This window comes from Musca autumnalis, unplaced genomic scaffold (genome assembly GCF_047663935.1).
Source record: "Musca autumnalis isolate F117 unplaced genomic scaffold, ASM4766393v1 scaffold_4, whole genome shotgun sequence".
NCBI lineage: Eukaryota > Metazoa > Arthropoda > Insecta > Diptera > Muscidae > Musca > Musca autumnalis.
Genome location: NW_027411977.1, coordinates 96,733,232 through 96,877,410, shown reverse-complemented (window position 1 = coordinate 96,877,410; position 144,179 = coordinate 96,733,232). Strand labels below are relative to the sequence as shown.

General features: G+C 35.8%; 1 protein-coding gene across 5 annotated transcripts; it reads right to left on the bottom strand.

Annotated features, from left to right (window-relative positions):
• Nucleotides 1–36,114: 36,114 nt before the first annotated feature.
• On the bottom strand, nucleotides 36,115–118,846 carry LOC141401145 (uncharacterized). 5 transcript variants are annotated; one of them, XM_073981060.1, is made up of 6 exons: nucleotides 118,163–118,846; nucleotides 68,331–68,462; nucleotides 59,162–59,312; nucleotides 58,419–59,104; nucleotides 47,862–48,067; nucleotides 36,115–36,712 (listed from the first exon to the last, which is right to left on the bottom strand). In XM_073981060.1, exons 1-6 carry the CDS (start codon nucleotides 118,281–118,283, stop codon nucleotides 36,491–36,493), a joined length of 1,518 nt encoding a protein of 505 aa, XP_073837161.1. In that variant the 5' UTR covers nucleotides 118,284–118,846; the 3' UTR covers nucleotides 36,115–36,490. The 5 variants fall into 5 exon arrangements, with proteins under 5 accessions (XP_073837161.1, XP_073837160.1, XP_073837163.1 ...); XM_073981059.1 differs by having other exon boundaries at nucleotides 58,434–59,104; nucleotides 118,163–118,810; XM_073981062.1 differs by lacking the exon at nucleotides 118,163–118,846 and adding an exon at nucleotides 103,022–103,790.
• Nucleotides 118,847–144,179: the final 25,333 nt, after the last annotated feature.

Sequence of the window (144,179 nt, the reverse complement as noted above, 5' to 3'; positions counted from 1 at the left end):
AAGTGAATTTTCACGAAAATTCTCTAAAGGCCATAATCTTGGTCCAATCGACGAAAAAACTTTACCAGGTCATTGTTGTTGCTAAAGAACTAATTCTACAAAAAGTTGTGAAAATCGGTTCAGGCTTTTTTGATATTGCTCCAATGTTCATATATGACCGATTTTGGGTTTTTTTTGGTCCGGTTTTCACAACCTTTTGTAGCATAATTTGTTTTTATCCACAATAACGAACTATATGATACCCTACACCACTGTGAATATGTAAAATATAAATCGGAGCTATATCCAGATCTAAACCGATTTTGATATAATTTGGCACATTTATTTCCAGACCGAATTCAGTCACACATTCCAAATATCATTGAAATCCGACTTATATAGCGTGTTTGGAGCAGCACATACGCGAAATCGGCCGAAAATATATATGGGTGCTATATCCAAATCTGAAGCGATTTCGATATAATTTGGCACATTTATTTCTAGACTGAATTCAGTCACACATTCCAAATTTCATCGAAATCGGAAATATATAGCGTGTTTGGTACAGAAAATACGTGAAATCGGCCGAAAATATATATGGGAGCTATGTCCAAATCTGAACCGATTTCTATATAATTTGGCACACTTATTTCTATACCAAATTCAGTCAAACATTCCAAATTTCATTAAAATCGGACGTATATAGCGTGATTGGTACATCGCATACGTGAAATCGGGCGAACATATATATGGGAGCTATATCCAAGACTAAACCGATTTCGATATAATTTGGCACATTTATTTTTAGACCAAATTCAGTCACACATTCCAAATTTCATCGAAATCGGACATATATAGCGTGTGTGTTACAGAAAATACGTGAAATCGGCCGAAAATATATATGGGGGCTATACCAACACTTGGACCGATATAGCCCATCTTCGAACTTGATCTTCCGACGGCTAAAAAAATGGTATTCCCCAATTTTCAGCGAAATCGGTCAACAAATGCGACCTGTATGTTGCGAACGGACGGACGGACGGACGGACGGACGGACATGCATAAATCGACTCAGAAAGTGATTCTATGTATATCCCTAGAAGGAACTATGGGTCTATCTCGCTTCCTTTTGTATGTTACATACAAATGCACTAACACATAATACCCCTTACCACATAGTGGTGTAGGGTATAAAAACCGGACATAACTCAAAACGATTTTTTATACCCTCAGCATTTATGCTAACGAGGGTATATACCATTCATACGGACAAAATGTGCTTCATCGAAATAATGGTTTTAGACCTCAAATATGTTTGGACGAAATGTGTTTCAGACAATTTGGAGTTGATTTAGCCATGTCCGTCCGTCTGTCTGGCTGGCTGGTGCGCACGATAACTCTCGGATGGATCAACAGATTCGGTCTAAAATTTGGCTTTCGTACTATTTTGCCCAAACTTAGTTTAAGTTCGAAGATGGGTTATTACCTCCCCCACAAAAGTTCGAAAATGTTCGGAAAATTTGTGCGCGCGATAACTCATGAAGGGAGTAATCAATTTGGCCCATACTTTGTACATCGTGAAATTTCTCCCAGACTTAAATGAGTTCCAATATGAACTCAATCGGTCCACTCCTTCGGGTAACTCCCACACAAAATTTCGGAAAAGTTCAGTTTAGGACCTGCTTTCGAATCGCTTTGATTTTTGTTGTAACACTTGTATTCATTGTCCGCCATATGACGGTACAAGTTTCATCAGGGGCAAGTCCGTACTTCCTAAGCAAATAGCCTGAAAGGTGCTAAAAAACCCCTATGACACTGTGTGTAATGGTTGGAGCACAAGATATGCCTCGAACGGATCTGCCAATTCGGTCCAAAATTTGGCCTTCGTAATATTTTGTCCAAACATAGTTTAAGTTCGAAGATAAACCATATGGGTCCGCTCCTTCAGGTACCTCCCTCACAAAAGTTCAAAAATGTTTGGAAAAATTGTGCGCACGATAACTCTTGAAGGGAGTGACCGATGTAATCCATACTCTGCACATCCTATTATATCTACAAGATCAGTTTCACATATGGACTATATTTGTCTACTCCTTCTGGCACGTCCCACACAAAATTTCGGATAAGTTCACTTTAAGACCTGTTCTCGAATCACTTTGATTTTTTATTTATTATTGTCTTTTTAGGACGAAGGCCATTATTTATGAAAGTTTTTTATTAATTAATTGGATTAATCGAGCTAACATGGCCTAAGGAGTTTTGTATTGAAAAATGAATTCTAGCGAAATACCACACACTCAACCATTACGCTACGATCGTTTCGCCTAGTGGGGAAAGCGATTTGCATTCGCTACCTCCATTACGACGGTAAAAGTTATTTCAGGGGCAAGTGGGAAAACATCCCGAAACGTGTAAAACCCCTATGCCACGATAACTCTCGAATTGTTCAACCGATTTGGTCCAATATTTGGTCTTCGTCATATTTTATCCAAACTTTGTTTCATGGGACAATACCGGACCACATCTTCCGGTTACTTCTCCCCCAACAATATGTCACTGAAATGCTAGGACGATATCACTTGAATTGGTCAACCAATTTAGTCCACACTTTGGTTCTCCTAATATTTTGTCAAAATTTAGTTTAACTTCTAAAATGGCCCATATTGGTCCTCCCTAAGGGTACCTCCCTCACAAAAGTTCAACAATTGTGTCTAAGTGCAGTTAATTCCTAATCCACGGCAAGTTCAAATGTTCAAAAAGGGCCACAAAATTCTGAAGAGACCCTAAATACATTCGATCTGCCAGTAGATGAAAGTTTCACTTCACATTGGCTGAGGGTATATCTCTGTCGGCAAAGCCTACTGACACTTTTTTACTTGTTTAATTTCAAAATTATTTTTTGCGTAAGCTATTAAATTATATCAGTTACTTTTTTTGCACATTTTTGCGATTTTTGAAGTATTTGCATATTTTTACAAAAAATTGTGTTTATGTATGCATGTTTGTTAGGCCGGGGCGATTTGAAAACCTTAATGGGCCATTCGCGTTTCTGATTCCTGGGATTGAACTGAGCAAAAAAGTCCCCTAGACCATATGTCTACGAGTATTTGTAATGGACAGACGGACGGACACACATCTCAAAATCGTTTTATCTCGTCGAGATATGAAGATTGGTATACCACATTGGGGTTCTCCGACGAATATTTCGCCGTGTTACATGAATTTTTCCCAAAACAAACTTATAATAAATACCCTTTCCACATAGTGGTGTAGGGTATAAAAATGGAAAAGTGGGATGTACAACAACCATCAATAGGCTACTTTCTCTGTGAGACCCCTATCAACCCCCAAAATTTCGTGGTGATCCGATCAAAATTCCGACATGTAGTGTGATTGCACAAAAAATGGAAGAAGGTATGCATTAACGACTATTGCGATATCTCTATTGTTTAACCACCTACGACAACCTACGACATCGTTGCAAAGGTGATATTTTCTACTTTCATTAGCAGGTTTTTTTTTCTGATATGAGATGAGATATTCGCTTTGTAATAAAATGTTGACTTTTTCTCCAAATAAGTTGTTGGCCGATTCCGACCTCTGAATTTTATCCGATCATCACCAAAATCAATAGGTTTCTTCCTCTTCGGGTACTTCGATCGGATTGAAATTGCGACCTGTAGCGTGATTACAGGGTTTAGATGGACAGACGGACACACATAGCCAGATCGACTCAGCTCGTCGAGACATTCATTGGTCTACGACCATTATTTCGATACGTTACACATTTTTTGGCCAAAACCATCTTATATGTAATACCCTACCCACATAGTGGTGTAGGGTATAAAAAGTAGAAAGTATAAATAGCTTAATACTTGTGGTCAAATTTTTAAGTCGATCGAAACAATATTGCCTTTGTATGAGCGTTGGATGGGAACAATTTATTTTATTTTGTATGCAGTATATAAACTGTTAAACTCTTTAAATCGGCCACAAAAATATATGACAATTGGTTCATTAATTTTTGAGCTAGAGTTGGCACCGCAAAATGTTTTAATAAAACAGGGATTCGTAGACGGCCTCACAACCTCGTAATATTTTTCTTTCAGATGAAGAAAAAATCTGCCAAAAAGTTACGTAGTTTTCTCGGAAAAAACGTGAAAAATGGCTTTTATTGAGCACTCTAAAATGTTGGCTTACGTCCAGTTTGAAACTTGGTTATGAATTGCTTATAATTTTTATTGCATTGCAGTTCTTATGATTTGTATTGCCCCTTCATTTTCACATATTTTGAAAGCTTAAAGATTTTCTCATGCGGAAGAATTCCGTCCAGAATATACTCGTGCAAAAAAGGGAAAACCGACAAAAACTTTCTAACTTTGCTATTTTTCAATGTAAGATTCGACAGATATTAATATTGGTATGTTCGAATGTATTCGAACGAATGCCCTTTCTAATGAACATGTATGGAAAGACTAACACATTAGCATATATAGGCAAAAATGTAGGAAAAAGTTAAAAATTTGTGCAAATTTTATTCATTTTTGGTGGAGTCGACCCGGAGTCGAAGCCGGAGTCGTGAAAAAAACTCGTCTGGAGTCGGAGTCGAACCAAAAATACCTCGTCAAAATACCAAAATACCATGTCAAATGTCAACCATTTCGCTAGGTTATTGTGGCTAAAAGTATCAAAATAACGAAAAATCAGGTGATACGTTTTATAGGGGGATATATCAAAAAGTGGATCTTTACAGACCATTCTCAGTGGGAATATTTTGTACTCCCAACATCAAATTAGCCAGTACGGTTAGATAATGTGGCTAAGACCTCCAAAATCCCGAAAATCGGGAGATACTTAGTATGAGGTTACATCAAAGCGTATACCGGCAATTCCTGACAGGAATGCTGTACATACCCAACAAAGACTATATACTGAATTTTAGCCATTTCTGTAGGATAATACATAGCGTAAAAGGACTATTTCAAAACCTGGACCTTAAACGTAAATTCTTTGAAGAAATACTGTATATCCCCAGCAAAGACAACATACCGAATTTTATATATTCCTGTAGGATAATGCTGATAAAACCTTAAAAATACCAAAAATCAGGAGCTACCGTACTCTGCGGGCTGTATGACAAATTTCTGGAGGAAAGTTTTTTTGGTCCCAACGAGGACAAAGTAACATTTTGCACGCTGATCAAGAATATATCACCAATATTTTTGAAAATTTAACATAGCTGAAGCCAAGGTTTACCCTTTTAGAACACGCGACTCGTGATTGTATATTATAAAAACTAAATACTTTTGGATAATATGAAATGTTTTTGGACGTGGCAAAAAATATTGACCTTAAAAGATAATTTGCAAGGAAGCTGTGGCTATATTTATGATAAAAAATTGGTGAAAATGGGTTGAAGCCACCATGTCTTTTTTTGTTATCTCTCTATTTGTGAGTAAACCACACTTCTCTCGAGTTTCCTGTCAAAGTAAAAGCAGCAGCAAACTAAATAAGGATCATCTCACTAATGTATTACTTTTCAAAATTTCGTCTGCTTCTACCATTAAATGATGCTGACATTTTGAAGCCAGATTTACAGTGTTTTTTGAAATTTTCTTCTAATTTCATTCCGCAAACAGGTTTTTATAAAAACCATATATAGGATTGTAGTACTTGCGATTCTGAGTTATTTGATAGGAATATTGTGAATGTAGTCTGCACAGCTTCATAGAAATCTGCATCCAAATTCGAAAATTTGGTGTGAACATTTTTCTAAAAATCATATTTTTCGGCCCTAATTTTAACAATTGTTATTCGATTTCTTCGTACTTGATTGCCATTTTAGTTTTTTACGTTCCTGATCCAATAAATCATTCCTCGTGAAAATCCATCTAATAAAACGCGAGTTACGAGAAATTCCAAAGTAGAAAAATCACCTAAAATTGTTTTTGAAAATATCGCGTATTTTATCGCGTTTTCTGCGGATCGTTTCCACTGTAATGAAAAAACCAGTAAGGAAAGGATCAAAGTCGGGCGGGGCCGACTATATAATACCCTACACCACTGTTAATATGTAAAATATAAATCGGAGCTATATCCAGATCTTAACCGATTTTGATATAATTTGGCACATTTATTTGCAGACCGAATTCAGTCACACATTCCAAATATCATTGAAATCGGACTTATATATCGTGTTTGGAGCTGAAAATACACGAAATCGGCCGAAAATATATATGGGTGCTATATCTAAATCTGAACCGATTTCGATATAATTTGGCACATTTATTTCTAGACTGAATTCGGTCACACATTCCAAATTTCATCGAAATCGGAAATATATAGCGTGTTTGGTACAGAAAATACGTGAAATCGGCCGAAAATATATATGGGAGCTATATCCAAATCGGGACCGATTTCGATATAATTTGGCACACTTATTTCTAGACCGAATTCAGTCACACATTCCAAATTTCATCAAAATCGGACGTATATAGCGTGTTTGGTGCAGCAAATACGTGAAATCGGGCGAACATATATATGGGAGCTATATCCAAATCTGAACCGATTTCGATATAATTTGGCTCAATTTAAGTGGCGAAATTTCGTGGCCACTGGGAACCACATATGTAAAATTTCAGCTAGTTCAAGCAAAAAATGTGGCAAAGATCCCTAAAATACCTTAAATCGGGAGGTATCGTTATATGGGGACTATACCGAACCGTGGACCTATCTTGACAAATTTTAGTGGAGCTATTTCGCGGCCATTGAGAACCTCAAATGTAAAATTTCAGCTAGTTTGGGCAAAAAATGTGGCTAAGATCCATAACATACCTTAAATCGGGAGGTATCGTTATATGGGGACTATACCGAACCGTGGACCTATCTTGACAATTTTTAGTGGAGCAATTTCGCGGCCATTGGGAACCTCAAATGTAAAATTTCAGCTGATTTGGGCAACAAATGCGGCTAAGATCCTTAAAATACCTTAAATAGGGAGGTACCGTTATATGGGGGCTATACCAAAACTTGGACCGATATAGCCCATCTTCGAACTTGATCTTCCGAAGGCTAGAAAATGGTATTCCCCAATTTTCAGCGAAATCGGTCAACAAATGCGACCTGTATGTTGCGAACGGACGGATGGACGGACGGACGGACGGACGGACATGCATAAATCGACTCAGAAAGTGATTCTATGTATATCCCTAGAAGGAACTATGGGTCTATCTCGCTTCCTTTTGTATGTTACATACAAATGCACTAACACATAATACCCCTTACCACATAGTGGTGTAGGGTATAACTAGTGCAGCATCCTCATTTTAGCGGAAACAGAGATTTGAAAACTTCACTTATAAGGGAGCTACATTCATTTTATCTCAAAAAATAGTGTGTGATGCTACATCCACGGCTATTGATTACTCACCTTGAAATAGATATATATCGATATAGATTTTCATTGTGAACACTGAAATCGGATGCGGACAAAAATTGTATGCACTTTGCGCAAATTAGAGATATTTTATAGGTTTTTTAATGCTAGGATGCAGCCGATGCTACATCTTAGCCTTCAATGTAAATTTCGAAAAATATATATAAATTAAAAGATACGGTCTTGCTGTACATGAAAATCACATGCGGACAAAATGATTTTAATAATAACGCGATTTACACGTATTTTAAAATGGGTTATTTGACCCATCTTTCCATTTCAGAAGCTTTGAGATATATCCTCCTCAACCCAATTACCTTCCCTAATGGGAAAGCTTTAATATGAATGTCAATAAAACAAAATCAGTCTATTTTATTGGGAGATTTAAGCAAAACGAAGGAAATATTTCTATAGATTTTTCCAATATTTTCTACTACATAGTGCATGTGAAAAAATATTTTCTCAAATAAAAAATTCTTTTTTGACCAAAATATGTGCTTATTTTGGCTGTAACATTAAAACTATAACACCAATCTGTACGATTGTAGTCTCATTTGATTTGCCGTGAAGTTTAGATCCACAACAAATTTTTATGTAATTTTATGACCACTAAATTGGCCTTAATTTTGAAAAAAGTTGACTTATATTCAATAATTTATCAATTTTATGTACATTCCGCGAATTCTGTGTAACATTTTGCAGGTATTATGCAATCTACTCGCTGAAGTCACTTCGAGAGAAATTTTTTGTAACAATTGTGCTTATTAAAATAATTAGCGTTTTTTACAATATTTTCTTTCTTAAAAAGCGTAATAAAAGCGCCATAACTTTTGTCCGCAACAACCGAAAATTGGCTCGCGACCAGATTCGTACTGACAATTTTTTTCTTAACCTACATATCAAAAATCGTTGATGTAGCGCAAAAAAAATATCCGTTTTTTCTGAAATGGAATATGAAATAATTGAAAATATTCCTGATATATAGTTTTTAGTATCTAAAATTATTATTTTGAGTAGTTACTAACGGAATGACAAACTTAATATACCCCCATAGTATGGTGGTGGATATAAAAACGCGGTATTCCAAAAAGCGAAGTTACAAACAGAGAGAAATTGAGATCTTTTCTTAGTTTGGCTTATGGAACAAATGTTCTGTAAAGGGCCAGCTAAGTAAGTAAGGATAATAATTGTCACCTGCATTTTGATTATAAAACAAGTAAGAGAGAGGCCGGACGGGGCCGACCATGTGATACCTTACACCACTAACCCTGGGTACTAGTTTTCCTCGGAATTTATTTTATATGAGCCAAAACCTTCAAAACACTGAATGCTGGGTGGAACCACTCCATAGGGGCTCTATGAAGACGTGGAGCAATACTGGCAAATTTCAGATGAAATGGTTGATATCACCAACGAAGTCTAAATACCAAATTTCAACCGTTTCACTGGGATATTGAAGTCATAAGCTTCAAAATACCGAAAATCTAGAGGTATCGCTCCATGGAAGCTTTATGGAAACGTGGACCTATACCGACAAATTTCTGGTGGATAGTTTAATATACCAAACGTAGAATAAATACTAAATTTCAGCCATTTCGGTGGGATGTTGTGGCCACAACCGACAAAATACCGGAAACCGGGAGGTAAGGCGTGGTCCTATACCGACAAAATTCTGGGGGAAAGATTTATACCCCCAACGAAGACTAAATACCAATTTCGGTATTACAATAAAACTAAAACGTTCAAAATACAGAAAATAAGGTAGGTAACGTTCTATGGGGGCTATATCAAAACGTAGACCGATATAGCCCATTTGCAATACCAAACATCCTAGGGCTAATATAAACTTCTATACCTATCTATCTCAAAAATTGTGAGCTGTATTTTTATTTCAACATTTTATCCTGATTTACATTTACTTTATAGGGTCTTCAATGAATATTTCCATGTGTTACAAACGTAATGACAAATTTAATTATACCACCCTCCATATTATGGTGGAGGGTATAAAAACCGTATTATTCACTTGGTAACAAATAAAAGAAAATTGCAATTCTCAGAGTGCATTCAAATTTTAAAATTGACAATATTCCATCCAAAGTACGTTTAATTCGATATATTTTTGTCATAAACTGCATTAAATATTCAATTGCGATTTGTTGCTGCAGCTACGTGTCACTTGGACGAGTGCAAAAACAAACCACCATTCAACAGTGCCACGGGGCATGATCAGAATTATGAGTTACTGTCGAACCCCTACTTAGCTGTGTGGAATGGGCTGGCCACAATATACGGCCTGAATGAAGGTATCCAAATTAATTTCTTTTTTGTATTTCTCACAAATGAATTTTGAAATGATACACATTGAACTTAAATTGCAGCGATTTTTTTCTTCATTTTGATCCGATTGCATTTAGTTTTTGACTTGGGCGATAGTTGGTTGCAATTACAACAAAACAAAAAACAATAAACTTTCGTTTAATGTAAACGGACAAAAAACGGCGCATTTTTAGGCATTCCAATTTTCGAAATATAACATCTGCATAAATAATTACGCCTTTAATTTAGACTGAAAATTTACTTTTTTGTCTCCGACCGTCCCCCGTGCTAAGACCGAGCACGTAAATGTCAGCATTTAGTGTAAAATCAAAATTAAAATCCAATTCAAAACAGTTAGCTAGCCACGGCGTCCCGAGACTCAAACAAATGCCAGAGAGTAAGAGAAAGATGTAGAAATGCCCTTTTTTGTGCAATACGTGCTGTGCATTTTCAGACTTTCTAAATTTGAACTTAAATTGTCAAATGTTTTGAGTGCAATGTGCAATCGTGTAATTATTGGGCAATTTGACTCTTTTCTGTCTACTGAAATTGTATTGGACGATCACATTAAATAACAATCTAAATGCAATGTCAACGAAATGCAACGCTACGAACGAAAAGTGAATTATACAATTGTAATATGTACGTATGTATGTATGTATATTTATGTTTGTAGGAATTCCATTCACATACAAATGGTGGAGGCGTTAGTGTCAGAAAGTGTATCAAATTAAACTTTGAGAATTCAAATAAAACATCATTTTAATGAGATAGCCTAAATCGAGTAAGGCAATAAATTTGGTAAAACAACATTTTACTTTTTCAAAAAAAAAAAAATAAAAAAACTACGGAATTTATTGTCTTCACCAATAATTCACATTGGAATTCAATGTCAATGAAAATGTAATGCAATTATTATAAAATGTTGATGGTCTTCATATAGAGAAAAAACTGAATTTTTCAAATCTTAAATATTTCCACAAAGTTTTGAAGCAAGGCATCAGTAATGTTTAAAACATATATTAAGAATTTTTACTAAGCAAACTTCTGATTCATAAAAACTCGAAATAATTTATTACGTTAAACGAAGTATGGAAGAAATTTTTGAAAAAGTTTACACCCTAGCCAATTCAGTATGTGCCAGCAGGGTTTGTAGGAGCTTTTGGGCCATTATAGAAGGAAGTATGGACTTGTCCCCGAAAAAAAGTTGTACCGTCGTAAAACATGCCACAAGGACAAACTGCTTAAAAATTACGAAATGATCCGAGAGTAGGTCTAAAACTTCACTTTTTTCGAATTTTGTGTAGGAGGTTTTCAAAGGACCCATATTCGAACGCGATCTATATCTGGAGGCAATAATACGATGTGCAAAGTTTGGACCAAATCGATTGCTTCTCTCGAGAGTTATCGTTCACATATTTTTTCAGAAAAATTTTAAACTTTTGTGCAAAATTTTGGACCAATCTAAAACTTCCTGCAAGAGTTATCTTGCGGATTTGCCATTTTGATTGCTACCCACAGTGTTTTTAGGTCATTATCTCAAGAAGTATGGAAAAAAGTTGCACCGTCGTTAACTGCCAACTGCTGGAAGATGTCAAAGTGATCCGAGAGGTGCTCTTAAACTTAATTTTTTTCGAATTTTGTGTGGGAGTTACCCGAAGGAGCGGACCGATATAGTCCATATTCTAACCCGATCTATATCTGGGAGGAATAATACGATGTGCCATGTTTGGACCAATAAGAAACTCCCTGCGAGAGTTATACAGCAGAATTGCCATTGTATTTGGTGCCGTTAGGGTTTCTTGGAGCTTTTACACCATTATCTCAGAAGATATTGACTTGCGCCGAAAAAAATTGTACCATCGTAAAGAGATCCGCAAGGAGAACTTGTTGCAAACAATTTCAATGTGATTCGAGAAGACCTGTTTAACAGCACTTTTTCCCAAATGTTGTGTGGAAGGTACACGAAGGAGTATTAGTCCATATTCAACCCTGATCTATGCCAAGAAGTAATATTACCATATGCAAAGTTATGACCAATTAGCTTCTTTAATTCGAGAGTTATCGTTCACACATTTTAAGAAAACAATTTTAAACTTTTGTGGGGGAGGTACCCGAAGGAGTGGACCAATATGGCTCATCGCCTAACATAAACTACCCAGCAATATTTGAAGAAATACGTTCCATGCGATGACATGATTTCATGGCATATTTTGCATTGGTTCAAACGAAGTTGTGAAAGATCCGATCTTTTCATTAGCATTTGAAGTTGTGAAAGATCCGATCTTTTCATCAGCATTTGAACACTTGCAAAGGAAGTCGTGGAAGATCCGATCTTTTCATCATAAAAAATATTTTTAAACCCATTCCATCGATTCAATAGAGATGAAATTTTTGTTTTTATTTATACACATTTTTCTAAATATATAAGATTAATTATTAACAAAAGGTTTGATGTTGTCGGAGACTCGAAATCACAACCAACGTTGTTAAAACTCTCGTCGTAATGATAATATCATTGCAAAGGCTTGGTGGAAATGACATGCCAAAGCACTGGTGTAAATGAATTGTACCATCGCGCAGTGTCCAATTTGCCGAAAAACCTGGCCAACAATCGTTTTTAAATGGTTTTATTTAGCTCACCCCGTTTGTTTTATTATTTATTCTTGGGTCAAATTTAGTAATTCAAATTTCACCCTCTTCCTGTCAACCGATTAATCTGAAATTTTTTATACACTTTGGATTTTGGTGACAATACAATTATGTTTATTCATTATCATTATAAATTCAAGATGGCCGCCGCTACAAAATGGCGGATAACGTAGGTTTTATCAATCCCATCAATATGGGTATCAAATGAAAGGGCTCAACAAGCAGAATACAATACACTATAAAAAATTGAAATCCAAGATGGCGGCCGCTACAAAATGGCGGATAACGTAGGTTTTATCAATCCCATCAATATGGGTATCAAATAAAAGGGCTCAACAAGCAGAATACAATATACTATAAAAAATTGAAATCCAAGATGGCGGCCGCTCCAAAATGGCGGATAACGTAGGTTTTATCAATCCCATCAATATGGGTATCAAATAAAAGGGCTCAACAAGCAGAATACAATAAACTATAAAAATTGAACGTAGGTTTTATCAATATGGGTATCAAATGAAAGGGCTTAACAAGCAGAATACAATATACTATAAAAAATTGAAATCCAAGATGGCGGCCGCTACAAAATGGCGGATAACGTAGGTTTTATCAATCCCATCAATATGGGTATCAAATGAAAGTGCTCAACCAGTAGAATACAATGTACTATATACAATTAAAATCCAAGATGGCGTTCTCTACAAAATAGCGGATGACTTAGGTTTTATCAATCCCATCAACATGGGTATCAAATGAAAGGTCTCTACAAGTAGAATACAATTTACTATGCAAAATTGAAATCGAAGATGGCCGCCGCTACAAAATGGCTGATAAAAATTTTTTATCAATCCCACCAATATGGGTATCTAATAAAAGGGCTTCACAAGAAGAATACAGTGCACTATACAACCTCAATATTTAAGATGGGCGCAGCCACTAAATGGCGTATAATTAAGATTTAAATTTAGAAACTGAATCTGTAATTTAGGTATCTGATTAATCCAGCCTGAATCCAACACCCAAGTCACGATTTTTTATCGTGTTGAGGACTATGTGGCGTTAGGGTGGCTAAATATGATACGTCGTTAGCGGTACACCACCCAAGTTAAGGTGAAAGGTTAAAACGCGCCGAGAACTGTATGGCATTAGATAAAAATGATATGTCGTTAGCGTTTTCCCCTCAAGACTCAGGCGCATCTTGTTGTACATAGCCTTGCCCCTTTATTGGACCTCTGGGGGGTAGACCGTTTAAATGTCCATTACTCGTGGGAACAAAATGGTAAAAAAATATATAAAAAATACAAACACAAATAAAACAGAAACTGCAACACAACGTAAACGAAGGCTTCAAAAAGCGAAAGAAAAGTATAAAGCAAAACGAGCTAAAGAAAGTGAAGGTGATAGAAGTAGTCGATTACAGAAACGACGGGAACAATTAGCGTCAAGAACACCTGAGCAATAGGAGGCCAGGTTAAAAAAGCAACGTCAGCGATATACACAAATGACGGCGTCAGAAACGCCTGAAGAATATGAAGCCAGGTTAACAAAACAACGGGAGCGATACACACAGATGTGTGTTGCCTTTAATACTATCATGGGCTTCTACAATACATAAAATGCAGGCCAGCACTGTGGATCACGCAGTCGTATACTTAGGTGCGAAACTGTTTGAAGAAGGTCAAGAGAAAGATCTTTGTAGGGACTACGTATGGAGGAGTTGGACTGCAATAAACTAACGGGCAAGAAACCTTGCAATAATGAAGCACTAAATGAATTAAACAGAATGCGAAATAAAAACTAAAAACTAGAAAATAAAAATAGGTAAAAAAACTTTTTAAGTTAAACGGTTTTATGTTAAACATACATCGCAATGTTTAAGATAAATGTACTAAAAACCAAAAAATAATAAAATAGATACAGTCGTGGGAATTATAAACATATGCATAGACTAGACTAAAATAAAACCGTGGGGCACGTCAATTGTCTACAATCGTTGATCAAAATGTTTGTTTTGTAATGTTACACTATAATTAGGCAGTTGTTCAACCGACAACGATGGACGTGTGATAAGTAGGGCTAGAATGTGGAAACAAGCTAGCAAGCTCGATTATAAGCGAGTTTTAGGGTTTCATAGGGGTGAGTGAGTAGTACTTTGTCGATTAAAGACAAACTACGAGCAGTGAAACGATTCCTCGCCAGCCAGCAGTGTGAATGTCCAACGATAAACTAGTTGAAACAACTGCCTAACGACGAATTAAACGATTCTTCTATCGCACATTAAGTCGATAATTTGTAGACAATTGACGTGCCCCACGGTTTTATTTTAGTCTAGTCTATGCATATGTTTATAATTCCCACGACTGTATCTATTTTATTATTTTTTGGTTTTTAGTACATTTATCTTAAACATTGCAATGTATGTTTAACATAAAACCGTTTAACTTAAAAAGTGTTTTACCTATTTTTATTAAATGGTTTTATTTAGCTCACCCCGTTTGTTTTATTTATTATTTATTCTTGGGTCAAATTTAGTAATTCAAATTTCACCCTCTTCCTGTCAACCGATTAATCTGAAATTTTGTATACACTTTGGATTTTGGTGACAATACAATTATGTTTATTCATTATCATTATAAATTCAAGATGGCCGCCGCTACAAAATGGCGGATAATTTATGTTTTATTAATCCCATAAATATGGGTATCAAATGAAAGGGCTCAACAAGCAGAATACAATATACTATAAAAAATTTAAATCCAAGATGGCGGCCGCTGCAAAATGGCGGATATCGTAGGTTTTATCAATCCCATCAATATGGGTATCAAATGAAAGGCCTCAACAAGCAGAATACAATATACTATAAAAAATTGAAATCCAAGATGGCGGCCTCTACAAAATGGCGGATAACTTAGGTTTTATCAATCGCATCAATATGGGTATCAAATGAAAGGGCTCAGCAAGCAGAATACAATATACTATAAAAAATTGAAATCCAAGATGGCGGCCTCTACAAAATGGCGGATAACTTAGGTTTTATCAATCCCATCAACATGGGTATCAAATGAAAGGTCTCAACAAGTAGAATACAATTTACTATGCAAAATTGAAATCTAAGATGGCCGCCGCTACCAAATGGCTGATAACAATTTTTTCTTAATCCCACTAATATGGGTATCAAATAAAAGGGCTTGACAAGAAGAATACAGTGCACTATACAGTACATCTTATACACCCGAAAGCCATACAGTTTCCAGCTAAGTACAATTACGGGACGGCTGAAAGAAGAATGTTGCCTTTAATACTATCATGGGCTTCTACTATACATAAAATGCAGGGCAGCACTGTGGATCACGCAGTCGTGTACTTAGGTGCGAAACTGTTTGAAGAAGGTCAAGCCTACGTGGCTCTTAGTAGAGTAAGATCTTTGCAGGGACTACGTATAGAGGAGTTGGACTGCAATAAACTAACGGGCAAGAAACCTTGCAATAATGAAGCACTAAACGAATTAAACAGAATGCGAAATAAAAACTAGAAAATAAAAATAGGTAAAAAAACTTTTTAAGTTAAACGGTTTTATGTTAAACATACAATGCAATGTTTAAGATAAATGTACTAAAAACCAAAAAATAATAAAATAGATACAGTCGTGGGAATTATAAACATATGCATAGACTAGACTAAAATAAAACCGTGGGGCACGTCAATTGTCTACAAATTATCGACTTAATGTGCGATAGAAGAATCGTTTAATTCGTCGTTAGGCAGTTGGCCCGCAGACGGTGCGGAAATTACTTACTATTTCTTGCTCATGGAAATTCCAATAGTTATACACTCCATGTAAATAAAAGAGATGTTTCAACTAGTTTATCGTTGGACATTCACACTGCTGCCTGGCGAGGAAGCGTTTCACTGCTCGTAGTTTGTCTTTAATCGACAAAGTACTACTCGCTCACCACTATGAAACCCTAAAACTCGCTTATAATCGAGCTTGCTAGCTTGTTTCCACATTCTAGCCCTACTTATCACACGTCCATCGTTGTCGGTTGAACAACTGCCTAATTATAGTGTAACATTACAAAACAAACATTTTAATCAACGATTGTAGACAATTGACGTGCCCCACGGTTTTATTTTAGTCTAGTCTATGCATATGTTTATAATTCCCACAACTGTATCTATTTTATTATTTTTTGGTTTTTAGTACATTTATCTTAAACATTGCAATGTATGTTTAACATAAAACCGTTTAACTTAAAAACTTTTTTACCTATTTTTATTTTTTTATCAATTTACACTAAACAGGGTCCAAAATTGTTTATAGGATCCCACTGCGTGAAGTTATAAAAAAATTCATATATAGGTTTCTTGTTTTAAAAGTGGGTATAAAAGCAGGTCAAAGTGACCCTATTTGGAATTTTTTGTTGTCTCAATATTTAAGTTGTTTATAAAACTACGACAATATCCAAAATAAACAACGGATTTAAAATACTTTTTTAACAATTTTAATAAAAGATATGTGAAGCGTATTTAAGATGACCAGTGTCGCCAATGAAGTGTGCGTTCTTTAATAACACTGTGCTACAGTGAAAATTTGCAGGGGTTCTGATGCATAAATTCGGTATTGTGGGAGTCCATGAAAGACGAAAATACCTTTGGATTCTTTGGGTCACTTCGTTTTTTGAATTTATAACGGTAAAGTTTGTGAAAAACGGGGTTTCTTGGATTTTCAACTTAAAACGGACATAATTTCATTTTTCCCCAACGGGCATTCACAGCTTATTTATATTTAAAAGCCTTTCGAACAAGCAATAATTTTTAAAAATCGGGTAACAAATGGTCAAATTATAGTGATTTAAGTGTGACAAAAACGGATTAAAAAAATAGGAAAATGCTTTTCCTCGTGCTCTAGGCTGCGTAGAAGACACCAAACTGCATAGTTATTTACTTTTATCAAGAAGGAAATGTAGCTAGCTTTACAAAATTGCGAAAACCAATTAAATCGGTTGAAAAATTAAAAATTAAATCGGTATAAACATATAAACATAAAGAAAAAACCAAAAAGTTAAAACACAAAAAATGCCATAACTCACGCATTTTTCAACCGATTTCCATCCCGGTGGGATATTGAAGTCACAACCTTCAGAATTTCGAAAATCGGGAGGTACCGTTCTATGGGGGCTATACCGAAACGTGTACCTATACTGACGAATTCCAATCGAAAAGGTTTTTACCTCCAACGTAGACTAAATATCAAATTTCAGCCATTTCGATGGGTTATTGTGGCCACAACCTTCAAAATACCGAAAATCGGAAGGTACCGTTCTATGGGAGCTATATCAAAAGGTGGACCGATATAGTCCATTTGCAAGCTCTATCTTCAAAATTGCAATCTGTATCTTTCTTGATTTCAACAGACGAACGGACGGACAGACGGGCATGGTTATATCGACTTAGAATTTTACCCTTATCAAGAATATATATATATACTAGCTGACCCGGTTCCGCGTTGCTGGCCCTTCGTTTTGGATTTCCATGTAAGCCTTAGTAATCTATCAACAATTTATCTATCTAATATTGATACCTCTAAATTTTCGAACCGAATTGACCATATGTCGATGTTTTGGTATAACCCTCATACAATGGTATATCCAGATGTTGAATAGAAAGTTACTTAAATTATAGCTTCCACCATACGATGTGTATGTGTATAATTAACTTTGTGATTTTTTTTTTTGCAACACATCGGAATATTCGCCGGTGAACCTATAAAGTATGTATAAATTTGTGATCAACATAAAAAATAAGTCGATATAACGATACCCGTCTATCTGTTGAAATCAAGATACAGCTCTCGGTATTTAACATAGAACTCTTCAATTTGGTACAGAAGTTTCTTTTTATTACTCGTAGCATGTTTGGTATTGAAAAGTTATTATATTAGTCCACATTTTGATATAGCCGCCATACCACTGACAGCCCGATTTGCAGTAGGTTTTAACAGCATTATCTTACCGAAATGACAATAATTTGGTATTTAGTCTCCCTTGGAGTCATAAAATATTTTTGTAATAAACTATCGTCATAGGTCCACGTTTTGATAGAGCTACTCTAAAACGGTACCTGCCGAGTATCGATATTTTGAAGGTTTTAGTCTCATAATCCCACAGAAATGGCTACAATTTGGTATTAAGTGTTCAGTGTGCGTATAAAATATAGACTATTCGGTACATGTCTAGGTTTTGTAAATAGTCACCGCTAGATTTCTAACTTCGGTATTTGTATGTGTATATACACATTATTCATACGAAATGGCTATAATTGGTACTTAGTCTCCCTTGGGGGTATAAAACATTTCTGCAGAGAATTATTGGCATATGTCTACGTTCTAATACAGCTACCACAGGACTGTACCTCCCGAGTTTCAATATTTTGAAGTTCTTGGAGTCATTATTCCACCGAAAAGGCTACAATTTGGTGTTTAGTCTCCATTATGGGTATAAAACATTACCGGTAGAAGTTGTTATGTAGCCTCCATTGAACGATACCTTCCGGTTCTCGGTATTTTCAGGGTTTTAGCGGCATTATTCAACATTATTTGGTATGTAGTCTCCTCCTATTTTAGCAGAGAATTGTCGGTAAAATCCACTTTTCCATATAGCCCCGAAATGTCTGAAACCTGATTTCAATATAATTTATGCTGGTGGGTAACGTCGTTTTTACTTGTTGTTAACAAAGTGCTGTTTCATTGAGCACGTTATTATTTTACACTTCTAAACATGAAACATCGGTGATTCACAAAAAATTACTTCAAATGCTAGTTGAGTTTATCTAGCTGTATTTCAATGCCTGAAGTTAATGTTCACGGCGTGTTTGCTGCCCCCTATTAAATTAGTAAATCTAATCAGAAAGAATAAAGTTTTCAAAAATTGGACGCAATCGCGATATTCTGATTCAAAAAACCCATTATTGACAGAGGCCACAATTACTATTGTTTTTACTAATACGTCTAATAATCTCTGAGTTTCGCGATTTGTTAAAACCTGTTATGGGAGAAGTCCCACAACCCCTCCATTTTCTTTATTTTACCACCTTATGAACCTGCACACACGGAAGTCCAATTTAGAACATCATGTCAGTCTTAAAGAATTTATATACATTTAGGTAGATCATAGCATAGTTTACCCGTCGTTTTAGTGACCAGACGTTCCAGTTTCTCAATCAATTTTTTGGAATTTCGATCACGCAGCATTTTACATTATCGAGGTTGTACTGTATTCCAAAATGAGGTGTTGATCGCGCTTTCCCACTTATTGATGCCAGTGTTTATAGCGTTTTTGTAGTCACGCTTACTAAAATTAAGGATATTATCTATAATAATACATTTTTGAAAAATTGGGCTGACCGCGATATTCCACTTCCGTCGTGACCATTCAGGATCGAGGCAGTATTTACCATAGTATTGCATGTAATTTTTAAAAAATACGTTCAAAAATATTCTTATTTTCACGTTTTCTTAAAAAATTTTGTGGGGGAGGTACCCTGGTCACTCCACTGACCAGTATAAAAAATAGCTAAAAACCTATTCTCAGACCTAAAAACTCCCCATACAAAATTTCATCGAATTCGGTCTAGCCGTTTCGGAGGAGTTTAATTTCGAACATCATGGCAGACTCGAAGAATTTTATATATATATAGATATATATATATATATATATATATATATATATATATATATATATATATATATACTTTATAGGGTCTACTATAACTATTTCGATGTGTTACAAACGGAATGACAAATGTAACTATACCCTCCATAATATGGTAATAAAGAGTGTTAAACTGCATCGATTTCTACCTCACAGTGTAAAGTATCCACACTGAATGTTTTATTAAAGAAAAAGGATTTCTTGAGGGTTTGGCACTTGGTATGATATCCTTTGTTACCCTTTACAACTTTTATCCTTTCTGGCATAAATTTTATTAAATTTTCTGTTCAAAAAACTGCTTTTTCCCATTCTTCTTTCAATGCATTTTCAGGGTTCTTATACTTTAGATGTTATGACTTCTTATATTTGTCTCCAAAGTACTCCATACATTTTCTATAGGATTCAAATCCGGGGATTGAGGAGGACTTTGAATCATTTTCAGCGCTACTCCTCAAATTATCCTTCAGAATTTTTAAATAACAAATATTATCCGATAAAGACATGATTTCCTACACCGGAAGCACTCATAAAAACCCATACCATAACAGATCCTCCTCCGTGCTTTACGGTTGAATTTTGTGTGTAGGGTCCGTATTTGCTATACGTCATACCTTAATTGATCCATCCGACACAGACTGTTATTTTTGCCAATAAAAGCTAATTTAACCTGTTTGGGTCGGATGGATCAAGTAAGGTATATGGTGTAGCACTCACTTTATACATCGCTCATTTAGCAACTTCAATTGTGTCAAATTTCCATGTTGATATCTCTAAAACTCAAGAAAGTACAGCTTATTTACTAGGAGTATGACATAGGTTAGGTTAGGTTAGGTTAGGTTGAAAAGAGGGGCGAGTACTCGCCACATGTCCTGGTGGACATACACATAAGCCATGAAGTAGGCCTGTTGTGCGCTCTAGTCTAAGTTTTTTTTTGAAGAAGGGGACTCTACTATAAATTAATTAAGGAACTCTGTTCCCTTAACAAAATCCCGTAAATGTTTTAGGTCGTCTACAATTACCTGATTAAGATCTGGTATTGTATCGTTCCCTAAAAACTGGGATCTGATGTTTGCGAAAGCGGGGCATTGGCAGAGAAAATGCTCCAATGTTTCATCATCCTCTCCGCATGCCCTGCATACGCTGTTGTCTGCACAATTAATTTTTTGCAGATGAGCTTGTAAACCCAGGTGACATGTAAGAACACCTGTAAGTCTACTCAACTCTGCTTTACCTAGCCGTAATAGGTTTTTTGTTTTTTCCTCATTTGGGTCTCCCCATAGGATTTTTGTGGTTTTCCCTAATTTCTCTCTATTCCATAGGGATAAGTGGACATTTTTTGCCCAATTTTTTAACTCTAGCCGAGACGCATTTAGTGGCTTTGCGTTCGCCAAGTTTACGGTTGCTAATTCCCTTCCCTTTTTTGCCAGAGAATTTGCAATCTCATTACCTCTATTCCCCGCATGTCCCGGTACCCATATTATACGCACCGTGCCATGCTGAGTATAGCTGTTGATCGAATTTATACAATCCAAGACTGTTTGTGATTTTACTGTCTTGGATGTTATTGCTTTGATTGCAGTTTTACTGTCCGTAAGGACGTTTACAGTAGTTGGCCTCGTGTTGGCATTAAGCCAGTTCAGACACTCTGTGATCGCTCGGATCTCCGCTTGATGGACCGTATTGTGATCCGGCAAACGAAGAGATATTTCGGTCTCTGGTTCTTCAATAAAGAGACCCAGTCCCGTTCTCCCACCTAGCACTGAGCCGTCTGAATGACAACAGTTTCCAGTCGGCATTTGTGCTAGATTTCGATCCACGAGTCTCTGTCTGGAATTAATGTCTCGCATGAGGCAGCTACAAAAGTTTCAGGTATACGGTCCGATACAATGTTATCCATTGACTCTCCCGTTGTTACCTTTAGAATGTTTTGATGGTATGTTACGTGGTCCTTACTGATCCACTCGTCCATCGCTTTAAGTCGAATAGCTGCGAACGCCGCTTCATACCTTATCTGGATTTCTATTGGGTGTATATATAGAATAGTTTCTAATGCCCTCGTTGATGTTGTCCTCATTGCGCCGCTTACACTTAGACAGCACATTCGTTGGACTTTCTGTAGTATTTTAATATTACACTTTTTATCCATAGCTGTCCACCAGACTACTGAAGCGTATGTTAGAATAGGTCTAACTACGCTTTTGTATAGCCAGTGTGTCATCTTAGGATTAAGACCCCACTTGGCGCCTATAGCCCTTCTACAGGTTGACCAACATATATGAGCTTTATTGGCTCTTTCTTGAATATGGTCTTTCCATTTAAGTTTCCTATCCAGAATTACTCCCAGATATTTGACTTTATTGGAAATATTGATCGTCTTGTTTAGGAAAACTGGTTCTTCAAAGTGTCCCAGTTTTGTTTTCCTAGTAAACAGACATATTTCCGTTTTTCCGGGTTTACATTAAGACAACTTGGTCTAGCCCAGTTGTACGCTAGTTTTAGGGCTGATTCAGCTCTTCTGCATAGCAAGTTTGGATTCTTACCCCTCAGAAGTATTATAACGTCGTCTACATAACAGACTGGGTCAAATCCCTCATCGGTTAAAGTCCTTAATAGGCTATTTATGGTATTGACCCATAGGAGTGGGGATAAAATCCCCCCCTGTGGCGTACCCTGACCAACTTTGTCCTTTATTTTTACGTCAAGTAGCCCGCAGCTTATCCATCTATTCCTTAGGATTTGGCTTATCCAGTCCCTAAGGGCCCGATTCACCTGAAACTTATCTAAGGATTGGATAAGGGTTTCGGTGCTGACGTTGTTGAAAGCACCCTCGATATCAATGCATACCGCTAGTGTATACATCTTCCTGTCGAAGGTTCTCTCGATGTGGTGTACAACCTCATGTAATGCGGTTTCCACTGATCTACCTTTAACGTATGCATGTTGTTTGTATTTAAGCATATCGTTTGGAATCTTGCTATTAATCATGGTGTCGACTATTCGTTCCATGGTTTTAAGCAGGAAGGATGTTAGGCTTATCGGACGATAAGACTTAGGAATTGCGTAACTTGCCTTCCAAGGTTTGGGGATAAATACTACCCTCGCCTCCTGCCAGGCTTTAGGGGTATACGCAAGTTTTAAGCATGCGTTAAAAATTCCAGATAGTTTGGGCGCAATGAAGTCCATCTCTTTCTGGAGTAAGGCCGGAAATATCTCATCCGGCCCCGCTGCTTTGAAGGGTTTGAAGCTCTTGATGGCATCCTTTACCATCGCTTCATCAATTGTTGGTGCTTCCTCTGTAACACATTCCCTCATTACCGGCACCCCTGCGTGCGTCGCAGTGTTCGGCGGGAAATGTGTATTCATCAAAAGCCCCAGCGTGTCCTCGATTGTTTCCATCTTATTTCCCATATCATTCACCATGATCTCGGTTTGTGTATGGGTTTTCGATAGAAACTTTTTTTATTTTGGATACATCATTTACGCTGTCTACCTGTTCACAGAAAAGTTTCCAGGAATTGCGCTTTGCTGTTCTAGTCATTTTGTTGTATTCTTTAAGTTTTGTGTGATAGTTGTCCCAGAATACAGCTAATTTCTTTCGTCGAGCTCTGTTGTAAAGCCTTCGGACCTCTTTGCCTTTGTTACGAATTTCTCCTGTCATCCAGGGTTTTTCATAGGCAGATTTCCTCTCTCGAAGGGGACAACTTTCTTCGAATGACTTTACTAAGACCTCCGTTATAATGTTGACATTTCTGTCTATATCTTCCGTGCTTAGGCATTCATATCTATCGTGCCCTAGCCTGTCTTTTATTAGTTTCCCAAATTTTATCCAATTGGTTTTGGATTTATTTCGGAAACTTATAGGTTTCGGCGGTAGCCGTGTTAGTTCAAATCTTATATAACGATGATCCGAGAAGGAGTGCTCTTCCGAGACCCTCCAATTCTGCACCTCGTTTATAAGATTTTCGGAACATATTGTTATATCTAATACCTCTTCCCTAATCTTGTTAACAAAGGTGGCTTTATTACCTATGTTAAGGGTTATTAGGTCGTTAGTATTCAAGAAATCTAAAAGGGCTTGGCCCCTTTTGTTAGTATTAGTACTACCCCACGCAATGTGGTGTGAGTTAGCATCGCTACCTACTAGTACTTCGTTACCTGTTTGTTTTGCTTTCCTCACCAACCGCTGCAGCTCCGACGTAGGTGGTAGTGTCGGCGAGTCGAACGGTAAATATACTGACGCAAGGTATATATTTCCATTCCCCAGCTTCAGCACAGTTGCGTCCGATGTTGACAACTCTGGAGAGAAAAGAAAACTTAAGTTTTTGTGACATATTTTACAGGTTCTCGGTCGAGACCCCGTATTTGCATAAAACTGTTGGTAGTTTATATGGTTTAGTCCAGAGACCTTGTTCTGAATAGTCCAAGGTTCCTGGATCAAGCCAATATGGATTTTACCTGTATTGATTTTCTCCATCAGGTCCATGGTTGCCGTCTCGCTCCGATGGAGGTTTATCTGGATGACCTCAATCATTGGTCCTCCAGTAAACGGGCTTCTTGAGAGTCGGTGATTACGACATCGACTCCCTTTTTATTGTTGCTGGGAGGTAAAACCTCTTCACTTTTTTGTTTGGCTTCCTCGCTTTCGCCGATTACCGCCTTTCCTGTTTTGAAGCGGCAGCGTTGGAGATGTAGAAAGCCCTGCCCTTAGTCTTTGTCAGACTAGCCATGGAGAGATGGTCAATTCCGACCACAAGGAGAGTTCCGTCCTCCTGCTCCTCCCTGTGGAAGACCTCCCATCTCTTCACGTCCAAGTCCTTCTTTTGACGACCAAAGACTTCGAGCATGCGTTCCGTCTCGAACTTGCTGCCCCATCCTCTGACGAATACTGAAGTTTTTGTTAGTTGAGGAATTTGGTCTTTCCTCACCAACTTTAGTTTGCCGTTTTCCCATGGAGGTATTATGCTGCTGATAATATCCTTGAGGGCGGCAACGTTTGCATGCTGGGCAAATTGGAACACCATCACCTCCCCTTTGACCCCACTGCTTATAATTTGAATTGGATCACCTCCAATCATTATGTGATCCAATATCTTATTGCTGACCATTTCCTCAATTGCTGGAAGATGGTCTTTGGGTAGCTTTCCGGAACCTCTATTGGTATCGATCACTGCATAGCAGAGTTCGTCCCTATAGCGTTTCTTGGCTACCTTGGCGTAAGATGGCGGCTCTCTACCAGTCTCCGCAGCCCTCTTCCTCTTCTGCCGGGTCCGGGATTTCTTCGCAGAATCCCCAGGCACTACAGTCGATTCCGCGGCTGGGCACACCCTCTTCACGTTCGAGCTGACTTTGTCGCCCTCTGCCAAAGGATTCTCGGAACAGTCTCCTTTGCGTGGTACTTGACGCGGTGCACTCGAATCGTTTGGGGATGTGCAGCTCTTTTTCTTCTTCGTCGGCTTTACAGTGTTCTGCTCTTCGGGGGATCTGATCCTCTTCGCCGCTTCCGAAGAAGTGGAGGGAGTGTTCATGATCCCTGTGGGAGCATCCTGCGATATAGCCTTTTTGCTTGCTCGTTGCTTCCTGCACTTGCGTCGTTGAGCACCAGACCGCTGCTTTTTGTGTGTTGTGAGCTTTGCAATGCTGTCGCTCACTTCGTCTACCATCTTGTGGACCTCCTCCTTTTCTGGGATTTCCATGACGGTTATATTATTTTTGCTTTCGCTATCGGATTTGGAGTCTGAGTCGCTACCTGTATCTGAAGGCTGGGTCGAGCATGAACTTCCCCTTAGCTTCTCAGTCTCTTCCTCCCTGTATCTGCCCTTAGGCTGTGTGCTTGTCGCATTACCTTCGACCACAGGTGCCAAAGCACCCACACCTGTGGGAGAGATTTGCTCACGATCGCATGATGACGACGGGTTGTGACTCGTGGGCAGATCAACATCACCCGCCGGTACTGGGTTTATTAGGCCCTGCACCGTAACTTTTTCGCTTTGTCCAACTTTCTTCATATTGTGTTTTTTGTTTTAGGGGAACACCCCCATAGTCAGTTTTTTGTCCGCGGAGAAAATAAATTTCCCTGAGGCAGGTGATCGTACTAATCCGTTCCGGAACAGGTTTACTCACAATTGAATTCCCTAGATCTAGAACAAATTAGTACGGTCATCCGCCTCCCCCTATCCGCCGGTGGGGACGCGCCCGGTAGGAGAACTAAAAAGCACCCTCGGGGGAGTATGACATAAGTCAACAAAAGAGCTTTTAAGTTTATTGATCTTAGAAAGAAATTTAGCACTGATATCTGGCTAGCTTTGCAAGTGATGGTCCAAGTGGTTATTTAAATTTTTATGTAATAAGGTTTTTTTAGTTGGGAAGTCAAGTTTCAATCGGCAACATAAACCGCGTTTTTCTCGAAACTGGATTTTTTGAGATGTGACACTCTTTAAGTAAATGGGCGATATGTATCTTTGATAATACAAGAGCAAGAAATGGCGAAGCTAGGGTACTATTATCAATGAATATTATTAAACATTGATTATCCATGGAGGGTACAACTATGTTACTTAAAGCACTAGCATAGATAATAAGTTTACGACTTTCAATCACTCATTCGTTCGTTCGTTCGTTCATTCATTCATAAGTTCAGCTAATGTATTCATTAATGATACATCAAATCATCCAACCATCCATCCACTGGGTGTTTTGCCCATTCACAGGAAACGCTCGTGCTATATGTACCGTAAATGCTATACGCTAATTGTTGTTTTTGTTAATTTATTAATAAATTTTATCAATCGACCAGAAGGAGTCGAAACAACATTAACAAGCAGTGACCAAAAACATACAGCAGACATGACAAGTCAACACTTATTATGGCCACATGTTAAAGCCATCAGTTTAATGGCTTAATACGATTTTTCGACAAAATGCTAAACGATGAACGACGAAAATAATTGCAAATACACGCGAACAATATGAGAACATATAACATATTCAGAATACTAAATCGAGAGTGAATGATAAAAAAGATAGATATGCGTAGAGGGCTAAAAGTACCTGTGCGATGACATACAGTGGTTAAGTTGTAAATGAAATAAACAGATATTCTGTTGCCTTCATAGAAATAACTCAATAAAAGTGAAATCAATGCTAAGGAAAATGAAAACTACGAAGAATACAACATGTTCCCTCACGTATAATATGAAAAAATCCTCTGTGTCATGTCCAACTTGTCCGCCTTGAACACTGAAAGACATGGGTTCGAATATCTGCCCAGGCAACATACACCTGATCACAGACTGTGATCGAACGAATTCAACGTTGAATAAAAACGTCCAGTCTTTTTAGACATGATATATAAAAGTATCACCGAAAAGCAATTTCAAGGCGGAAACGAGTGCGGGTGATGACGATGACACGACGACACAGACACAATCTTAGAAAGATAATCGATAGTCAAGGCCCTCAGATCCCCTTCCACCACAAAGTCTTCGATCAACGCAACCAGGACACAGTCTCATAAAAAAGCTGTAACGCTCCAAAATCTGTAGCTACCCTTCGCCCAAATGAAATCACAACTATTGACAAAGAATGAGATTTTCTAAGGGAAAGTGAAGAAGTTAGCATAATCACAACTGATCCATCCATCAGTATCGTACATTTGACGATGACATAGGATTAAGGGAAGATCAACACTGAAGAAACGAAAATCATTCCAGTTGAAATATTGTGAGTGTTCCAATAGCGAATAGCGAATTCTCACAATTGCAAAAAAAAACAAGTAAAAGAGATAGTCGGACGGGCCGACCTGTGTGAATATATGTACGTATGTATATATAAATTATTGCGATACGTTATATATTATTTTCATTATTTCGTAATGGACAGATGGACCATTTTGGCTACATATGTATATATATTTATCAGAGCTCCAAATACTCGCTCGAATTCCACTCGCGAGTGAAACTCTTCTTGAATTTGAGCAAGTTGAGGGGGGCAAATTGCCCCCTTCCCCCACCCAAACAAAAACATACCTCACCCTCATATAAACTTGCCCCATCCCCACCAAAAAAAAATTACACCCAAAAAAACTTACAACCTCCCCCCAAATTTTCACTCGCAAGTAAATCGGAGCTCTGATATTTATTCAAAAAATTAAAAGTGTGTATTAAGAAAGAATAAAAACAAGCATATTTAGCAAAAGCTTTTGGTGACTTTATCCGATTCGATCAATTAAAGAGATCAATATTTTGAGGTATCAAAGGTAGCATAAAAAGTTCAAACACCCGTACAGCATCGTATATTGCATTAAAAAAAACTTGGAATTCCTCTATCATGATTTTAATACCTTTCTATCAGGTTGCGAACTTTTGTAGCATGGAAGGTAAACTTAGTTCTTTATAAACAAACCAAATCTATAAAGGAAAACACATTTATATGTCATGGTGCGCCTGAACCAACTTTAAATATAAGGTGCCTACACCTAGGAAGTTTTTGCGGATTCTGAAACTACAATGTTCATAGATGAGAAGTATGAAAAAAAAAACAACAAAAATCGTCGGAGTGCATTTTAAATTAATCGCGATGAAATTTCACATTTAAAGGGGTTTTTGAGGTTTTTAGTATTTTGCTTGGAAAATGGGACTAAAGCAAATGTTGTAGCAGTGAAAATTCATTATAGAGAGATTATTTTGTGTGAGATGTTCCACTTGTGCTATAGAGAGGTTAAAATAGGTGAAAATGTGTGGAAAAAAGTTGTGCTTTGAATTTTTATTCGTTATAGAGAAAAATTCGTTATAGGAAAAGTCGTTAAAGAGAAGTTCGACCGTATTAAAAAAATTGCATTTGTTTTAATTTGTTTCAATCTCAAACGGATGCTGACATTTTGAAGACTGAAAAATTGGATTTTAAAAACTGAAAAAACTGATTATGAGATTGTAATACTCGCGATTACGCATTTTTTGATGTATAACTCGGGCGTGTAGCCTTCAAAGGTTCACAAGAATCTCAGCTTAAAGTCGAAATTTTTCTGCGTAAATTTTTATAAAAAAACCTTTTTTTTGATTAGAAATTTGCAACTGCTATTAAATTGTCGGTGAAACCCACGTGGACTTAGTTTTTTTACGTTCTGAATCTAATAAGCCATGTCACGTTCTAATCCGTCCACTAGATCGGCGGTTATGATACACAATTGGAATTCCTTGTGATTTAATATAATGTTCTAAAAATATTCGTCAATAGGAAAACTATAAGCGAAAAATGTGTTGCAACGGAATATCTTCATATTGCGTGAAATTCGGACGAAAATGACGAAGAACTCAAACATTTTTTCTTCAACCTTTCCTATAAAACCATAAAAAATAAAATTAGAATAACATGATTTTTATTTTTTTCGTCATATTTTCTTTGCATTTCTGCAAATAACATGAATACTATAGCTCCAAACTTCACGACTTAGGTTTCATTTTACTCCTCACAATGTCTGGATGCTGCTATATTATACCCTACACCACTATGTGGGGAGGGTATTATAAGTTGGTTTTGGCCAAAAAGTTTGTAACGCATCGAAATAATGGTCGTAGACCCATACTTATATATACCAAAATGAATGTCTCGACGAGCTGAGTCGATCTGGCTATGTGTGTCCGTCCGTCGGTCCGTCCGTCCGTCCGTCTGTCCGTCTGTCCATCTAAACCTTGTAATCACGCTACAAGTCGCAATTTTGATCGGATCGTCACGAAATTTTGGATGTTGATGGGGGTCCCGGAGGGGAAGAAGCCTATTGATTTTGGTGATGGTCGGATAATATTTAGGGGTCGGAATGGGCAAAAAACTTATGTGTATAAAAAGACAACGTTTTTTTCCAAAGCGAATATCTCAGCTTCTATACGGGGTATACCAAAAGCAAAACCTGACAATAAAAGTAGAAAATATCACCTTTCTAATGATGTAAAGTAGGTTCTCGTAGGTGATCAAACAACGAAGATATCACAATAGTCACAAATAAAACCCAACTTGTCGTTTTTGCGATTTTAATTATAATGACGATTATTACAGCTTTTGTTGGGGACTTTCCAAAAGCAAAGCCTGGCTATGAAAGTAGAAGATCCAATCTTTACAACGATGTAAACTAGGTCGGCGTAGGTGACCAAATAAAGGAGATTTCGCAATAGTCGGTATTACATCCCATTTTTCCACTTTTTTGGAAATCACGCTACAGGTCGCAATTTTAATCGGATCGTCACGAAATTTTGAGGGTTAATGGGGGTCACACAGATGAAGAAGCCTATTGATTTTGGTGATGGTCGGATAATATTTAGGGGTGGTAATGGGCAAAAAACTTATTTGGAGAAAAAGACAACGTTTTTTCCTAATATTCCTAATATCTCGGCTTCAATATGGGGTTTACCAAAAGCAGAACCTGGCCATGAAAGTAGAAAATATCGCCTTTCTAATGATGTAAAGTAGGTTCTCGTATGTGATCAAACAACGAATATATCGCAATAGTCGCGATTTTAATAATAATGACGAATATCACAGCTTCGGTTGGGGATCTTCCAAAAACAAAGTCCGACTATGAAAGTAGAAAATCCCATCTTTACAGTGATGCAAAGTAGGTTGGCGTAGGTGGCCACATAACGGAGATATCACAATAGTCGGCAATCATCCCATTTTTCATTTTTTTGTAATCACGCTACAGGTCCCAATTTTGATCGGATCGTCACAAAATTTTGGGGGTTAATGGGGATCCTACAGAGAAAGAAGCCTATTGATTTTGGTGATGGTCGGATAATATTCAGTGGTCGGAATGGGAAAAAATGTATTTGGAGAAAAAGCCAACGTTTTATTTCAAAGCGAATATCTCCGCTTCTAAAAGGGGTATATCAAAAGCAAAACCTGCTAATGAAAGTAGAAAATATCACCTTTGCAACGTAGGTTGTCGTAGGTGGTCAAACAACGAAGATATCGCAATAGCCGCTAATAGAACACAACTTTTCATTTTTGCGATTTTAATAATAATGACGAATATCACAGCTTTGGTTCGGGACTTTCCAAAAGCAAATTCTGACAATGAAAGTAAAAAAATCCCATCATTACAATGATGTAAAGCAGGTTGGCGTAGGTATCCAAATAATGGAGATATCGCAATAGTCGGTAATACATCCATTTTTCCACTTTTTTGGAAATCACGCTACAGGTCGCAATTTTAATTGGATCGTCACGAAATTTTGTGTGTTATTTGGGGTCCCACAGAAGAAAAAACCCTTTGATTTTTATAATGGGCGGATATAATTCAGGGGTCGGTATATCGAAAGCAAAACCTGGCAAGGAAAGTAGAAAATATCACCTTTACAACGATGTGAAGTAGGTTGTCATAGGTGGTCAAACAACAGAGATATCGCAATAGTCGGTAATGCATCCCTTTTTCCATTTTTGTGCAATCACACTACGAAATTTTGATCGGATCCTCACGAAGCTTTGGGGGTTGATGGGGGTCTAACAGAGAAAGAAGCCTATTGATGGTTGGCATACATCCCACTTTTCCATTTTTTATTTGGGTTGTACTGTCGATGCACTTAAATGCGTTTCAAAAAAATTAACCTGTGTTAATGAAGGTATTCAGAGCAAAGGCGCTAAGCTATCCCAATTTTAATATTTTGAATTTTATTAGTCAAAAGCTTATGAACGGGGGTAGTGGTGTAGGGTATTACATAGTCGGCCCCGACCCGACTATAGCCTTGGCTCACTTGTTTTTTTATATATTTGTTTTGTAAGTATAAGCGCTATTGGTTCAAAAATATGTTTGTAAATACGTGAAATTATTTAAGAAATTTAAGTTTTCGCGAATCCATTGAAACTTTTTGAATTTTTTTGCATCATCGCAAAGGGTGCTAATTCAGTTAAAGTTAATAGCATATAACAGCTTACTATATTAAGCCGCGATTTGTTTAGAATTTTTTCTAATTAGCATAATTAAAACGGTCATATCTTTTGTGCGCAACGATCAAAGTTGGTAACGAAAACAGATTTCGAATGACGATTTTTTCTTAATCTATGTACCAAAAATCATAGATGTAGTATAATTTTTTTTTTATTTTTTTGAAATGGGTAAGACGATTTTAGACATTTTTGCTGATATATGTAAAATTGAGTTTTTCATTTTTAAAAAACCTAATTTTGTTTGTGCTACATCAATGATCGTCATTCCAAATATGTTTTTGTAACTAAAATTGACCGTTGTGTGATATGAGACATGAGCGTTTTAATTTGAATGTTTAGAAAAAATTCTAAAAAAAATTACGGCTTTGTATAAAAAGCTTTTGTATGTTAAGTACCGTTAACTAAATTCGTTCTCTTTACGATGATGCAAAACTACACCCGAAATGTCTAAATGAATTCGCCTATGCTTCCAACAAGCAAACAAAAAATGCAACAGCATCCAGATTTTGTGAATAATAAAGTTAAGCCTATGTCGTGAAGGGCTGGGTTATAATATTCATGTTATACAAAGAAAAATTGAGGAAAAAAATACAAATTTTATTATTCTAAAAAAAAAGATCCCACCGAAATGGCTGAAATGTGATATTAAGTCTTCGTTAGCGGTATTACACCTGAAATTTGTCTTCACGGGTCCATGTCTTCATACAGCCCCTATAGGACGGTATTTTGATTTTCGGTATTTTGAAGGTTGAGGCTGTGATTATACATTTCCCTATTCTATTGACATGTCTTAAAATAATTTTAAACAGAAAAATTGTACATACAAACATTTTTGTACTTATTGTTGAAATATTTGTTGCATAAGAAAATATGTAAAATGCATACATTTTTCCTCATGCAAAATTTTGCATAATTAATCAGAAGCCAAAAATATGCCTAGTCTCAAAATTTGGCATGACGGACCAAAAATAGGGGTTGCATAAAATTCGGCTGTTTACTTATAAGATTCAGAACGCAAAAAGAAAAACTAATTTAAATTTTTTTAATTGCCATTTTTATGGGCTGAAAGAAGACACTCTCGGGCATGATTCTATGAAAACGGAACATTGTTTCAAGTTGTTCCCTAAAAGTTCTAGTACACTAAATTTGGTACCTGAGGAAAAATAAAATATATCACTTTGTGTAAACGCTACCTGTGAAAAAATAAAATATGTCACTTTGTGTAAACGCTACCTGTGAAAAAATAAAATATGTCACTTTGTGTAAACGCTACGGTTCTTTAAGACAACAATCCTACCTATCTAACAAAAAAAAAAACAGAATTTTGTAAAAACTACGTATTCTCCAAAATTGCAAAAAAATGTTCGTCTTTAGGTGCACGGCACGCTCAATATATGTTTACACTATCGAATGACATATAGAAATTAACAATCGGTGACAACAAAAAATTGGGGTTTGGCAAGGAAAATCGATTCCTGAACCACTGGGCTCCACCATAATATGGAGGGTATAATTAAATTTGTCATTCCGTTTGTAACAGCGCGATATATTCATCGGATACCCTATAAAGTATATATATTCTTGATCAGGGTTAAATTCTAAGTCGATATAACCATGTCCGTCCGTGTGTCTGTCTGTTGAAATCAAGATACAGCTCACAATTTTTAAGATAGAACTTTGTAATTTGGTATAGATATTTATATTTCTCTTTGGATGTTTGGTACTGCAAATTGATGTTAGGATGTTTGGTACTGCTATATCGGTCCACGTTTTGATATAGCCCCCATAGAAGGGTACCACCTGATTTTCAGTATTTTGGTTTTAGCCTCATGATCACACCGAAATGGCTTAAATTTGATACAGTCTTCGTTGGAGGTATAAAACTTTCCCCTAGAAATTTGGCATTTGGTCTTCATTTAGGGTATTAAACGTTCCATATGAAATTTGTCGGTATAGGTCCACGCCTTCATATAGCCCCCATAGAAAGTACCTCCCGATTTTCGGTGTTTTGAAGGTTGTGGCGTCAATATTCCTCAGAAAAAGCTGGTATTTAATCTTCGGTCCATGCCTTAGTATAGCCCCCATGGAACGGTACCTCCATATTTCCGAAATTTTGAAGGCTGTGGCCTCAATATTCCACTGAAATGGCTGAAATTTGGTATTTGGCAAAGAGGACTAAATACCAAATTTCCGATATTTCCGTAAGATAATGTGCCTAAAACCTTCAAAAAAAAATCGTGAGGTTCCGTTCTATGGGACCTACATGAAAGCGTGGACCTGTACCGACAAATTTCTGGGGGAAAGTGGTATACCACCAACAAACCCTATATACCAAATTTCAGCCATCTCGGTGAAATATTGAGGCCATAACCTTCAAAATACCGAATATTGGGAGGTACCATTCAATGGGGGCTATATGAAGGCGTGCACCTATACCAACAAATTTAGGAGGAAAAGTTGTGGCCACAACCTTCAAAGTACCGAAAATCGAGAGGTACCGTTCTATGTGGGCTATATTAAGGCGTGAACCTGTACCGAGATATCTCTGGGGGAAAGTTGTATACCCATAACAAAGACTAAATACCTGCTTTCAGCAATTTCGGCGGATTATAGTGGCTACAACCTTCAAAATAGCGAAAAGCGGGAGGTACCGTTCTGTGGGGCTACATGAAGGCGTGAACCTATTCTGACAACTTTAAAGGGGAAAATTGAACACCCCCAACAAAGACTCAAACACAAAATTTCAACCATTTCGATGGGTTATTGTGGCCACAACCTTCAAAATACCGAAAATCGGGAGGTACCGTTCTATGTGAGCTATATTAAAGCGTGGACATGTAGCTAGAAATTTGTGGAGGACAGTTGTATACACCCAACAAACACTAAATACCAAATTTCAGCCATTAGGTGGGTTATTGTGACCACAACCTCCAATATTCCGAAAATCAGGAGGTACCGTTATATGGGGGCTATATGAAGGTGTTGGCCTATACGGACAAATTTCTTGGGAAAAGTTTTAAACCCCCAACGAAGACTAAGTGCCAAATTTCAACCATTTCGGTGTGATAAGGCTAAAACCTTCAAAATACCGAAAATCGGTTGGTACCGTTCTGTGGGTGCTATATCAAAACGTGGACTGATATAGCCCATTTGCAATACCAAACATCCTAAGAGTAATAGAAATTTATATACCAAAATTCAAAGCTCTATCTTCAAAAGACGGAGGGACGGACGGATGGGCTAAGTGAAGAAAAAAATCTCTAAAAACGTAATTTGCGAATTAACGAGTGTCAGGATTATCGAGACTATACTGTCACAAATTTTAAAGAATGTTGTTAAATCAAACATTACGTTTAAACCACTGTCCATTTGAGTCACCATGTCTATTCACCACAATGAAAATAAAATTTTATTCGCCAGAGTTGTGGGTGAATATTTTTTGCTTTTGTTGAGGCTTGAATCATGAGTTTCCGCAAAAACAACATAATGAGATGCAAAACAGCGAAATATAGTAACGTATATAACGAAAGTAACAAAACGTCAAAAAATGTATGTTAGAGGTGTGGAACATGGTCTCGTCGCCAACGTCAGCAATATCCCAAGAATCTTTTTTATTATTAAATGTTCATGTGCGATTTTAAACAGCTACAACTAATTTGGTATTTTGGACAAGATTTTCGTATGAATAAATCCAATGGACAATGGATAAATGGGTCATTAGAGTAAGAAACTGGTGAACAACGAACAGCAACAGCAACAAAAAATTCGGGGTTGTTGTGGGCAACTCTGGGTGGCTGATTTCTTTGAGGTGAGATGCGTGTGCCGTTGTTGGCTTACTTAAAATTCTGAACTAGAATTTTGGGGGAAATAAAACACAACAATTGTTTTACAGCAATTATTTTTTTTTTCATTTCGTTTCGTTTCACTTAATTTTTATTTGATTTTGTTGCTAGGCTTCTGTGCCTATAGAGTCGTCCGCCGCTGGAGAGTCTGAATGCCTAAAAAGAAAGTGGTATTTGATTCAAACTGGGTCAATATTTAATTAAAACACAACAACAAAAGGAAAACAATTGTTTGAAAATGAAATTGTTTTAAATTTTATTTTGTTTTATTTTCATCGTCGTCTTTTTCAATTAGATATGCATACATACATAGAAATTAACAAATAGTTTAAATTAAATAAATAAATAATTAACTAAGATTTTTGTTTAAAATAAACAAAGTAATTTGTAAGAAAACAATTAAATTTAAAATAAATAATTGGCCTTAGGAGAAGAACACTTGGTTGTTGCTTAGCCTTTAAAGTTGGTTTTTCCGAAATTATAAATTTTATACATAAAACACAGACATTTACATATCTATTACATAAAAGGTAAATATACTAATAGTCTAAACGTAGAATTTTTATAACAAAATTTTTGGATTTTTTTTGTAATTTTTTAAAGTTTTTATTTCATTCCTCTTCAGTTCATTTTCTCTGCCATTGATTGCGATAGGCCATATATTGAGCATCATAGGCCTGCTGTGGCTCCACCGGCCGGGGTTGATAGCTATCCGTCGACGAATCATATTCATCAAGTGGTGTGTCCGTTTGCAATGATCTCTTCCAATAACCACCGCCAGATTCATTCCAATCCTCGCCATGATCCTCATAGTGATGCTGGTGATGAGCATGTTCAACATAGACAACCTGTTGTTAGAAAGATTTATTCTTTGAAATAAAAATTACCCAAGGAAATACCAAAGAGACCGGGTGTATTTGACAAATAAACAACCAAACGTATTAGTGTTTGGAGAGGGGAATGGACGTGGAAATTTGGAGAGGGCCAAATCACATATTAGTCCTTCCCAAGAAGTTGTTGTGGTGGTGAAGAAAGAATAATAGAGAGTGAAAAGGAATTGGTGATGTAAAGAGGTATGTGGATGTGAATATGTGTGGGTGTATATTTGTATGTATATTTTTAGGTGTAGTTGTGCAAGAAAATGACAAAAAATAAATACAAAAAAAACTAAAAGTTCTATGTCAAAAAGTCCTTTAAAACTATTAAAACACTAATCTAATATTTGTTGAATGTACGGAATTCCGATGCAAAGATGGATGGACATACAAAAAAAATATCTTAGAACATGTTCGCAAAGACTATAGTCGGAACATGGTCTAACATGTGATACCCTGCGCGATTACCCCCACTCATGAGTTTTTCATTTATCTTAACTTCATTCGGGAGAAAACAATAATTGAAAGAAGTAACAAGTGAAAAATCACAATGAAATATTCTGAACTAATATGGAATAATTATTTTTTATACCCTCCACCATAATATGGAGGGTATATTAAGTTTGTTTTTCGGTTTGAAACGCATTGAAACATGATTTTTTTGGAATTTTAAGGTCTAGGCGTGTATTTTTTGTGCCTATACCCAAGGCCTTAAGGAGTGGATTTTTAAGATTTTTTGTACCTATGATCAAGGCTTTAAAGCGTGGATATTTTAAGAATTTTTTGTACCTATACCCAAGGCCTTAAGGCATGGATTTTTAAGAATTTTTTGTACCTATTTCCAAGGCCTTACAGCGTGGATTTTTTTTTATACCAGCATATTCCACTCAACTAGCCCAATTGCTTAATCAAAGCACTCCTCATCCCGATAACATATCAGCGCAATGGCAAAGCATTGCCCACTCCATGCAAACAGCCGCAAAATCCATACTTGGATACCAGAGGCCTCCACCAAGGAATCCATGGTATGATCAGGAGTGTCGTGCTGCCACCGAAGAGAAAAATGCGGCATATAGGGCTACTTTACAATCCGTTGCAACGCGTAGCGCACGAGAGAAATACAGGGAGAAAAGGAGAGAGGAGAAACGTCTTTTCCGCAGGAAAAAGAGAGAGATGGAAAAGCGGGAGTGTGAAAAACTCGAGATGTACAGGAGCCAGAATGAAGTCCGAAAATTCTACCAAAGAGTCAAGCATCAAACTGATGGCTTTGGTACAGGCACTTCCTCCTGTAGAGACCAGCAAGGTAATTTGGTAACTGATACAGATAGTGTACTCAGGATATGGAAAGAACATTTTTCAAAACTGTTGGTATCCAATAGCAGCGAAGACGACGAAGATACCACAGTCCCAATCCCAGAAGATAGTATTGAATGTATACCGCCCAGCCAAGATGAGGTAAAGACAGCAATAACTCGGCTGAAGAATAATAAGGCAGCAGGAGCCGATGGCTTACCAGCCGAGCTGTTCAAAACCGGAGGTGACACGCTGATAAGGTGTATTCATCAGCTAGTTAGCACCATCTGGCAGGAAGAACGAGTACCCGACGATTGGAACCTGAGTATCCTGTGCCCGTCCACAAGAAGGGAGATAAGACTGTATGCTCTAACTATAGGGGCATAAATCTACTCCCTATTGCCTACAAGATCGTGTGAGGGATATTGTGCGAACGACTAAAGCCAATGGTCAACGAGATAATTGGACCATACCAATGCGGCTTTAGACCTGGCAAGTCCACCATTGACCAGATATTTACCCTGCGGCAAATCCTGGAGAAGACCAAAGAGATGCAGATCGACACCTACCATCATTTTGTCGATTATAAAGCAGCCTTCGACAGCCCGCTGCGTTCAAAGGTATTCCAAGCCATGTCTGAATTTGGTATCCCCGCAAAGCTCATCCGGCTTTGCAAAATGACTTTAACTGACACGAGGTCCTCAGTTAAAATAGGAAAGAACCTCTCCGAACAGTTTGGTACCAAAAGAGGTTTCAGACAAGGAGACAGCCTTTCGTGTGATCTCTTTAACATCCTGCTGGAAAAGGTCATACGAGAGGGAAACGTCAAAAGAAGTGGCACAATATACACCAATAGTCACATGTAACTTGCTTATGCTGATGATATAGACATCATAGGCCGATAAGTAAAAGAAGTAACTGATACCTTTATGAAGGTCGAAGGAGAATCTGCTAAAGTGGGTCTGGCGGTAAACGGTGAAAAGACCAAGTTGATGGTGTCGACGCGCAATGCGTCCATTGAGCTCGGACCGACTGTAGAAGTTGGTTCCTATAATATTGAGGTAGTAAAAGACTTCGTCTACCTCGGCACCTCCGTAAACACAACAAACGACATCAGTTGTGAAATAAAAAGAAGAATTGTATTGGCCAACAGATGCTACTTTGGTTTAAGTAAGCAGTTTAAAAACAAAGCCACATCTCGTCAAACAAAAATAACGCTCTACAAAACACTGATACTACCCGTGCTGATGTATGGCTCCGAAGCCTGGGTACTTGCGCAAGCAGACATGGCAGTGCTTGGTGTGTTTGAGAGAAAAATTCTTCGAAAGATCTACGGACCAATCTGCGTTGACGGTGAATATCGACGTCGCATGAACCACGAGCTGTACCTGCTGTACAACGACATCAATATTGTTAAACGTATCGAGATGCAGCGATTGCGTTGGCCTCGCTAAAAAGGTGTATAAACACGGACCGCTTGGCGGTGCACGCAGAATTGGCAGGCCAAGGAATAGATGGCGCAAACAAGTGGATGATGAGATGAAAAGGCGTGGTATTCCAGAAAGCGAAGCAACAAATAGAGAGAATTGGAGATCTTTTCTTAGTTCGGCCTATAGAACAAATGTTCTGTAATGGGCCAGCTAAGTAAGTAAGTATACCCAAGGCCTTAAGGCGTCGATTTTTTAAAATTTTTTTTGTGCCGAATGTAGTTTTTGTTTACCTTTGGACTGTCAATTTTGGTTGGTTTAGTTTGGCTTTTAGGTCAGGAATAAAAACAAGAGTTTTTGTTTTTATTTAGTTTTATTATCCAATATTTCGAACGTCCTCGACGTTCATCATCAGGGATTTTTCTTTTAAAGAATAAACAAATAATATATGTTATAACAATATATAAGCAAAGAATGATTATTTATTACAATTTTTATTAGCTATCGGTTACAACATCTGCACTTCACAACTAATGTCACACTGAACTGAAATTTTTGTGTTTTCCAATAATGTTTCTGTATATTTGGGCACAGTGTTCTGTGTCCATCTTATAATTCATACGTTTTTCTGTTGGTACATTAATTATGTAACATTTCTAACATGTACCTACGTCTACTGTTGCTTTCTTGTGCTAAAACATCCACATCCTTGAAGTTTGGAGTGTGTCCAGTTTGAGCACAGTGTGCCGCAAGAGCTGTTTTTTGTTCTAGTGGCTTGTTTTTCACTTTTTGGTCCGATTTGTGACCACTCAATCTTTTCTTTAACTTATTTTTCGTCGTGCCCACATATACTTTTTGGCATGAGTTTGACGAGTCACCATTGCATTTTATTTTGTAGATAACATTCGATTTGTCTTCGTTGTGTGTTTTAGATTTTGTCCGGCTGAAGAAGCTGTTATTGGTATTGTTGCTCTTTATTGCTAATTGGTAGCGTTCGTTGTCGTATAAATTTGAACCTGAAAATCTTTCAGAAAAGCCTGGTATATATGTGAACCTTTTAAACATCTTCTCTTCTTTGTGTTCATTGTTGTTCAGGGGCTTTAATGTTGCCTGTCTGATCAATTCATTGATCGTTTTGTATGGAAAATCGTTCATATTTAAGATATGTCGTATCTTCTTTATGTTTTTTGAATGGAAAACATGGTCGCTGATGTTTAGGACTCTTCTTATAAACTTCATTGCCGTGTTTATTTTTATTCTTCTGGGGTGTTTTGAATGGTAATTAATAAGCCTACCAGAAGATGTTGGCTTTTGATACCAATCCAGTAGCAACGTGTTGCCTTTTCTATGAATTATTGAGTCTAAGTATGGTAGTTGACTGTTGGTTTCACACTCATTGCGGACATAATTATGGAGAAACTTCTTGACGAAACGATGGAAAAATTACCCATCAAACCAAAGACGTTAACAAAATATGTTGATGACATATTTTGTATAGTTAAAAAAGACCAAATTGACGAAACTCTTGCAACTCTGAATGCGTTCCACAAACAAATACGGTTCACAATGGAGTGTGAAACCAACAGTCAACTACCATACTTAGACTCAATAATTCATAGAAAAGGCAACACGTTGTTACTGGATTGGTATCAAAAGCCAACATCTTCTGGTAGGCTTATTAATTACCATTCAAAACACCCCAGAAGAATAAAAATAAACACGGCAATGAAGTTTATAAGAAGAGTCCTAAACATCAGCGACCATGTTTTCCATTCAAAAAACATAAAGAAGATACGACATATCTTAAATATGAACGATTTTCCATACAAAACGATCAATGAATTGATCAGACAGGCAACATTAAAGCCCCTGAACAACAATGAACACAAAGAAGAGAAGATGTTTAAAAGGTTCACATATATACCAGGCTTTTCTGAAAGATTTTCAGGTTCAAATTTATACGACAACGAACGCTACCAATTAGCAATAAAGAGCAACAATACCAATAACAGCTTCTTCAGCCGGACAAAATCTAAAACACACAACGAAGACAAATCGAATGTTATCTACAAAATAAAATGCAATGGTGACTCGTCAAACTCATGCCAAAAAGTATATGTGGGCACGACGAAAAATAAGTTAAAGAAAAGATTGAGTGGTCACAAATCGGACCAAAAAGTGAAAAACAAGCCACTAGAACAAAAAACAGCTCTTGCGGCACACTGTGCTCAAACTGGACACACTCCAAACTTCAAGGATGTGGATGTTTTAGCACAAGAAAGCAACAGTAGACGTAGGTACATGTTAGAAATGTTGCATATAATTAATGTACCAACAGAACAACGTATGAATTATAAGATGGACACAGAACACTGTGCCCAAATATACAGAAACATTATTGGAAAACACAAAATTTCAGTTCAGTGTGACATTAGTTGTGAAGTGCAGATGTTGTAACCGATAGCTAATTAAGTGAAATTGTAATAAATAACACTGCTCAACAAAATTGAAAAAGTTGGATGTTTCAGACAAAGTTGCAGTTGTTTCTAGATAAAATCGGCGAGTTATTTTCAAGTCCGGACCCGGTTTTGCTCTATCAGCTCTTGTTTTTGAGATATAGCTCAAAATCGGTTTTTACGAGTTTAACCCAAACTTTCGTTATTTTCGGATACAAACAAATATTTTTGTGGGTTTTTCGACATTAATATATTAAGGAGATGTTGTACGCTCGATATAAATCGTTTTTGAAATAGTTATGGTGAGTATATACCAAAAAGACATAGAAAATATACGACGGACCTTGTAAAAATTGTATATTTACAGTACTTTAAGCTATAATTACGTCATCGGGGGAAGTCATACTATCTTCATATGGCAATGCGGATATGCTTAGGGTGTCTACTATATAGTCCAGTATTCAAATATATAATATAAAGTTCATAGCGCCCATGATTCGGCAATAACCTAAAAATCATCATGAAGACTTCCATTGAAAAGTAAATGGCTTATGTGGTAATGATATCACTGGTAAATTATTTCCTTTTAGCAGTCTTCATGGCGATATTTAGGCTATGGCCGAATCATGGGGGCTATGAACTTTATATTATACATTTGAATACTGGATTATATAGTAGACACCCTAAGCATATCCGGAGTACCATATGAAGATCCTATGACTTCCCCCGATGACGTAATTACAGCTTGAAGTACTCAAAATATGCAATTTTTACAAGGTCCGTCGTATATTTTCTATATTTTTTGATATATACTCACCGTAACTATTTCAAAAACGATTTGTATCGAGCGTACAACATCTTAATATATTAATGTCGAAAAACCCACAAAAAAATATTTGTTTGTATCCGAAAATAACGAAAGTCTGGGTTAAACCCGTAAAAACCGATTTTGAGCTATATCTCAAAAACAAGAGCTGATGCAGAAAAACCGTGACCGGATTTGAAAATAACTCGCCGATTTCATCTAGAAACAACTGCAACTTCGGTTGAAACAAAAGTACTGTTGACCAGTGTAATCATTCTTTGCTTATATATTGTTATAACATATATTATTTGTTTATTCTATAAAAGAAAAATCCCTGATGATGAACGTCGAGGACGTTCGAAATATTGGATAATAAAACTAAATAAAACAAAAACTCTTGTTTTTATTCCTGACCTAAAGGCCAATCTAAACCAAACAAAATTTTTTTGTGCCTATATCCAAGGCCTTAAGGCGTGATTTTTTTAAGAATTTTTTGTGCCTATACCTAAAGCCTTAAGGCGTGATTTTTTAAAGAATTTTTTGTGCCTATACCTAAGGCCTTAAGGCATGGATTTTTTAAGATTTTTTTTGTGCCTGTACCCAAAGCCTTAAGGCGTGGATTTAAGACTTAAAGGCATGGATTTTTAAGAATTGTTTGTGCCTACACCTAAGCCCTAAGAGGTAGATTTTTTAAGAATTTTTTGTGCCTATACCCAAGCCCTAAGGCGTGTATTTTTTTTGTGCCTATACCCAATGCCTATAATGAATTTGTATTCATGATCAGGGTAAAATTCTGAGTCGATCTATGCACGTCCGTCCGTCCTTCTGTCTGTGGTAATCACTCTAGCGTACACAGAAATGGAAATTTTGGGAAGATGCGTCTTTTGTTTGCAGGCAAGTTTGATGATGGTGGAAGTATATCGGTCCACGTTTTGGTATATTGGCCACAAAACTTCTCCGCCAAAAATGGTCAATATAGGTACATGTTTTGGTATAGCTCTCATATAACGGTACCTCACGATTTTTGGTATATGGAGGATTTTAGCTACAATTTTTACACGAACTAGCTGTAATTTGACATTTGAGGTTCCCAGTGGCCACGAAAATTCTCCACCAAAAATCGTCAACATTGGTCCATGTTAGGGTATAGCCCCCATATAACGGTACATCGCGATTTTTTGTATTTTCAGGATTTAGCTACAGTTTTTAACCAGCTGTAATTTGGCATTTGAGGTTCTCAGTGGCCACAAAATTTCTCCGCAAAAAATGGTCAATATAGGTACATGTTTTGGTATAGCCCCCATATAACGGTACCTCCCTATTTTTGGAATTTTAAGGATTTTAGCTACAATTTTTAACCCAACTAGATGTAATATGACAGTTGAGGTTCTCAGTGGCCACAAAACTTCTTCGCAAAACATCGTCAATAAAGGTACATGTTTTGGTATAGCTCCTATATAACGTCACCTACAGATTTTCGGTATTTTTAAGGATTTTAGCGACAATTTTTGACCGAACTAGCTGTAATTTGACAACTGAGATTCTCAGTGGTCACAAAGGTACTCCACCAAATATCGGTCCACGTTTTGGTATATTTCCGCCAAAAATCGTCAATATAGGTACATGTTTTGGTATAGCTCCCATATAACGGTACCTCCCGATTTTTGGTATATGGAGGATTTTAGCTACAATTTTTACACGAACTAGATGTAATTTGACGTTTGAGGTTCCTAGTAGCCACGAAAGTTCTCCACCAAAAATAGTCAACATTGATCCATGTTTGGGTATAGTCCCCATATAACGGTACCTCCCGATTTTTTGTATTTTCAGGATTTAGATACAGTTTTTAACCGAACCAGCTGTAATTTCGTATTTAAGGTTCTCAGTGGCCACAAAACTTTTCCTCCAAAAATGGTCAATGTAGGTACATGTTTTGGTATAGCCCCCATATAACGGTACCTCGCTATTTTCGGAATTTTAAGGATTTTAGCTACAAATTTTAACCAAACTAGCTGTAATATGACATGTGAGATTCTCAGTGGTCACAAAGGTACTCCACCTCGTGAACATAGGTTCATGCTTTGGTATAGCCCCCATATAACGGTACCTTCCTATTTTCGGAATTTTGAGGATTTTAGCTACAATTTTTAACCAAACTAGCTGTAATTTGACATTTGAGGTACACGGTGGCGACGATACTACTTAATTTTAGCTATTCACCCAGAAAATGTAGCTAAAAACATCAAAATGCCTAAAATCGGGCTGTACCGTATATGGGGGCTATAACAAAACGTGGACCGAACTTAACCTGCCTTCAAACAAAAGAAGCAGTTTTCCAAAGTTTCAGCGTCCACAAACGGACGGGCATGCATATACAGACGAACATATATGGATCGATTCAGAATTTTACCCTGATCAAGAATATATACAGTTTAAAGCCTCGCAAAGGATCATTTCAATCCGTTACAAAAGGAGAAACAAACTTAAGATACCCTCCACACTGTAGTTGAGGGTATAGAAATGTGTCAGCCGAAAGAGATACACCATCAGCCTGTGCGAATTGAAACTTTAATCTATAGAGAGGTAGTTTTTATAATTTAGAGACGCTTTTTGGACGTATAAGCTTGCAGAAAGAAGTATGTATTAAAACTCAAACGTGTTGCGGAGGAGGTGCCTGAAGAAATAGAGCGACACAGTCCATTTTTTAAGTCGATTTTATTAGACTCCCAAAATCTTTCCTTTAACGAGGAGGCACCTGAAGAAGAGGACAAGCGACATAGTCCATTTTGGAAGTCGATCTTATTATACTCCCAAAGTCTTTTCTTATGTCAGGAAGCTTGGTCTTGCCTATGAAAAACATAATATCGGTGTTAACAGGACTGGAAGTGCCTTTGGTAAAATTGCTAAAGAATCCTCGAAAAGACCTTGAACTGCACTTAAACGAAAATGTCGAAATTTTTGTGAGGAGAGTGGCCTATGGAGTGTACCGATAAGCACCATCTTCGAACTTAATCTAGGTTTCGCAGAAATATTACCAAAGTTGTCGCACACAAGCCACTACACATAGTGGTCGTAGGGGTTTTTACAGCTTCCGAACCATTCTCAGAGAATTTCGTTTGGATTATGTGGCCAACGAAGACTATATACCAAATTTAAGCCATTTTAGTAGACTAATACGGATAAACCCTGAAGAAATTTCCCAATAAGCCATCTTCTAACTGGAACTAAGTTTCGACCAAGATCCCCACCATTTTTAGTTTATTGCAGTAGAATTTACTAGAGCTTTCGTTCCATAATATCAGGATATATGTAGACATGCCACAAAAAACTTGTATTGTTATAATCAGGGTCACAAGATGTACGTTCTGTAAAATCAAAACGAGCAAACAGGCTTAAACTGAACACATGGGGAACTTTTTTCTCTAGGGAAGAAACCAGTGGAATTGGTCCGATACAAATGATCTGGATGGACTATATCGGTTATTCAATCAGAGAGTAACCGTTCTAACAGCAATGGGCCTTTATCTCAGGAAATGTGAATTTGTCCTCAAACAAGTAAAAAAGTTTGTCCGCTTTGCCGACAGAGATATACCCCAACCTCTGTGAATTGAAACGTTCATCTATTGACAATATCGAATTGAATACCGACTATGCAACCGAAGTCGTTTTTCCCAATAGTTCCGTATTACAGGTTTTTCAGATTTCGTTGACCTTTTTGGACATATGAACTTGCCGACAAAAATATATTTGGATTAAAGTTCAAAAGTGTTAAGGAGGAGGTTCAGGCACCGGCAAAGCCCATTTTGGAAATGGATCTTATTTTGAGAGTAATTTCTTTTCGGTAGATAGCTCGCCCTCCAATCATTTCAGTTGGTCACCATATATGTATATTAGAGTTTGAGTTTGGACTTGCCCGCGAAAAACATGACTGTGAATATGACCACAAGGAGTAACATCGGTATACATTTTCAAAGGATCTTCAAACAGACCCTAAACTGCACTTAAACCAAAATTTTGAACTTTTGTGGAGGAGGTACCCTACGAACTGAACCGATATAATCCATATTCGAACTTTATCTACGATTCGCAGACATATTACGATGTACGAAGTATCCACCAATTCAGTTACTGAGTTACCGTGTGCACCATTTTGGCGAAAACTTTTGAACTATTGTGGGGGAGGTACCGGAAGGTCTGGACCGATATTACCCATCTTTGTACTTAAGCTAAGTTTCGAAAAAATATTAAGGAGGCCTAATTTGGACGAAATCAGCTGATACAAGGTGCCGTAGGGGCTTTTTTACAGATTTCGGGTCATTTCCTCAGAAACTATGGACTCTGACAAACCGACAGACGAACAGGTGGACGGACATTATTGAATCGACTCCAAATGATCAAAAACGGGGTTCATCCAAATATACTTGGGGTCTAAAACCATCTTATAGAGGAGGCACATTTTGGCTGTATGAAAGTCTAAGGACTATACCCCCAGTCCTAAGAAGAAGAGCATCGTATCATCGTAAAACTTTGGAAGCAATCCTCGAACAATCTTTAAATAGCATTTGATTGAGACTTTTGAACTTTTGTGGGATAGGTTTCCGACGGAACAACAACCGATAATTCATTTTCGAGCTTGGTCTTTGTTCGCAAAAAGTGTTTTTGTCGATGTCGACACCTAAATTTATCCAACCATCATGCATCATATCTTCCCACAAACATCCCGGAAGATAGTCTTCTCTCATATCAATATGGGACCTCCGATCGACTTGTCTTAAGACACCACTTGTAACGATGGCTAAACTTTGCAGGAAATGTTTACATTACACTTGGGTGTAGCATCAATTTGTTTTTAGAGTTTTAAGCTCATCAATAATATACAATTGTTATATCAGAATATACTGGGAAGGGGATACAACTAATTCATTTCGTATTTTAATTGGTTCTATTTAAAAGTAAACCTTTCCGCTAAGAAAATTCTTTCGAAACTTTCTACATTTTCACAAAATTTGTTTAAATAAGATACCAAGAAGAACAACAAACAACAATACAACCAACAACTTACAAATTAAAATAACCCAAAAAAATTTAACAACAACAATAATAACAATTGAATCAATTTCATGGATAATAAACATTCATACCTTTTGCGGGATTCCGCCACGTTTGACATCGATCCAAAATCTGGCAATATTTATCAGTAGACCGATTAAAGCTATGGCAAAGAATTTAATTTGTAAATGAGCTCCTAGAATTTTTAGTAATAATTCAATTTTCGCCTTAAGGAATGAGCCCAACAGAATAAGTTTTTGGATGGCCTTCTTCTTCTTCTTCTTTTTGCCACGAGTTACTACAAGTATGGGAAAATAAGTTATTTATTAGTAATCATTTGTGTTTTTAATAAATAGTTGGGAGCTTAAAAATAATAAAAAAAAGCAAAAAACTGGGAGGTTGGTGTTTGTTAGTAATGGGTGCGGTTTTGGGTGCGTTAATATCCAAGCAAGCTAGAAGTATAAATAGTAAAAATAAGTTAATATTAAGTATCACACTCCATATGACTGTTCGATTTTATCACAATTCTTTAAGATAGTCATTTTCAGCAACTTCTAGTCAATTTTCATTTACATACATACAGTGGTGGCCAATACATTTTTAACAAAATTGCACGTTTTAGAAAATTTTTATTAAAAACATTTTTTTTTTGAAGTAAAATTAGGTATTTTTGTGCAATTATTTATAGTTCATTGCTTCAAATATAAGAAAATAATAAGTTTTGACACGATATACATTTTAAGGCGTGTTATGTATTTTCATATTTTCCCAAAGTTGTTGTTGCATACCGTGTCAAAACTTTATATTTTCTTATATTTGTAGCAATAAATAATTGCAAAAAACACTTAATTTTACATTCAAAAAATATTTTAAATAACATTTTCTAAAACGCGCAATTTTGATGCAAATATATTGGCCACCACTGTACGAGTAAATTTCGCTCATTTACTCAAAGAGTGTCATATCTCAATAAATGAAGTTTCGTGAAAAACGTGAAGAAAATATTACACGATAAATAAAATTATTACGTGGACCATCTTTTGGAAAGAGCTAGCCAGATGTCAAGATGATCATGATTTGAAATGTTTTAGAGCTTCATAAACTCGAAAAACTTATTTGTCGATTAATGCCAAACCCTTAGAAAATGAACTGTAACTCGTTGAGTTTTAGAGATATCAACTTGAAGTAGAAGTTGTAGAAAAAATAGAAATTGCTAACTCAAACGCATTTTTCCGGTTATACCACTCTTTGAGTTAATGAGCGACATAATTAGGCGAAGATAATATAATATTTTGCACTTAAACCTTATTCGATAAACCACCACCGCTTATATGCTATGACATAAACCTTTTATAATACAAAGTATGGTCTCGATAATCCGGACACTCATTAATCCGGACAACGCGGTAATCCAAACATTAAAATTGTCCGGAATATCAGATTTTTCTTATCGATCTACTTAGAAAATCGTTAGTTACCGTAAACCTTTACTGACACATTTCCGGGGGAAAGTTTTGTAGCCTCAAGGAAGGCTAATACCGAATTTCAACAATTTCAGTAATACCAAAAATTGGAAGGTGCCATTCTATTGAGGGCCGAAAATCTCAACGTGGACCTATACTAACAAATTTCTGGGTAAAAGTTGTGTAGACTGAAAAATACCAAATTAACCAAAAATAAATTTCCCAAATCGGGAGTTACTGTGCTATGGGAGCTAGATCTATTCGGCGCGATCGATTTCGGTCCAATAAGAATTTGGGCGACTGCAATATCCTGAGCGTAGTTGAGCCAAAACTACTCTGGTTTGTCGTGGCAGCTGACGCTCCTCAGCAGCAGCGATAGATGGGGGATGTACTCTGAGAACTTTATTCACACTATATTTGCTTATGGCCTTAGCAACTGCATCCGTGTGAATACTATTTAAACCTGCTTGATATGCCTGTTGATCTAGGGGTTCTCTCCTATATTGTTGGACCTCCCTCTCTAGAGCATGAATATCCTTCCTGATATGCCTGAATGTGTCGGGCCTAGCCAGCAGATGGTGATTGGGATGGCTCTCACGGTAACACCCAAGCAAGTACTGCAACGAAAGCATCTCATTATGTTGCTTTACTGGAAGAATCTTTGCCTTCTCATGTAGATGGTCCACTGAAGACTTGAGGAGGCACCCTGTTGCTGTTCTCAGGGCGGCATTTTGACAGGTTTGAATCTTTTTCCAATTGGTATCCCATAATCTCGGGGACCAAACTGGAGCCGCATAGCTTACCACAGACCGACCTATCGCGTTATATGTAGTCAACAAGGTTTCTTTATCTGCACCCCAAGTGCTGCCGGCTAGGGGCTTGATGACATTGTTCCTGCTTTTCAGTTTGTCGCAGATAGCTGTGGCGTGTGCGCATGACTTGAATCTGACCCCTAAAATTTTGGGGCAGTTTGTGGTCGGAATTCTGCTACCGACGACCATGACATTTAACTCTCGTCCAAACTGCGCTGTCCATGTGGTGGCTGTAGATTTTGTGGTGGAAATCTGCATATTCTTCGAGTGGAAAAAGGTGGTAAGGTCTTTTGCCTGTAGATTTTGTGGTGGTAATCTGCATATTCCTCGGGTGGAAAAGTGTGGTAAGATGTTCAGTCTCTCACAGATGTCATCAGGGAAGGTACCTGTCGTCAGGAGGGGGCGTAATACAGGAAAGGTAGAGGTTAAACAGTTCCGGAGATATCACCCCACCTTGGGGAACTCCCTATTTCATTCTACGGGGTTTGGACTTCTTGTTCCTGAATTCCACGTACGACTGGTGTCCACACATATAATTGACTATCCAACGTTTCAAGTTTGGCAGGAGGGTTGTTTGCTCAATGTCTGCTCAAACAGCGTGGAGTGCCTGACTATGTATATCAAAGGCTTTTGATAAGTCAAGCGCACCATCACTGTTCTATCACACGGCCGTCTCTGGTTGATTCCTTGACAAATATGTGTGGTAATGGCGTGCAGCGCAGTTGTCGTGCTGTGCTGCTTACGGAATCCATGCTGATGGTCGGCAACTTGATAGCTATTTCTGATACTGGGGAGGACTAAGGCCTTAAGGGTCTTTGCTGCGGGCGACAAAAGCGAAATCGGCCTGTACGATTCACTTTTGCTGACAGCCTTGTCGGGCTTCTCTAGTGGGACCACCCTGCCCATTTTCCAGACTTCGGGAACAATGAGAGTGGATAGCGACAAGTTGAAAACTTTAGTGAGATACTCCACTCCCGGCTCATCCAGCTACTTCAGCATTACCATGGAGATTCCATCAGGGCTCAACGCTTTGGATGATTTAGCGTTCCTGATGGCATTGGCAACATCATCCATTGTAAACTGTGGTGGTTCCTTCTCGGCAGGAAGAGATCTAATGCGACGTAATACTCTTCCCTTCGCCCTGACACTCTCGGGGTGCTCGGCAAACTGTCGATTGAAATAACTTGCGCACCTCTTCGGGTCAGTCAACGTAACGTCGTCAAACGTGACTGAGGCCCTATCTTCCCTTCTTCCAGGGTTCGAGGGTGACTTAACCGTTGCCCACAATTCACCTATAGCGGCTCCAATGTTGCAACTATTCAAATGATTTAACCACTTGTTCCGCTTATGCTCGCCGATCACCCTGTTAACCTCCAGTGTCAGTTCCCTGACTCTGGGGTCATTGGGGTTGGCTCGACGAAGCTCATCACGCTCATTAGCTAATCCCGTCGCCTCTGCTGGAAAGTTTGGTCTTACTTTCTTATGATTGACGAATGTGCGGCGTTCAGAGGTGAAGAAATCGGGTGGTCTGCTAATAGAGGCAGTTATGGGGAGACGGTCTGATCCAAGGGAAATTACGGGTTGCCAGGTAACGTCATTTGTCAGACCATGATATCTCGGAACGTCCTTTCCGCTACCCGAACATCAGAAGGATTGGGCAGTTCTCTGAAGCGGTGATTGGTGAACTCTTTGAAACTCGGCCAATCAGCTTTTTTATGATTGACGAATGTGCGACGTTCAGAGGTGATGAAATCGGGTGGTCTGCTAATGGAGGCAATTATGGGGAGACGGTCTGATCCAAGGGAAATGACGGGTTGCCAGGTAACGTCATTTGTCAGACCAGGTGACATGATGGTTATGTCTGGCGAACTGTGACACTCTCCTCTAATTCTGGTAGGTGCGTCCTCATTGACCGTGCAAAACGTAGAGCTATCAATCTGCTCAGCCAGCGCTGTACCCCTCTGGTCGTTTCCAAGGGCCGAATGCCACATCTCATGATACGCATTAAAGTCCCCCAGGACCAGACGATTATGACCTTCCAAAAGTGGGCTAATGTCGGGCTCGTAATCCGAGATACAGCTATTTCTAGGCGAGATGTATACGTTCAACAACTCTATTTCGGCAATTCCACACCTGACTGCTACCCCATATATTCCATGAACGGGTCATTAGAGACAGGCTCAAGCAGGATAGGCCTGTATTGAACAGACTGGTGCAACAGGAAAGCTAATCTACCACCTCCACTTCCAGTGTGATCATTCCTTAGCACATTGTAACCATCCCAACGTTGTAAGCTACAGTTGTTGTTGCGCTTGGTTTCCTGCACTGCAGCTACCTTGATATTCATACGACTTAGGAAATCTACTATTTCCTCGATCTTACCTCGAAGTCCATTGCAATTAAATTGAAAAAGGATGCATTTTCCGGGATCGGGACAACAACGGCTGGTGTTAAGGGCTACATGTGCGGTTGTTGTCGAGGGGACTGCGTGGGAGTCTCATAATCAGACGACGAGAGAGTTTCATAATCCGATGACGACTCACTGGAGACTGTATTCACGAAGCATGCAGCAACATAGTCCCTGTCGTAGTCCGGACAAGTCCAGAGCAACACATTAGATGCACCCACTCCTGACATCTATTGCATTTTACCGAAGGTTGGATGTGGGTGAAGATGAGGATGTGGCAAACCGAGCAGAAACATATTGGTCCTGGATTTTCCTCCGTCCCGGCCCGGACCAAAAGAATTCGGAGCAGGCATTCCGGGATATGCTGCTCCCAACACGGAAAAACGAAACAAATTCAAACATGTATACACTGAGCTGGCAGCCGCTGGCCGGAACGTTGATGTTGTGTGGTTCCGGTTCAATCCGGTATGAACGAACCCGCTGCCGTGGGATTGCTGAATCTCTTAGGTAATACTCACTTATCCAAATTCAAGGACGTACCAGAGCGTCTTTCTAAAATACTTTCGACTTCCATTCAGAAGTCTGTCACCAGGTGCTTCTAGTGACAAACGAATTACTTAAGGAATACTATGAGTCAAAACAACCGCATTTGTTGAAGACGATGTCATCATGATTAGCGACAGGTGTAACAAACTTTATCGGAGCTCATGCCCATCAAGTTGGGCAAACAGCGAAGGTCTTGGGGTGAACAAGAGCTGATTCTGTTTACGAACAAGAGGAAAGTCAAACTATTTAGCCTACCAATGCTGAAATCAAAGGTGACTCCTTGACTTCTCTTTGAAAGTAAAATCCCTCCAGGCATCCTGCTGGACCACCATTTAACATGGAAAAGGTATCAGAAGTCAGAAGAAGATTCGCATTGGCTTCAGAGATATAGCCCCGAATGGCTTTAAAAGTCAATATTTAACTATGTTCAGATGAGGCCATAAAATCCAAGCTGGATCTGACACAACAAAACCCGACTAGGGTTTTTGTCATTTGGTTCTATAGTTTCCAAAATCCTTAGTTCAAAGTGTTTGCACAACATTATCTTAAAAATGTTTCACAGTGTTATGATATAAATATAAAATTGGGGGGGTTTTCAAGGTTCTGTCGAGTTATGTTTAATGTTTCGGATAAATATTTAGAAGTGTTGGGAACGGAGTTAGAACTTAATAACTGCCCATTTATTGAAACTGTCGTGTTAATGGTTTAATGTAATGGTTTTTGCCTTCGCTAGCATTCAATGATCGAATTGTATTTCAAGAATTGTTCGTAAACTTTTTTCGAATGATGTCCCAAATTGTCATTTGTATAAAACTTATTAAGCACCCTGTACCATTGCGAAGCATAGAAGATAAAACTGTTCCATTCAAGCAACATGGTTTGAGTCAAGACTAAAAGTCGAAATTGACTGCAGTTGATAATACCGTTCTGTCCCAAAAGTAAGGTTAATGTCATTACTAGCATTGTTAGTTGTCACAGGGTGTACAATATATGTAGTTACAGGCACACCTTTAAAAAACAATAAAAAACATTGAAATGAACATTGAGAAGTTAAATTATTGAATTTGGAATTTTGGGCCAGATTTTGATATTGCTCCAATATGCATATATAGCCAATTATAGGTAATTTGGACCCAATAATATAGCTAGTATTAAAATACGACCCGATTTTCACAATTTTTCGTAGGATTCGTGTTTTATTAGCCACATCAGTGAAATAAACTGATACAATTTTTTCGTCGATTGGAAAATAATTGTGACCTTCACCCGTAATACTATGGAAATAAAGATCGGTCATGGGGCACGGGTTATCGTTAACTCATCATCACGAATTTTTGCAGAAATGATCTGGTAAGTCTTTTTCCATCGATTGTACCATAAATGTGGAATTTAGAAAATTTTCGTGAAAATTCACCTTTGGTCTTATACAAATTACTATGGAAACAAGAATCGCTCTGGTGGCACGGGTTAACGTTAACCCATTGCCATAAAATGTCTTATACACCAAGACCTCACTATGCGCACGGTGCCCCTTAGCTAAGTTTAAATGAATGATGCTTACACCTGGGAAGTTTTTGCAGATTGTGAAACTACAATGTTCATAGATGAGAAAAATCAAAAAAAAAAAATCGCCGGAATCGTGGTCAAAATTCACATTTGTAGGGTTTTTTTAGGTTTTCACGATTTTGCTTAGAAACCGCAAGTCCTATCGTCAAAGGACTAAATAACATGTTGTAGCTGTGAAAATTCTCTACAAGATTGGCCCTATTGGTATTTTAGTACGTTTTACCATTTCTGAGATATAGAAGTTAAAATTGGGACAATGCACTGACTGTATCCACTCTTTATAAAACAATGTCAAGTACCGTGCGCCTTAACTAACTTTCTATAAAAACCGCTTACGCCTGAGAAGTTTTTGCAGATTCTGAAACAGAAATGTTCACAGATGAAAAAATCCAAAAACCAGAAAAAATCGCTGAAAGGATATTTAAACAAACCGCGGACAAAGTTTACAATTTTAGGTTTGTCTTAGGTTTTCAAGATTTTGCTTGGAAGCGGCAAGTCCTATCGAAATGAGACTAAAGAAAATGTTGTAGCAGTGAAATTCCTCTACAACATATTCTTTAGTCCCATTTCGATAGGACTTGCCGCTTCTAAGCTAAATTCTAAAACCTAAGACAAACCTAAAATTGTAAACTTTGACCGCGGTTTATTTAAAAACCCCTCCAGCGGTTTTTGTTTTGTTTTTTGGGTTTTCTCATTTGTGAACATTGCTGTTTCAGAATCTGCAAAAACATCGCAGTGTAAGCGGTTTTCATGCAAAGTTAGTTAAGGGGCACGGTACTTGACATTGAGTAATTAGGAGGCGATACTGTCACTCCATTGTCCCAATATGAACTTTCTATACCTCAAAAATGGTAAAACCTACGAAAATAACATTAAGGACAATCTTGTAGAGAATTTTCACTGCTACAACATTTTCTTTAGTCCTTTTACGATAGGTCTTGCGGTTTCTAAGCAAAATCGTGAAAAAGTTCGGGAGGAACCGTTCAATGGGGGCTATATCAAATCGTCAAATTTCAAATTCAAATTTCTGGCGGAAAGGTTTTAGACTTAAAGAGTTTTCCGATATTTCGATAAAACCTTCAAAATACCGAAAATCAAGAGTTACGCTGCTGAGAGAAATATAGGAACCTGCGGACCTATACAGATAATTCTCTTCTGGAATATTTTATAACCCCATGGAAGACTAAATAACAAATATCAGTCTTTCGGTGGGATATTGACGTCACATCCTTCACAATTACGAAAATCAGGAGGTATCGTTCTACGGGGGCTATATCGAAACGTGGACCTATACCGACAAATTTCAGACGGAAAGGCATATACCTACAACAAAGACTAAATACCAAATTTTAACAATTTCTGTGGTTTGCTGTGGCCACAACCTACAAAATACGGAAAATCGGGAAATACCGCTCTATGGGGACTATATGAAGGCGAAGACCTATACCGACAAATTTCATAAAAAAAGTTTAATACCCCAAATTATACCAAATGCCAAATTTCAGCTATTTCGGTGGATTATGTGGCCGCAAAAATCCACCGAAATAGCCTTCAAAATACCGAAAATAGGGAGGAACCGTTCTATGGGGGCAATATGAAGGTACCGTTCTATGGGGGCTATACCGACAAATTTTTGGGGGAAAGTTGTATACCTAAATTTCAGCCACTTCGATGTGATAATGAGGCTTAAACCTTCAAAATACCGAAAATCGGATGGTACCGTTCTAGGGGGGGTCTATATCAAAACGTGGACCTATACCGACAAATTTCATATGGAACGTTTAATACCCCAAATGTAGACCAAATGCCAAATTTTAGCCATTTCGGTGGATTATTTTGGCCACAGCCTTCAAAATACCGAAAATAGGCAAGTACCGTTCTATGGGGGCTATATGAAGGCGTGGACCTATACCGACAAATTTATAGGAGAAAGTTTTGTACCCCCAACGAAGACTAATTACCAAATTTCAGCCATTTCGATGTGATAATAAGGCTAAAACCTTCAAAATACCGAAAATCGGGTGGCACCGTTCTATGGGGGTCTATATCAAAACGAGGACCTATACCGATAAATTTCATATGGAACGTTTAATACCCCAAATGAAGACGAAATTCCAAATTTCAGCCATTTCGGTGGATTGCGAGCTGTATCTTTATTTCAGCCATTTCGGTGGATTATTGTGGCCACAACCTTCCAACAAATTTCTTGGGGAAAGTTTTGTACCCTTAACGAAGACTATGTACCAAATTTCAGTCGTTTCGGTGTTATAATGAGGCTAAAACCATCAAAATACCGAAAATCGGCATGTACCGTTCTAAGGGGGCTATATCAAAACGTGGACCGATATAGCCCATTTGCAATACCAAACATCCTAGGAGTAATAGAAACTTCCATATCAAATTACAAAGCTCTCTCTTAAAAATTGCGAGCTGTATCTTGATTTCAAGAGACGAACGGACAGACGCACAGACGGACGGACATTGTTATATCGACTTAAAATTTTACCCTGATCAAGAATATACAAGGTGTAATCCTCCTATCAGAAAATGCTATAATTTTTGCGATTGGCCCCTAATGTCAGTTCTGTTTTGACATTTGTGTAGTAAACACATGCAAAATAAACGTTAATAAACAATGTTACGCTACACTGCTCCAGAACGCGGAATATTGGTGACTATTTATTTGACCAATAATCGGTCGGTGACTTTGGCACAACGTGAATTTCGTCGCAGACGTTTAGCCGCTCGCCTCGAAGAGACTGGAACAACACGAGATGCTGCCAGGCATGGCAGACCCCGGAGTATCCGTTATGCAGAGAATATTGCTGCTGTAGCCGAGGATGTCATGGAAGCGCCGTCGACATAGACCAGACGACGTGCCACGCAAATGGGTATCAGTTGACGGTCTTTACAGCGAATTTTGGTACAAGATTTGAAGATGTTTCCGTACAAAGTCCAGACGGTGCATCAGCTGTTAGATGCTGACCGCCAATCGCGTCTAACATACGATCAAGCCATCCTTAATCACCCCCAAGAGGAAGATGATTTTTCATCAAAAATAATAATGACTGATGAGGCGCTCCAGACTTCTTGTTCTGGGGCTTTTTGAAGTCGCGGGTTTATGTCAACAATCCTCAGACTCTTTCAGCTCTTAATGACAATATCCGCCAAGAATGTGAGGACCTATCGCCGGAAGTTTTGGCCAAACTGATGGAAAATTCCATAAAAAGGGCTCAAATGACAATAAACTGTGGCGGCGGTCATTTATCTGATATCATATTCTCGACTTGATGTAAAAAAAAATTAAAATACTAAATAAAAATAATCCACAAGAAGAATCAAACTTTTTCATTTTTTTTAATTACAGCCAAAAAACATCGGAAGATTACTTTATGAGGTCTCCGATGAATATTTCGATGTCTTACCAGTGGAATGACAAATTTAATTATACCCATATTATGGTGGAGCGTATAATTAGACACTCAAACTTAAAACAACGCAACATCGAAAATCGAATGACGCAAAGTGAAAATTGGTATTGACTAAGCAAAGACTCTACTTCGAAAACAACGCAAAGGTCTTGGTGTATAAGATTTTTTGGATCAAATGAAAAAAATAGAGGGTATAGGCGTTTCAAAAAAATGTGGTAATTTTTTGTCCCTTGTCCCATCTGGTATGTTTGTGGAACACTTATAATTTTTTGGGCCGCCATAATGCACAAATGAATATCACTAATCACTTCTAACAAGTTCAATAATTTATCTTCTCTATACATGTAATAAAATAATACATAAAAAAGCTTAAGCATGCAGGGTGATAGGAAATGGTGCACAAAAGTTATTCAAACACACACACCTCCAATACTTCTACCATATTTCAGTGGATGCTTTTTCCGTTTGCCTCCTCCTTCCAGAACATCAACATCGCTCAGTGCTTCCAACAAACCCAACGATAGATGATCTGTAGATGGTTCTTGTTCAACGACAACAGTGGCTGTATCATCATCCAGTGCTTGATGACCCTTCTTCTTGCGATTACGCCTCTTTTGTTTAAGCGGTTTGCCCTTTCGTTTAATGGGCTTTACCTTATGAATGATTTCCTCAACATGATGTTGTTGTTCTGCTAATTGATGTTCTAACGGTTGTTGTATAACCAACAGATTAGCAGCTTGTGTTGCAAACTCATGCTGGTTGTTACCCTTCTTCTTATTCTTCCTCTTCCTAAAACGATTACCAGCATCTTTTACCTCGTCTGATGCTGTTGTCTGCTGCTGCTGTTCACCATTATCGTGTGTTTCGATTTCAAAAAATTCATTTCCATTGGAAGTGTTATCATTGTTGATAACAGCGGTATTTTTAACATCACCCTCGTCTTCGTCATCTTCGTTATTGTTTTCTGCATCGTCGTCCGTTTCATCGTCTATTTCATCATCGTTTTCGGTTTCATCTAGTTCTTGTTGTTTGGTAGGTACTTCATCATTTAGTTTTTCATTGTAGCCATTGAAATTCGGAATATAATAATCATATTCGCGTCCCAAGAATCTGCAGAGAGAAATATTTTGAATTGCTTTGGAGTTTTCAAATATTACATTATCTTACCCATCTAACGTATCCGTTAGATATTCCTTCATATAATTGGTGCCAATTTCAATTTTCTTTAAAATTGTAGAAGGTTTTTCTTTGATCTCTAATTCGGATGCACTATAGCCACGTCTTTCTAGAGTTGCATTTAGTTGCTGATCAGCTTCAACTGTAATAGAAGAAAAAAGGATAAAAAATATTAGTTAAATAAAATATACTTCAATTTTGTTTCCCACAAAATTAAAAATTTAACCTGTAAGAAAAGCCTCATAGGTGGTCGACTATGTGATACCCAACACCACCAAAATTTGCAGGGAATTTGGTGAACTTATTTGAAGAAAAATCATCATTTCAAAAACTGAAAAGCTAATTGATAATTCCCTTCGTCGGGATGAAATCATGATATTGGAAGCGATCAGTAAGTTTTGCAGGCTATCAGTGCGTTTTGTAAACATGTCTCTCTATAATAGAGAGTAATTACGAAGTTAAGCCAATGGGGAAATACTCCAGACTTAAGCAATCATATAACTCAATTTTTTTTCAAAATGTGGGTGCATTTTCCCGTCATAAAATTACATCGAAATTAGTTTAGAATCAAAACTTTACTGCAAATCGAATGACACCAAAATTATAAAGATCGGTATAATAGCTAAAATGTTATAACCAAAATAAGCACACATTAGGGCAAAAAAATTTTTTTTGGAGGGTTGGCGTTTTTTATTTATTCGGGATGACGACCTCTATTTTGCTTTTCAAAATAGTCAGGCTTAATCCCATAATCATTGTTTTAATATTTTATTAAAACAACTTCAATTTATTAGTGGGTATAAAAAGTTTCTTCTTGAAAAACAAGTGGCGAGATCCGAAACTATAGTATTCCTAAGATTTTTGTCCGCATCCAATTTCAGTGTCCACCATGAAAATCTACATCGATATACATATATCTATTTCAAATCGGGCAATGAAGAACCGTGGAAATAACAAACGCTATATTTGGGATAAAATGAATATATCCCCGTTATCAGTGAAATTTTTAAATCTCTGTTTTCGCTAAAACGAAAATCCAGTTTCAATGTTTCCATTGCCGTGAAAATTACCCGCGATTAAATACACGATATTTTCAAAAAACAATTTTCGGTGATGTCCCTATTTTGGAATTTCTTGTATTTCACGTTTTAGATGGACTTTTGTGGTTAATGATTTATTAGATCCGGAACGAAAAAATCTAAAATTTGTAGTGTAAGAAAATCGAATGGCAATTGTAACAAGTAAGAACGGCGTTAAGTTCGGCCGGGCCGAACTTGTTAACCCTCCACCACAAGTTGTATTGAAGTAAAATGGAATAATTAGTTTCCTTTCGTGTATGAAGAAGACTTAATACTAAATTTCAGCAATTTCGGTAAATCAATGTGAGGCACCATTCTATGGGGGCTATTTCAAAAGGTCGATCTATACCGACAAATTTCTGACGGAAAGTTTTTAGGCTCAAAGAAGACTAAATACCAAATTTCCTTTATTTCGGTAAGAGACTGTGGCTAAAACTTAAAAAATACAGAAAATCAAGAAGTACGCTTCTATGGGGATATAGGAAGACGTGGACCTATACTGATAATATTCTTCTGGAATATTTTATAACTCTTGGAAGTCGAAATGACGAATTTCAGCCATTTCGGTTGGATATTGACGTCACAGTCTTCAGTATTACGAAAATCGGGAGGTACCGTTCTATGGGGGCTATATCGAAACGTGGACCTATACCGACGAATTTTAGTCAGAAATGGGACAATATGAAAGCGTGGACCTGGACATATTTCTGGCGAACAGTTTTATATCACATTGAAGACTAAATACACTAATACCTCGATTTGCATTAATAATTGGTTCCGACAAACTTCAACGCAATGAGAAACAACGCAAATCGAAACACATGTTTCCACACGTTTGTGTGAAGAATTTGTTAATTAGTTCCAAAATTGTTTTTTTAGAATTTTTTTCTTCTAAATTTTGCTTAACAATTCAATCGAAGGTGGTTGTTAACATTTAACTGTACCAATGCTATATCAATGATATTATTATGCAAAGAATATCAAAATCAGTCTTTTTACGAAAAAACTAACTAAAATATAATAAAAAAATCGTCACATTATGCGAATGATTTATAGCTTTTATTTCTCTGAGAAAAACTGCTTTATTTTTGGTCGAATTAATTTGTTAGTAAAAAATGTTTATTTATAACAATTAATTGCATCTCCCATAGCCTATTTTGGATTACCGCTGCTATTTTCTGAATCCTTGTCCACAAACATTTCAATTGCTTTGGTTATAAGTGCTATGCTTCTGATATTTGAGTGAATTTTAAAAACATTTTTCTGTGGTAATTAGACCATGGAGATTGTCCCTCTAATTAATGCATGTACCGAGGCAATGTAAAATAAAAAATCTTTTCTGATTGTTTTATCGTGTGACGTTAAGAACCCATGTCCTCTTCACGATATTCAAAGCCAAATATATTATTTTTTATATAACGCAAATCGCATCTGTAACGCAAATCGAAACAAAATCTATTATTTTTTTTTGTTAACGCAAATGGAAACAACGCAAATCGAGGTATCAGTGTACCAAATTTCAGCCATTATGGTGGAATATTGAAGACACAACCTTCAAAATACGAAAAATAGGCAGGTACCTTTCCATGGGGGCTATATGAAGTCGTGGACCTATACCGACAAATTTAAAGGCGAAGTTTGAGTACCACCAACGAAGTCTAAATACCAAATTTCAGCCATTTCGGTGGAATATTGAGGCCACAACGTTCAAAATTCCGAAAATCGGGAGGTACCGTTCTATGGTGGCTATATGAAGGCATGGACCGATACCGACAAAGTTCTGGGGGAAAGTTTTGTACCACCAACGTAGACTAAGTACCAAATTTCAGCCATTTCGGTGTGATAATGAAGCTAAAACCTTCAAAATACCGAAAATCGGGAGGTACCGTTCTATGGGGGCTATATGAAGGTGTGGACCGATACCGACAAAATTCTGGGGGAAAGTTTTATACCCCTAAAGAGGACTACGTACCAAATTTCAGCCATTTTGGTAGGATAATGAAGCTGAAACCTTCAAAATATCGAAAATCGGGAGGTACCGTTCTATGGGGGCTATATGAAGGTGTGGACCGATACCGACTAAATTCTGGGGGAATGTTTTATACCCCTAAAGAAGACTATGTACCAAATTTCAGCCATTTTGGCAGGATAATGAAGCTAAAACCTTAAAAATACCGAAAATCGGGAGGTACCGTTCTATGGGGGCTATATCAAAACGTGGACCGATATATCCCATTTTCAATACCAACCATCCAACCATCCATTGCGAGCTGTATCTTGATTTCAACAGACAGACGGACATGGTCAAATCGACATAGAATTTTATGCTGATCAATAATATATATACTTTATAGGGTCTCCGACGAATATTTCGATGTGTTACAAACGGAATGACAAATTTAATTATACCCTCCATATTTTGGAGGGTATAAAAATGTAAGAAAATCGAATGGCAATTGTAAAAATTAGGCCCGAGAAATATGATTTTCAGCAAAATGTTTTCACACTCAGATGCAGATTACTGTAAAGCTATCAGAATAGCGAGTACACGCAGAGAAAAAATATTTTTCGCTTTTGTTGGAACAAAAATATCTGTTTTGGTTCCAAAAATGTATTTGTTTTGTTCAAACATTGTAATCCAAATCCAAAATACCATCTTTTGTTCCAAACATAGAAAACAAAAACAACTTTCGAATTTCCGCAATATTGTAAAAATCGTTAACAATACCGATTGTAGGAACTATCATAATCTAATTTTGTTTACAAAAAGTATTGTCAACCCAGAAAACCAGCCCAGAAATTTTTGATTTGAGTGTATATACTTCTCATATACACTTTTCACATAACTTGGATATAAATGTCGCGTATAATATTGCAATCATTGATGAACACAATACATGGTTTGCTGCATTGGCTGACAACAAAGACAAACAAAAAGCCACAAGCACCCACCCCCACCTCAACATAAGGAATAATTAAACATCATAACAAACTCCGGTATAACACCAAACCTCAAAGCACAATGAAGATAGAAGAATGAAACAAAACAGAAACAAATAAAAACAAGAGTCTCATTGTTGGTATACATACACACAAAAACAAAGATAAAGGCAACATGTCATACAAACAAAACTCACCATAATTGTTTTTTTCAACACGGCATCGAATAGTGAGAGAAGAGAAAAAATTGTCTAAGAAAAGAGAGAACTATTGTCCAGTTGACAAAAACTATTTTTGGATTTAACAAAACCCAATTGTTGGAATCACAATACTACATTTGGAATTTAACAATATCTTTACAATACATATTTTGCTCTTCGAATATTGTTGGATCAATCATATTTTTTCTGCGTGTACTACAATCCTATAAATGATTTTTTGAAAAACTTGTTTGAGAAACGCGATTAGAAGAAAATATCCAAAAACACTTAAAATCTGGCATCAAAATGTCAGCATCATTAAATGGCAGACGCAGATCAAATTTTGAAAAGTTATACATTAGTGAGATGATCCTTTTTTAGTTTGCTTCTACTTTTACTTTGACAGGAAAATCGTGAAAAGTGTGGTTTAATCACAAATCGAGACACGTTGGCTTCAACCCATTTAACCCATTCAACCCATTTTTTAACATATACAGTCGAAATCGCTTATAACGTCGTCGTTTATAACGTCATATCGCTTATAGCGACGAAATCCAAAAGACCCGAATTTCTGCCCTTTATATTCCACACAAATAAATATCGCTTATAACGTCATCGCTTATAACGTCATATCGGTTGTAACGTCGGTTTTTTTGTGAAATATTTGAATTTTGCTATCGGTTATAACGTCGAATCATACGAATTTTCTCTCAATAATTTGTTGTATGTATATTTTTTCAAACTCAAACAACAATAAAATACCAAACTTATTCACAAAGTGTTGGAAGATGGCGGTCTAAAGTCAATTAAGCTTGAAAATTTTTGGAATAACCCCATTAAAATCGCATTGCTTCGAAATAACTACAAAATTTGAAATTCATACACGAGTTTAGTTGTTTTTCTTCCGTTTTCATTTTCGTTCGACATAGTGAAACAGGCTGTAAAACTTATGTCGGAATTCAAAAACACAAACTAAAATAACAGACTATTAGAAATAGAGTCATATCCTATTTTAAGGTGATATATCTGCTGAAGAATGAAATTAATGTCGCTTGTTTTTATTATTTTGTTTTTAGTCATTTATACTTAGGTGTATAGAAAGAAAAATTAAAAAATAGAATTGATTTTATTTATTTACTTAATAAAACAACGTATTTATACCCAAAAGTCACTATACATAATATAATTTTACCTCTTTAATAAATATCGTTTATAACGACTATCGCTTATAGCGTCCGATTTTGGCCGGTCCCTTGACCGACGTTATAAGCGATTTCGACTGTACATAGACACGCAAAATAACTTTTAAGGTCAATATATTTTGCCAAGTCCAAAAACATTTGATTTTATCCAAAAACATTTAATTTTTATAATATACAATCACAAGTCGCGAGTTATAAAGGGACAAACTTTGACTTCAACTATGTTAAATTTTAAAAAATGTTGCCCACATTCACTTTGATACGACCAAAATGTGCCTTACCTTACTGAAGTAAAGGTGCCTCTTAAACATTTTGATGACTACTGCGAATATATTTAGAATTGTACAGATACAAATTTTGTAAAAATAAGTGGGAAGTAAGTACATGCCATCTCTTCCAAAAAACGTTGGGGTCAGAGGCAACAGTCATTCCCTTGATATGATAATATCGAATATTGTCTATTGAATCAATATTAAGTTGAGGGCCTTTAAAGTTATGCTGAAAATTATCGAATATTTCACTAGAAAAAGGCGGTTAGTTAGTGGAAGAGAGGAGGGAGAAATAACCCCCTGGGATCCAGCAATAACATTTAATTTTTCACTTGCAAAAAAATTCGATCATCAAGCTTAACTCTAAACGAGCAAATTAATAAAAATCATTTAAAATGATTTTCGCCTTGACAGGCAAAATTTCAAAAAATAACATTTAATGTTTCTACTTTACTACTACTCGGATTAAAAATTTTCAACTTAGGCAAGAATAATAATCATATCATCGTCTATAATGTCGCTACGGATCAGAGTAAGAGGATAATCAAATGGGGAAGGTCCCCTAATAGATATAAATCTATATAAATAAAAATCAAATGTCGTTCGTTGGTAATGGCATCAGTTGAGAAAGGTTGGGCCGATTTGAATAATTCTCTTTTTTAAATTTTTGCCATAACCCAACTTACGTTTTTATGTAAAGAAAGTTTGACCACACCCACTTTTACGATCAATTTTTTCAATTTTCTATTTTAATCTTTTCTACAAAGACTATTGAACCGATTTTCTTGAAATTGTCATGGAATGGCCATTGCTGTAGCCCCCGGCTAATATAGGGGGCGGGGCTATATTTGCAAAAGTTATGGAGGGTATAATTAGATTTGTCATTCCGTTTGTAACACATCGAAATATTCGTCGGAGACCCTATAAAGTATATATATATATTGATCAGCATAAAATTCAATGTCGATTTGACCATGTCCTTCCGTCTGTCTGTTGAAATCAAGATACAGCTCGCAATTTTAAAGATAGAGAGTCAAAATTTGGTACAGAAGTTGTTATTACTTGCAGAATGCTTGGTATTGAAAATTGGATATATCGGTCCACGTTTTGATATAGCCCCCATAGAACGGTACCTCCCGATTTTCGGTATTTTGAAGGTTTTAGCTTCATTATCCTACCAAAATGGCTGAAATTTGGTACGTAGTCTTCTTTAGGGGTACAAAACTTTCCCCCAGAATTTTGTCGGTATCGGTCCACACCTTCATATAGCCCCCATAGAACGGTACTTCCCGATTTTCGGTATTTTGAAGGTTTTAGCTTCATTATCACACCGAAATGGCTTAGTCTACGTTGGTGGTACAAAACTTTCCCCAGAACTTTGTCGGTATCGGTCCATGCCTTCATATAGCCCCCATAGAACGGTACCTCCCGATTTTCGGTATTTTGAACGTTGTGGCCTCAATATTCCACCGAAATGGCTGAAATTTGGTATTTAGACTTCGTTGGTGGTACTCAAACTTCCCCTTTAAATTTGTCGGTATAGGTCCACGCCTTCATATAGCCCCCATGGAAAGGTACCTGCCGATTTTTCGTATTTTGAAGGTTGTGTCTTCAATATTCCACCATAATGGCTGAAATTTGGTATTTATAAAACTGTGATATAAAACTGTTCGCCAGAAATATGTCTGTACAGGTCCACGCTTTCATATTGCCCCATTTCTGACTAAAATTCGTCGGTATAGATCCACGTTTCGATATAGCCCCCATAGAACGGTACCTCCCGATCGTAATACTGAAGATCGTGACGTCAATATCCAACCGTTATTTCGTCTTTCAAGAGTTATAAAATATTCCAGAAGAGTATTATCAGTATAGGTCCACGTCTTTCTAAATCCCCATAGAAGCGTACTTCTTGATTTTCGGTATTTTTTAAGTTTTAGACATATTCTCTTACCGAAATATAGGAAATTTGGTATTTAGTCTTCTTTGAGCCTAAAAACTTTCCGTCAGAAAGTTGTCGGTATAGATCGACGTTTTAAAAAAGCCCCCATAGAATGGTGCCTCACATTGTTTTACCGAAATTGCTGAAATTTAGTATTAAGTCTTCTTCATACACGAAAGGGAACTAATTATTCAATTTTACTTCAATACAACTTGTGGTGAAGGGTATAACAAGTTCGACCCGGCCGAACTTAACGCCGTTCTTACTTGTTTTCTAAATATGTTATATACTACTGAACCGATTTCCATCAAATTTGCAGGAAAATCTTATTGTTTTGAATCGCTATATTTGCTAAAACTATGAGTGCTTCGGCTTGCAAATTAATTTTCGAGACAACGGTCGTTGCACCCCGATCAAGAAAAACGATATATTTAGTAATTTTCTTAAATGGTGAGGTTCAACGGACCATCAGCCATGAAAAACTAAAACATATAAGTCTCAATAAGCGAGAGAATTCGACTTGACTATTTTTAACTTTTAAAGTATATCGCTTTTTGATAAAGACAGTAGACATGAACGATAATAAATCCTAAACAGCATCAATGGGCGAAAAACTCCGACAAAATCCGTAAGAGAAAAGAAAGGTTACAGACAAAATCTGTTGGTAAATTTAAAATCCTAATCGGTTTAACAATGGACCGAAGAAGTGAGGTAGAAAATACCTATTTTTGAATTGTTAAGTATAAAGTCCATCAAAAGTTTTCATTAAAACTCATTACGACGTGTCAGCCAATGGAACTTGTATGTTATTAAAATATTAATTATCAATATTAATTCTATACCAGAAAGTTTTCGTGCAGCCCTCCTATATAGGATTGAAGTGAACATTCTCCCTATCTTCTCAAAAACAATCGCTATACCTTTGGAAGGCGTATTGTGTGCATTGTTTTTTTTTTTTTGAAATAGTTTAAATTTCCAATATATTTTAGTTTATGGTGATAAGTTTTAATTTCATGAACATTTTCATATTTGATATATCCAATACATTTTATAACTACTACTTTAAAATTCTGCCATAATTTAATGTTTCGCACTTTTTCACACACCTAAGATAGACGATTTTCTCAAATTTAAGTGAGTAGAAAAAAATAAAAAAAAAACATATTAATCATTTAGACTTTGTTAACACAGTGTCTCTTTTGACGTTAACAGACAGTGGTTATTGTCACCACCACAAAACAACCGACCAAAGGCAAACAAACAAAACTCAACACTGGAGATTAACACTTTTTTATGGGTTGAACATTAAATGCCTTTTGTGAGTGTGCGCATGCGCATGAAAAACATAAACATAAATTGCTTTCAGATGAATTGTAAGAAAAAGTAATAACTCTTTTCATCTTCACATTAACGACTTAAGTAGCCACTACCATTTATTTCTGTTTAACTTACATTTAATTAAATATTATTACATAATTGCATAAAGAAAATGTCACAAAATCATATTACACAATTGCTTTAAACTTACCTTTCAACTTTTGCCATTGGGAATGTAGCTCAGTGTCCCAGATATCTAAAATGCGGCCAGATTGTTGACGTGCACAAGACCATGGTTCCGTTTGTATGGGGCATAAAACTAAATCTAAATATGGCGATACTTCTGAAATGAAAAAAAAAATAAAAACAATTAACAAAAAGTATATTATTGTGTTTTACATTTAACGATTTTTTAATGAAAAAAGAATGAAATAATAATTTATTTATTTTTTGGTTACGCTTTGTTAAATGGAATTCAATCTTGTAAAAAGCGTGTTCAAAGATGCAAAAGCGAAGAAAACAATGTTAGGAAACTGCATGCGTCGAGCGTTATTGCATCTCTACTGCAATTTTATTAAAGTCAGATAAATAAACAAACAACGGGGAGAAAGTTTTTTATTTAGGCAACCGTTTGTTTAGTTGGTGCTTTTGTTTTGGATGTGTGTTTTCACATATTTACTCAGAGTTTCCTAAATTTTAGTGTATTTTATTTGTATTCCACTAGCCTCAATAACTTGATTGTCATGCCTTGTTAGTACATTATATACAGTTTGTCAACTTAATGTTTGCGGGCACAAAAAATGTTAATAATATTATATTCCTCAAGAAGAACGATTAAAAACCATACATTTTATATGTAGTAAAATCATGTTGTTATAAAAGATGTCAGAGAAACTCGTGCATATCAAGGTTTGCAGTTAGGATACTAACTATATAACAACAGAGCCCAGTCGATACGACTCAACGTAATAAATTTTTACTTTGAAATCCTTGTCGTGGTAAACGAGGGCTATAAAAACATCTCCCATCAAAAAACCCCTTGATTACGACACTGATCAGGACTATGGTCGAAGGAACAGTAAATCAGAGAGGAGACGAACATGTTGTACCCAACCTAGATTTGGTAAAAGATAGTCAGACGGAACAAAGCATACAACTGCTAGACCAACTGGAACAAACGGTGTTCCTGAGACTCAGTCAGGGTAGTGATTCTGCTGAGGTATATCTGAGGACGAATTTTAAATCACAGATGTCCCAGCAACTGCAGTCGTCGTTGAACTGACATCGGTTACAGAAAAAAACACTAACCGTAAAAAAAAGATCGCAGATCAATGCATGATATCAGGAACTTCATCGACGGCGAAATTCTTCGTCCATCACTGTGAGTAACCCCAGTTAATAAGGGTTAATCACCATGAAGATTACACTGTGCAACATTTTTGAGCCAATCGCGTGCAAACAACTTCTGTCCAGAATTTTATGAAAGTAGAGGACCAATAGGCAAAAACCATATTTGGGTTTTGTTTTCTTAGATCGGGTTCGGTTTTTATGGCCTCATCTAAACATGGTTAAAGATCGAATTTTTACAACAAATCGGGGCTGTATCTCTGAAACCAATACGAATCTTGTTTCGACATCTGTAGCAAACTTGTAGATAAGAGCAAGAAGAAAATATTTGGAGGAATACTGAACTCGAAAAACTGCATTTATTGCCTCAAAGTTTATAATATATCTAAAAATTCTATAATTTGTGTATATTTCGCAGCGTATCTCCCAAAATGTTAAATTCTTCTTAATGTTACCTTTTGGGAAAATATTCTCTGGAATGTAATACACAACTCTTCAGGACATTATATTGTTGTAAAATGCCTCTATCGCCTTGTTTATAGCCAATTTTTCAACAACAATTTGGTAAATATTTCAATAATTCATTGAAATTCCAAACATGAGAATAAACAGCCTGTGTGAACATTGTTTGAAGTAAGTTTTGTAAAAGGTATGTTATGAAATACCCCTTAAACAACGTGAAAAAACATTTTAGAGTTTCAGAATGTTCTGAAGAATTGATGGTCACATTATTTGGAACATTTTTGGAATGGATACCTGTTTCAACTCCCAGCAGTTTAGTTGTTACTGACCGGAATTTCAGAAAATATGCAAACTTTTCTATATTTTAACGAGGTTGATGAGCTAGATGCAGTTTTTCCTAGTTCATCTATTTGACACATAAGTCCTGTTGCTTTAGGGCTACAATATTGCTGAAGACCGCAAAGAAAAATTCGTATTAGTTTCGGAGATAAAGATCCGATCACTGGAAAAAAGGCTCATTTTAGGTCGGTTTAGATGAGGCCATAAAATCTAAACCCGATCTAAGAACACAAAACCCTATTAAGGTTTTTGTAGTCTCAATATGTACTTTCAGAAAATGCCCATTAGAAGTTGTTTGCATTTCCAGTGTTGCACAGTGTTAGCAAATTCAAAAGGAGATACCTTCACGTTGCCCAAGATATTTTCAAATCTGGATAACTTCTCCCTCTCTCTCCAACAGATCAAATTGACATCAACGTCGACACCAATAGCTCCTAAAGACCACATCGGGAGCCATGTTGATTTGGCTTAATCTCCCATGGGTGATTCATACTTGGCGACCTCAACACCCTCTTAAACGAGATGATCTGTCATCATGCCATATGATTAGTCTCTCCAAATACACGATGAAGACAATTAGGTCAGCGGAGGTCTTCTATAGAAGGCAGAAGACCTCTTGAAGTTTTTTATAGCAGCAGAAGGTCTCTTGAGGTATTTTATAGCAACAGAAGGCGTCTTGTGGTCTTTTATAGGCAGCAGAAGACCCCTTGTGGTTTTCTATAGGCAACAGAACACCTCTTGGTGTATTTTACATCCGACAGGAGACCTCTTGAGTTCTTCTATATACAGACAACATCACGGGTCTTCCATTGACAAAGGAAGGAAAACCTCTTAGGATCATCACTAGATGATAGAGATCTTGAGGTCTCCTATGGGAAACAGAAGACATCTTGAGGTCTTCTTTAGCAGACAAAAGACCTCTTAAGGTCTTCTATAGAATACAGATGATCTCTTAAAGTCTTCTGTAGCACCATAAGACCTCTTGTGATTTTCTATAGGCAATATAATACCTTTTGAGGTATAGCCATGAAAAGACCTCTACAGGCAACATAAGACATCTTGAAGGCTTCTATGGACACAAAACCTCCTGAAGTTTTTTGTAGAAGACAGAAGACATCTTTAGGTCTTCTATCGGAAAGAGAAGACATGTTTGTGTCTTGCAAAAATTGTTTTCTGTGGAAGACCGAAGTCCTCTTGAGATCATAAGTATATGACAGAGCTCTTGAGGTCTCCTATTGGCAGAAGACATTTTGAGGGCCTATTGCGGCTTCTATAAGCAACATAAGACGCCTTGAGGTCTTCTCTAGACAACAGAAGACCTCTTGAGGTCTTCTATAGGCAACAGAAGACATCTTGAGTTCTTCTATAGGCAACAAATGACCTCGTGAGTCCTTCTATAGGCAACAGAAGGCCTGTTGAGTTCTTCTATAGGCAGAAAAAGACCTCTTGAGTTCTATAGGCAACAGAAGACCTCTTGAGACATTCTAAAGCGAACAGAAGACATCCTGAGGTCTTCTATAGCCAACAGAAGGTCTTCTACAGGCAACATAAGACATGTTGACTGACGTCTTCTGTAGAAACAAGACCTCCTGAACTTTCCTAAAAATTAAAACGCGGCGTTTTGTGATCGAACTTCCAAAAAATTCTAAACAACTATTTTTCCCCAATGTATCAACAAATATTCTTTAAAATCAACAGTTTTGTAGTCCATTTTCTACACATATATATTTTTAAAACGCCAAAATTTCAGTTCAATTTTTCAAAAAAAAAAATCTTTAAAATTTTATGCTTTTAGGTGGAATTTTTATTCAAATAAAATCATTTAAATTTTTTTTTAATGGTCGAATTTTCTTCCAATAAAGTTATTAGTATTTTGCACAGTTTATACAGTTGGCCATTCAGAGTTCTGTTAACAACATTTGACAACAAACATAATAGATTTTACATTATTGTGATTTTAGTTCCTTTGTATTTTAAATCACAATAATGATTTTGACATCAAACATAATAGTCAGCTGGGCTTATTGGCCGACCTTATACTAGACCTTGGTATTTTGTAAAAATACCACTTTTTTGGTCGAATTTTCTCCAAAAGTATTGTTTAAAAACTCTACGTTTTTGGTCGAATTTTTTTTTAAAAACTCCGCGGTTTTGGTTGAATTTTTGTTTAAAAACCTCACCTTTTTTGTCGATTTTTTTAAAATCCACGATTTTTGGTCGACTTGTTCTTTAAAAACTTCACGATTCTTGATATAATTTTCGTTTAAAAACTCTACGTTTTTCAGAAATTTAAATTTTATTTAAAAATTGGGTCCATTTTTTCCAAAAAAAAAAAAATTAAAAATTGTCGAATTTTCTCAAAAACCACTCCTCATAAAAAATCCAATTCTTCACATTTGGAACCTTTTAAAACATCATCTCCACAACAGATCCAAACCGAGTCAGTACTCCAAACTATCTACCTCCTCTGCTAGCTATCAAAAAACTGAGATCTCGACCTAACCTAAACCACAAGGATTCTCCCAGGGTAGGAAAATAGGATTGTTCCACACAAGAAAAAAAATATTGTCGATTGTGACCGTTACACTCACAACTTTCGGTTTTGCAGTCGGGCACACACTCTGTGCCATGGTAACTCATAACTTAGTAATAAGTAAAATAAATGGTTTCGCCCTGCAAAATGTTAAAAAAAATAATGGGGGAAACTCCACTCAAGCAATCAAATTAAAAAAAATAACCTTTTTTGATCTGTTCATCCTCGTTATCGGTTAGGGCGTGGGCTCAGATAAGATTGATGTTAAAGAAACTAGCTTTTATCAGAATTGTCACTAGTCTACTTTAGGATCCAGCCAATACTAACCCATAGCCAAATTCAGGGCATGTTTCATAGCATATATAACACAGGGCATTAGCTTTAGGTGATGTTGGATCCATCCCACTTTCTGTCCCAGCCCATTATTATTTAAACGAGGGCAAGTCGCGCGTTATATCCCACGAGCGATAAGTAACACATTTGTGGGAGACATTGGAACTTATTAAACCTGCAATCCGAATCTATACCATGCTCTTCAACAAAAATATTACATTGTACAGCTCTTAAACATTACCAAATGAACATGACCACAACCACAACAATTTTTCCCTTAATGCAGCCGCTTAACATACTTTTATATCTTCTGCATTTCCAATCAAACAAAACGTAACAACTGACAAAAAAACAAACCACAAATGTTTTTATTATTCCAAGTTATTGCTGTCAAACAAGAACTTATCGTAAAGATTTCCCTTCACATGACATTTGTGGGAAATATCATGTGAAGGTGCGATCACATTTAACATTTTCCAAACATTTTGCACATTTTCACTATTTGTGAAAATTTTCATCAAGTTAACAGTTCCATCTCGACGAATGAATGAATAAATAAGGAAAACAAAGCAAAGAAAACCAATACTATGAATTTTCCTCATGATTTGTGTTATTTATTTATTTAGGAGCTTTCACTGCATCTTCAACTGCACTGCATGCATTTGTGGTAGATTGATTTTCGAATTGACATTGGTTTCATTTAATCTGGTCCATCCATCCGCCGTAGATCACTTAATGAAATTAAAACGAAATAAAATGAAATCGCAATTTTTGCCATTTTGGGTAAATTTTGTTTGCTAGCTATGGTGAAGAAGAAAAGTTAAAATATCATTAAATTTTGTAGTTTTATAAGGAGATGACCTTGTGGGGGTAAAGACAACCTTAATGAGTCACGTTAAATCGGTTTTATACTAGTTTGTAGGCAGCTAGCATGATGTGCGATAATCAGTATGATTTCAGTAATTTTTAATTGCAGAATGAGAAAAGGAAATGATGGCAACAGAAACTGTTAGTAAAAAGTATTCCTAAAGTTTATTTAATACAATCTAAAGTAGGCCTGTGCACACAACTGCATACATATTTTGAGATTGTGTTTGTTTGAATATACAAATATTTCCCATAGTATCCCAACATACCATTTTGTGTCATTTTATAAAATACCAAAACAAAAAATATATATAAAAATGTTCTGCTTCTACAGAAGAAGCCTACAATAACCATCTGCAATGCACGCAAAATTCTCGTGACATTCTAACACAACTTGCGTTTATTCTGATTTCTTACTCATGTTTCACGCCGAAGATTTTGAAGAAATATCAGTAACCCTGAATGACTACCCAAAAGCTCTCAAATGCTTGAAACCCATTGGAAAAATGAATCTCCAATTAGCAACATTGCCAGGAGCAACCAATGCTGTGAGCCGCAAAAAGGAGATTCATTTAACATTCGTGTGTGTTTGATGATCCTGTGTAATGTTACATACATATGTACAATGTACATATATGTGTTTCCAATGTTTGTGTTCAATTATACATAAGTCTGATTCCAAAATTGCCCAAAAATGTAAATAGAAATTTTGAAATTATTTTGTAAGATTTTATTCAATCCTTAATAAAAAGGTTGTAAAAAAGTCACAATCTGATAGGTATACTCTGCAATCAGTAGCAATGCGTAGCACACGAGAGATGACAAAGAGAGAGTCAGAAACAAGTCTGAAAATTCTACCAAAGAATGAAGCATGTCTTTATTCTAGCAATAGCACCATCTATTTCTATTGCAAACTTTTGGGGGTGTCATTGTGCGAGTGCATGCTTTTTCAATTAGTTGAATTGTGTGTGTAGAGAGAACCGTTTACAGAGAACACGGGTGCGCTTCTTGCCTGGCCCTGCTTTAAATCAACGTCAGGCGAGAGAGCGCCCACGTGCGCTCATTTAACGCTGCTCTCTCCACACACACAATTCAACCCATTGAAAACGCATGCACTCACACAATGACAACCCGTAAAGTATGCAATTTGGAGGCCTATAACCGCGAAAGTTGATGAGATAGGAAAAAACGGCGAGACACGTGTCTTCTCATTTTTAGTGTTCTATCACACTGTGGATTCAGAATATGGTTAATAAAACATGACTCAAAAAATTACACACAGTGTAATATTAAAACAATTCACTTAAAATAAATGAAAATGTTACTTATGTTTCAATTTTTCGTTTTTATTCACTTGTAAATATGCACGACGACAGCTAATTGGTAGTCGCCCGAAAATGAACTTTATGGCGACAGAATTTGACGGCGTCAGGCCACAATTGCCATCCGTAATGTATAAATTGCAACTGGAAACGCGACTCAACGCTTGTCGCAATACGGAATATACCCATTAATATTTAAAATCAATTTTTATCAATTATTGTACTATTTATTTTCTTGACTTTTTTGTATTAAACTAAGATCAATTATACAAATTTTAAGACCCATTTCATAGTGAGATTCGAATAATTACTATTTTTCTTAATTTTTTAAAATTTACCAATAAAATTTTTCCCTTATACCAGTGTGAAACAATTGTTATTTTACCAAAAAAACGATAATACATTTTTATACGTTTCACTATAGGTAATTTGCCCTGTTTTTGAGACAAAAATTAATAACAGCGGAATTAAAGGATTTTTTAACTTTTTAAATTATTTATGTGTAAAAGTGAGATAAAACAAAGATTTTTACAGATAAATTCGGATATAAGGAACAACGGTTATAAGCAACTACGTATATAACGAACAAAGCTATGTTTTCCAATGCCATTTTCATTGGTTTTCTTATACACAACAAACTGTTGAAAACTATCGCGGTAGTAAGTAACAAAAATTTCGTCCCCGCGAGTAGATTTTCCAACGAATTGTTACTACAATTTTGTATATTTTTTGAATATACGTTAATAAAGCCGAGTTTAGTACTCCTTTAAACCGTATTAATAATTAATATGTAATAGAGATGTAAAATAAAGCTTACTACTGCCGCACGGTTTATAGAAAACCACGGTTATACCGAACAATTTGTCGCCATTACTTATTTTACTTGCAATAAAATTGTAAACAACAATATTTTTTACATTTATTATTTACTTCCTCAAACCAAACTTCCACAATTTTAAGACTTTTTATTGAGAAGTAACCTAATTAAATCTCATAATTATCAAAAAACGGGCAGAATCGGGTTTTGAAACATAGTAATACTAAAGCAGAAGACTTTCAGTAATGTGTTCTAGGTGGAAAAATCACGGCCAAACACGGCCAATTTAGTATAAGTCTATATGAAGTGAATTTAAGAAAAATAAAATATTTATTTCTGACTTTTTGTGTTTTTTGGTCGCTACCCAAAATGTTTAAGCTATATTATATATTAAATAAATTCCTCTCGCAATTGCCAATCTATTCGATTTTACATAAATTTACACTTAATTTTTTTTTCCGCGGTTTTAAATACATTGAAATATGCTTTACAATATCTATTTTTTTAGTTTTTCTTCGAAATTCTCAATTTGACGGCAATTTAAACCGCGATAATGGCGCTATTTTGAAAAATATCATTCATATTAATACATTTTGACATGTTCTTTTTTCAATGCCAACTAAAAAATTAGTATTAAAAGTTGCTAACTCGACTTTTTGCCTCAAAAACAGGGCAAATTACCTATAGTGCGTTTGTTGGTTTTTTTATTTAGAAATTTATCTTACACATCCTAAAAACTTCTTAATTTTTCCATTTTGAAATAGTTTAAATGAGAAAAAAGCCCATAACTATAGAAACAACATTGCATTTGAGAAATGAAAAGTTCGATGACAAAGAAGGCACTCCACGGCCCATATTTCTGATGAGCTCCTACCAACAGCGAAACCATGAATGAATTAAAATTAATATATTCAAATAAATAAAAACCCGCGTCCTTGAAAAACATATGAAAAATGTTATCACGGCGTGTTATCGTTCAAAGATAACTCATAACTTCGGAAGGCTGCGCTAAAAACCGTTTGTCGTGGAACCCAATGCAAGCTGTAAAAAACAAAATTGCATTTGAGAAATGAAAACGATGACAGAGAAGGCACTCCACGGCCGATATATACTAACACTGTAATTGCTAAAGGAACAAGACCACCAACTTTCAATAATTCAACGAAAATTGTGTAGATTAATGAATGAATGTGTGACTGAATTCGGTCTACAAATAAGTGTGCCAAATTATATCGAAATCGGTTCAGATTTGGATATAGCTCCCATATATATTTCGGCCGATTTCACGTATTTTCTGTACCACACACGCTATATATGTCCGATTTAGATGAAATTTGGAATGTGTGACCAAATTATATCGAAATCGGTTCAGATTTGGATATAGCTCCCATATATATTTTCGGCCGATTTCAAGTATTTTCTGTAACAAACACTCTATATTATTCCGATTTCGATGAAATTTGGAATGTGTGACTGAATTCGGTCTAGAAATAAATGTGCCAAATTATACCGAAATCGGTTCAGATTTGGATATAGCTCCGATATATATTTTCGGCCGATTTCGCGTATTTGCTGCACCAAACACGCTATATAAGTCCGATTTCAATGTTATTTGGAATGTGTGACTGAATTCGGTCTGGAAAAAAATGTGCCAAATTATATCGAAATCGGTTAAGATCTGGATAAAGCTCCGATTTATATTTTACATATTTACAGTGGTGTAGGGTAGCATATAGTCGGCCTCGCCCGACTTTGATCCTTTCCTTACTGGTTTTCAATTGCATACTTTAAGGGGTGTCATTGTGTGGGTGCATGCATTTTCAATTATTTGAGGGCGCTCTCTTGGACATCGATATTTTGAAGCAGGGTCGCACAAGAGAGTGCAGCTCAGTGAACGTTTCTCTCTCTACACATACAACCCATTGAAGAAGCATGTGAGTGCATGCACCCCGTAAAGTATGCAATAGAAAAGTATGGTGCCTGACGCTGCTTTAAATCAGAGATGACCACCATAGTTTTCTTTTGCATACTTTACGGGGTGCATGCACTCACATGCTTCTTCAATGGGTTGTATGTGTAGAGAGAGAAACGTTCACTGAGCTGCACTCTCTTGTGCGACCCTGCTTCAAAATATCGATGTCCAAGAGAGCGCCCTCAAATAATTGAAAATGCATGCACCCACACAATGACACCCCTTAAAGTATGCAATTGAAAACCAGTAAGGAAAGGATCAAAGTCGGGCGAGGCCGACTATATGCTACCCTACACCACTGTAAATATGTAAAATATAAATCGGAGCTATATCCAGATCTTAACCGATTTCGATATAATTTGGTACATTTATTTCCAGACCGAATTCAGTCACACATTCCAAATATCATTGAAATCGGACTTATATAGCGTGTTTGGTGCAGCAAATACGCGAAAGAGGCCGAAAATATATATCGGAGCTAAATCCAAATCTGAACCGATTTCGATATAATTTGGCACATTTATTTCTAGACCGAATTCAGTCACACATTCCAAATTTCATCGAAATCGGAATAATATAGAGTGTTTGTTACAGAAAATACGTGAAATCGGCCGAAAATATATATGGGAGCTATATCCAAATCTGAACCGATTTCGATATAATGTGGTCACACATTCCAAATTTCATCGAAATCGGACATATATATCGTGTGTGGTACCGAAAATACGTGTATACTGGTATAAGGGAAAAATTTTATTGGTACATTTTAAAAAATTAAGAAAAAAATGTAATTATTCAAATCTCACTACCAAATGGGTCTTAAAATTTGTATAATTGATCTTAGTTTAATACAAAAAAGTCAAGAAAATAAATAGTACAATTATTGATAAAAATTGATTTTAAATATTAATGGGAATATTCCGTATTGCGACAAGCGTCGAGTGGCGTTGCCAGCTGCAATTTTTACACTACGGATGGCATTTGTGGCCTGACGCCGTCAAATTCTGTCGCCATAAAGTTAATTTTCGGGCGACAACAAATTAGCTGTCGCCATGCATATTTACAAGTGAATAAAAACGAAAAATTGAACAAGTAAGTAAGTAACATCTTCATTTATTTTAAATGATTTTTTAATATTGTACACGTTTTTTTGGTGTTTGAGTACCTATAATGGCTAAAATTACTATACATCAGCAATTTGAAATTTTGGTTAAAAAATGGAAGCTTCGCTTGGGTAGCTCGTGGAGTCAGACTTTTTGGCGAAACTAAGGCCACTTTTAAAGAGTTATGGAAGGATGTTACAGAGCAATTAAATAGTTGTGGTCCACCAACCCACATACCAGATGAATGGCACAGAAAGTAGATTCAAGCAAAACACCCGTTGATCATTTTAGAAAAATATTGCATTTTCGATCGCTTTACGTAATACGAATTTTAAATTTTGTCGCAGAGATGATCGTGAAATATTTAACGGGTGAAATGGACCAAAAACATAATTTTTATCCAATTTTGTAGCGGCTCTGTAGGTCGCAATAATAGTCCGATCGCCTCGAAATTTTAAATATGGTAAGAGTATATGGCCAAGAAGAAGCTTGTAAATTGAGATGATGATCAGATAATATTTAGATGGTCAAATGGACCATAACTTTTGTGTGAAAATTGTAAAAATTTTTAATATATTGCTTAAATCTTTATTTCTGGAAGACACATTCTTGGTAAGTAAGCTATACTTGGAAAAGAAACTCTTGTCCTTTCTATTGATGTGTTGGTGTACATGGTGAGATAACAGAGTTACAGATTAATATATCCAGTTATTTGTTTGTAGTGTAATCGTGAACACGCTAGAGGCCGCTATTGTAGCGCAATAGTCACGAAATTTTGCACGAGGTAAGAGTTTAGGTAAAAGAAGATGCCTACAAGTTTGGATGATATGATATTATTTAGCGGGTGAAATGGACCATTACTTTTGTATGAAAAATAAAAAAAAATTATTTTTCGTCCATATTTGAATTCTTGGAGGGCATATACCTACAAAGTAGCCTACATATGGAAAAAAAGAACTACTGATTTTTCCCCTGATGCAAATTGCAATAATATGTCTGCTAGTTTTGTGTAGAGAACCACATTTTCCTCCCATGCTACAAATTGTTGCTATCATGACAGAGAAAATCCAGTTTTTTCATTATTGCAAATTGCGTGGAGCCATAGCGTTTTAATTGTCCAACTGGTTTTTTTACATATGTATATTGCACCATGGAGTCGCTTCGCCACATTTTTTTCAAAATATTCTAAATATCGCTTACGTTTAAGTTTTTTTGAAGTATTAATTTTGGTGAAGGCAAAGACAACCAATTTTAATAAAATCTATTAAGAACCGTGATCTTCAACAATTTTACAATTTTCCCTCTGACAATTTTTATATAGAATTGGTAGTGTTCAATAAATTGGAGGAGTGTCATTGTAACTGGGAATATTTTTATTCCAAACAGGAACCTGATATTCAAAGAAAATTTAATGATGTAGCAGATGGGGCTAAACAATGTCAATTTTTCCAATGTTAAAATATTTATTAGAAATGTATGATATATAATTGTTGCACAAACATTTCCTGGCCACACAACATCAATTTTTCAATACCTCAGTAATGTTGGCGACATTTTCTGAGTATTTCAGCCATGTAAACTTCTATACATGTGGTATCTTAGGACACGCCGTTCGTGCTCTGCGATATAATGTAGGTCCCACATCATTAAATAAATATGAATCGGGGTGCTCTCATTGATATGAGAAAAGAGAATTTGTTCCATAAAGGAATATTGATTTGTTGAAAACTAATTCCCAGGGGAATTGGTGTAGGGTATCACATCGTCGGTCCCGTCCGACTACAGCCTTTGCTGACTTGTTTGGAATAGATCCATGAATCGTCAACTGTGACAATCTCATGAACGTCTTTTGAAGCACCAATCGATTGTCAAATTGTATTGAATCCAAAGAGAACAAACCTTTATTGTTCATGAAATATGAAAATTGCCAAACGTTCATGAAAAAAAGCTAAACTTTCCAGTGAAAATGGGTTCTGGCAACACGTAGTGTTGTCTAGGACAAAAATGTATATGGTAGCTCTAGTATAAGCTTAAGGAATACTCGAATTCATCTCCCCTGAATGTATGTATTATAAAACATAATAACTGGCAAATAACAAGAACAAGATAAAGAGTAACAATCGAAATCATTACAGTAATTCTCTATTTTTCATAAAATTGGCTTTGGTAAAAGTTCATTGGATATGAACAATAACCTAAAAATCGAAACACTCAAAACTGGGTCGTTTAATTGAATAAACTCATAATGTTTTTCGAAATCGTTGCATGTTTTACTATTAACGATATTTCACCAAACACACAACACTGTATCTCATAACTTTTAATCCGTACTCCCATGAAAGGAAGAGGAAGACAAATTGTACAAACAACCATAAGCTTATTAAAGAAACAACACTTTTCATAGATCCTCATTAATGTTTCACCCAGTAGCTTGAAAAATACAGAAACTCCTACTGATATGCCTTCGTCTTGATTGTAGATAATGGATAAAACTTTAGCAGGAACATTGAACATTATGGAAGAAAACAACTCTACACAGTCGTTTATTAACAAAGCGGACAGGTTTTCTTCTAAGGTTAACAAGTCACATCATTAGGTTGGAGGCAACCACCGACTTTACAGCACCATGAAAGAAGATGGTAAATTACATCTTTTTTTCTTTTTTGTTCTGCCAAGCCGCAAAGAAATTCCCCACAAAAACCAAACAATAGAAAACTGTTGTCCTTGCTTTGTTACAATGAAAGGAAGAGTTATGGGTCATGCCTAAAAAAACATGTTGTGTTGTTTTTTTGATTTCCCATGAAATGTCATTAACATTCAATGTTTTTTTTTTTCTTTTCATGGAAGTGAAACTCCATACATTGATATTTTGACTTTGATTTTCGCTTTCTCCCACTTTGAACATTTGAGAATTGTAAATAAAATTGATACTGATTATTTAAATTTCAGTAGCTAATAAAAATAAATTTATTTACATGATGAACAAATTCTTCAATGATTGAAAAATGGAAAGTTTCCTATTATAATATTTAAATGTTTTACAAAACTTTACGCCCTTTGCTTTGGGTAAGTATAGCTAACCAAGCAAAATTTTCGATGCCAAAGATGCCATTCAATCATGGGTGCAAGTCTGGCATGTCATCTTTTTAGCATCTTCATCGATGAATTTTATATGAGCGTGGACCCCAAAAGATGCTACTCATTTTTGGATCCAAAGCATATCATTTACACCAATGCTTTGACATATCATTTTCACCAATGCTTCGACATGTCATTTCCACCAATGCACGATGGGGCCAATAGCAGGTTTTCGAGGCAAAAAGTCAATTTTTGAAGTTAACAATTTGAAAAAAAATAATAACGGATTTCGATTGCCAACACTCTGAATCACTAAAAATAAAAAAATAAATCAATCTGGTAACATCACATAGCGACATACTGATCTGGCAATGGTGACATATTTTCATATGCATCGTTTTCCGACATTCATTATAAATAAGTAGTGAAAGCATTTTATGCGCCAAAAGGAACATTTCAACGTTTTTATATTTTTTAAACATGGAAAGCTCTTTAATTGTTATGTAAAATAAGATGGTGTTAACAAATAATAAAAATGTTATGTGTGGTAAATGTATTTTTGAGGTAAGATGTGATGTCTTTTTTGGAGTATTTTGCTTTGTTATCAATATGTTCTCTGGAGTATAATTTTTGAGATCTAAGTAGATATTATGGGATATTATATATATGTGGTGAAAGGTATTAATGTGTACTATCATTTTGTGAAAAAATTAGCTGCGCACATCTGCGCCTTTTCATAAAAATCTGATTTCAGATGTCGTAATACTTAAAAATATGGACATTTTTATGTTTTGGTTGGAGAATAATCGGAATCTCATTAATGTTATCAATTGGATTTCGGAAAAATTTAATGGACGTATATAATAATATATATATAACTAGGGGACCCGGCGAACTTCGTCTCGCAGTTTGTTAGGTACAGAACTTTATGGCTTTGGTTCAAACCTATAATACTATTATTGCTATCACCTTGTTCAATGGCAAATATTTCTTTGTTTTGAACTGTTTAGGACGATCTTTGAAGCAGATGCACATTAGACAATTGTACTTTCGACAATTGTCAGTTTGACGAAGAGAGAATGTACTGAGAGGCAAAGTGTTTCTATTCTCCTCGACTCTCTCTTCTATAAACTGACAATAGCCGCGAAAAAAATTAGGTATCTCTAAATCGGGACGAAGATATATTTTTTAAGCAAATAACACGTTTTGCGATGTAAATAAAAATATTTGGTAGCGCAGTTGAAGCAAAAAAATATCATAACGCCCTACTCGTTTCATAATCGATGGTTTTCTGCAATTCTTGTTTCCACCACTGAACACGATATTTCACTCAAGCAATTGAATATGAATTTGAATTTAATGCAGAATATAGTGCTTATTTAAATTTGCGTTTTAATCAATTAACCCATTTTAACCTATTTACCCATTTTGATCCGATCGTTATCAGGTAACCTCCTTCGTCTGTTTTTATACCCTCCACCATAGTATGGAGGGTATATTTAGTTTGTTTTTCTGTTTGTAACACATCGAACTAATCATTTGCACACATATTCTTGATCAGGATAAAATTCTAAGACGATCTAGCCATGACCGTCTGTCTGTCCATCTCTTGTAATCACTCTAGCGTTCGCAATAATTGAGCTAGAGTGCCAGTGGTCACAAAACATCTCCACCAAAACCGTCAACATAGGTCCATGTTTTGGTATAGCCCCCCTATATTACGTACCTCCCGATTTTTGGTATTTTGAGTATCTTAGCTAAAATTTTTGATCGAACTACCTGTAATTATACCGTTGAGGTTTCTAGTAATCACAAAATATCTCCACCAAAAACTGTCAACATAGGTCCATGTTTAGGTATAGCCCCCTATATAACTGTACCTCCCGATTTTCACTTTGATATAGCCCCATATAAGGTTCCTTACCGATTGAATACATTTTTTATGTTTTTTACCTTATTTAGGTATCAGAGGTCACAAAATATCTTCGTCTAAAATTGTGGACAGGAAAGAATATTATTATTCCGTTTTAGTTCAGAATATTTTATGGTGAGGGTATAAAAAGTTCGGCCCGGCCGAACTTAACGCTTTTTTACTTATTTTTTCTAACTTCTCTATTTAACGCTTTTTTACTTATTTTTTCTGACTTCTCTATATAATGTGATCTCCCGAATTCTATTTGCACTGCAAATTCGGTATTAGATGCAATGGCTCTGGTAACATGGACAGAGCTTTTCTATTAGTTGCGTTCTTTGTGTGTTTCGGATGCTTGAAGTCTTGTCACACTAACACGTGACTGTTGTCGATTACTTGGTCACCCTATATTTAATTTCGCCGTTTGTAATTGCCTTCCAGCTCTGCTGGAACTAAATTGATTGAATTCATACTCCTTTTACAGTGGGGGAATAATTTTTTGTATCATGACAGAATCTAAACAGTTTCAAAATATATCTGGTACAGCTCAAATATTATACCGCATACATCGGAAGTTTATCTTGCGAAGATGTTTTTACCTACGGTTTAAAAGTATACATATATGCCACATCTTCAATGAAATTACCTCGGAGCTCTTGATGTTTCAATTAACCCACCAATTTTGTGGATTTGTACGTCTTCCTCAAAACTCTGGAAACCACTTTTGGCATTATCATCTTAGTCTTTTCAATCGGTATCTGACCGAAACCACCACTAATCTTTACAAACTCTAAACTAAGCCCTTTTAACCATTTTTCGCTGTTAATTTCCTGAAAAGACGCTTGCAAATAAATGAAAATTGATTTGATTGTGAATAAAAATTTCTATACAACTTTCAAAAATTGACAAAACTGAGGCGTACAATGGACCCTCACAGTAGGTGCAAATACAATTTTCGCCAAAAACTGTCCAAATAAGTGCCAAGATTTACTGCAAACGCTAAGCTCGATAGAAATTTGTGGAAAAATTGACTTTATTGAAAAAATATTTTTGCAAATTTTTCGCAAATTTTCGCGATTTTTTTAGGTTTTATCCTTTTCTGCCATGAGACCATTCCGAATTGGTGCGAATTGTCAAAATCTGTTCAGCCATTCTTGAGTTATAAGCGTAGTAACTAACATCATCCTTTTTTATATATATAGATAATATATAATTTCAAAAATATCGCAGACAAACTTTGGCTTTTGTGGCGGAATCTTAGCCGATTTTTACCTCATGGAACCTCATTTTATTAACTTATAACAAACCACAGACAAAACCATGAAATTTTAACATATGTATATAGGGGAGCTATATCTATATCTGAAGCGATTTCAATATAACTTGACAAACTTATTTGTATCCGAATTCCGTAACATTTTCCAAATTTTATTGTAATTTGATGGAATTTGCATGCTTGGTCATTTAATATATATATGGGAGCTATATCCAATTCTGAACCGATTTCGATTTGTCAAAAATGTTTCTAGACCAAAATCCGTCGCACATTTCAAATGTCATCAAGATTTGACATACATAGCGGGATTGGTGCACCAAATACCTAAAATCGGCCGAAAATATATATGGGAGCAATATCAAAATCTGAACCGATTTCAATATAACTTGGCAAACTTATTTGTAGTCCTAATTCCGTGGTATTTTCCAAATCGCATAAAAATTGGGCAGAATTTGCGTGTTTGGTCCATCAATTGCTTGAAATCGGGCGAACATATATACGGGAGCTATATGTATATATGAACCGATAGGAACCAAATTTGGCATATTAGTTTCTAAGCCCATTATAAGCATCTGTACAAAATTTGGAAGGTCTAGCGTACCCCAGTGATTTGTTGCATCGAAAACCTGTCATTGGCCCCATCGTGCAATGCTTTGGCATGTCATTATCATTACGACGAGAGTTTTAACAACGTTGGTTGTGGTTTCAAGTCTCCGACAACCTATTTTAAATAATTAATTTTTTATATTTAAAAATTTTTAAAAATAAAAACACAAAATTCATCTCTATTGGATCGATGAAATGGGTTCAAACACTTATGAAAAGATCGGATCTTTCACGACTTCGTTTGAACCAATGCAAAAGATGCCATGAAATCACGTCATCGCATGGAACCCCTTCCTTCAAATTTTGCTGGGTAAGTGCCGTAGGACACGTAGATATAGTGGGTAGCAGCAAATTAAATGAAACCATAGGTATTTTATGGGCTCCGGGTAGAGTGTCTCGGAGGGACTATGATCCTTAGATAATTAGTGTAAGTCTTTGCTGATCCGTGAACATTAGGATTATGACTTTTTTACAACACCATACCCCTGTATCATACATAATCTTAATTATTATTATTCGGTGAAAAAACCTCACGCACAAAATAATTTTAAAATTTGAATTTATCAAAATTAAACGCATTTTTAAGTCATTAAAGTCATTGAAGCCATTATACCTTATTTCGCTGTTGGTAGGAGCTCATATGTCTAATATCGGCTGTGGAGTGCCTTATTCGTCATCGAACTTTTCATTTCTCAAATGCAATGTTGGTTTTTACAGTGACGAGCTTTTTCTCATTCAACATATTGGTATAATTGCTAAACTATTTTCAGAATGGAAAATTAAGAAGTTTTTAAGATGTTTAAGCTACATTTCTAAATAAAAACAAGTAAGAAAAGTCTATAGTCGGACGGAGCCGACCATGGGATACCCTATACCACTATCCCTGGACAATCGCTCTCCACGGAACTTCTTTTCAATGATTGTGAAAACTTAATTATCAAATATCAGAGATGTAATGTATAATACTTATGACCAAAACCAAAAAGTTATCTAGCATGACAAAGACATTTTTGTAGCAGGAAAGGAACATTTAGTTCACACAAACTAAAATGTAATGAAACCCACTTATGTAGTACTACTACTTCCGTTGTTTAACCGCTACGTTATTGAAATTTTTACCAACCCGCTAAGTATTATCTGATCTTCACGTTGGTTTGTACGATTCTTCTTCATCATAAACTCAAACTTTGTTTAAAATTTTGCGGGTTATTATTTTGACCTACAGAACATTTTGCTTTTGGTCCATTTCATTCCCTGAACATTTCACGATCATCAGCAAAAACTAATTACTTCTATTCTGCCCCGAATCCAACCTCCTTAAAAAAATTCATTGTTTACAATTTTAATGGACGGGCACACATCGCTAAATCGCTTTATCTCGTCGAGATATGAATTTTGGCATACCAAATAAGGGGTCTAGGACGAATATTTCGTGGTGTTACATAAACTTTTGGAGAGACAATATGTAGCATGGGATAAAAATGTGGTTCTCTAAACAGAACCCATTATATATCAGGCAGTAAGTCCGTTATCTAACAAACACTTTATTACAATTTGCATCAGAGAAAAGGTCAGTAGTTTTTTCCCCATATGTAGGCTACTTTGCGAAATATATATGTATGTCATCATATCATATCTCACTTGTCCGGAATGTCACTTCCAGGAATTAAGATAATTTTCACAATTTTCACACAAAAGTGTTGGTCCATTTAACCCTCTAAATATTATCCGATCGCCATCTCAAATTGCAAGCTTCTCCTTTGTGATATACTCTTACCTTATTTAAAATTACGCATTGATCGGACTATTATTGAGACCTACAGAGCCGCTAGAAAATTTGATAAATATTATGTTTTTGGTCCATTTCACCCGCTGAATATTTCACGATCATCACCAATAAGAATAGAGATCTATTCTGATCTGATCTGAACCCGACCTCCATACAAAATTTCGTGACGATCGGTCCATAATTGCGGCCTGGAGCGAGTTTACAATTTATAATGGACAGACGGAAGGACGGACGGACGGACACACATCTCAAAATTGCTTTATCTCGTCGAGATATGAAGAATGGTATACCACATTGGGGGTCTCCGACGAATATTTCGCGGTGTTACATGAACTTTTACCAAAACAAACTTATAATACCCTTTTCCACATTGTGGTATAGGGTATAAAAAACAAATGTAAATAATATTTTTTTCGTATTTCTTTTTTTTATTTTTTGGTACAATAACACTGTCCGACAGCCAAAATTACACTTGAACCGGATTATATACGTTTGAAAGTATAGGCAAAATGGAGTAAAATGGCATTTTTAATTTTTCGTTTTCTCATCGTTTTGACCTTTTAGAGGTCAAACAAATTTTAAAGGTCAACATTTTTCAAACAAATATTTTAAATACTTGTACTCGTCGTACGATGCTGGTATTGGTGTCATATTAAAGAGGAGAGTATAGGCTTTATATAATAATTATAAATTATTGCATTCCAGGATAAAAAGGACATCAAAAATATCTTTGGAAAATGAAGTCAAAAGTGAGCATTTTGGCAGGCGCATATCTTCTAAATTTGAATTTATCAGAATTGAAGGCATTTTGTTGAAGTTGCTGTAAACAGAAATATAATTGAAAATAAACTTTTTTTTCAAAGATATATTTTGTAACAAAAGAAAAAAATCCAAAATTTTTCAAAGTGATTTCTGCATGAATAGTTGAATGGAATAAAAATTATTTTAGTTATAAGTAGGCTTAAGTTTATTCATTCGCGAAACATAAACTAATTTTCGAGAATTTTTTTTTCAAACGTTATTTTAGTCATTTTTTAGTAATAGGCAAAAGTTTATACGTCCGAGTTACAGGAAGTCGTTTATGAGAAAAAATGTCTAAAAGTCATAACCCTAGTGCATATCCAATGTCGTATTCATCTATCTCTTGAAATCGCAATATTTAAGATGGAGTTATATAATTTGGTACAGTTTCAAATGTTTGAAGATCCGCTGGAATTAGAAATGGGGATCCCGAAACCCCGAATCCCGAAAACCCAGGATTGACTTCTTCGGAATTCCGGGAATTTTCAAGTTACTTTTAATGGATATTCATTTATATATGGAACAATATACCTCCCCAAAATGGATTTCAAGAAACATAATTTATCAATTCCACAATGAAGATTTTAATTTTAAATAAATTTTAATAAACAAATTCTAAGAATTCGTAAATTTTTCTAGAAAGTTATGTGTTCCAAAGAAAGTTTCTTAAAGGGAGCTTATAACAAGTATTAAGAAATATTGTTATATTTTAGACTCAAAGAAGACTAAATACCAAATTTCCGATATTTCGGTAAGATAATGCGGCTAAAATCTAAAAAGTACCGAAAATCAAGAGGTACTCTTCTATGGTGAATATAGAAATACGCTGACCTATACTCATATTTCTCTTCTGGAATATTTTATAACCCCATGAAAAGTTGCAGTCATTTCGGTGGGATATTGACTTCATATTGTCCCGTGGGGGCAATAGAAGGCGTTGACCTGTACGGACAAATTTCCACGAAGACTAAATACCAAATTTTAGCCATTTCGGTGGAATATTGTGGCCACAAACTGCAAAATACCAAAAATTGGGATGTACCTTTCTATGGGGGCTATATGAAGGCGAGGACCTATACCGACAAATTTAGAGGGGAAAGTTGAACACCCCCAACGAAGACTAAATAACAAATTTTAGCTATTTCGATGGATTATAACGAATTTCAGCCATTTCGCAACAATATTGAGGTCATAACCTAAAAATACCGAAAATCAGGAGGTATGGGGGCTACATGAAGGCCTATACCGACAAATTTCATGTGGAATGTTTAATACCCCAAATGAAGTCTAATATTGAGGCCACAACCTTCAAAATACCGCAAATCGGGGGGCCGTTCTATGGGGGCTATATAAAGATGTGGGTCTATACTGACAAAATTTATACCCCCAACGAAGACTTAGTACCAACTTTCAGCCATTTCGGTGTGATAATTAAGCTAAAACCTTCAATATACCGAAAATCGGGAGGCACCGTTCTATGGGGGCTATAAGAAGGCGTGGACCTTTACCGACAACTTTCATACGGAATATTTAATGGCCCAAATAAAGGCTAAATACCAACTTTCAGCCATTTCGGTGGATTATTGAGGCCACAACCTTCAAAATACCGCAAATAGGGAGGCTATATGAAGGCGTGGACATATACCGACAAAATTCTGCGGTAAAGTTTTATACCTCCAACGAAGACTAAGTACCAAATCTTAGCTATTTCGGTGTAAAAATTAAGCTAAAACTTTCAAATTACCGAAAATCGGGTAGTACCGTTCTATACGGGCTATATCAAAACGTGGACCGATATAGCCCATTTGCAGTACCAAACATCCTAGGAGTAATATAAACTTCTATACCAAAATTCAAAGCTCTATCTTAAAAAATTGCGAGCTGTATCTTGATTTCAACAGACGAACGGTTGGACAGACGGACATGGTTATATCGACCGATGAATAATTCGATGTGTTACAAACGGAATGACAAACTTAATTATACCCTCCATATTATGGTGGAGGGTATACAAATTACTAAACAAGTAAAAACATTAAAATCGACGGGGCCAAACTTTTTATACCCTCCACCATAAAATATTCTGAGATATAATGTAACAATTAGATTCCTGTTAGGTGCAAAAATTGTTCGACCACGGGTACCCAAAATGCCTAAATTAGGTAAAAACAAGTAAAAAAGTATCAGTCGGCTTTGCCGACAGAGATATACCCTCAGCCTGTGTGTATTGAAACAAGTTTTTTTTCCCAAAAACAAATCTTTTTAGGGGGTTTAAAAATTTTGGGCGTTTGAACCGACAAAAATGTTGATTAGGATTAAAGATCAAAAGTTTTGAGGAGGAGATACTAACAGGAATGGATCGACATTGACCATTATGGAAGTCGATCTCCAGCCACTACATATGGTGCCTATGGGGTTTTTACACCCTTTGGGCTGTTTGCTCAAGAACTATGGACTTACCCCTGAAAAAAAACTTTTACCATCGTAATTGAGACAGCGATTGCAAGTTGCTTCAACAAAAATCAAAGTGACTCGATATCAGGTCTTAAAGTGAACTTATCCGAAATTTTGTGTGGGAGGTACCGGATGGAGTGGACAAATATAGTCCATATTTGAACCTGATCTATATCTGGTAGATATATTAGGATGTGTAAACTATGTTTAGACAAAATATTACTAGGGCCACATGTTGGACCGAATCGGCAGATCCGTTCTAGAGTTACCTTGCTCTCCCACCACCTCACACGGTGTCATAGGAGTTTTATGCAACTTTCATGCTATTTTCTTCGGAAGTACGGACTTGCCCCTAATGAAACTTGTACCGTCGTATGGGGGCACTGAATACAATTTGCTAAAACAAAAATCAAAGCGATTCGAGAGATGACCCTAAACTGAACTTTTCCTAAATTTTGTGTGGGAGGTACCCGAAGTAGTGGGCCGATTGAATCCATATTGAAACCTTATCTAAGTCTAGTACACATTTCAGGATGTGCAAAGTATGGACCAAATCGGTTACTCCCTTCAAGAGTTATCGTGTGCACAAATTATCCGAACATTTTCGAACTTTTGTGTGGGAGGTACCGGAAGGAGCGGACCGATATAGCCCATCTTCGAACTTAAACTAAGTTTGGGCAAAATATTACGAAAGCCAAAATTTGAACCGAATCGGTTCATCCGTTCGAGAGTTATCGTGCGCTCCAACCAGCCAGCCAGACAGACAGACAGACGGACGAACATTGCTCAATCGACTCCAAATTGTCTGAAACACATTTCGTTCAAACATACTTGGGGTCTAAAACCATTATTTCGATGAGGCACATTTTGCCCGTATAAAAGTGTATATGGTAATATTCAAAAATGTTTTACAATCGTTGAAGTTGAGGTTCACCATTTAATATGTCGCGAACTGTTAATATATTTTATAAAATATGAATATGTTTACATGAACTGAAGTGTTTTAGCCACGATCTTATAATATGGACCATAACAAATAATTGTCGTGGAAGCTGCGTTGGTGGTAATATAAAAAAATGGGTAAAAATGTGTTGAAGTTAGCAAGCTTTTTTGTGTTTTTTCTTGATTTCTGGTCAAACGAGGGAAAATTCAGACCTGAGCTCAAAGAAAGGATTGAAGAATACCCCTTGGGCAACATGATGCTAATGTGTGACTTCTCGATATATACAGTGCATCCCTCTTAAATCGATGCTGACATTTTGAAGTTTTGAAATCGGGGTTTTTTGAATTTTTCTTATAATTGGAGGGCGCAACCAGATAATGACCTAATCTATTTATTGGATTGTAGAACCCGTGATTCCACGTCGTTTGATGTATATCTCATGAGTGTGCTCCCCACAGCTCCCTAGTAATAGGAGTCCAAAGTCGAATTTTTGGTGCGTAATTTTTCTTTAAAAACCTATTTTTTGGCTTCAAAATTTACAACTATGACTCAGGTACCCTTGAACCCCGCGTGATTTTAGTTTTTTTCCGCGCCGGATTCAATGAGCCCTACCGCGATCGAATCCATCCACTAAAACCGCTGATATAGATACCCTGAAAATAGGAAAATAAGCAAAATTTTATTTTGACTAATCCGCATACTTAACCGCGATTGCCCTTAAATTTTTTTACATAAATGGAATCCTTTATGCACGATTATAATATTTGTCAAAAAAGGGTGTCATGAATTTCAGAGATTCGGGAGTAGTATTCGTATTTAACCAAAAATAGAATCAGGTAGCACATCCGCGGTTCTTGACGAATCTGTATAAAATTTGTCTTATTGACGTATTTTTAACAGGCGGTCACTGAAATCGGATGCGCCTTATAATCATATGAACATCGCGTTATTTTTACCCACATGAAGCATTTTGGTGTAGTAAGATGCAACTGATGGCACACTTTTGCGGTTAAATGAAACATGGAAAAATGCAAACATATTGACAGAGATGCACTCGCTCTATGCGAAAAGCACATGCGCCTCAACTGATTTTAACTATTTCGCGCGTTATACGGTTTTTAACTTTTATGTTTTTTGTTTGATTGTAATATCTATATCACTCTTTATTTCCTAATTCTATTGCTTATCACACTATGCAAATATACTTTCACGATGATAAACTATTTTCCTTGAAGAGGTTTTAGCAAAATAATTCAGGTTTTGTTAGGAAATTTAGCGAAATAGTAGAATAACTCCAAAAAATTTTCTCAAATTTTTCGTATTAAACCAAAAAATATATTCTTGAAATAATGTTCCAACAATAAACTTTTGTCTTTTGTTGTAGCTGCAATATGCAATTTAAAATCCTAATCAATAAAATTTTGGTCTCACATTTTTCTGGACATTGTCAAGATTCTGTACGTATTTTTAATTTATTTTTTAGAGATTTTTATGGACTCTGAGAAAGAATAAATAAAATTTACTCCAAGATTCCTTCATTATTTTTTGATTTTCCGCGAAAATGAAAATAAATTTAGCTAATATTTAGGCGTCTACGGATAGATATTAAATGTTGTTACCGATTTATATATAAATTTTGGTATTGCAACACAAAGGGAATTTTTAAATATTTTTTCTTTATAAGGGAATAAAACCCCCCATAACTTTTGGGCGCAGCATCCAATTTTGTGAACGCGAACATATTTGAAACCACGATTTTTTTCTTAACCCATGTAACAAAAATCGTGAATGTGCTTGTCAACATTTTTTTAATTTTTTTCTCGATGGAATTGAAAAGGAAATTTGAATTTTACCATATACCTTCGTTAGCATAAATGCTGAGGGTATAAAAATTATCTAAAAATGTCTTCAATCTGTTGGTACCTTTATATGGGGATATACCAATACATGGAGCTATGTTGACGATTTTTGGTGGAGGAGTTTCGGAACTCAGAACTTTAAATGTCAAATTACAGTTAGTTCGGTTAAAAATTATAGCTAAAATCCTCAGAATACCGAAAATTGCGAGGTACCATTGTATAGGGTCATACCAAAAACAAGGACATATGTGGACAATTTTTAGTTGAAAAGTTTCGGGGCCACTGAAAACCTCAAATATCAAATTACAGCTAGTTCGGTTAAACAATTTAGCTAAAATTCCCAAAATACCTAAAATCGGGAGGTACCGTTCTATGGGGACTATACCAAAATTTGGATCTATCTTCGTAATTTTAGTGGAAAAGTTTTTGTCATTTGTAGCATCAAATATCAAATTTCAGGTGGAAAAAGTAGCTAAAATCTTCAAAATACCTTATACATCTAAACGTGGGCCTATCCTGGCAAATTTTTAGAGAGAAATGTCTTGGCCAAATGTAAAATTGCAGCTAGCACGGTCATAAAATGTAGCTAAAATCCTAAAATATCTTAAATCGGCTGGTGCCGTTATATGGGGACTATACCCAAACGTGGACCTATATAGCCCATCTTCGAACTTGTGTGCAAAATTTTAGCGTTCTATCTCAATTATTGCAGACACTAAAATGATTACAACAGACGCACGGATATGGCTAGAACGTCTTAGAAGTTTATCCTGATCAAGAATATATATATACTTTTTATGGTCGGAAATGTGTTACAAACAGAAAAACAAACTTAATACACTTGGAGGGTGTAAAAACTACAATTTCGGGGGGTCCCCCTGGCTACGTCGGTAGTAGGAATCTATAGATTCCTTGTCTGATCACATACATCAATTAAATTGCTATCAATGGAAATCCAAAGAATTCCATTTCCATAAACAATGCCATCGCTAGAATGTATTCTCTAGGAGTGAGACTGACTATATTTAGATCACTCAGTAAAATTTGTCCACCCTTAAAATATTTTTTCTATCAGCAACAAAATTATAGATTTCCTTGTTTACAATTTCATGCTATCAATTGGATGGGAACCCTACTTCCACTCCAAATTCCTCGAAATAGACTTCGATTACAGTTTAAATGGACAGAAGGATGGACGGCTATACCGTTATATGAAGCGTTCAGAGCACACTTCGATTAACTCCATAAAACAAAAGGTTGAGAAAAGCAATGATGAAATGTATATTGTTTTTTAAAATTTCCCTGATAATATGGATTCAAATATATAATGTAGAATGCATAATAGCAGGTATAGCTTTCATCTAACGGTATATAAAATAAAATAAAAACAATAGTCAACAAACAATCGTTAGTAATGTTGTGGTAATGGTGGAGTTAATCGAAGTGTGCACTGAAAAAAGTAATAAAGTTAGGTTTTGAATTTTTTTATTAACGAAAAACTTAGTTTTATACACATATATTACAGGTTTCACATAAAAATTAATGTTGGCAGTTCGGTTATAAAACAATATTTGTAATTAATTCATGTTAGCTTTATGTTAGCGTCATTCTTCATGGCTAGGTTTACGACGTTTTCGACGTATGTAATATACGTCAAAAATGTATGTTATATACGTCATAATTTTCTAAAGGCCATCTATGGTTTCAACAAAAGCCGAAAGAGTATTGCATGTACACGTTGCGAGCAGAGCTACATTTGAATGTGGAGTTAATCGAAGTGTGCACTGAAAAAAATTGCATATTATTCAGTGGTCAATAAAAACTTGTTATTTAAAGGTGCTCATCTTTATTATTCAGGAAAGATATTATAATCGTAAATAGATATGGCGATATCAAAGGCTTTGACACTAAAATCTCAAATTTTTCAAAAAGTGGAGTTAGTCGAAGTGTGCACTGAGCGGCTCATATCTCGTCGAGATATGCAAATTCAGTTTATACCAAAGCTGTAGGTACCTCCCTCCTGAATAACCTACATCATTGGGATTCATAATTTAATTCACATATTACATGTTTTGTTTTAATCATCTACTACAACAATATTACCAATAAAAAAACCGTTAAACATTTACATTATAATTAATTATTTTCCAATATTAAGAAAGAATTTTAAAAAAGCACATAATTTTAAAGTTGCCAGAAGTTAGGCTTTTTATTGTTATTAATATTAGGACATGTTTATATTATAGCCTTTTGCAGGGCTAACCTTCTCAATGAAGATTTATTTGACGGTTATATATGAACGTACTATTATCTGCCTTAAGGCTATCTCCAACATAATTTCAAATATTGATAAATATATTCATCGGCAAATTCACATAACGGCAATTTTAAAAAAACAAATACTCTCAATACAAAAACATTTCTTAACTTGTGATTTACGACTGGAAATAATTCATTATTATTCATGAGGGCTATCTTTCCACACAAAGAATAATATTGGCTATTGTGAATACAAAATTGTGGACAGCTAACAACTATTCATAAATTTGTTTAATCGCCCATTGGCTGACTGACAGTGATATTGTAAAGCATTTTTATTTTGCTGTTTTTTTTCTTTGGCCAACAATACCACCTCCGCCACCTTGCACAAAGTAGATTTTTGGTCTCGTGCCTTTGCAGTTTCTTTGATTTATTTGTCATCGATTTTATTACAAGTAGTGAAAGTAGTAGGTTAAAGTCATCAAATAAATTACATGGCGTACTTAAGGGCACAACTAAATAGTTTTTTTAGTGATTTACGAGAAGAAATTATTCTTCTTTTCGTTTGTGGTTGGCATTTTTAGTGGAATTATTTGAAAAAAATGTTGAGGGAATATGCTGCTGAAGTAGCGGCGAATATAATCTGGAGAGAAATGCAAATGGTTTAATAAAATTCGCTACCAAATATTTGGTAAGTAAAATATCTTTTAAATATTTTATTTCGGCGGTTGGCGATTGTACTTTATTAGGTTGTTATTTATACATAGGAAAAAGAAATGGAGAAAATTTGGAAAGGTTTGAGATTGTAAGGATGAATGTTAAGTAAGTAGGTAATAGATTATTTTTTCTTGTTTATTTAAAAGTCCTCCTTTTGAGTGTATGATAAATGGCTGGGGTATAAAGTGGACACAGAAGAAAGAATGTAGCTGATGTTGTTTTAGTTGGTTTTAACCGTTTTATACCCTCCACCATAGGATGGGGGGTACATTAAGTTTGTCATTCCGTTTGTAACTACTCGAAATAATCATTGTAGACCCCACAAACTATATATATTCTTGATCAGTGTGCAATTCTACATCGATATAGCCTGTCCGTCCGTCTGTCAATCTGTCCGTCTGTGGAAATCACTCTAGCTTCCGAACGGATTGAAGTAGATATATGATTTTTTTTAATCTATTATATGTATGTAGGACTTTTGGTATTGAAAGCGGGCTATGTAGGTCCACGTTTTCGTATAGCCCCCATATAAGGCCCCATATATAGTACGCGTCATTTAAAGATATTTTGAATGTATTAGTCCCATTTGACCACAGAATCGATTGTAAGTTTGTATTTTGTGTCTCCAGAGGCTAAAAAACATTTCTACCATAAAATGTTTATATAGGTCCACGCCTTCATATTGCCCCCATAGGACGGTACCTCCCGATTTTCGGTATTTTGAAGGTTGTGGCCTTAATATTCCACCGAAATGGCTGAAATTTGGTGGTTAGTCTTCACTTGGGGTATAAAACAGTCCATATGAAATTTGTCGGTATAGGTCACACGCCCTCATATAGCCCATAGGACGATATCTCCCAATTATCGATATTTTTGAAAGTTTTAACGTTACTATACTATCAAAATGCCTGAAATGTGATATTTCGTCCTGTTTTGCGAAGCAAAACTTTCTCCCAGAAATTTACCAGAATCGGTCCGCGCGTAAATGTACACCCCATGGAACGGTACATCCCAATTTTCGGTGTTTTGAAGGGTTTAGCATCATTATAACACCGAAATGGCTAAAATTTGGTACATAGTCTTCGTTGGGTATAAAACTTTCCACCTGAAATTAGTCGGTATGGGTCAAAGTCTTCATATAGCTCCCATAGAACGACACCGCCCGATTTTCCGTATTTTTAAGGTTTTAGCCTCATTATTCCACCGAAGTGGCGGAAATTTGGTATTTAGTACCCCCATAGAACGGTAGATCGCAATTTTCGGTATATTAAATGTTTTAGGAAATGGGTGCAAGATGGTATTTAGTCTTCGTTGAGGGTATAAAACTTTCCACCTGAAATTTGTCGGTATACATAGGTTCATGTCTTCATATTGCCCCCATAGAACGGTACCTCCAGATTTTCTACATATAGCTCGTTCTCCACCAAAATAGCTGATATTTGGTATTAAGTTTTTGATAGAGGTATGAAACTTTCCAGCCGAAATGTGCCGGTATAGGTAGACGTCCTCAAATACCCCCATAGGACCGTACCTTACTCAATATACCACCGATATGACTGAAATTTAGTATTTAAATTGCCATGGGTGTACAAAATATTGCAGAAGAGAATTATCAGTATAAGCCATTTTCTGCAAATAACCCCATAGAAGCGTACTTTCCGATTTTCGGTATTTTAAGGTTGTGTCATTAATCATCGAAGCGGATGAAATTTAATGTTTAATCTCCGTTGGTGGTATAAAACTTCCCACCTGAAAATGTTCCGTATTGTTCCATGTTTTTATATAGCCCCCATAGGAAGATCCCTCGCAATTTTCGGTATTTTTAAAGTTTTAGCCACAATATTCAATGGGAATAACTGAAATTTGGTATTTAGTATTCGCTGGAGTTACGAAACTTTCCTCCAGAAATTTATCGGTACAGGTTAACGCACTCCCGATGTTGTTAACTATCCAAATCCAGAATATCCAGGTTTAGGTCTAGTCGGTTTTGCCCAATTTTACGTATTTCGCTCAATTCGGAAATTTGTAAATATTGGTCCATGTTTTGGAAAGAAAAAAATGTCGCCCCATATTAACTGTTTTGAAGGTAGCATTCTCAGTTGAGATATATGTAATAAAAGGAAGAGTTTAGTACTTTCATTAACGAAATAAAACTAATTGTTCCCATTCATTTCAATACAGTTCGTGGGGGAGGGTATAAAAAGTTCGGCCTGGCCGAACTAAACGCTTTTCGTACTTGTTCTAACACATATGGGCATTTACGTGCCTATAGAAGTAATCAAAATATCTCTAATAAATGTCTTTCTTATACTTATATAGGCCAGGCCAAGACGGTTGGGAAGATGAACACGGGATATACCGTTATATGAGGTCTATATCAAAATATATACCTAATACATATAAAAAAATGTTCTATTATATCTCTTAAGAAACCTAAATGAAAATTTACAGCCACACAGTGTTTCCAAAATATATTGATTTTGTATCTCGAGTTTGCTTTAAAATCTGTACGTACCGCAATGTGGGGCTATACCAAATCATTGACATATACCAAAGATTTTTAGTAACCAAACTTCTTCGTAAAGGACTCGAAATATTAAATTACGTTAAACTAAGTTTCGAAGAAATTTTTGAAAAAAATTTAGAGTTATCTTGCACAATAGCCATTTTAGTATGTGCCGGCAGGGTTTTGAAGCTTTTGGGCCATTATCTCAGGAAGTATTGACTTACTCCGAAAAAACATTGTACCGTTGAAAATGAGGGCGCGAGAGAGGCCCTTAAACTTCACCTTTTCCGAATTTTGCGTCGGAGGTATCGAAAGGAGTGGACATATTCCAGCCCGATACATGACTGGATGAAATAATACGATGTGGAAAGTCTGCGCCAATCAGAAACTCCCTATGATTAATTATCTTGCGGATTTGCCATTTTGGTTGGTGCCGTCAGGATTATTTGAACTTTTAGGTCAATATCTCAGGAAGTGTTGACTTGTGCAAGAAAAAATTGTACCGTCGAAAAGGGAACCGCAAGGGCAACCTACTGAAAAAATTTCAAAACGATCCGAGATAAGCTCTTAAAATTAACTTTATTTGAATTTTGTGTGGGAGGTACTTGAAGGAGTGGACCGATATAGTCCATATTCGAACCCGATATATATCTGGAAGGAATAATACCATGTGCAAAGTTTTGACCAAATCAATTGCTCCCTTCAAAAGTTATCATTCACACCATTTTATAGAAAAATTTTGAACTTTTGTGGGGGAGGTACCAGAAGTAGTGGACCAGATATCGTGCGCACCAGCCAGCAAGACAGACAGAATGACGGACATGGCTAAATCGACTCCAAATTGTCTAAAAACGAATTTCGTCCAAACATACTTGGGGTCTAAAATCGTTATTTCGATGATTCATCGAAATTGAATACCCCTAAAACTTGTTCCTTTTTTTCACTACTCGTGAAGATTTTGGGGGTATTCACTTTAATAAATAAGTTTTCTTTTTTGGCACACCCTAATGTGGACCACGCCAAAACTTTGAGATTTTCCAGCACTGAAAACCAAAAATACATTATTACAGGTAACTCTGCAGAAAAATGCGATTAAATTTTATAAAGTACCGAAAAATGGGTGGAGGCTGTAGTCAAAAGTGGACCGACATCACATTTCTTTATAAGGTGGTGTTCTGAACTCTGAGTTCATTATTAAAACCTATTCGGTTTAAATATTTGGTTTAGGTTTTTATCTACATTTTCGGTCTAAATTGGGTGTAATTTACTTCAAGTCCGAATTCAAATCGGGCGAACATATATGAAATCGGACGAAAATATATCTGAGAATCGATTTCAATATAATTTGGCAAACTTACTTCTAGACCGAATTCAAATCGGCCGAACATAATACGTGAGCTAAATCCAAATCTGAACCGATTTTAATATAATTTGGCAAACATTTTCATCAAAATTGGACCTACATAGGGGAGGTCGATGCACCAAATACCTCAAGTCGGGTGAACATATATGTATATTGTAGCTATATTCAAATCTGTAATGCGATTCTCTAACTCATGTTTTGAGTAACCGACAAATGTCTTTAAAATTAAAATGCTTATAATTTCGGAAATAAACGATGTTTTTCGTTAAGTTAGCGACGAATAAAAAAGTAGTCGTAAAGTTCTACCGATATCAAGTATGCTGTGAACTTTTATATGAACTTTTCATTCATAATTTTGCGTTCAAATGTTACCGATTGTTGTCGGTAACTCAAAAATTGAGTTAGAGAATCGCACTACTCAACCGACTTTTACCAAAAGCAATAGCGTTCTTACTATGGCTAAAAAATTATGTTCCCCAATTTTCAGCAGAATCTGATAATAAATAAATTCGACCAGTACGTTGCAAACAAAAATACATGGTCCGACGTATAGACTGACGGACGGACATGTATAAATCGACTTAGAAAGTGATTCTATGAACATCCCCAAAGGAGCTATGGATCCATCTCGTTTCCTTTTCCATGTTACATACAAATACACACAGACAATATGGTGTAGGGTATAAAAAGTTCGGCCCGGCTGAACTTAACGCTTTTTTACTTTTTATACCCTACACCACTATGTGGGGAGGGTATTATAAGTTGGTTTTGCCCAAAAAGTTTGTAACACATCGAAATAATGGTGGTAGACCCATACTTATATATATATATCAAAATGAATGTCTCGACGAGCTGAGTCGAGCTGGCTATGTGTGTCCGTCCGTCCGTCTGTCCAACTAAACCTTGTAATCACGCTACAGGCCGCAATTTTGATCGGATCGTCACGAAAGTTTGAGAGTTAATGGGGATCTCAAAGAGGAAGAAGCATATTGATTTTGGTGAGGGTCGAATAATATTTAGGGGTCGGAATGGGCAAAAAACTTATTTGGATAAAAAGACAAAGTTTTTTCCAAAGCTAATATCTCAGCTTCTATAAGGGGTATACCAAAAACAAAACCTGACAATGAAAGTAGAAAATATCACCTTTCTAACGATGTAAAGTGGGTTCTCGTGGGTGATCAAACAACGAAGATATCATAATAGTCGCAAATTAAACCCAAATTTTCATTTTTGCGATTTTAGTTATAATGACGAATATCACAGCTTTAGTTGGATACTTTCCAAAAGCAAAACCTTACTATGAAAGTAGAAGATCCCATCGTTACAATGATCATGATGACAAACTAGGTCGGCGTAGGTGACCAAATAACGGAGATATCGCAATATCCGATAATACATACATCCCATTTTTCCATTTTTTTGGAAATCACGCTACTGGGCGCAATTTTGATCGGATCGTCACGAAATTTCGAGGGTTAATGAGGGTCTCACAGAGGAAGAAGCCTATTGATTTTGATGATGGTTGGATAATATTTAGGGGCCGGAATGAGCAAAAACTTTATTTGGAGAAAAATTCAACATTTTATTCCAAAGCAAATATATCAGCGTCTATAAGAGGTCTACAAAAAGCAAAACCTGGCAATGAAAGTATTAAATATCACCTTTACAACAATGTAACGTAGGTGGTATAACAACGAAGATATCGCAATAGTCGCTAATAAAACCCAACTTATCATTTTTGCGATTTTAATAATAATGACGGATATCACACCTTTGGTTAGGGACCTTCTAAAAGCAAAGCCTGACTAAGAAAGTAGAAAATCCCATCTTTGAAATTATGCAAAGTAGGTTGGCGAAGGTAGTCAAATAATAGAGATATCGCAATCGTCGTTAATGCATCCCTTTTTTCCACTTTTTCTGCAATCACACTATAGGTCGGAATTTTGATCGGATCATCACGAAATTTTCTCACAGAGATAGAAGCCTATTGATGTCGACTGATTGATTGATGTCGACAGTAGTCAAATATAAAATTAAATATTAATTATTTTGGTTCAGTTCGCCTTAATTCATTTGGTATATAAGTTTTTGAGTGAACAGATTATTCACAGAGGTAGTGGTGTAGGGTATCACATAGTCGGTACCGTACCGAATATAGCCTTTTCTCACTTGTTTTTATATATATTTATCAAATTAATTTAATTAAGTTTTTTTTTTCATATTTATTCAATTGATTAATATTACCTAACATGTAGATATTGCAAAATATATTATTTATAATAACAAATACCACACGGTAGTTTATTTTTTTATTTAACACTTTGACACTTTCTCCGCTTTCATTTGAGACACATTCAACTTGTTGGACTTGATGCCTCACGCATTGCCATCGTCTTGACCAGCGGCTTTGTCTTCGTTATAAATTCGTGCACACGTTTGTAACTTGTATAATTTTTTATTTATATATGATTTTACGGGGTATGTATGTGACTGAGATAGGCCATGTGCAATGTCAATGGCATTGGTGAATTGAATTGACTATATTTTTATCGGCCAAATGAAACCAAAAACATTAAAAAACACAATTCAATCAGTGGAAGGTGTCTTTTGTCATCAAATTAACCCAAATATTGTCACCAACTTGAATTAAACGAACAAGTGTTTCACTTTTAACAAAATCTAGTTTATTTTTTTTTCACCCGAAAAAGAAGAGAATATTAAAATTGTAATAATTCTTAGAAAAAAGGCAAACAAACAAATAACTTGTACTAAACATAGAAAACCACTTCAACTTATAAACAAACAACATTATGACCGTTTAAGTAGGATTTTGGCCGACAACTAAATAACTTCACACCCAGTAAGATTGTCATAACCCAATTAAGACGAATGTAAATAAAACAAAGAAATTAACAGCACTTGTTTAAACTTCAAAGTTTGTCACTGTCCACCACAGGGTTTATTATTACGCTTTGCTTGATGGAACCTTCTATGAGGGGGTCAGTACGTAAACAAAAAAGTCTCTCTCTAGCCAAACCAAAAATCACTCTCTACAAGACAATGACACTAGCTAGTAAGGTAGATAAAACTTAACTTATAGAACTAGGTCATGTAATGGGAATCTATTATGATGCACCCGCTTAAAGGGTATGTAATTTACATGCAGTGTTACCGAATTTGACGATTTATCGTCATTTTGACAATTTTTTGGCCAAAGTTGAAAAATGACGATTTGACGTAAACCAGAATTGCATGAAATAAAAGACGATAACTATATTTTGACCAAAATTCCACGATAGACTTTATAGCGGTGTTTAAGTGATATTGGGTTAAATTTATTTCTGTGGGTTGTATAGTTTATGTTGTCAGTCTCATTGACAAAACTATCAGCCAAACAAGTAAGAAAGGCGTTAAGTTCGGCCGGGCCGAACTTGTTATACCTTCCACCACAAGTTGTATTGAAGTAAAATGGAATAATTAGTTTCCTTTCGTGTATGAAGAAGACTTAATACTAAATTTCAGCAATTTCGGTAAAACAATGTGAGGCACCATTCTATGGGGGCTATTTCAAAACGTCGATCTATACCGACAAATTTCTGACGGAAAGTTTTTAGACTCAAAGAAGACTAAATACCAAATTTCCTATATTTCGGTAAGAGAATGTGGCTAAAACTTAAAAAATACCGAAAATCAAGAAGTACGATTCTATGGGGATGTAGGAAGACGTGGACCTATACTGATAATACTCTTCTGGAATATTTTTTAACTCTTGGAAGAGGAAATAACGAATTTCAACCATTTCGGTTGGATATTGACGTCACAGTCTTCAGTATTACGAAAATCGGGAGGTACCGTTCTATGGGGGCTATATCGAAACGTAGACCTATACCGACGAATTTTAGTCAGAAATAGGCAAATATGAAAGCGTGGACCTGTACAGACATATTTCTGGCGAACAGTTTTATATCACATTGAAGACTAAATACCAAATTTCAGCCATTTTGGTGAAATATTGAAGACACAGCCTTCAAAATACGAACAATCGGGGGGTACCTTTCCATGGGGGCTATATGAAGGCGTGGACCAATACCGACAAATTTAAAGGGGAAGTTTGAGTACCCCCAGCGAAGTCTAAATACCAAATTTCAGTCATTTCGGTGGAATATTGAGGCCACAAAGTTAAAATACCGAAAATCGGGAGGTACCGTTCTATGGGGCCTATATGAAGGCATGGACCGATGCCACAAAATTAAAATACCGAAAATCGGGAGGTACCGTTCTATGGGGCCTATATGAAGGCATGGACCGATAAAGACAAAGTTCTGGGGGAAAGTTTTATACCATTAACGTAGACTAAGTACCAAATTTCAGTCATTTCGGTGTGAAAATCGGGAGGTACCGTTCTATGGGGGCTATATGAAGGAGTGGACCGACACCGACAAAATTCTGGGGGAAAGTTTTATACCCCTAAAGAAGACTACGTACCAAATTTCAGCCATTTTGGTAGAATAATGAAGCTAAAACATTCAAAATAACGTAAATCGGGAGGGACCGTTCTATGGGGGCTATATGAAGGTGTGGACCGATACCGACTAAATTCTGGGGGATAGTTTTATACCCATAAAGAAGACTACGTACTAAATTTCAGCCATTTTGGTAGGATAATGAAGCTAAAACCTTAAAAATACCGAAAATCGGGAGGTACCGTTCTATGGAAGCTATATCAAAACGTTGACCGATATATCCCATTTTCAATACCATCCATCCTCTACCAAATTTTGACTATCTTTAAAATTGCGAGCTGTATCTTGATTTCAACAGACAGACGGACGGACGGACTGACGCACATGGTCAAATCGACATAGAATTTTATGCTGATCAATAATATATGTATATACTTTATAGGGTCTCCGACAAATATTTCGATGTGTTACAAACGGAATGACAAATTTAATTATACCCTCCATATGGTGGACGGTATAAAAATCGCATTAAACGGTAACCAAACAATTTTTGACGATTTGACGATTTTGTTTACGATGTCCGATCAAAAACTGTCGCCAACACTGCTTACATGCCCAAGAAGCATCCAGTCAACATCAAAAAATAATTGAGCGTATATTTCCTGAGTATTCTTAAGCCATGCAAACTTTCCAACTAGTGGAGTCGTTAGATATGGCGTTTGCACTTGACGATACAAAGAAAGTCCATATTTTTGAACTAATAAGAGCAGGGTGCCACCTTGGTGCAATGGTATACGCACGCGCCTTGTACGCAGAAGGTCGTGGGTTCGATTCCCCGGCTAGACACATCAAATTTTCAACTGTAAAATACCCCTCAGTAATGTTGGCGACATTCCCTTAGAATTCCAGCCATTTAAAACTTCTCTACAAGTGGTGTCTTAGGACACTGCGTTCGGACTCGGCGATTAACTGTAGTTCCCATATCACTGAGCTAATATGAATTGGGGTGCACTCTTTGATATGAGGGAAGTCTCCCTTGTCCCGCCTGCGATGTTTGTGGAACAATTATTATATTATTATATTTAAGAATCGGGGTGCAGTCATTGATATGAGCTAAGTCTCCCTATTTTTTTCAGTAAACAGTCGGCCAGGACGAACTTTTATACCCTTCATCATAAAATATTCTCAACTATGGAATAATTAATTTTCTTTCTGTTACGAACGAACCAAAGCGAACACTTTTAGGTGGAAAAAATTGTTGACCACTGGAAATTGCAAATTGTTACCTTTAGCTAATTAGGTCAGTTAAAAACTTGAAAAAACCAAGAATCGGTCGGCACCGTTATATAGAAACTATATCACAGCGACTTTCCCTAAGTCCACTGTTATTAATGTAGAATTTTTTAAACACTGAAAAACAAAAATGCTGAATTACGTCCAATATTGCCCAAAAATGTAGATAAAAACTTAAAAAACAGTTAAGAAAGTATCAGTCAGCTGTGCTAAAGGAGATATATACTCCGCCTCTCACTAAAAAGAAGCAAACACAATTGTTATGTTGTATATAAAATGTATTGCTTCAAAATACGTGGAATCTGCAGGTACCGTCATGTGGGGCTATGCAAAATCATTGACATATACCAAACATTTTTAGTAAGCAAACTTCTGAGGGACCGCGAAAAAAATCTTTTGAAAAAAATCCATATCGATATGAGACGAATCCTCAAATAGCACTTTTTCAAAATTTTGTGTTGGAGGTATCCGGAGGACAGGGCCGATGACTGGATGAAATAATACGATGTGCAAAGTTTGGATCAATCAAAAATTCACTGCGAAAGTTATGTTGTGGATTTTCCATTTTAATTGGTATGTCAGGGAGCTTATAGACCCTTATCTCAGGAAGTATGGACTTTCCAAAAAAATTGTACCATCGTAAAGGGTCGCTGAAAAAAAATTTTAAACGATCTGATAGTGGTTTTTAAAATCCACTTTTTCCGAAGTTTGTGTAAAGGCACCCGAAAAGCGGACCGTTATAGTCCATATTCGAACACGATCAATATCTAGAAGAAATAATACGATAAACAAAGTTTGCACCAAATCGATTGCTCCCTTCGAGAGTTATCGTCCACACCATTTTACAGAAAAATGTTGAACATTTGCGGGGGAAGGAGCGGATCGAAGAGGGGCCATCTTCGAACTTAACCTAAGTTAAGGCAAAATATTACGAAGTGCAAAATGTGATTCGAATCGTTTGATACGTTCGAGAGTTATCGTGCGCACAGGCCAGACAGATGGACAGACAGTCATGACTATCGACTCCAAATTGTCTAAAACGAATTTCATCCAAACATACTTGGGGTCTAAAACCATTATTTCGATGAGGCGAATATTTGATTTTTAGCATAACGTCTGAGGGTATAAAAGGAAATAAACAAGTTTCAGCCCGCTTCTCAGTCTGGATTAATTGAGACCCTTTTTCCCCAAGAAATTATTTTCTGAATTTTGGACGTATGAACTGGCTCACAAAAATATGAATTTTGATTAAAGCTCAAAAGTGTTGCGGAGAGGTACCAATTTGGAAGTGGGTCTTATTTTGAGAGTCCTTCCTTTCGATAGATGTCGCGAACATGTGTGTTCGTTTACTCAAAATTTGTACAAGTTGTTACTGGATGTTGTTCGTTTACTCTACAGTACAATGGAAAATACCTTAGTCGATTACAAGAAGTTACTGGACTTGTACAAATTGTTGAGTAAACGAACACACCTTATATTAGGCTCTAAACAGGATCGCAAGGAGTTCTTTCGTTATACATTTCCAAAGGATTTTCGAATAGAACTTAAACTGTTCTTAAACAAAAATTTTGATCTTTTTTGAAGGAGGCCTAGGGAGTGGAATGATGAAGCCCATTTTCGAACACAAACTTTGGACAAAATATTACGAGATCCAAAGTCGCTATAACCATGTCCGTCTGTCCGCCTATTGAAATCAAGATACAGCTCGCAATTTTTAAGATAGAACTGTGTTACTTGGTATAGAAGTTTCTATTACTCCCAGGATGTTTTGTTGTTGCAAATGGGCTATATCGGTCCACGATACCCATAGAACGGTATCATCCGATATTCGGTATTTTGATGATTTTAGCTTCATTATCAGACCGAAATGGCTGAAATTTGGTACTTATACAACTTTCCGAATGACAGATCCGCCGTGAGTGGCCTGATGAAGTTTCTGCTGAAGACCCTGTAAGGTATCTGAAAATAGCGTTATATCTTTGTTAACTGTTGTTTTAGCTTATTTATGAGATGACATATTTTCAGTCACATGAGGATCATTTTCGTAGAGCATTTCGGCCTTCTAACTTGCTTCCTTCATTAGCCTTTTCGTCCTTTATAATAAGAACCGCTATAAAAGTACCACAAGATGACGGTTTTTGGCTTCGGACAACTAATCGATTTTGTCGCGTTTTCATGGTAATTTTTTTTAAAACCAATTTTTCGATATCAATTTTTCAATACGGTTCACAAAGAAGATCAAACATTCGTCAGAAAACCCAAATTATTCCTTCACATCTAAATTCGTCTTATGCTTCCATCTGTGTTAATAATACCTGTTAGAGAACTCAAAATGTTTGTGGTAACGATTCTTCTTTCTTGCGTTTGCAAATAGGCATGATAATCGTCTTGTTAACATAAACATTAAAGGTGAATTGGTGTAATACTCTGACACTTGGGCTAATTCTTTTTTAACACTTTTTTACTTAGTTTTTATTTTGTTCTTTCTCGTAACCATATAAAATGTATAAAATATGACCTACTTAAGAACCTACTAAGCAGCATACAAATGCTCAACACCCTTTTCATATTAATTTGTGTTAAATGTGGACAGCGGCGTCTGGAATGCGAAGATACGGAAAAAGTATAATAAAGATATAATTAAAAATAAACGCTTGCGTGTTAAATTAATTTTACGCCAAAGAAGGTAAATGTTTAACTATAGGCAAGGTTCTGAAATTAAAACAGTGGTTAATTAATTGGTTAATATTTTTGAAAAATTAATCCAGTTACTTTTTGTATATTCCCTTTAGGGAATATTGCTAGCGACATTTTAAGACATAAAGAACAAAAATCCTCCTCATTTATGTCGGAATTTTTATTAAATTTAATTCAGCAGTTTTTATAAATTCCTCTTCGTTTACCATAGAATTTTATTTAAATACAAATGTGTATCTATGTAAACTCACAGATTTTTTGCCAAACTGAAACCAAAATAAAATCCAAACATATAAAAACGAATAGCATCAATCAATTGTCTGTCTTTTCAAAAACGCTTCGTCGTATTACCTGAAATGCTATTATTCCATCACGTTTAATTTTCATTCAATCAAATGTCATAGAAAGTGATACTTTAAATTTTTTATAGATGCACTGATACATATACATAAACACAAGATATGAATATTTATGTGGGTAATAATATTGATGTTAATTTTGAAAAAAGTAGTGAATCGCATACAGACTGTTTCTACAGACAAATTTAGTGGCTTTGGTTCATAACGATTTTTAAGCATTACATCACAATAATTACAGTTAATACTGGATCAAGTTTTTGGTTTCTGCCACGATTTCAAACGAATTAGCAGCAATTGATATTTTGGGTTCATAGCGTATCAAAATAACACAAGTCCACGTTTGTAGTTAGCCATATTTTCGGTATTTTTCAAACATATTAGTTAGTTTCTTATTTTCTTGTTTTCTCTACTCCTTTTGGAATACGATATATCCTGATTTATGTTAACCTTTAACTTTGGAGGTGAAAATGTAGGACGTACTTTTTGACGTGGTGGTAAATTTTACCCCTATACATATTCTTAAATATTTCTTTATATATTTTCAATTTTTATAATATTTTGCATTTTTTGCATGATATTGTGTCAGCAAATAATAAAATAATATTAAATCAAACCGTGGTGCAATGGTATGCACACCCGCCTTGCACGCTAAAGGTCGTGGGTTCGATTCCCCGGCCAGTCAACATCAAACACTTTTCAACGGTGGCAAAATACCCCTCAGTAATGTTGGCGACATTTCCTGAGTATTTCAGCCTTGTAAAACTTCTCTACAAGTGGTGTCTTAGACACGCCGTTCGGACTCGGCGATAAACAGTAGGTCCCATATCATTGAGCTAATATGAATCGGGGTGCACTCATTGATATGAGAGAAGTCTCCCCTGTCCCGCCTGGGATGTTTGTGGAACAATTATTATTATTATTATTATTATTATATTAAATCAAACCACACTCTTTGTTTATATAGAAAATTAGGCTCTACATTTCACAGACCTTTTTTAATCCAACAAAAAAGACATATTTTATTTTTAGAAGAAATAAATAATATAACAATACTTAAAAACGTGAAATTACATTTTTTGAGAGTCTTGCCTACATATTTAATAAAAATACAGAGATCATTCAAAAACACACGCTTTTTAAAAATCTGCAGGGTACCAAATAGTTGAATTAGCATTCATAGTGATCGTACACTGTACACATACATATGGGTATGATGCAACCCATTTACATTCCTTTATTGGATTGGAAACAGGTATGTGTACTTTTTTTGTTATGCCTACTAAGCATATATAACATATTTTCGAGTCTCTGGGATATATTTTGGATGGGGCTATTGAGTCCTTGCCCAAGATCCTAGTAATAATTTAACGTAAGAAGCCTTTGGTTATGTTGAATTCGGGATCGAACATCACCGTAAACGTTGCTGAACTTATCGTCCTCTTCTAGCAATTGCCTTATTATGCGAACACTGATTTGCTGTGAAAATGGATTAATTGAAAATGCAGAATATATAATTCATATGCCGAGTTTGACGTGTGGTCAAAACTTTTCCATGAAATTCATACGTCGTATTGGACGTGGGGTAATTTTTTTACATAGGATACTTACGTTAGTTTGGAGGTGGTGGTAAAATATTTTCTGTGCCACAGTGACAAGAACTTGGACGTGGGGTAATTTTTACACCACCGTAAGCATATCTCCTCACTTGCTAGTCATATGACAACCAAAACATTACTGCCTACTTATGTTAAGGAAATATGAAGATACAGAGAAAATGAGACCGATCGCTCAAATCATTTGAAAGTAATTAACAAAATATGATCGAAGGGGTAAAATTTACCCCCACCTCCACAGTTAAAGGTTAAACATAGTGAGGAAACATGTGCCGTGAAAACAATCAATTATAAAAAATATAATAACTTGGGTTGCAGTGTCGTCCAGATAAATCACCATAAAAACCCCACCTTAAGAGAAACAGTTAAAAATCGTTATGTTCGACATGGACGAACTTTGTATACCATATATAATGTATAATTGTTCCACAAATATCCCATAAGGGACAAGGGAGACTTCTCTCATATCAATGAATGCACCCCGATTCTTATTATCTCAATGATATGGGACCTACAGTTTATCGCCGAGTCCGAACGGCGTGTCTAAGACACCACTTTCGTAGAGAAGTTTTACATGGCTGAAATACACAGGAAATGTTGCCAACATTACTGAGGGGTATTTTGCCACCGTTGAAAAGTGTTCTGATGTTGACTGGCCGGGAAATCGAACCCACGACCTTATCTGTGCAAAGCGGGTGTGTACCACCATGTTATATTATGAACTAAAATAAATTAATTCTTTCTGTTAAAAAAAAGTATTTATGTACAAGTTGTGGTAGGAAAGTTTTCTGAGCGCTGGGAGCCATAGATTAAAAATTTAAAATACATTAAATCTGGCTTTGCCGTTAAATGTAGGCTACATCCTATGACCACAATTGTAAGTGGATAAGTTTTTTGATCGATATGTAGAGGTAATTTATACCGAAAATATAGGTACACACTGCAACATACCTGAAATTGGGTAGTAAACTCAAAACATAGACCTGTGTCCTAATTTAGGGCGGACTACATCCAATTTGGACCGAAAACGCATACTATAACTTCAAAATACCTGAAATCGGGGTATATCTACCACTTTTTGTGGATGAGTTTTTTTTAACCAAATTTCTTGCAATTTTGGAATAAAACAAACGTCAGTGATTTGACCACATGGAACCCTTAATCACAACTTTCAGCTAATTCGGTCAAAAACTGGAAACTGGAAACTTAAAATGTTAAATTACAGGTATTTCGTTCAAAAAATGTAGCCAAAATCGTGAGGTAGCATTATATGGGGGCTATAACAAAACATGGAACTATGTTGACAATTTGTGAAATTCGTGAAATTTCTACCAGACTTAGATGAGGTTCTAATATGGACTCAATCATTCCACTCCTTCGGGTACCTCCCACACAAAATTTCGGATAAGTTCAGTTTATGACTTTCGAATTGCTTTGATTTTTGTTGCAACAACTTGTATTTACTACCCCCCATACAATGGTACAAGTTTCACCAGGGGCAAGCCCACACTTCCTGAGAAAATAGCCTGAAAGTTGCAAAAACCCGCCTATGACCCCGTGTGTAGAAGTTGGACCGCAAGGTAACTCTCGAACGGATCTGCCGATTTGGTGCAAAGTTTGGCCTTGGTAATATTTTGTTCAAACTTAGTTTAAGTTCGAAGGTAAGCCATATTGGTCCACTTCATCATGTACCTCCCCCAAAAAAGTTCAAACATGTTCGGAAAAAATGTACGCACGATAACTCTTGAAGGAAGTGACCGATTTGGTCCATATTTTACACATCCTAATATATCTTCCATATATTGATCAGGTTCTAATATGGACTATATTTGTCCACTCCTTCGGGTACATCCCACACAAAATCTCGGATAAGTTCATTTTAAGAACTGCTCTCGAATCACTCTGTTTTTTGTTGAACCAACCTGCAGTTACGATGGTTAAAGTTTTTCTCAGGGGCAAGTCCATACTTCTTGAGAAAACAGCCCGAAAGGTGTACAACCCCCCATATGGAACCATCTGTAGTGGCTGGAGAGCATTCGACCTTCGTCACATTTTGTCCAAACTTAGAGTTCAAAGATGGGCAAAACCGGTCCACAACTTCCGGTGCAATCCGCAAGCAAAATTGCCTAATGTAAATATGGGCTTACTTGTTAAGATAGAGCTTTATAGGTTTGGTATATACCTTTCTATTACACCTAAGATGATTGGTATTGAAAATTGGCTGCATCAACCCACGCCTTCATATATCCCCCATAGAAAGTTACCTCCCTATTTTCAGTGTTTTGAAGGTTGCGGCCTCAATTTACCACCGAAAAGACTGAAATTTGGTATTTAGTCGCGTTATTGGTACAAAACTGTTCAACTGAAATTTGTCGGTATAGGTCAACGCCTCCATATAGCCCCCATAGAATTGTACCTCACGATTTTCGGTATTTTAAAGGTTGTGACTTCAATATTCCACCGAAATATCTGAAATTTGGTATTCAGTCTTCGTTGGGTGTATACAACTTTTCACTCGAAATTCATCGGTATATGTCCACGCCTTCATTTAGCCCTCATAGAACGGTATCTCCCGATTTTCGGTATTTTCAAGGCTGTGGCCAAAATATTCGATCAAATGACTGAAATTTTGTATTAAGTGTTCTTTTGAGTTACAAAACGTTCCTCCAAAAATTACTCGGTACAAGTCAACGTTATATACAGCCTCCATAGAACGGTACTCCCGATTTTCGTTATTTTGAAAGTTTTAGCCACAGTATTCAACTGGAATAACTGAAGTTTCGTATTTAGTCTTCGTTATATAATGCAACAGGTTATATAATGGTAACAGGTATACACAGAAAAAAACAATATTATGAATTTTTTACTAATTCTGTTCATAATTTTTTTGTCCATAATTTGAATGCACCTCTTTTAAAATTAATGGAAAAATGTTTGTATTCATGTACAAAGTTCTATATTTTCAAAAGTATGAATGATTTTCTTAGATACAAAAATATTTTTTTAAATTTCCCCTACTTTCCCCATTATTTGCTCTCTGGTTTTTTGACTCTTTCTCTCTCTCTCTCTCTCTCTCTCTCTCTCTCTCTCTCTCTCGAGATTCTCTTTTCATGCAAAAACCTTTTTTGTGCTTTGCCTATAAAGATGTTGTGGTTCGTTTTGCTTCTTTTGTTTTTGTCTTTCCTCCCCACCATCGTAACTACTCGCACATTGACTCAGTATCAACAAATACAAAAATCTGATTGAAATAAAGCTAAACGCTTTACGTTAAAAAACCACCTCTACCATACTAACAAACCAAACACGTATAGATGTCGTTTGTTGTCGGAAAACAATCACATATAATTCGCATATAAAATTTTTTTTATTTAAGGGAAGAGTTCTTTGCTTCCAGTGGCATTGGACGAAATTAGTATCAGTAAAGTAAATCAATTTTAACTAAACCCACTGAAGGTTATAAAACACGCACAAAAAGAATATAAAAAGATGTGTTTTTTGCGAATCTTTTTATATTCTTTTTTGTGCGTGTTTTATAACCTTCTGTGGTAAAGCAATAAAATTGTATTTATTTATTATTTGTAGATTATCCTGAGGATGCAATTCATGAAAATTGCGAAATATTGATTATGAATAAATAAATATACAAATCAAAAACATGACCTCGAGCTTGAATTAATTTATCAATTGACATAGAAAATTGAAAGGTCGAAAAAACTCAAAATAAAACTTCACAGAAACAAAAATGTAAAAATTTCACCATTGGAAGCAATGATACGGATTTACGCCACCCGCGCGTATCCCTTTTCTGAGGCATCAGAAAATAAATGAAATTTGGGTACACAATCAGGCACATATTTGACCCAATGGGGTATTTGAATCGAGCTTGAATTAATTTATCAATTGACATAGAAAATTGAAAGGTCGAAAAAACTCAAAATAAAACTTCACAACCCACTTTAAAAACTTATTGTTTTTAAATTTGAAAACAACAAATATGATATTAAGCGAGGTTACTTCAAGAATAATAAAAAACAATTGTACCAGCGAAAAAATATAAAAAACTAAATTTTATAGAAAAAATAACTTCATAAAATTATAAACAGAGTTTTGAATAAAAGTAAATTATTGCTTTAAAGAAAAGTATTTTGAAATGAATGAATTGGTTCATATTTTGCAAAATAGAATAGACATACATATATCCCATGTATTTGTTTCATTCAAAAAAGGAAACCAGTATTTATTGCTTTATGAATTAGGTTCATAAAATGCAAAAATCTGAACATTGTAAACAATTTTTGAACACTATTCATAAATTGAATGAATTTGTGTTCCTGTGTATTGTCCCAGCAAAATTTTATGGAAGTGGTTCCATGAGATGCCATGATTTCACTGGATCTTTTGCATTGGTTCAAATGAAGTCGTGAAAGATCCGATCTTTTCATCAGCATTTGAACCCATTCAAAGGAAGTCGTGAAAGATCCGATCGATTCGTCAGCATTTGAACCAATTCAAAGGAAGTCGTGATAGATCCGATCTTTTCCTTAGCATTTGAACCCATTCCATCGATCCAATAGAGATTAATTTTGTGTTTTTATTTTTACACATGTATATATTCTTTTATTTGTCTAAGTATGTACGTTTAAAGCAATGTAAGATTTATTATGCGAGGAAGTCCCAATCATTGAGCTAAAAGTAGAGTCGGACTGCACTCTTTGGTATTAGTCGTGTTCCTTTACGTGCCTGAGGTTACCAGTTTTTACCCGCAAAGTGTTTCCTTACTTTTAAAAGCATACAATTTATATGAGAGCAGTTCACCACTTTTACCATTTTTGCAACAATTACCATTTTTAAAAGTAAATGAACAGACCAATTATAAAAGTATCCTTGCCTGCTCTAGAGAACCCTGCTCAACAAGTCGATTTGTAGATGCCTACAAAACAACAAACATTTCCAAAACGTTGTAAAATAAAATTCACGAAATAGTAATCTGCAGTTGGAGTCAATGTCGAAATCTGCACTGCACTGATGGGAAGTAAAATCCTTTTGTAAGATGAATCAAAACCTGTTGCGAAGGTAGTAAACTCTGTTGCGTGCAGCGGCGGTGTTTAGACTGCAACAGCTGGGAAGGCCGGAAGTCAAGTTTCTCACTTAAATTTACAACCTGTCGCTTGCCAAACACATCGTTCCCAAAGTCTGGAAAATAGGCCAGCTACTGAAGCCCGAAAAGGATGCCAGCAAAGGTGAATCTTACAAACCGATTTCGCTTTTGTCGCCCGTAGCAAGGACCCTTGTGGCTATAGTTCTTCCAGCATCAGAAATATCTTTCCAGTTGCCGATCAATAGCATAGGATCCGTAAGCAGCACAACAACTGCGCTGAAGGCCATCTCCATATTAGCAGAGGACTCACTCAGATTATGAGCCGTGCTCATAATCTAGAAAGAGAAGTCTAACGTTACAAGAGAGAACCTCTAGATCAACAAGCCTTTCAACCAGGTTTAAGTAGCATCCACACGAATGCAGTCGCAGATGCAGTGAAAAAACAGTTATCGTGTGAATGCGGTCCTTGGAGAACATCCACCATCTATCGCAGCTGAGAAGCGCCAGCTGTCAGGACAAACCAGAGTAGTTTTGGGTCAATACGCTCGGGATGGTGCAGACGTTAAAATTCCTATAGGGCAAGATGTAAACTTTATGATGATAAATAAATTATAGTTATTTCATTAATTCCTTTGAATTAATAAAATAACAAAAATGAAAATCATTTTTCAATACAGCATTTTCCATTTTCCGAACAAGACGTGAAAATTACATGCCAAAGGGTTGGTGAAAATGACATGCCAAAGATTAGTGAAAATGCTATTCTTGGGAATTGGTTAAGATGGCATGCCAAAGGATTGGTATAGATGCCATCCCAAAGAAATGTTGAAGATGCCATTCCATCGAGTTAGTAAAGATGACATGCTTAGGATCTGAAAATGAATTGCATCTTTTGGGGGTCACGCTCTTGTAAAAAGAATGAGTGAAGATGCTGAAAAAATGACATTCCATTTCACTTGCACCCTTTCTTGAATAGCATCTTTGGCATCGAACATTTTGCTGGGGTGTTTCCAGAGGATACAAAATCTGAATTCGGAAAATTGTAAATGTATCATCAGTTAAAATATTCTGCATTGAATAAGAGAAAGAGCGTAGTACTTTCATGAACGAATGAGAACTATTTGTTCCGATTTAAAAGGGGTACCACTGATACGATTTCGATTTGAAATAATACACTCGAAGATGAGATTACACTATCCAGTTCTTAAAATACGTCTCCAACTACCAAAATTGTACGTGGCAAAGTAAGATAACACAATATTTTAAATGTTTATAAATTTTAAACATTTACAACTTCTTCACTATCGCAAACCTAAAAACAGCAACATATTTCTCATCTCTCAGCTTTTATACTACATAAACATATTTTTTTATCAAAACGGAGTGGGTGCAGTTCATTTACGTATCAGCATATGTTTGCTATGATATTTGAAAAAGTTGTCTATAGAAACTTATCTCAGCGTAGCTTGTCTTCATCTTTTTTTTTGGCTTTTTGTTTAACTATCAACTGACAATCTATAAAACTTTAATAACAAATAGTAGAGAAATTTTATAGATTTTATTTACGTTTTTAAACGCATAGAAAGTCAACGAGATGAGATGTAAACCTGTCCACAGTTTCACAATATCAAACACCCCAACAACAAATACTTTATAAACAAACTTTGCACATGTGTATGAATAATTTACATGCGTAACCTTGATATAACTTGTTTCCATTTTACAGAAAATAAAACAACCACAAAAGGAAAAGTCTTCAAATTGGAAATTTCGGGAAAATGCAATGCAATGCAAAAACACATATACTCGTATACCCAAACTAAATAAAAAAATCAACAAAAACAAGTAATTCTTTGACTTACCATTTCTTTGGTGTCCATTAATACTTTTTGTCGCTGTGGGTATTGCACTCCAACTGTGGACATTTGGCATTAAAGCCATTATTGCCAGCAAAAGTAAACTCATGCTGTAATATCGATCCATTATTTGGATCCACAGAAACCAAGTCTGATTGGTGTTCTTGAATACTTAGTTAGAACCAAAAAACAACTTCTTAGTTAAGTCACACACACATACACACAAGCCCACTCGGTCACACTTCAGCACCGATCCGTTATTTTAATTGTCATCGATACGTTAGTTTCTTTGTTTATTTATTCAATGTTGTTATTGTTGCATTTATGGAAATACCACATCCAGAGTCGCATCTAATAACGGTTCTGTTCTGTGAATTTACATCATTATCATAATTCGGGGTTACAAAATCAAATATATCGTTTTCTTCCGCTGCAGCAACAGTTTTCTTTGTATTTATTCTTCTGCTCCAATGAATTTCTTTAAAAAATAGGCACACACAATTTCACTCGTTTTATTGTTGATTTTTTAACAAACAATACATGACTCAATTAGACTTTTGTCTTCATCATATCATCTTCTACGCTGATGCACTACAGAAGCACCGACAAACTGACTAACTGAATGAAGAACTAACTAACAACGATCCGCACACTGGCAAGTTCAAGGTAATATTAAGCCATGACTAGCATACCAAAGAAGTTTTATACCGGCTTTCAATGCGTTCCAATAAAAGAAAAGTAAAGAGTGGTTTTGAAAGAGAAAAGTGGTTGTAAGAGAGTCAGACCACCAAACCTTTGCCGATTTGGAGAGACAACAATCACACACTCACTCACACAGACGATTACAAAAAAAAAAAAAAAAAAAAACTTCGTAGAAGCCCCATTGGCAACCCGTTACTCTAAACCGGTGATTAATTATGTGGCATGAATTGCTGCTAATCGTTCGTGGCCAAACCACAAAATGTTTGCCCACTGCCACATAAAGGACTTGTCGTCGTCATCATCGACAAAAATGGCAAAACATTCATTGGTTTGAGGTTTGTGTCTTAAGTCTTTTGTTTGAAACGCTTCGTGAAACAAAGTTTATCATGAAAAGTTAATAAAATATTTCAAAAATTAATCCAATTTAGTTCAACAAAATATGATGATGAAAAATTATTGAAATGATTGCGAAGAAATTTTAATCAAATAAGTACGACGCTTAACTCAATTGGAGATATTGTCACGTCGAATTCAATTTTACTTTTTATATTAAAATATTTTACATAAAAACTCACATTATTTCAATAAGTTTCATAAATGTAGTTATCGACGTTATGAATGGAGACAATGTCTCTCCTTAAATGAAGGTGTTAAAACAATAATCATGTGAAACCTAATATGTGTGCAACTACGAACAAAGTAACATCATATGGAACAATTAGTTTTCTTTCTGTAACGAAAACGTCAAAGCCCAAAATTTTAGGTTTGACCACTGGGAACCCCCAAATAACTAATTTTTCCAAATTCGGTGCCGTTATATGGGTGCCATAGCGGAGGAATTTGTTGACCATTTGAAATTTTAAACGCCAAATTACAGCCATTTTATGTCGAAATCTCGATGCTAATTTCCAAATACCTGAAATCGGGTGGTACCATTATATGGGGGATTATAAAGAGGTATTCCAAAAAAAAGGAACTATGTCCGCTAGAGTGTCCCAAAATTATTTTCCAATCAAAGAAAAAAACCAGCTCATTATTGTGGCTACCAAACGTATCCTACAAAATTTTATGAAAATCCGGTCAGATTTTGATATTAGCTATATTAAAGGGCCTTAATTACCTATAATTGGCCACATATTTATATTGGAGCAATATCAAACTCTGGCCCGATTTTCAGAAAATTTTGTAGGATTCGTTTTGTAGCCACAACAGTGAACTGGTAAATTTTTCCATTGATTGGAAAATAATTGTGGCCTGTAGAGCGAAATTTTACCATAATTACGGCGTTTAGAGAATGGAAAAAGATCGCTATAAAATCACCAATCGCCACAAAATATCATATATAAGTTTTTTGGACCAAATGGAAAAAGTCTAAAAAACTAAATTTTGTTTTTTTTTTTTTTGGTCACTCTAATGTTCACAGTTTTGGTAGATATGTTTTTGACCACTGGGAAACCCTAAATTATAGCTAATTCTGTCTGAACAAGTAAGAAAGTATCAGTCAGCTGTGCTGACGGAGATACACCCTGAGCCGTTGACCAAAAAAAGAAGCAAAAAATAATTATGCCGTATTTAAAATATATCGATTTCGTATTACGAACTAAACTAAACTAACTAAAAAGTGTTTACAATTTTTACCACTTTTACAATTATTACCCGAAAAAGCGTTCCCGTACACCAGCCAAGATCACCTATATACGTTATCATGACTGCAATAACAAAATATGTTCTCTTTGTTCTCATCTGTCGTGGTTTAGCAAAGGAAAGACTCGCTCAGAGAGGCTAATGCACAAAATATTTTGAGCACCACCGCCGTACACAAACAAGTTGTAAAATGTTCACTTCTCTTTAAACAAAAATGGCGCTGAATGACGCTCTCTTTAAAAACTTTTTACTCGAATAATTTGAGCGTGTAAAAAATAGTAAAGTGGTTGCCGTCGTCTGATTGGCTTATACGCTGACTTCGACATTTGTTCCAGTTTTTTTTTTGACGTATTTTTCATTTTTCCGTTCCCGAACTATTTCAAAAAACTTTTATGTGAGAATAATTTTTTTACAGTTCTCTCTTTTACGAGTTTTACTATTAAAAAGTACGGGAACGAAGCTTATGTATGTACCATAATATGGGACTATACCAAGGCAAATTTATATAAGGTAGAAGTGACAATCAGCTGTATTTTTACTTTTTTTGTAAATTTGGTTTTCAAAATGGTATATATATATATATATATATATATATATATAATACTTCTTTTCAACGTGTAATAACAATGACCTAAGACAGATCTGAATACTTTTTATTTATATTTTGATTCAAATTTGTTCAATTTTAGAGGATTTTCAAAATATATTTATGTTTTTCCTGAGAATTTTTTTAGAACGACCCCATTATTCAGTATTTTCTTTGACATTAAATTTTCTATAACAACAATGTTGTTTTTGTAAATTTGTTAGTTGTTGTAATCCATGCATTTACCTTATATCAATTTGCCTTGGGCTATACCACTTAATTGACATATACAAACAATTTTAGTCCATATTAGTCCATATTTACATTAGGCAATTTTCCTTGCGGCAATTGTCAGTTTGTCGGTGGGAGAGGGTGTTGAAAGGCAAAGTGTTATCATATTCCTCACTCCTCTCTCCTTCAAACTGACAATTGCCGCAACGAAAATTGCCTCATGTAAACATGGACTAAGCTAATGCATCGTCTGCTACGCACAAAAAGGTTGTAAATCCATTTTTTGGAAATCGCGTTTTTGTTACAGAATGATAGTACAAGTCAAAACACGTCATATGATATAAAGAAAATGGTATTATGTCGCGTTTTTTCTATATGTTTTGCCCCTGTCGGAAAAGGTCGTAAGTCCACAAAACGTAGAAATTTGAGTACGAATAGGTCGTAAGTCCGCAGAAAAATTATTTTTTGAATGAATACTACAGCTAATGTTGTTCAGATATAATGATAAACGTCATCCATGGTTGAGGTACATTGCAAAGAGGCAGCCTACAATTTTGGACGATAATCGGGTTATATTTGGCGGAACCAACGAACCGAACTTTTTGATAAAAAAACTGATAATTTCTATTTAATTAATTATTTTAAAACGAAAATTTATACTTACAACTATTTTGCTTTATAAGCGCACTAATTATGAAAGTGCGAAGCCAATTGTGTTGATGTATGTATGTGTTCAAATATCATGCGTGATTGCAAAATTTGTAAAAATTTCCACTTTTTTATTGTATTTTTGTCGTATATCTTTCTTGATATGTGGTGCTTATATGTAATACGTCCATTGTGGTTTGCAAAATAAAAAGGTTGATGTTTCCAATGATTATATAGGCATTTGGAAAGCAGTTCTTCATAATTCCGAGCCGTATGATCATACATTTTTTAAAAGTTTTAAAAACGTTGCATTCTTTAAAACTATTCGATTTGCGCGGTTTTAAATACATGCCAAATTGAGATCAATGGTCTGAACTGAACTTTTCGGATCAGTGGAAGAGTTTGCCTCAAAAAAATTAATAATGGAATAGCCGCATTGGAGTTCTAACCGACATGGATATTTGGCCATTCCGTTATTTAACCGCTACTTTAATTTGCATAAATGGAAAGTTCAAAAGTTCTATCCATATACTTTTAAGCTACTTTACCGAAATATGTCTTGCTTTAATTAAAATATACACCAAAAATTAAACTTGGCTATTTATAACACCATATGATCATTTTCACCCGCCAAGTTCTATCCGATCATCTTCCACAATAATTAACATCTTCCTTTGTGGGAAATGTCGATACTGAACTTTAAATTCATCCTCTAGCGTGATTATGGTTGGAATACAAAACAATTTGCTGAAACTGTGTTATCTGACCATGTACATCAATATGTTTGGCATCAGGAATTTACCTTCCAAATATAACATACGTAGGTGGAACGTGTCTTCCAGGAAACTCAGAAACTCCCTGCGAGAGTTATCTTGCGGATTTGCCATTTGAGTTGGTGCCGTCAGGGTTTCATGGAGCTTTTAGGCCGTATCTCAGGAAATACAGTTAGGGACAAAAGTTTACATACACACAATAAATCTTGATTTTTATGAAATTCCAAGTACACAGTTTTATTTCTTCTCACTAATGAACAATACCCAGCAAAAAGTTTGCCTCCAAAGAGGCAGTTAAATGATATGTACAAGTGATCTGGAAGTGCATCAAATTATGCATTTTCACTCATGATTTTTACAAGAGCGTGACTACGGAAAGAGGCACTCCATTGCACTGCATTTTAACTGACCCTTTGGCATTGCATTTTAACTAACCCTTTGGGGTAGAATAGGAGGCAGTCCAAGCCATTACAAAATATGCCAGAACAAATAAAATGCATTTATTATTTGTGTAAAACAAAAATATTAAGAACTTTATTACATTAACACAAATTATGAAAATTCTCCATTGAATTCAATCGCAAACATGCATGTTGATGGCAAATCTTGAGAAAGCTTTGAAGTTGTTCTTGTGCACAATATACCTACCTGGACGTCGATAAATTCACGTTTTTCCTCAGATTTCTCAGGAAGTTAATAGATTCCGCGGAATTCTTGGCGCAAAATACATACAGAAGGCCTTGAAATGCCTTGTAATATGGTCTGATACAATCCTTGGGCCTCTTTTATTAGTTTCTGCTCCATAGATACTAAACCATTGAAAATTCAAGAAAAGAATTTACCACATTAATTTTGCAAAAAAAAATCAGTAAACAACTTCCTGGAACATACGAACTGTCTATTAACGCTCCTTAATGGTGAAAATAGCGAAAAACTTTTGAAAATGTTCGATTTTTGTACTTTTTTCTCAGATTCTGGTCCATAGATACCAAACCGCCCAATATTTAAGGATACCGTCAACTACGAAAATGTACATAAGATTACAGTGAACAACTTTTTAGAACACATATCGACCTTTTGTAGAAAATTAACTTATGTTGAAACTGAGGTACGGGGTACTGTAACTCGCGAACAGTTGTACTATACCATAACTTTTCAATGCATTTCGGTAAAATAAACTGTTTTAGCCCGATTTACCGATGGGTTTCTTAAAATAATAATTTGAGCGGAAGCTGTGGTCGTTTTAATGTAAACAAGTAAAAAAGTATCAGTCGGCTTTGCCGACAGAGATATACCCTCAGCCTGTGTATACTGAAACAATTTTTTTCCAAAAAAACATATGTATTTAGGGGTTTTTAAACATGTTGGGCGTTTGAACCGACAAAAATGTTGATTAGGATTAAAGATCAAAAGTTTTGCGGAGGAGATACTAAAAGGAATGGATCGACATTGACCATTGTGGAAGTGGATCTTCAGCCACTGAATATGGTGCCTATGGGGGTTTTACACCCTGCGGGCTGTTTGCTCAAGAAGTATGGACTTGCCCCTGAAAAAAACTTTTACCATCGTAATTGAGGCAGCGAATGCAAGTTCCTTCAACAAAAATGAAAGTCATTCGATATCAGGTCTTAAAGTGAACTTGTCCGAAATTTTGTGTGGGAAGTACCGGATAGAGTAGACAAATATAGTCCATATGTGAACCTGATCTATATCTGGTAGATATATTAGGATGTGTAAAGGATGGACTAATTCGGCCACTCCCTTCAAGAGTTACCGTACGAACAATTTTTCCGAACATTTTTGAACTTTTGTGGGGGAGGTACCTGAAGGAGTTGACCGATATGGCTTATCTTCGAACTTGTTTGGACAAAATATTACTGAGGCCAAATTTTGGATCGAATCGGCAGATCCGTTCGAAAGTTATCTTGCGCTCCAACCACCCTACACGGTGTCATAGTGGTTTTTTGAAATTTTCAGGCTATTTTCTCAGAAAGTGTGGACTTGCCCCTGATAAAACTTGTACCGTCGTATGAAAAATATATATGTATAAAAAATAGGAAAAAATCGTTGAAGGAAACGAGTTTTTTGTGTTAATTTCCTATTAGTGGAGAGAGGTTTCTAATGTATGATTTTTAAATATATCCACTTTATATACCTCAAACGGATGATGACATTTTGAAGACTGAATTTTTGACTTTTTGCTCTAATCGCGACGCGAGGCCGGTTTTATTTAAAAGCTTATTATGTGATTGTAGTACTCGCAATTTCGCAATTTTTAATGCATAACTTCGGCGTGCAACCTTCAATGGATCACATCAATCTGCGCCCAAAGCCGAAATTTTTGTGTGTACATTTTTCTAAAAAAACAGTTTTTTGGATTCAAAATTTACAAATGCCATTCGATTTCAGTGGAAACCAGCGTGAATTTAGTTTTTTACGTTCTGAATCTAACAAGCCTTTGCGTGTCTAAATCCATCCACTAGATCGGCGGATATGATACCCCTCAAATTTCGAAAATCTGCAAAAAATGTTTTTGAAAATATCGCGTATTTAGACGCGTTTTAGTCGTGTTATTCCTACTTAGATAAATAGAGCGAAACGCCTGTTTAAAATGTGAGAAAACAGATATTGAAAAACGTTCGCGAATCCGGAGATATAATAGATTTTTCCTAAAAACTGAGTGCGATGCTACATCCACTGTTCTTCATGGATCGCATTGAAATGACATAGGATGATGTATTTTTTAATGGTGATCATTGAAATCGGATGCGCATAAAATGCAAATGTACTTCGTGGAAATTACGGGCATTTTACTGTTTTTTGCACCCTAACATGCAAATGATGCTACATCGTGGTCGCCAAATGGAATTTCACAAAGTGTATATCAAATAAGAGGGATTGACTCACTGTTTTGGAAAATCGGATGCGCATTTTGTGATTTCCACTATTACTCGGTTTCTATGCATTTCAAGTCAGATCTGGCACAATGAACCTAGGCAAACTGGTCAATCCTCTTCAACTCTCCATGAAGAAATCTAATCTGAAAATAACGGTTGGAATAATTACGGGTCACAGCAGAATAAGATTAATGACCTGTAAATGGACGCTGTCCTATGCTGACATCCCGTAAACTGCGAATCATGGATGACCATGCGATCACTCTCTGACAACCTTCAGCCATACCGAGCCAACAAGTTTGCTTCTTCTTACCAAGGGTCTGAAGTGGCAACAGCGAGAATGAACTGCTGCAGTACCATAAAACGCTTAAAGAATCACTCTCTCTCTCTCTCTCTCTTCTAAAAACTCTCTCGGAATATCTCGGTCACTTACTCTTTCTGTCCACAATTATACATTTTCTTAAACTTCTCTTTCCAGCAATCTATTAGGACGAACACAGTGGATTACTAGGTCTACGAGTGAAGTAGCCATCTACTACCGCAGCTGCGGGTCCAATAATCTTACTTAGCTGACTTTTTACAGAACATTTGTTCCATAAACGAACCTAGAAAATATCCCCAATCCTCTCTGTTTTCCCAAATTGGGGTATGGAGTTTTCTGATGTCGAGTTTCACTTGTTCGCTCCAACGAAGCCTGCAGCCCGTATTTATACGCCTTTTTAGCGGGTTCATCATAACTTATTCTTATGACATGTCCTAACCAAAGCAATGGTTGTATCTCGATTCGTTCAACTATACTGTCGTTGTATATTTGATACAGCTCGCTGTTCATACGACATCGATATTCGCCGTCAACGCAGATTGGCCCGTAGATCTATCGGAGAATTTTTCGCTCGAACAAACCAAGGCCTATCTGCTTCCGCAAGTACCAATGCTTCGGAACCATATTAGCAGAGGCAGAATCAGTGCTTTGTAAAGTGTTACTTTTGTTTAACGAGATGTGGCTTTATTCTTTAACTGCTTACTTAGCCCAAAGTATTATTCTTCGTATTTCACAACGAAGTCTTTTACTACTTTAAAAGTATAGGAACCAACTTCCACTGTTGTTCCGAGTTTAGCAGGTTCCCTTTCGACTTTTGCAAAGTATCAGTTACTTCCAATACTGATCGACCCATGATGTCAATGTCGTTGATATAAGCAAGTAACATACGAGTATGGCTGTTTGTGTATAGTGTTTCACTTCTTTTGACCTTCACATCTCGTATAACCTGTTTTAACAGGATGTTGAAGAGATCACACGACAGAACGCATCTTTGTCTGAAACCCCTTTTGGTAATAAACTCTTCAGAGAGGTTCTTTTCTATTTTAACTGACGATCGAGTATCAGTTAATGTCATTCTTCAAAGCCGAATGAGCTTTTCGGGATATCATGGCTCGGTATACCTTTGAACGTATAGGACTGTTGAAGGCTGCTTTATAATTGGCAAAAAGATGGTAGTTGTCAATGTTATCAATAGTGGATTTGACCTATCTAAAACCGCACTAATAAGGTCCAATGCTTTCATTGAAATCATTGATTAGTCGCTCACACAATATGCCTGTTACTATCCTATATGCAATTGGGAGCACACTTATGCCCCTGTAATGGGAGCACACAGTCCTATCTCCCTTCTTGTGGACTGGGCATAGGATGCCAGATGGTGCTAACTAGCTGATGCATACACCTTAACAACGTGTCGCCTCCGTTTTTGAACAGATCGGCTGGCAGGCCATCGACTACTGCTGTCTTACTACTCTTCAGCCGGTTTATTGCTATCTTTACCTCATCTTCATCATACCGTCCTCAATACTATCTTCTGGGATAGGATCTGTGGTAACTTCGTCGTTTTCGTTAGTATTGAATACAAACAGTTTGGAAAATGCTCTTTCCATATCGAGAGTACGCTATCTGTATCATTTACCAAATTTCCTTGCTGGTCTCTGCAGGAGGATATGCCTGTACCAATGCCATCAGTTTGATGTTTCACTCTTTGGTAGTATTTTTGGACTTCATTCTGGCTCTTGTACATCTCGATTTTTTCTCACTCCTGCTTTTTAATTTCACTCTTTTTCCTGCGGAAAAGACATTTCTCCCGATACGTCTATCGTACGCTACGCGTTGCTACTGATTGTAAAGTAGCCCTTTTTTCTATTCGGTAGCCTATACTTACAATTACAAATAGAATTCTAGAATTACAATTTCAATGTTTCGAATTACAAATGTAATGCTCGAATTATAAATAAAATACATCGAATTACTTTTGAAAATGGTGTAGACAATTGGACGGAGAAATATCAAAAAATAACTTGGTTGACTGGAGAATTTCTAATTATATCTTCAGCCTTTAAGGCCTTCACCAAACAGATGGGGGAGGGGTTCATTTTGAAAACAAAACAGTTTTGATTTTTATCAGTCTTGAAAAACTCACACATATATTCCAAAATGTTCAAAAATTTACATATACTATCACAAATGCTGTCGGGCATACTGATAGTGAGTAGAGGTCTTTAGGCTAAAGAGTGTATATAATATACATTAGGGCTATAACCGATCGATTCGGCCAAAAAATTCTCGCACCGACAGCATAACTTTCTAAAGGCCTTTTGATAATTTCTTCTTTGTAAAATTTTGATTTTAATTTTTTGGACCTATATTTGTACATTTTATATTAGACTTATGTAAAATGGTCCGAAATTGAAGATTATATCCCATTTCAATACAAAATAGCGTATTTCAGAACGATTTGATGTCGTTAGAAAACAAACAAGAGAAATAACTGCAATGGAAAACTTAAATGCAATCGGTGCGGGAACATTTTTAACGCTAAGGAAAAATCGAGAACGCATTTCGTAGCTCTTTTTATTATTAAGTGAAATTTATTATTAATTTATTTGTTCGAAAATATTTACATAGTTTACTTAGAAAACTAATCTTTGATGATATGGTTAAAAACAAAAACATGCTAGAAGTATTCGTTTCAGACAATTTGGAATCGTTTAGCTAGGTCCGTCCGTCTGACTGGCTGACTGGCATGGCAGAACTACCAGGTAGTGGTATCACACCAGCTGATCGAATATGAAAAGTCAAATCCCTTTATAAAAATATTATTTTTGTTGTAATTTCCCCAACAACATAAAGAAAGTTTTGACATAACATATTCAAAATTTTACGATGCCACTACCTGGGTAATTGTGCCATGCTGACTGGATAATAATATTTTGTCATAACTTATATCAAGTTAGAAGATGGTCCATATCGGCCCACCCCCTTGGGCACCTCACCCACAAAAGTTCAAAAATGTTCGCTAAAAATGTGCGCACCATAACTTTCGAAGGAAGTAACCGATGTGGTCCATACTATGCACATCGTACGAGGTTTACCAGACCTAGATCTAGTTCAAATATGAAACTGCCCATATGAGGGGACCGATATATTGGTCCACTCCTATGGATACCTCTCACACCAAATTTCCTAAGACCTCCTCCCGAAACGTTTTGACCATTTTTTTTTTGGAACATATTTTTTGGCCCCAATTACCACGGTACAAGTAAGTAAGGGGTAAGTCCACACTTCCCGAAAAAATGGTCCGAGAGTTGTAAAAAAACTCCCTAGGGCTACAAAATGTAGTGTCTGGTGCTAAAAATACATGGTTAGATCAGGGGTGTCGAAAGGCTATCGATGCGAAGAACGCGGCATACAGGACAATCCTGGAATCAGAAGCGACACAAATGAAAACAAGTAAGAGAGGTCTATAGTCGGACGGGGCCGACCATGTGATACCCTACACCACTACCCCTGTGCAGCATAGATGGTCTGTCGGAAATAATGACGTATTTGACATACATTTCTGATATTGATATTTGATATTTCTAATATTGAAAAATTGACATTGTTTAGCCCCTTCTGCTACACCTTTAAATTTTCTTTGAATACACTGTGACACAAAATGGAACTCAAAGTCTGGGGGTGGAAAATTTCTTTTGAATATGAAAGTACTTGATGAGTATACTAAGAACTCAAAAGGAAATTTTCGTCATAGGTCAAGTTTCTGAGATATCGCGCGATGAAGTTTTTGATTTTTCCCTATAATACTTGGTAAAATAGCTCAATATCTCTATTTGGCGTTGTTGTAGCTTCATTTTGAGGTGACATGTCTTCAGTCAAATCGATTGGCGAATCTGTAGAACATTTCATTCTTCTAACTCAATGCCTTTCATGTCCTTTTCGTCCTTTATTTCTTGAACCGTAGTGAAAGTACCACAAGATGAGATTTTTCAGCATCCAAATATTCTACAAAAATGTTGATCAGAAGATTTTAGCTACGGTTCTCTTTGACAGCTAATCGATTCTGTCACATTTTCATTGTCCTTTTTGACATTTAATCGGTTTTGGTTCAGAAATAAACTATGTTTTGTTTTTCTGTATATTCGGCATTGGTTATTTATTGGTATGTAGACATAACAGTTGGTTATTGCTTATGTAGACATCTGGGGTGCTTCTGAAATATTTACCACAAATAGCTCTTGTAATGGTGAACACGTTAATAACAAATTTTCTTGGAGGATAGATCCGGTTATCTCAATTTTTGATCCGGATATTCCGACATTAAAACGGATTTTTGAACCGGTTTTAAAAAACCGATTAAACTTATATGTATACCGTTAAAAATCTTAAAGAGTTGTCAATCAAATTAAATTAATTCGTTTCTGAAAACTTTGTTAGTTGCAGTTCTAGAACAAAAAAACCGATTTCTTAAACCGTTTTTAAGGAAAAATATCAAAACGCGCAAATATGGAGATCAAAGGCTGGGGGGCGAACAATTCTTTTTGGCGATGAAAGTCGATGAAGATAATAATACGAACGCGGAAGGACAGTTACGCCGTAGGTCAAACTTCTGAGTTATGGCGCGATCAAATTTCGCTTGTTTTCATGTAGGTATGTAGGTATGTATAGTTTGTCAAGAAAGAATTCATTTCGCCATAACTCAGAAGTTTGACCTACGGCGTAACTGTCCTTCCGCGTTCGTATTATTATCTTCATCGACTTTCATCGCCAAAAAGAATTGTTCGCCCCCCAGCCTTTGATCTCCATATTTGCGCGTTTTGATATTTTTCCTTAAAAACGGTTTAAGAAATCGGTTTTTTTGTTCTAGAACTGCAACTAACAAAGTTTTCAGAAACGAATTAATTTAATTTGATTGACAACTCTATAAGATTTTTAACGGTATACATATAAGTTTAATCGGTTTTTTAAAACCGCTTCAAAAATCCGTTTTAATGTCGGAATATCCGGATCAAAAATTGAGATAACCGGATCAATCCTCCAAAAAAATTTGTTATTAACGTGTTCACCATTACAAGAGCTATTTGTGGTAAATATTTCAGAAGCACCCCAGATGTCTACATAAGCAATAACCAACTGTTATGTCTACATACCAATAAATAACCAATGCCGAATATACAGAAAAACAAAACATAGTTTATTTCTGAACCAAAACCGATTAAATGTCAAAAAGGACAATGAAAATGTGACAGAATCGATTAGCTGTCAAAGAGAACCGTAGCTAAAATCTTCTGATCAACATTTTTGTAGAATATTTGGATGCTGAAAAATCTCATCTTGTGGTACTTTCACTACGGTTCAAGAAATAAAGGACGAAAAGGACATGAAAGGCATTGAGTTAGAAGAATGAAATATTCTACAAAAAGATTCGCCAATCGATTTGACTGAAGACATGTCACCTCAAAATGAAGCTACAACAACGTCAAATAGAGATATGGAGCTATTTTACCAAGTATTATAGGGAAAAAATCAAAAAATTCATCGCGAGATATCTCAGAAACTTGACCTATGGCGAAAATTTCCTTTTGGGTTCTTAGTATACTCATCAAGTGCTTTCATATTCAAAAGAAATTTTCCACCCCCCAAAAATGCTGCTGCACAGTGATATCAGTATACACCTAATATAACTAAACATATAAGCCCCTACAAATATTCCCAGTTACAATGCATTTGCAATATCTCTGATATTCGACCGACGGCCATTGCTCCAATTTATTCAAAACTACAAAGCTATGTAAAAATTGTCAATTGAAGATCTATCGTCCAAAAATTGTGCACTTATACCAAACATATGACATCAAAAATATATTTTATACCGTTAAAAAATAACTGAAATAGAGATCCAAATAATTTGCATGCAAATAAATTTATAAATCCCAAAATTAATCATATCAAATATATCCAAGGATTGTGTAGGTTTTTGCCACCACATTCACCAAAATAAATATTCAAAAAAAACTTTAACGGTAGCGATACCGAGTAGATTTTGAAAAAAGATGGCGAAGCGACACATGTTGCAATGAAAGTAAAAATTTCCAAAAATTTCCAACATCGGTCCATGTTTTGGTAAAGCTCCCACATAACGGTACTTCGGATTTCCGGATGTTCATTTATTCCCGGTGGTCACAAAACATCTCCACCAAAAATTTCCCACATAGGTCCATGTTTTGGTATAGCCCCCATATTGCGGTACATCGGATTTCCGGATGTTCAATTATTTGAAGTTTGACAAAAATGACAAATAAGTTTGTTGAATTTACGAATCTTGCTAAGAACTTTAGCTTTATAGCTAATTGTAAAATACATAATGAGTAGACAGCGGAATCCTATGCAAATGCATATATGGTTAGGATGGTCGTAGAGAACATCGGATTAGACATAAACTCGTTTTATCACAAAATAAAACGAATTAGGCATATTTGCATATTTTGACATATTTGCATATTTTGCATATTTTGACATATTTGCATAAAATGAGCATATGCAAAACCATATGCAAAAATATATAAAAGGATTTGTGGTCTAAAATCCCACCGAAATGACTGAAATGTGGTATTAAGTCTTCGTTAGGAATATGAAACTTTACACCTGAAATGTTTCCGCATGGATCCACGTTTCATATAGCCCCCATAGAACGGTACCTCCCGATTTCCGATATTTTGAAAGTTGTGGCCTCAACATCACACTTAAAAGGCTGACATTTTGTATCAAGTCTTCCTTGGCGGTATAAAACTTTCCACCTGAAATTTGTCGGTATAGGTCCACGTCTTAATATAGCCCCATAGAACGGTAACTCCCGATTTTCGCTTTTTTGAAAGTTGTAGCCTCAATATCCCACCAAAATGACTGAAATTTGGTATTTAGTCTTCGTTGGGGGTATAAAACTATCCACCTGAAATTTGTCGGTCTTCATATAGCCCCCATAGAACGGTACCTCCGGATTTCTGGTATTTAGAAGGTTGTGGCCTCAATATCCCTCCAAAATGGGTGGAATTTGGCATTAAGTCCTCCTTGGGGTATAACACTTTGCATCTGAAATTTGTCGGTATACACGCAGAGAAAAAAATATGTTTGATCCAACAATATTCCAAGAGCAAAATGTATATTGTTAACATATTGTTGGATTCCTTATGTAGTATTGTCAATCCAACAATCACACTGGACTATATTATGTCTTCTAAATATAAATATGTATTGTCACTTTGTCACTATAACGCTTTGGACCAAACATGTAATTACGATAGTTTTGGTCAGAGGTAACAATATATGTTGTTGCAATTCACAATAGTTTTGGTCCAAATGGACAATAAATATTGTTAGAACTTACAATTGTTATGGTCAGAGTTAACAATATTTATTGTTGCAATTCACAATAGTTTTGGTCCAAATGGATAATAAATATTGTTAGAACTTACAATTGATTTAGTCAGAATTAACAATATTGATTGTTACAATTCACAATAGTTTTGGTCAAAATAGAGAATAAATATTGTTAGAACTTACAATAGTTTTGGTCAGAAGTAACAATATTTATTGTTGCTATTCACAATAGTTTTGGTCAAAATGGACAATAACTATGGTTAGAACTTACAATAGCTTTGGTCAGAAGTAACAATATTTATTTTTGCAATTCACAATAGTTTTGGTCAGAAGTAACAATATTTATTGTTGCAATGCGAAATGGTTGGAATAAAAATTGTATACCTACCTTTTTAATGTGTTACATTTAATAAAATATAAAAAGTTTCATTGTATTATTTATTTCATATATGATTATTAAAAAAATTTAAATAACACTGATTTGAGATAATTTTAATTTCGATTGACGCTAATTTTTTTTTAGTTTAACAAAGATTCGTCTCTTGATGTGCAAATAAAGCATGTTGGTAAACTATTTCAAGTCGTTAGTAGAATTTGAAGCTAAATTAAAAAAGAAAATATGTTAGAAATAACTCTTAGTAAAAGTACAAAAAGAAGATACTTACTAATTAATTGTATGCCCAAAACAAAATCGGTTGAAGAAATGTATTGTTGCACCAAATTACTGAATATAACTTGTTTTAGAGAGTATTCTTATTAAAAATTTCAACTTCAGCTGTCGGTGATTAGTTTCATGTTCTTAACTATATTTAAAAAGTCTGCAGCAAAACAATCCTTAACCCGCTAAATAATAAAGTTAGTTAAAAACAGACACACAAAACTACGCAATAAAATACAAGTGTCAGCAGTAGTCGTTTTTTTGGTTTCAATGAGCATGTATTGCAAAAATTATTAGACTGCTGCAACGCGCTCTTTATATTTTAAATTAAAATAGAATTCCGACAATTTGTTCACAAAAACACAAATTTGAGAAAAAAAAAACTATTTCTATTTTCTCTTCGTATAATAAGTTTCAACCACCTTTTTTGTTTTTAGCTCTCCACAAAACACACACACATAACAACTTACATACGATAGTAGAAGAAGATATTCAAAAGAGGTGGTGTCAAACAACAATGAAAAATAGTATTGGTAAAAATGGACAATAAATATTGTTAGAATTCAGAACAGTTGAGGTAAAGTTATCTATACTTACAATAGTTTTGGTCAAAACTACAAACGCGTGTCGTAAACATTATTCAGTACAAAAAGAACCCAAAAGGGATCGACGTTTTCAAGACAATTTAATTAATTGTGTCAAAGATGTATGAATTATCGGAATTCTTCTTTAATATCTCCTTGCAACGCAAATTCTGCTTCAACTACCACTTTTATATTTACCGCTTCACAAAAACACATGAGAAAACCAAAAACAAAAAAAAAACTACATGGCATTTTAAAAGTAGATAACGCCATAAAAAAATAAAACACCGACAGTTTTAAAATAGTAAAGAATTCAATAGATTTAATAATGTATGACACTTTTATTATTAGATTTTTTACATTTTTGTCTTGGAATGTTGTTTTTCTAAGTTTATAATCACTAATATTTTACTTTTTTTGATCCACTTTCTTTGACTACCAAACTGATTAGGGACAAAGAATACACAAACACAAATAACATCACCGGCTGCCACAAATAAACTAAAGAGAGCAAAACAAGAATGCAGCTACTAGAATCCAGAGAAAATACTCAACAAGTTAACGGGAGAGAGTATAGTCAAAAATATGTATTTTTGAACTTATAATAGAAATTTTCAATCCAAAATTGTGTATCTACTGAAAAAAAAAACAAAATAACAGTACGTATTTAAAACTACAACAAAAGCGAATTTTTTAAATGACAATATTTTTTGTAAAAATTCTAGATTATGATAGTTCCTACCAATCGGTATTGTTAATGATTTTTACAATGTTGCGGAATTTCGAAAGTTGTTTTTGTTTTTTATGTTTGGAGCAAAAGATTGTATTTTTGGATTTGCAATACAATGCTTGAACAAAACAAATACAATTTTGGAACAAAAATATAAATTTTTGTTCCAACAAAAGCGAAAAATATTTTTTCTCTGCGTGTAGGTCCACGTCTTCATATAGCCCCATAGTACGATACCTCTCGATTTCCGGTATTTTGAATGTTGTGGCCTCAATATCCCGCCAAAATGGCTGTAATTTGGTATTAAGTCTTCCTTGGGAGTTAACAATTTCCCACCTAAAATTTGTCGGTTTAGGTTCAGGCCTTCGTATAGCTCCAATAGAACGATACCTCCCGATTTTCGGTATTTTCAAGGTTGAGGCTGTGGTTATACATTTCACTATTCTATTGACTTGTCTGAAAAAAATTAAACAGAAAAATTGTATATACAAACATGACATAAATACAACAAGATAAGAAATTTTTTTGCTATCATTCTTCAGTGAATGGCTTTTGAATTTAACATAATGTTATATCACGATATGGTGATATAACATTTTTTTTTTCTTTTATACATTTTTACGTATTTAACCGAATTTACCGATCCAATTGACATAGAATTATTCTTGAATAGATCCTTGAATTCATAAATTTCGTTTCTGATACCATTACATGAAATGTTCCTCCTTGGTTGCGAATATGCCCAGTCCTAAAATTTGACATGAATCGGTCCAAAAATAGGGGTTGCATAAAATTCCGCTGTCTAATAATGAGAAAACGGTTATTTTTTTTTAATTTTTGGTGTAATAATCTTTTTAATTTGGAAAGTCAAATTCAATAGTTAACACAAAATGCGTTTTCAGCTAAATCGATTTTTAGAGTTACGATACTCTTTAAATAGGTAAGCGATTCATGTGTTCTTTGTGTGAATCTTAATTTTTCAAAGATTCACAAGTATACGCCTGATATAAAAGCTTTAAGGTAAGTAATTTTACCAATGAAAGCGATTGCATTTTTTTGCCGGATGCCCGCCCTTTGGGTATGTAACCAATAACATTTGTAAGGTAATAAAGAACGTGACAAAAATGATAATTGAAATGAAGTAATGATTTTGTTGCGGCTAACTGCCTTTATGACCCACATTTCTTTAAGTCAGAAAAGAAAAAAGTATGTACGGACGGTTGGCGTACACTTCAACTGGTGGTGGAATATTATGTAATACATAAATATGATTTAATACAATAAACCATTAAAAATTATTGTTCAAATTTTTTCAATTAATAATTTGTGGTATTTGTATTGGATTATTGCAGTATTTGAACTTTTTCTTCAATGCTATATCTTGCACCAACACACATACATACATACTCGTATGTATGTACATAATTTTTGTCACCAAGCTTGTAAAACTTTCAGCTTTCTGTTTGAACGTTACACAAAATATTTTCATAAGTAATTAACACCTTTAACAAATTTATTGACAGTCGAGTCGACGAGTCTCAGATGCTGATGATGAAAACCACATCGTGTTTAATTTAGTGTTTTCATCCATAATTGTTAGAAACTTTTTATTTGGTAAAATATTAAATCAAATATCGATGGGAAAGTAAGTAAATTGTTGTTAACCAGCATTGATGAGTTGACCAAACATAAAAAGAAAAAAACATAGAGTCTCTTCATAAATACTTGAATATTTATGGAAGCACACTGGGATGTTCAGCATTGCCGCATTAAACATTTTCGACCAAACTTATGACTACAACGATCATGCAATCAACTTTTTGCTCTGAATGAAGAACTGAATTATTTTGTTTTGAATTGTTCTGTGATACTGTACCTTTTATCACAGCCTATATATGTCGTTGTATCATCTTTGTGTGGAATATGGGGAAGTTTATCTTTCAAAACCCTATTGAACTTCTCCCAGTTCATTCTTTTGGGATTGCGGAAATATTTAATTGGTGCTCATTTTTCGGGTATGTTGAAAAGTTGTGATTGTGATCTGAGATAGACTTCTTATCGGATACTCTCCAATTATTTATTTTGATTTGTCGTCTATCGGAGTGAGATCAATGACCTCCTGCTACCCCAAAACTTATCCAATCTTGGAATATACACGATAGTTAGTTCTAAGCAGAGTTTCGGAGTCGGAGTAGGAGTCTACGTGCCGGAGTCGAGCAACTTTGCTGGAATCGGAGTCTGAGCCGACTCCGGGCAATTTTTTGTACATTATACAAATATAACACTAAATTCGGAATACCAATTTTTTTGTCAAAACACATTATTTATTTGAAAAGAAATCTATAAGAAAATATATAAGCGAACGGTAGTTAGAGGACGATTCATAGAATATTTACTATCATTTGAAGTCTAGAATTTTTTAACTGTATTATTGATTACAAAATTCACGTGAAAATATTTGTTGGTCCAATTGATCCTTTAATTTTTTGCAAGCAAAAGTAAATTTCTCTACTGTCTACTGTTTTTTTTTTTCATCTTGTCTTTTGTGATAAATCACCCTTGTCTTCTATTAAAGGACCTGTTGGACTCCGTCGAAGGACACTTTGGTCTCTTCGGATTTCCTACTGATTACACTGTGACATCATGGAAGTCAAGGTCTAGGGGGGAAAATTCCCTTTGGGAATGATAGGCAATATTTCTGAGTATGACGTAATGATTTTTTTTTTTGATTGGCCCCCAATAACGCCTGAAAAAATACGTTATAGCTTCTTTTGATGATATTGTTTCATCATCTTTTTGTAGAATATTTGACCTTATTGCTCAGTTCCTGAAAAAGAACAAATAAAAAGTATCAGTCGGCTTTGTCGACAGTGATATACCGTCAGCCTATGTGAATGTGAAACTTTCATCTACGGACATTTAAATTTACCGAATTTGATTAGAATTAAAGTTCAAAAGTTTTGCATGTCCATTATGGAAGTGGATCTTATTTTTGGGAGTAAAATCTTTTCGATAGATATCGCGCCAGTATGCTAGGAACCATGGACTTGTCCACGTTAAACATAATATCGCTGTAAATAGGATCACAACGAACAGCATCGGTATACATTTCCAAAGAATCTTCGAACAGACTCTAAATTCACTTAGACACAAATGTTGAACTTTTGTGGGGGGATGTACCCTAAAGAGAGAAATGATGTGGGCCATTTTAGAAGTTAAACTAAATTTGGACAACCTTTTATTAGATCCAAAGTTTGGACCATATTGGATGTCCCGTTCAAGAGATATCGTGCATACCATTTTAGTGACATTTTTTAAAGATTGAGGACCGGGCTGTGTGCTGTTTTCTTAGGAGTAAGTATGGACTTGCACCTGAAAAAATCAAAGTTATTCGAGAGCAGGGCCCTATTCCATGAAACAACTTATCAACTTTTCATTTTGCACTTAACAATATTTTTGACAATTAGAAAATTTTTGCGTTCCACAGAACCCTTATTTTTGATAAGTGATAAGTTGCTAAAGTTAAGTTGAGTTTGCTAAGTTTTCAAAAAAAAATTTTCTCTCTTTTTGATTTCTGTCCCTCAAACGTCCTCTTCTGCTAAGTGCTCTTCGTTCCACAGAATACTTTGCGTTTTGTTTTTGCAGACCACATTTTGATAAGTTTGTCTAACATTAGCGGGGTAAACGTCCTCTTTGCCAATATATATTGTTAAAAAATTAAAGTTTTAAAAACGTTACGACGGGAGATTTTGTTCGGAAGAATTGAAAACACGGTAATGATAAGAAATTATAAGGATCGAATTAACTTTTCCGAACTTCCACTCTCCGAACTCCCACCGTAAGAACCATCGCCCGCAGAACTTCCACCCTGCGAGCCACACCCTTCTGAACTTCCAACCTCCGAACCACCCCATTCCGAACTTCCACCCTCCGAACTACCATCCTGCGAACTTCCAACCTCCGAACCACACCATTCCGAACTTCCAGCCACCGAACAACCCCCTTCGAACCACCCCACAAATCGATGTTTCTCGGTTTTACACTTAGACTAAACTTTCATTCAGAGTTTTTTTTTATTTTATTTCTATTTTCATTTTATTTTTATTTTATTTTACTTTTGTTTCATTTTATTTTAATTTTTTATTTTATTTTTAATTTTTTATTTTATTTTGTTTCGTTTTATTTTTATTTTTCATTTTGTTCTCGCGTCCCAATTTTACGTGTCTTATTTATCATTGCCAAGGAAAAAAATATTGGAAAGATGATCAAATGTTCTGTGGAACAAATAGCATCCATACTTTGCAAGAGAACGGAGAGACTTATCAATATGGCGGAAAAATGAAGCAAGAGGTCACAACAACTTTACGAAAGAGAGCAGTGATAGTAAAATTTGCTAAGTGCAAAGAGAAACTGAAAAGTAAATTCGTGGAACAAAAAATATCAATTTTCAAAATAATTACTTTTAAAAGTGCAAAGTAAAAAGCGATAAGTTGTTTAGTGGAATAGGGCCCTGGTCTTAAATTGAACTTATCCGAAATTGTGTGCGAGATACCCGAAGTATTGACCACTCCTTAGTTCATATTTGAACCTGATCTATATATGGTAAATGTATTAGAATGTGTAAAGTATGAACCAAATCGGTCACTCCCTTCAAGAGTTATCATGCGCACAATTTTTCGAACACTTTTGAACTTTTTTGGGGGAGGTATCTTATCTTCGAACTTGAACTTAGTTTGGGCAAAATTTTACGGAGGCCAAATTTTGGACCGAATCGGCAGATCCGTTCGAGAGTTTTCTTGTGCTCCAACAACTACACACGGTGTCCTAAGGGTTTTTTTGCACGTTTCAGGCTATTATCTCAGGAAGTATGGACTTGCCCCTGATAAAACGTGTACCTTTCACAACCCCCCATAGTGAATACAAGTTGTTACAACAGGTCGAGAGCAGGTCCTAAACTGAAAATTTCAGAAATATTGTGTGGAAGGACCCTATGGAGTGGACCGATTGAGTCCATATTGGAACTTCGTCTATGTCTGGTAGATATTTCACTATGTGCAAAGTGTGGACCAACTCGGTTACTCCCTTCAAGAGTTATCGTGTGCACAAATGTTCCGAACATTTTCGAACTGGGGGTGGTACCAGAAGGAGTGGACCGATTTAACCCATCTTTGAACTTAAACTTAGTTTGAACAAAATATTACGAAAGTCAAATATTGAACCGAATCGGTTGATCCATTGGAGAGTTATCGGGCGCTCCAGCCAGCCAGACAGACGGACATGGCTAAATCAACTCCAAATTGTCTGAAACGGATTTCGTCTAAACATACTTGGGGTTTAAAACCATTATTTTGATGAGTCAAGTTTTGCCCATATAAAAATGTATATACCCTCGTTAGCATAAATGCTAAGGGTATAAAAACAAGACGGAATTTTCTACATGAAAAAATTCTGCAAAAATGTTAATCCGAGAATTTTATTTAGGTTCCAAAAAATCAATATTGTCACGTTTTCATTGTCCTTTGCAAGTTTTACCTGTTCCTTTCTCAAAAAATCCGTATGTTTACGTATTTCGGTATATTTCGTATAAGTAATTACCTATTACAGAAATACCTCAACTCCGAAACCCTGGTTCTAAGACTGACTCGCATCAGTCGTTAATTACAGTGTTGTCTCACGAGGTATTTCTTGCTTTGGCATCGCAGCTAATGATAATGGTGATGTGTCGATAAATAGCCCTTGTGGCACTCCAGACCTAACTTGATGATGCTCCACTGTGGGACATAAGACTGAAATTTTTTTACAATGGAAAAATTAGAAATGCGTGCTGTCATTAAATATTTACATAAAAAGGTTTATCGGGACAAGAAATTCATAATGATATGGTGAATGTGTTAGGTGAAAGTGCTCCTTCATATGCAACAGTAAAAAATTGGGTTGCTGAATTTAAACGTGGTCGTACAAGCATTGAAGATGAACCACGTAGTGGACGTCCAAAAGCAGCAACAACAACAGAAATTGTAGCCAAAGTGCATGATATGGTATTAAATGATCGACGAATAAAAGTGCGTGAAATTGCTAATATCATGGGCATCTCAAATGATGGAGTCCATTTAATTTTGCATGAAGAACTACAGATGAAAAAGCTTTCTGCATGATGGGTGCCGCATTTGTTAACAGTCGACCAAAAATGCCTAAGAATGAACATTTCTCAAGCTTGTTTGGATAATTTTAAGCAAAATAAAATGGATTTTAAGCGTCGTTTCATGACTGTTGATGAGACATGGATCCACCACTATACTCCAGAGACAAAAGAACAATCCAAACAATGGACTGAAACTGGAGGAAGTGCCCCAAAGAAGGCAAAAACAATTCAATCGGCTGGTAAGGTTATGGCAAAGGTTTTTTGGGACTTCAAAGGTATTTTATTGATTGACTATCTGCAAAAGGGTAAAACAATAAATTCAGAGTACTATTGCAACCTTTTGGATCAATTAAATGTACAAATTCGAGAAAAACGTCCTGGCTTACAACACAAAAAAATAATTTTGCATCAAGACAACGCACCAGCGCACAAGAGTGTTTTAACAATGGCTAAAATCAACGAATTAAAGTACGAGTTGCTTGACCACCCACCTTATTCTCCTGATTTTGCTCCAAGTGACTTTTACTTGTTCCCAAATCTAAAAAAATTCCTTTTTTACCTCGAAATGAAGATGCAATTACAGTTGTAAACCACTATTTTGGAGACCTTGAGGAAAACTATTTTAATCAAGGGATAGAATTGCTAGAAAAGCGTTGGACTAAGTGTATTGAAGTTTCAGGAGATTATATTGAAGAATAAAAATATTTTTGAAAAACTAACTATTCTCTTTCATTGATAGGCTAAGAAGTTTCCGAACCGCCCTCGTATCATCTGGCTAGATGCTAAGAGGTCTTTCTGGATGGACCATCGTACGCAATGACGGCATCCGGGCTTGTACATACATACATATATATTTATATATATATATACATATTGCGAACGTTTTGATAGAAATGTGGTGTTTAGTCTTGGCTAAAGGTGCAAAACATTCATACATATACATAATCAGGAGTATAAATTACTGATATTTGACACTTTTATTCTTCGCTAAGGGTACAAAATATTTCTTCAGAGAATAACCATGTAGGTTTATAATATGATATTGTCACCTTGACCAAAAATCATGAAAGTTAAAAATGTTGTGTAGCGTTTATTTTAGATACAAGTTTGAAATTTGGTACAGAGTATAATATATTATTCCTTGGATGTTTAAAATTTTAAATTAACATTATCAGACCACGTTCGTTATTGTACTCACACAAGAGTTTTGCCTGGTATTTTGAACTTTTTAACGAAATTCTTACACAGAATTGACGCAATAACTAAAAAATCTTCCAAATAAATACTACCTATATAGGTTTAAGTTTTGGTGTATCCCAGAATTTTCAACCACATTAGCTTTTATTTGGTATTTTGGGTTCTAATTTCCGCAGAGAATTGCTAATATACAAGTCCACATTTTCGACATCGAAAAAGTTTTAGTATTTCGAAGCTATTAGGCTAATTTTTAAAAATATCGTGTGTAATGAGCAAATAATGGTCAAAATATATCCAAGATATCACACATAAACTTCAGTCACATTAAAAAAGTTTTGTATTAGTTTGCCTTATTAAGTTTTCAATTGAGCACATTTTTAATCACAATCTTGTAGAGGAAGTGCCCGAAGAAGTGGATCAATATGACTCAAAGTTTGGACAAAATATTGCGAGATCCAAAATTTAAACCAAATCGGTTGATCCGTTCGAGAATTACCATGCCCTCGAGCCAGACAGACGGACGAACTGAGCTAAATTGACTCCAAATTGTTAGAAGCGCATTTCGTCAAAACATATGAGAAGTCTTAGACCATTGTTTCGATGAGGTACATTTATATCATTAGCTTAAAGGCTGAGGGTACAATATTTAATACAAATTACAGCAGATACCATAAAACAAAAATTTGAGCATTAATTTCGTTTACGGTTGCTTTCAGCTTCAACTTTGTTAATGATAAGAAAAAAGCAGGTGGGTATGCGACTTATAGCAGATATTAGCACTTTATTGCAGACAACAAAAAATGTTCTCCATTATTTTTCTCCAGAATCAGTTTAAAACCTCAAGACCTTTATATTCATTATAGAACTCCGCGACCCCTTTATCATTTGATAATGAAATAACATGACAAAAAGAAGTAATTCAGATTTCACCAGAAGTTTCTCTCAAAAAATTTAAATATATCTTAGACAGCTTTTTAATAAAGTACATTTTCAGTAGAGAACATTCTGAACAATATAAGTTTTCATTTGAAATTTCCAAAACTAAAAATTATTTTAGAGAAAATACGTAATAATTTGTTAAATAGCTCGAAAAATTGTTTCGGACCAAATAATTAAGGGGGGCAAGCTTTGACGGGGGAGCTAACCAATTTCATAAACGAAACTAATTAATACATTTTACCCAGCCCATGTTTGTAATTTATTTTCGATTTCCAATGAAATTTTGGTCAATAAATATTGAAAAATGGCAACCCAATTCATACACACATACATATGTGTGTCAATGTGTACATGAATTGATGACAATTGGTGATGATGGGTGATGATGCTGCCCATTACGGTCATTGGAGAGACTCTTAAATGGGGGAAATGTCGTGGTTAGTTGTTTAAATGAAAACTTCACTTTCAATTTTCATTGATGTCAGATGGCTTGTTATCTATCATCTCATGGAGGGCCACAAATTTAAGCTATGATTTATGGCCGATACTTATGGGAATTTATTAATTAAATTCACACAATAAAACATAAG

Coding starts and splice junctions, on each gene's coding strand:
- LOC141401145 (XM_073981060.1), bottom strand. CDS start 118,283: ATGGATCGATATTACAGCATGAGTTTACTTTTGCTGGCAATAATGGCT. Junction 68,463..118,162: donor TAATGGACACCAAAGAAATG/GTAAGTCAAAGA, acceptor TTTTCATTTCAG/AAGTATCGCCATATTTAGAT. Junction 48,068..58,418: donor ATATGGTAGAAGTATTGGAG/GTGTGTGTGTTT, acceptor CCATACTTGTAG/TAACTCGTGGCAAAAAGAAG.